Source organism: Clavelina lepadiformis, chromosome 5, assembly GCF_947623445.1.
Source record: "Clavelina lepadiformis chromosome 5, kaClaLepa1.1, whole genome shotgun sequence".
NCBI classification, from domain to species: domain Eukaryota; kingdom Metazoa; phylum Chordata; class Ascidiacea; order Aplousobranchia; family Clavelinidae; genus Clavelina; species Clavelina lepadiformis.
Window position 1 is genome coordinate 11391560 of NC_135244.1, and position 144179 is coordinate 11535738.

The window sequence follows — 144179 nt, forward strand, 5'->3', positions numbered from 1 at the left end:
AACCTTTCATTGGTTGACTGTTATAATTTTATTATTTACTTATTAGACTCTAATAAACATTTTGAGTCCCGTTAGAACGTTTTGCAATGTGAATTAAACATTTTGCACCATATAGTTCACAAGGCACTTTTTAGGAGCTATATAACTAATGTTTAGTGCAAATGTTTTAGTAAAGTTCTTTTAACGATAACAGACAAACCTTTCATTGGTTAACTGTTATACTTTTAATAATTTCTTATTAGATTCTAATAAACATTTTGAGACCCGTTAGAATATTTGCAATATGAATTAAACATTTTGCACCATATAGTTCACAAGGCACTTTTTAGGACCTATATAACTAATGTTTAGTGCAAATGTTTTAGTTAAGTTATTTTAACGATAACAGAGAAACCTTTCATTGGTTAACTGTTATACTTTTACTATTTACTTATTAGACTCTAATAAACATTTCAAGACACGTTAGAACTTTTTGCAATGTGAATTAAACATTTTGCACCATATACAGTAGTTCACAAGGCACGTTTTAGGACCTATAAAAGTATTGTATAGTGCAAATGTTTTAGTTAAGTTCTTTTAACGATAACAGACAAATCTTTCTTTGAATGACTGTTATACTTTTATTATTTACTTATTAGACTCTAATAAACATTTTGAGACCCGTTAGAACTTTTTGCAATGTGAATTAAACATTTTGCACCATATAGCTCACAAAGAGGTTTTTCGGACCTATATAACTAATGTATAGTGCAAATGTTTTAGTTAAGTTCTTTTAACGATAACAGACAAACCTTTCATTGAATGACTGTTATACTTTTATTATTTACTTATTAGATTCTAATAAACATTTTGAGACCCGTTAGAACTTTTTGCAATGTGAATTAAACATTTTGCACCATATAGCTCACAAGTCACTTTTTCGGACCTATATAACTAATGTATAGTGCAAATGTTTTAATTAAGTTATTTTAACGATAACAGACAAACCTTTTATTGGTTAACTGTTATACTTTTATTATTTACGTATTAGACTCTAATAAACATTTCAAGACACGTTAGAACTTTTTGCAATGTGAATTAAACATTTTGCACCATATAGTTCACAAGGCACTTTTTAGGACCTATATAACTAATGTATAGTGCAAATGTTTTAGTTAAGTTCTTTTAACGATAACAGACAAATCTTTTATTGGTTGACTGTTATACTTTTATTATTTACTTATTAGACTCTAATAAACATTTTGAGACACGTTAAAACTTGTTGCAATGTGAATTAAATATTTTGCACCATATACAAGTTCACAAGTCACTTTTTAAGACCTATAAAAGTATTGTATAGTGCAAATGTTTTAGTTAGGTTCTTTTGAAAATAACAGACAAACCTTTCATTGGTTGACTGTTATAATTTTATTATTTACTTATTAGACTCTAATAAACATTTTGAGACCCGTTAGAACGTTTTGCAATGTGAATTAAACATTTTGCACCATATAGTTCACAAGGCACTTTTTAGGAGCTATATAACTAATGTTTAGTGCAAATGTTTTAGTAAAGTTCTTTTAACGATAACAGACAAACCTTTCATTGGTTAACTGTTATACTTTTAATAATTACTTATTAGACTCTAATAAACATTTTGAGACCCGTTAGAACTTTTTGCAATGTGAATTAAACATTTTGCACCATATGCAGTACTACACAAGGCACGTTTTAGGACCTATAAAACTAATGTATAGTGCATATTTTTTAGTTAAGTTCTCTAGAAGATAACAGACAACCCTTTTATTGAATGACTGTTATACTTTTATTATTTACTTATTAGACTCTAATAAACATTTTGAGACCCGTTAGAACTTTTTGCAATGTGAATTAAACATTTTGCACCATATAGTTCACAAGGCACTTTTTAGGACCTATATAACTAATGTTTAGTGCAAATGTTTTAGTAAAGTTATTTTAACGATAACAGAAAAACCTTTTATTGGTTAACTGTTATACTTTTATTATTTACGTATTAGATTCTAATAAACAATTCAAGACACGTTAGAACTTTTTGCAATGTGAATTAAACATTTTGCATCATGTACAGTAATTCACAAGGCACGTTTTAGGACCTATAAAAGTATTGTATAGTGCCCATGTTTTAGTTAAGTTCTTTTAACGATAACAGACAAACCTTTCATTGAATGACTGTTATACTTTTATTATTTACTTATTAGATTCTAATAAACATTTTGAGACCCGTTAGAACTTTTTGCAATGTGAATTAAACATTTTGCACCATATAGCTCACAAGTCACTTTTTCGGACCTATATAACTAATGTATAGTGCAAATGTTTTAATTAAGTTATTTTAACGATAACAGACAAACCTTTTATTGGTTAACTGTTATACTTTTATTATTTACGTATTAGACTCTAATAAACATTTCAAGACACGTTAGAACTTTTTGCAATGTGAATTAAACATTTTGCACCATATACAGTAGTTCACAAGGCACGTTTTAGGACCTATAAAAGTATTGTATAGTGCAAATGTTTTAGTTAAGTTCTTTTAACGATAACAGACAAATCTTTCATTGAATGACTGTTATACTTTTATTATTTACTTATTAGACTCTAATAAACATTTTGAGACCCGTTAGAACTTTTTGCAATGTGAATTAAACATTTTGCACCATATAGCTCACAAGGAGGTTTTTCGGACCTATATAACTAATGTATAGTGCAAATGTTTTAGTTAAGTTCTTTTAACGATAACAGACAAATCCTTTATTGGTTGACTGTTATACGCTTATTATTTACGTATTAGACTCTAATAAACATTTCAAGACACGTTAGAACTTTTTGCAATGTGAATTAAACATTTTGCACCATATACAGTAGTTCACAAGGCACGTTTTAGGACCTATAAAAGTATTGTATAGTGCAAATGTTTTAGTTAAGTTCTTTTAACGATAACAGACAAATCTTTCTTTGAATGACTGTTATACTTTTATTATTTACTTATTAGACTCTGATAAACATTTTGAGACCCGTTAGAACTTTTTGCAATGTGAATTAAACATTTTGCACCATATAGCTCACAAGGAGGTTTTTCGGACCTATATCACTAATGTATAGTGCAAATGTTTTAGTTAAGTTTTTTTTAACGATAACAGACAAATCCTTTATTGGTTGACTGTTATACTTTTATTATTTACTTATTAGACTCTAATGAACATTTTGAGACCCGTTAGAACTTTTTGCAATATGAATTAAACATTTTGCACCATATAGCTCACAAAGAGGTTTTTCGGACCTATATAACTAATGTATAGTGCAAATGTTTTAGTTAAGTTAATTTAACGATAACAGACAAATCCTTTATTGGTTGACTGTTATACTTTTATTATTTACTTATTAGACTCTAATAAACATTTTGAGACCCTTTTGAACTTTTTGCAATGTGAATTAAACATTTTGCACCATATAGTTCACAAGGCACTTTTTAGGAGCTATATAACTAATGTTTAGTGCAAATGTTTTAGTAAAGTTCTTTTAACGATAACAGACAAACCTTTCATTGGTTAACTGTTATACTTTTAATAATTACTTATTAGACTCTAATAAACATTTTGAGACCCGTTAGAACTTTTTGCAATGTGAATTAAACATTTTGCACCATATGCAGTACTACACAAGGCACGTTTTAGGACCTATAAAACTAATGTATAGTGCATATTTTTTAGTTAAGTTCTCTAGAAGATAACAGACAACCCTTTTATTGAATGACTGTTATACTTTTATTATTTACTTATTAGACTCTAATAAACATTTTGAGACCCGTTAGAACTTTTTGCAATGTGAATTAAACATTTTGCACCATATAGTTCACAAGGCACTTTTTAGGACCTATATAACTAATGTTTAGTGCAAATGTTTTAGTAAAGTTATTTTAACGATAACAGAAAAACCTTTTATTGGTTAACTGTTATACTTTTATTATTTACGTATTAGATTCTAATAAACGATTCAAGACACGTTAGAACTTTTTGCAATGTGAATTAAACATTTTGCATCATGTACAGTAATTCACAAGGCACGTTTTAGGACCTATAAAAGTATTGTATAGTGCCCATGTTTTAGTTAAGTTCTTTTAACGATAACAGACAAATCTTTCATTGAATGACTGTTATACTTTTATTATTTATATATTAGACTCTAATAAACATTTTGAGACCCGTTAGAACTTTTTGCAATGTGAATTAAACATTTTGCACCATATAGCTCACAAGGAGGTTTTTCGGACCTATATAACTAATGTATAGTGCAAATGTTTTAGTTAAGTTCTTTTAACGATAACAGACAAATCCTTTATTGGTTGACTGTTATACGCTTATTATTTACGTATTAGACTCTAATAAACATTTCAAGACACGTTAGAACTTTTTGCAATGTGAATTAAACATTTTGCACCATATACAGTAGTTCACAAGGCACGTTTTAGGACCTATAAAAGTATTGTATAGTGCAAATGTTTTAGTTAAGTTCTTTTAACGATAACAGACAAATCTTTCTTTGAATGACTGTTATACTTTTATTATTTACTTATTAGACTCTGATAAACATTTTGAGACCCGTTAGAACTTTTTGCAATGTGAATTAAACATTTTGCACCATATAGCTCACAAGGAGGTTTTTCGGACCTATATCACTAATGTATAGTGCAAATGTTTTAGTTAAGTTTTTTTTAACGATAACAGACAAATCCTTTATTGGTTGACTGTTATACTTTTATTATTTACTTATTAGACTCTAATGAACATTTTGAGACCCGTTAGAACTTTTTGCAATATGAATTAAACATTTTGCACCATATAGCTCACAAAGAGGTTTTTCGGACCTATATAACTAATGTATAGTGCAAATGTTTTAGTTAAGTTAATTTAACGATAACAGACAAATCCTTTATTGGTTGACTGTTATACTTTTATTATTTACTTATTAGACTCTAATAAACATTTTGAGACCCTTTTGAACTTTTTGCAATGTGAATTAAAGATTTTGCACCAAATGTTTTAGTAAAGTTATTTTAACGATAACAGACAAACCTTTTATTGGTTAACTGTTATACTTTTATTATTTACGTATTAGACACTAATAAACATTTCAAGTCACGTTGGAACCTTTTACAATGTGAATTAAACATTTTGCACCATATACAGTAGTTCACAAATCACGTTTTAAGACCTATAAAAGTATTGTATAGTGCAAAAGTTTTAGTTAAGTTCTTTTAACGATAACAGACAAACCTTTCATTGAATGACTGTTATACTTTTATTATTTACTTATTAGACTCTAATAAACATTTTGAGACCCGTTAGAATTTTTTGCAATGTGAATTAAACAATTTGCACCATCTAGCTCACAAGTCACTTTTTCGGACCTATATAACTAATGTATAGTGCAAATGTTTTAGTTAAGTTCTTTTAACGATAACAGACAAATCTTTTATTGGTTGACTGTTATACTTTTATTATTTACTTATTATATTCTAATAAACATTTTGTGACCCGTTAAAACTTGTTGCAATGTGAATTAAACATTTTGCACCATATACAGTAGTTCACAAGTCACTTTTTAAGTCCTATATAACTAATGTATAGTGCAAATGTTTTAGTTAACTTCTTTTAACGATAACAGACAAATCTTTTATTGGTTGACTGTTATACTTTTATTATTTACTTATTATATTCTAATAAACATTTTGTGACCCGTTAAAACTTGTTGCAATGTGAATTAAACATTTTGCACCATATACAAGTTCACAAGTCACGTTTTAGGACCTATAAAACTAATGTATAGTGCAAATGTTTTAGTTAAGTTCTTTTGAAGATAACAGACAAACCTTTCATTGCTTAGCTGATATACTTTTATTATTTACTTATTAGACTCTAATAAACATTTTGAGACCCGTTAGAACTTTTTTCAATGTGAATTAAACATTTTGCACCATATAGTTCACAAGGCACTTTTTAGGACCTATATAACTAATGTATAGTGCAAATGTTTTAGTTAAGTTCTTTTAACGATAACAGACAAATCTTTTATTGGTTGACTGTGATACTTTTATTATTTACTTATTAGATTGTAATAAACATTTTGAGACACGTTAAACTTGTTGCAACGTGAATTAAACATTTTGCACCATATACAGTAGTTCACAAGGCACGTTTTAGGACCTATAAAACTAATGTATAGTGCAAATGTTTTAGTTAAGTTCTTTATAAGATAACAGACAAACCTTTGCATTGGTTGACTGTTATACTTTTATTATTTACTTATTAGACTCTAATAAACATTTTGAGACCCGTTAGAACTTTTTGCAATGTGAATTAAACATTTTGCACCATATAGCTCACAAGGAGGTTTTTCGGACCTATATCACTAATGTATAGTGCAAATGTTTTAGTTAAGTTTTTTTTAACGATAACAGACAAATCCTTTATTGGTTGACTGTTATACTTTTATTATTTACTTATTAGACTCTAATGAACATTTTGAGACCCGTTAGAACTTTTTGCAATATGAATTAAACATTTTGCACCATATAGCTCACAAAGAGGTTTTTCGGACCTATATAACTAATGTATAGTGCAAATGTTTTAGTTAAGTTAATTTAACGATAACAGACAAATCCTTTATTGGTTGACTGTTATACTTTTATTATTTACTTATTAGACTCTAATAAACATTTTGAGACCCTTTTGAACTTTTTGCAATGTGAATTAAAGATTTTGCACCAAATGTTTTAGTAAAGTTATTTTAACGATAACAGACAAACCTTTTATTGGTTAACTGTTATACTTTTATTATTTACGTATTAGACACTAATAAACATTTCAAGTCACGTTGGAACCTTTTACAATGTGAATTAAACATTTTGCACCATATACAGTAGTTCACAAATCACGTTTTAAGACCTATAAAAGTATTGTATAGTGCAAAAGTTTTAGTTAAGTTCTTTTAACGATAACAGACAAACCTTTTATTGTTTGACTGTTATACTTTTATTATTTACTTATTAGACTCTAATAAACATTTTGTGACCCGTTAGTACTTTTTTCAATGTGAATTTAACATTTTGCACCATATACAGTAGTTCACAAGTCACTTTTTAGGACCTATATAACTAATGTATAGTGCAAATGTTTTAGTTAAGTTCTTTTAACGATAACAGAGAAACTTTTCATTGGTTGACTGTTATACTTTTATTATTTACTTATTAGACTCTAATAAACATTTTGAGACCCGTAGGAACTTTTTGCAATGTGAATTAAACTTTTTGCACCATATACAGTAGTTCACAAGTCACTTTGTAAGACCTATATAACTAATCTATATTGCAAATGTTTTAGTTAAGTTCTTTAGAAGATAACAGACAAACCTTTCATTGGTTGACTGTTATACTTTTATTATTTACTTATTAGACTCTAATAAACTTTTTGAGACCTGTTAGAACTTTTAGCAATGTGAATTAAACATTTTGCACCATATAGTTCACAAGGCACTTTTTAAGACCTATATAACTAATGTATAGTGCAAATGTTTTAGTTAAGTTCTTTTAACGATAACAGACAAATCTTTTATTGGTTGACTGTGATACTTTTATTATTTACTTATTAGATTCTAATAAACATTTTGAGACACGTTAAAACTTGTTGCAATGTGAATTAAATATTTTGCACCATTTACAAGTTCACAAGTCACTTTTTAAGACCTATAAAAGTATTGTATAGTGCAATGGTTTTAGTTAGGTTCTTTTGAAGATAACAGACAAACCTTTCATTGGTTGACTGTTATAATTTTATTATTTACTTATTAGATTCTAATAAACATTTTGAGACCCGTTAGAACGTTTTGCAATGTGAATTAAACATTTTGCACCATATAGTTCACAAGGCACTTTTTAGGAGCTATATAACTAATGTTTAGTGTAAATGTTTTAGTAAAGTTCTTTTAACGATAACAGACAAACCTTTCATTGGTTAACTGTTATACTTTTAATAATTACTTATTAGACTCTAATAAACATTTTGAGACCCGTTAGAATATTTGCAATGTGAATTAAACATTTTGCACCATATAGTTCACAAGGCACTTTTTAGGACCTATATAACTAATGTTTAGTGCAAATGTTTTAGTTAAGTTATTTTAACGATAACAGACAAACCTTTTATTGGTTAACTGTTATGCTTTTATTATTTACTTATTAGACTCTAATAAACATTTCAAGACACGTTAGAACTTTTTGAAATGTGAATTAAACATTTTGCACCATATACAGTAGTTCACAAGGCACGTTTTAGGACCTATAAAAGTATTGTATAGGGCAAATGTTTTAGTTAAGTTCTTTTAACGATAACAGACAAACCTTTTATTGTTTGACTGTTATACTTTTATTATTTACTTATTAGACTCTAATAAACATTTTGAGACCCGTTAGAACTTTTTGCAATGTGAATTAAACATTTTGCACCATATACAGTAGTTCACAAGGCACGTTTTAGGACCTATAAAAGTATTGTATAGTGCAAATGTTTTAGTTAAGTTCTTTTAACGATAACAGACAAATCTTTCTTTGAATGACTGTTATACTTTTATTATTTACTTATTAGACTCTGATAAACATTTTGAGACCCGTTAGAACTTTTTGCAATGTGAATTAAACATTTTGCACCATATAGCTCACAAGGAGGTTTTTCGGACCTATATCACTAATGTATAGTGCAAATGTTTTAGTTAAGTTTTTTTTAACGATAACAGACAAATCCTTTATTGGTTGACTGTTATACTTTTATTATTTACTTATTAGACTCTAATGAACATTTTGAGACCCGTTAGAACTTTTTGCAATATGAATTAAACATTTTGCACCATATAGCTCACAAAGAGGTTTTTCGGACCTATATAACTAATGTATAGTGCAAATGTTTTAGTTAAGTTAATTTAACGATAACAGACAAATCCTTTATTGGTTGACTGTTATACTTTTATTATTTACTTATTAGACTCTAATAAACATTTTGAGACCCTTTTGAACTTTTTGCAATGTGAATTAAAGATTTTGCACCAAATGTTTTAGTAAAGTTATTTTAACGATAACAGACAAACCTTTTATTGGTTAACTGTTATACTTTTATTATTTACGTATTAGACACTAATAAACATTTCAAGTCACGTTGGAACCTTTTACAATGTGAATTAAACATTTTGCACCATATACAGTAGTTCACAAATCACGTTTTAAGACCTATAAAAGTATTGTATAGTGCAAAAGTTTTAGTTAAGTTCTTTTAACGATAACAGACAAACCTTTTATTGTTTGACTGTTATACTTTTATTATTTACTTATTAGACTCTAATAAACATTTTGTGACCCGTTAGTACTTTTTTCAATGTGAATTTAACATTTTGCACCATATACAGTAGTTCACAAGTCACTTTTTAGGACCTATATAACTAATGTATAGTGCAAATGTTTTAGTTAAGTTCTTTTAACGATAACAGAGAAACTTTTCATTGGTTGACTGTTATACTTTTATTATTTACTTATTAGACTCTAATAAACATTTTGAGACACGTTAGAACTTTTTTCAATGTGAATTAATCATTTTGCACCATATACAGTAGTTCACAAATCACTTTTTAGGACCTATATAACTAATGTATAGTGCAAATGTTTAGTTAAGTTCTTTTAACGATAACAGAAAAACCTTTCAGTGGTTAACTGTTATATATTTATTATTTACTTATTAGAATCTAATAAACATTTTGAGACTTGTTAGAACTTTTTGCAATGTGAATTAAACATTTTTCACTATATAGTTCAAAAGACTGTTTTTAGGACCTATATAACTAATGTATAGTGCAAATGTTTTAGTAAAGTTCTTTTAACGATAACAGAGAAACTTTTCATTGGTTAACTGTTATACTTTTAATATTTACTTATTAGACTCTAATAAAGATTTTGAGACCCGTTAGAACTTTTTGCAATGTGAATTAAACATTTTGCAACATATACAGTAGTTCACAAAGCACGTTTTAGGACCTATATAACTAATGTTTAGTGCAAATGTTTTAGTTAAATTATTTTAACGATAACAGACAAACCTTTCATTGATTAACTGTTATACTTTTATTATATGCGTATTAGACTCTAATAAACATTTTAAGACACGTTAGAACTTTTTGCAATGTGAATTACACATTTTGCACCATATAGTTCACAAGGCACTTTTTAAGACCTATATAACTAATGTTTAGTGCAAATGTTTTAGTTAAGTTATTTTAACGATAACAGACAAACATTTCATTGGTTGACTGTTATAATTTTATTATTTACGTATTAGACTCTAATAAACGTTTTAAGACTCGTTAGAACTTTTTGCAATGTGAATTGAACATTTTGCACCATATACAGTAGTTCACAAGGCACGTTTTAAGACCTATAAAACTAATGTATAGTGCAAATGTTTTAGTTAAGTTCTTTAGAAGATAACAGACAAACCTTTTATTGGTTGACTGTTATACTTTTATTATTTACTTATTAGACTCTAATAAACATTTTGAGACCCGTTAGAACTTTTTGCAATGTGAATTAAACATTTTGCACCATATAGTTCACAAAGCACTTTTTAGGACCTATATAACTAATGTATAGTGCAAATGTTTTAGTTAAGTTCTTTTAACGATAACAGACAAACCTTTTATTGGTTAACTGTTATACTTTTATTATTTACTTATTAGACTCTAATAAACATTTTGAGACCCGTTAGAACTTTTTGCAATGTGAATTAAAGATTTTGCACCATATTGAGTAGTGTACAAGGCACGTTTTAGGACCTATAAAACTAATGTTTATTGCAAATGTTTTAGTTAAATTCTTTAGAAAATAACAGACAAACCTTTCATTGGTTGACTGTTATGCTTTTATTATTTACTTATTAGACTCTAATAAACATTTTGAGACCCGTTAGAACTTTTTGTAATGTGAATTAAACATTTTGCACCATATAGTTTACAAGGAAGTTTTTTGGACCTATATAACTAATGTATAGTGCAAATGTTTTAGTTAAGTTCTTTTAACGATAACAGACAAATCCTTTATTGGTTGACTGTTATACTTTTATTATTAACTTATTAGACTCTAATGAACATTTGGAGACCCGTTGGAACCTTTTGCAATGTGAATTAAACATTTTGCACCATATAGAGTAGTCTACAAGGCGCGTTTTAGGCCCTATAAAACTAATGTTTAGTGCAAATGTTTTAGTTAAGTTCTTTAGAAGATAACAGACAAACCTTTCATTGGTTGACTGTTATACTTTTATTATTTACTTATTAGACTCTAATAAACATTTTGAGACCCGTTGGAACCTTTTGCAATGTGAATTAAACATTTTGCACCATATACAGTAGTTCACAAGTCACTTTTTAAGTCCTATATAACTAATGTATAGTGCAAATGTTTTAGTTAAGTTCTTTTAACGATAACAGACAAATCTTTTATTGGTTGACTGTTATACTTTTATTATTTACTTATTATATTCTAATAAACATTTTGTGACCCGTTAAAACTTGTTGCAATGTGAATTAAACATTTTGCACCATATACAAGTTCACAAGTCACGTTTTAGGACCTATAAAACTAATGTATAGTGCAAATGTTTTAGTTAAGTTCTTTTGAAGATAACAGACAAACCTTTCATTGGTTAACTGTTATAATTTTATTATTTACTTATTAGATTCTAATAAACATTTTGAGACCCGTTAGAGCTTTTTGCAATGTGAATTAAAGATTTTGTCCCATATAGTTCATAAGGCACTTTTTAGGACCTATATAACTAATGTATAGTGCAAATGTTTTAGTAAAGTTCTTTTAACGATAACAGAAAAACCTTTCATTGGTTAGCTGTTATACTTTTATTATTTACTTATTAGACTCTAATAAACATTTTGAGACCCTTAAGAACTTTTTGCAATGTGAATTAAACATTTTGCACTATATACAGTAGTTCAGAAGGCACGTTTTAGGACCTATAAAACTAATGTATAGTGCATAGTTTTTAGTTAAGTTCTCTAGAAGATAACAGACAAACCTTTTATTGTTTGACTGTTATACTTTTATTATTTACTTATTAGACTCTAATAAACATTTTGAGACCCGTTAGAACGTTTTGCAATGTGAATTAAACATTTTGCACCATATAGTTCACAAGGCATTTTTTACGCCCTATTAATTAATGTATAGTGCAAATGTTTTAGATAAGTTCTTTTAACGATAACAGAGAAACCTTTCATTGGTTAACTGTTATAATTTTATTATTTACTTATTAGACTCTAATAAACATTTTGAGACACGTTAGAACTTTTTTCAATGTGATTTAATCATTTTGCACCATATACAGTAGTTCACAAGTCACTTTTTAGGACCTATATAACTAATGTATAGTGCAAATGTTTTAGTTAAGTTCTTTTAACGATAACAGAGAAACTTTTCATTGGTTGACTGTTATACTTTTATTATTTACTTATTAGATTCTAATAAACATTTTGAGACACGTTAGAACTTTTTTCAATGTGATTTAATCATTTTGCACCATATACAGTAGTTCACAAATCACTTTTTAGGACCTATATAACTAATGTATAGTGCAAATGTTTTAGTTAAGTTCTTTTAACGATAACAGAAAAACCTTTCAGTGGTTAACTGTTATATATTTATTATTTACTTATTAGAATCTAATAAACATTTTGAGACCCGTTAGAATATTTGCAATGTGAATTAAACATTTTGCACCATATAGTTCACAAGGCACTTTTTAGGACCTATATAACTAATGTTTAGTGCAAATGTTTTAGTTAAGTTCTTTTAACGATAACAGACAAATCCTTTATTGGTTGACTGTTATACTTTTATTATTTACTTATTAGACTCTAATAAACATTTTGAGACCCGTTAGAACTTTTTGCAATGTGAATTAAACATTTTGCACCATATAGTTCACAAAGCACTTTTTAGGACCTATATAACTAATGTATAGTGCAAATGTTTTAGTTAAGTTCTTTTAACGATAACAGACAAATCCTTTATTGGTTGACTGTTATACTTTTATTATTAACTTATTAGACTCTAATGAACATTTGGAGACCCGTTGGAACCTTTTGCAATGTGAATTAAACATTTTGCACCATATAGAGTAGTCTACAAGGCGCGTTTTAGGCCCTATAAAACTAATGTTTAGTGCAAATGTTTTAGTTAAGTTCTTTAGAAGATAACAGACAAACTTTTCATTGGTTGACTGTTATACTTTTATTATTTACTTATTAGACTCTAATAAACATTTTGAGACCCGTTGGAACCTTTTGCAATGTGAATTAAACATTTTGCACCATAGACAGTAGTTCACAAGTCACTTTTTAAGTCCTATATAACTAATGTATAGTGCAAATGTTTTAGTTAAGTTCTTTTAACGATAACAGACAAATCTTTTATTGGTTGACTGTTATACTTTTATTATTTACTTATTATATTCTAATAAACATTTTGTGACCCGTTAAAACTTGTTGCAATGTGAATTAAACATTTTGCACCATATACAAGTTCACAAGTCACGTTTTAGGACCTATAAAACTAATGTATAGTGCAAATGTTTTAGTTAAGTTCTTTTGAAGATAACAGACAAACCTTTCATTGGTTAACTGTTATAATTTTATTATTTACTTATTAGATTCTAATAAACATTTTGAGACCCGTTAGAGCTTTTTGCAATGTGAATTAAAGATTTTGTCCCATATAGTTCATAAGGCACTTTTTAGGACCTATATAACTAATGTATAGTGCAAATGTTTTAGTAAAGTTCTTTTAACGATAACAGAAAAACCTTTCATTGGTTAGCTGTTATACTTTTATTATTTACTTATTAGACTCTAATAAACATTTTGAGACCCTTAAGAACTTTTTGCAATGTGAATTAAACATTTTGCACCATATACAGTAGTTCAGAAGGCACGTTTTAGGACCTATAAAACTAATGTATAGTGCATAGTTTTTAGTTAAGTTCTCTAGAAGATAACAGACAAACCTTTTATTGTTTGACTGTTATACTTTTATTATTTACTTATTAGACTCTAATAAACATTTTGAGACCCGTTAGAACGTTTTGCAATGTGAATTAAACATTTTGCACCATATAGTTCACTAGGCATTTTTTACGCCCTATTAATTAATGTATAGTGCAAATGTTTTAGATAAGTTCTTTTAACGATAACAGAGAAACCTTTCATTGGTTAACTGTTATAATTTTATTATTTACTTATTAGACTCTAATAAACATTTTGAGACACGTTAGAACTTTTTTCAATGTGATTTAATCACTTTGCACCATATACAGTAGTTCACAAGTCACTTTTTAGGACCTATATAACTAATGTATAGTGCAAATGTTTTAGTTAAGTTCTTTTAACGATAACAGAGAAACTTTTCATTGGTTGACTGTTATACTTTTATTATTTACTTATTAGATTCTAATAAACATTTTGAGACACGTTAGAACTTTTTTCAATGTGATTTAATCATTTTGCACCATATACAGTAGTTCACAAATCACTTTTTAGGACCTATATAACTAATGTATAGTGCAAATGTTTTAGTTAAGTTCTTTTAACGATAACAGAAAAACCTTTCAGTGGTTAACTGTTATATATTTATTATTTACTTATTAGAATCTAATAAACATTTTGAGACCCGTTAGAATATTTGCAATGTGAATTAAACATTTTGCACCATATAGTTCACAAGGCACTTTTTAGGACCTATATAACTAATGTTTAGTGCAAATGTTTTAGTTAAGTTCTTTTAACGATAACAGACAAATCCTTTATTGGTTGATTGTTATACTTTTATTATTTACTTATTAGACTCTAATAAACATTTTGAGACCCGTTAGAACTTTTTGCAATGTGAATTAAACATTTTGCACCATATAGTTCACAAAGCACTTTTTAGGACCTATATAACTAATGTATAGTGCAAATGTTTTAGTTAAGTTCTTTTAACGATAACAGACAAACCTTTTATTGGTTAACTGTTATACTTTTATTATTTACTTATTAGACTCTAATAAACATTTTGAGACCCGTTAGAACTTTTTGCAATGTGAATTAAAGATTTTGCACCATATAGAGTAGTGTACAAGGCACGTTTTAGGACCTATAAAACTAATGTTTATTGCAAATGTTTTAGTTAAGTTCTTTAGAAAATAACAGACAAGCCTTTCATTGGTTGACTGCTATGCTTTTATTATTTACTTATTAGACTCTAATAAACATTTTGAGACCCGTTAGAACTTTTTGTAATGTGAATTAAACATTTTGCACCATATAGTTTACAAGGAAATTTTTTGGACCTATATAACTAATGTATAGTGCAAATGTTTTAGTTAAGTTCTTTTAACGATAACAGACAAATCCTTTATTGGTTGACTGTTATACTTTTATTATTTACTTATTAGACTCTAATGAACATTTGGAGACCCGTTGGAACCTTTTGCAATGTGAATTAAACATTTTGCACCATATAGAGTAGTCTACAAGGCACGTTTTAGGTTCTATAAAACTAATGTTTAGTGCAAATTTTTTAGTTAAGTTCTTTAGAAGATAACAGACAAACCTTTCATTGGTTGACTGTTATACTTTTATTATTTACTTATTAGATTCTAATAAACATTTTGAGACCCGTTGGAACCTTTTGCAATGTGAATTAAACATTTTGCACCATATACAGTAGTTCACAAGTCACTTTTTAAGTCCTATATAACTAATGTATAGTGCAAATGTTTTAGTTAAGTTTTTTTTAACGATAACAGACAAATCTTTTATTGGTTGACTGTTATACTTTTATTATTTACTTATTATATTCTAATAAACATTTTGTGACCCGTTAAAACTTGTTGCAATGTGAATTAAACATTTTGCACCATATACAAGTTCACAAGTCACGTTTTAGGACCTATAAAACTAATGTATATTGCAAATGTTTTAGTTAAGTTCTTTTGAAGATAACAGACAAACCTTTCATTGGTTAACTGTTATAATTTTATTATTTACTTATTAGATTCTAATAAACATTTTGAGACCCGTTAGAACTTTTTGCAATGTGAATTAAACATTTTGCACCATATAGCTCACAAGGAGGTTTTTCGGACCTATATCACTAATGTATAGTGGAAATGTTTTAGTTAAGTTCTTTTAACGATAACAGACAAATCCTTTATTGGTTGACTGTTATACTTTTATTATTTACGTATTAGACTCTAATGAACATTTTGAGACCCGTTAGAACTTTTTGGAATATGAATTAAACATTTTGCACCATATAGCTCACAAAGAGGTTTTTCGGACCTATATAACTAATGTATAGTGCAAATGTTTTAGTTAAGTTCTTTTAACGATAACAGACAAATCCTTTATTGGTTGACTGTTATACTTTTATTATTTACTTATTAGACTCTAATAAACATTTTGAGACCCTTTTGAACTTTTTGCAATGTGAATTAAAGATTTTGCACCAAATGTTTTAGTAAAGTTATTTTAACGATAACAGACAAACCTTTTATTGGTTAACTGTTATACTTTTATTATTTACGTATTAGACTCTAATAAACATTTCAAGACACGTTGGAACCTTTTGCAATGTGAATTAAACATTTTGCACCATATACAGTAGTTCACAAGGCACGTTTTAAGACCTATAAAAGTATTGTATAGTGCAAAAGTTTTGGTTAAGTTCTTTTAACGATAACAGACAAACCTTTCATTGAATGACTGTTATACTTTTATTATTTACTTATTAGACTCTAATAAACATTTTGAGACTCGTTAGAACTTTTTGCAATGTGAATTAAACAATTTGCACCATCTAGCTCACAAGTCACTTTTTCGGACCTATTTAACTAATGTATAGTGCAAATGTTTTAGTTAAGTTCTTTTAACGATAACAGACAAATCTTTTATTGGTTCACTGTTATACTTTTATTATTTACTTATTAGACTCTAATAAACATTTGGATACCCGTTGGAACCTTTTGCAATGTGAATTAAACATTTTGCACCATATACAGTAGTTCACAAGTCACGTTTTAGGACCTATAAAACTAATGTATAGTGCAAATGTTTTAGTTAAGTTCTTTTGAAGATAACAGACAAATCTTTCATTGGTTAACTGTTATAAATTTATTATTTACTTATTAGATTCTAATAAACATTTTGAGACCCGTTAGAACTTTTTGCAATGTGAATTAAAGATTTTGCACCATATACAAGTTCACAAGTCACGTTTTAGGACCTATAAAACTAATGTATAGTGCAAATGTTTTAGTTAAGTTCTTTTGAAGATAACAGACAAACCTTTCATTGGTTAACTGTTACAATTTTATTATTTACTTATTAGATTCTAATAAACATTTTGAGACCCGTTAGAACTTTTTGCAATGTGAATTAAAGATTTTGTCCCATATAGTTCATAAGGCACTTTTTAGGACCTATATAACTAATGTATAGTGCAAATGTTTTAGTAAAGTTCTTTTAACGATAACAGAAAAACCTTTCATTGGTTAGCTGTTATACTTTTATTATTTACTTATTAGACTCTAATAAACATTTTGAGACCCTTAAGAACTTTTTGCAATGTGAATTAAACATTTTGCACCATATACAGTAGTTCAGAAGGCACGTTTTAGGACCTATAAAACTAATGTATAGTGCATAGTTTTTAGTTAAGTTCTCTAGAAGATAACAGACAAACCTTTTATTGTTTGACTGTTATACTTTTATTATTTACTTATTAGACTCTAATAAACATTTTGAGACCCGTTAGAACTTTTTGCAATGTGAATTAAACATTTTGCACCATATAGTTCACAAGGCATTTTTTACGCCCTCTTAACTAATGTGAAGTGCAAATGTTTTAGATCAATTCTTTTAACGATAACAGAGAAACCTTTCATTGGTTAACTGTTATAATTTTATTATTTACTTATTAGACTCTAATAAACATTTTGAGACACGTTAGAACTTTTTTCAATGTGATTTAATCATTTTGCACCATATACAGTAGTTCACAAGTCACTTTTTAGGACCTATATAACTAATGTATAGTGCAAATGTTTTAGTTAAGTTCTTTTAACGATAACAGAGAAACTTTTCATTGGTTGACTGTTATACTTTTATTATTTACTTATTAGATTCTAATAAACATTTTGAGACACGTTACAACTTTTTTCAATGTGATTTAATCATTTTGCACCATATACAGTAGTTCACAAATCACTTTTTAGGACCTATATAACTAATGTATAGTGCAAATGTTTTAGTTAAGTTCTTTTAACGATAACAGAAAAACCTTTCAGTGGTTAACTGTTATATATTTATTATTTACTTATTAGAATCTAATAAACATTTTGAGACCCGTTAGAATATTTGCAATGTGAATTAAACATTTTGCACCATATAGTTCACAAGGCACTTTTTAGGACCTATATAACTAATGTTTAGTGCAAATGTTTTAGTTAAGTTCTTTTAACGATAACAGACAAATCCTTTATTGGTTGACTGTTATACTTTTATTATTTACTTATTAGACTCTAATAAACATTTTGAGACCCGTTAGAACTTTTTGCAATGTGAATTAAACATTTTGCACCATATAGTTCACAAAGCACTTTTTAGGACCTATATAACTAATGTATAGTGCAAATGTTTTAGTTAAGTTCTTTTAACGATAACAGACAAATCCTTTATTGGTTGACTGTTATACTTTTATTATTAACTTATTAGACTCTAATGAACATTTGGAGACCCGTTGGAACCTTTTGCAATGTGAATTAAACATTTTGCACCATATAGAGTAGTCTACAAGGCGCGTTTTAGGCCCTATAAAACTAATGTTTAGTGCAAATGTTTTAGTTAAGTTCTTTAGAAGATAACAGACAAACCTTTCATTGGTTGACTGTTATACTTTTATTATTTACTTATTAGACTCTAATAAACATTTTGAGACCCGTTGGAACCTTTTGCAATGTGAATTAAACATTTTGCACCATAGACAGTAGTTCACAAGTCACTTTTTAAGTCCTATATAACTAATGTATAGTGCAAATGTTTTAGTTAAGTTCTTTTAACGATAACAGACAAATCTTTTATTGGTTGACTGTTATACTTTTATTATTTACTTATTATATTCTAATAAACATTTTGTGACCCGTTAAAACTTGTTGCAATGTGAATTAAACATTTTGCACCATATACAAGTTCACAAGTCACGTTTTAGGACCTATAAAACTAATGTATAGTGCAAATGTTTTAGTTAAGTTCTTTTGAAGATAACAGACAAACCTTTCATTGGTTAACTGTTATAATTTTATTATTTACTTATTAGATTCTAATAAACATTTTGAGACCCGTTAGAGCTTTTTGCAATGTGAATTAAAGATTTTGTCCCATATAGTTCATAAGGCACTTTTTAGGACCTATATAACTAATGTATAGTGCAAATGTTTTAGTAAAGTTCTTTTAACGATAACAGAAAAACCTTTCATTGGTTAGCTGTTATACTTTTATTATTTACTTATTAGACTCTAATAAACATTTTGAGACCCTTAAGAACTTTTTGCAATGTGAATTAAACATTTTGCACCATATACAGTAGTTCAGAAGGCACGTTTTAGGACCTATAAAACTAATGTATAGTGCATAGTTTTTAGTTAAGTTCTCTAGAAGATAACAGACAAACCTTTTATTGTTTGACTGTTATACTTTTATTATTTACTTATTAGACTCTAATAAACATTTTGAGACCCGTTAGAACGTTTTGCAATGTGAATTAAACATTTTGCACCATATAGTTCACAAGGCATTTTTTACGCCCTATTAATTAATGTATAGTGCAAATGTTTTAGATAAGTTCTTTTAACGATAACAGAGAAACCTTTCATTGGTTAACTGTTATAATTTTATTATTTACTTATTAGACTCTAATAAACATTTTGAGACACGTTAGAACTTTTTTCAATGTGATTTAATCATTTTGCACCATATACAGTAGTTCACAAGTCACTATTTAGGACCTATATAACTAATGTATAGTGCAAATGTTTTAGTTAAGTTCTTTTAACGATAACAGAGAAACTTTTCATTGGTTGACTGTTATACTTTTATTATTTACTTATTAGATTCTAATAAACATTTTGAGACACGTTAGAACTTTTTTCAATGTGATTTAATCATTTTGCACCATATACAGTAGTTCACAAATCACTTTTTAGGACCTATATAACTAATGTATAGTGCAAATGTTTTAGTTAAGTTCTTTTAACGATAACAGAAAAACCTTTCAGTGGTTAACTGTTATATATTTATTATTTACTTATTAGAATCTAATAAACATTTTGAGACCCGTTAGAATATTTGCAATGTGAATTAAACATTTTGCACCATATAGTTCACAAGGCACTTTTTAGGACCTATATAACTAATGTTTAGTGCAAATGTTTTAGTTAAGTTCTTTTAACGATAACAGACAAATCCTTTATTGGTTGATTGTTATACTTTTATTATTTACTTATTAGACTCTAATAAACATTTTGAGACCCGTTAGAACTTTTTGCAATGTGAATTAAACATTTTGCACCATATAGTTCACAAAGCACTTTTTAGGACCTATATAACTAATGTATAGTGCAAATGTTTTAGTTAAGTTCTTTTAACGATAACAGACAAACCTTTTATTGGTTAACTGTTATACTTTTATTATTTACTTATTAGACTCTAATAAACATTTTGAGACCCGTTAGAACTTTTTGCAATGTGAATTAAAGATTTTGCACCATATAGAGTAGTGTACAAGGCACGTTTTAGGACCTATAAAACTAATGTTTATTGCAAATGTTTTAGTTAAGTTCTTTAGAAAATAACAGACAAGCCTTTCATTGGTTGACTGTTATGCTTTTATTATTTACTTATTAGACTCTAATAAACATTTTGAGACCCGTTAGAACTTTTTGTAATGTGAATTAAACATTTTGCACCATATAGTTTACAAGGAAATTTTTTGGACCTATATAACTAATGTATAGTGCAAATGTTTTAGTTAAGTTCTTTTAACGATAACAGACAAATCCTTTATTGGTTGACTGTTATACTTTTATTATTTACTTATTAGACTCTAATAATCATTTGGAGACCCGTTGGAACCTTTTGCAATGTGAATTAAACATTTTGCACCATATAGAGTAGTCTACAAGGCACGTTTTAGGTTCTATAAAACTAATGTTTAGTGCAAATTTTTTAGTTAAGTTCTTTAGAAGATAACAGACAAACCTTTCATTGGTTGACTGTTATACTTTTATTATTTACTTATTAGATTCTAATAAACATTTTGAGACCCGTTGGAACCTTTTGCAATGTGAATTAAACATTTTGCACCATATACAGTAGTTCACAAGTCACTTTTTAAGTCCTATATAACTAATGTATAGTGCAAATGTTTTAGTTAAGTTCTTTTAACGATAACAGACAAATCTTTTATTGGTTGACTGTTATACTTTTATTATTTACTTATTATATTCTAATAAACATTTTGTGACCCGTTAAAACTTGTTGCAATGTGAATTAAACATTTTGCACCATATACAAGTTCACAAGTCACGTTTTAGGACCTATAAAACTAATGTATATTGCAAATGTTTTAGTTAAGTTCTTTTGAAGATAACAGACAAACCTTTCATTGGTTAACTGTTATAATTTTATTATTTACTTATTAGATTCTAATAAACATTTTGAGACCCGTTAGAACTTTTTGCAATGTGAATTAAACATTTTGCACCATATAGCTCACAAGGAGGTTTTTCGGACCTATATCACTAATGTATAGTGGAAATGTTTTAGTTAAGTTCTTTTAACGATAACAGACAAATCCTTTATTGGTTGACTGTTATACTTTTATTATTTACGTATTAGACTCTAATGAACATTTTGAGACCCGTTAGAACTTTTTGCAATATGAATTAAACATTTTGCACCATATAGCTCACAAAGAGGTTTTTCGGACCTATATAACTAATGTATAGTGCAAATGTTTTAGTTAAGTTCTTTTAACGATAACAGACAAATCCTTTATTGGTTGACTGTTATACTTTTATTATTTACTTATTAGACTCTAATAAACATTTTGAGACCCTTTTGAACTTTTTGCAATGTGAATTAAAGATTTTGCACCAAATGTTTTAGTAAAGTTATTTTAACGATAACAGACAAACCTTTTATTGGTTAACTGTTATACTTTTATTATTTACGTATTAGACTCTAATAAACATTTCAAGACACGTTGGAACCTTTTGCAATGTGAATTAAACATTTTGCACCATATACAGTAGTTCACAAGGCACGTTTTAAGACCTATAAAAGTATTGTATAGTGCAAAAGTTTTGGTTAAGTTCTTTTAACGATAACAGACAAACCTTTCATTGAATGACTGTTATACTTTTATTATTTACTTATTAGACTCTAATAAACATTTTGAGACTCGTTAGAACTTTTTGCAATGTGAATTAAACAATTTGCACCATCTAGCTCACAAGTCACTTTTTCGGACCTATTTAACTAATGTATAGTGCAAATGTTTTAGTTAAGTTCTTTTAACGATAACAGACAAATCTTTTATTGGTTCACTGTTATACTTTTATTATTTACTTATTAGACTCTAATAAACATTTGGATACCCGTTGGAACCTTTTGCAATGTGAATTAAACATTTTGCACCATATACAGTAGTTCACAAGTCACGTTTTAGGACCTATAAAACTAATGTATAGTGCAAATGTTTTAGTTAAGTTCTTTTGAAGATAACAGACAAATCTTTCATTGGTTAACTGTTATAAATTTATTATTTACTTATTAGATTCTAATAAACATTTTGAGACCCGTTAGAACTTTTTGCAATGTGAATTAAAGATTTTGCACCATATACAAGTTCACAAGTCACGTTTTAGGACCTATAAAACTAATGTATAGTGCAAATGTTTTAGTTAAGTTCTTTTGAAGATAACAGACAAACCTTTCATTGGTTAACTGTTACAATTTTATTATTTACTTATTAGATTCTAATAAACATTTTGAGACCCGTTAGAACTTTTTGCAATGTGAATTAAAGATTTTGTCCCATATAGTTCATAAGGCACTTTTTAGGACCTATATAACTAATGTATAGTGCAAATGTTTTAGTAAAGTTCTTTTAACGATAACAGAAAAACCTTTCATTGGTTAGCTGTTATACTTTTATTATTTACTTATTAGACTCTAATAAACATTTTGAGACCCTTAAGAACTTTTTGCAATGTGAATTAAACATTTTGCACCATATACAGTAGTTCAGAAGGCACGTTTTAGGACCTATAAAACTAATGTATAGTGCATAGTTTTTAGTTAAGTTCTCTAGAAGATAACAGACAAACCTTTTATTGTTTGACTGTTATACTTTTATTATTTACTTATTAGACTCTAATAAACATTTTGAGACCCGTTAGAACTTTTTGCAATGTGAATTAAACATTTTGCACCATATAGTTCACAAGGCATTTTTTACGCCCTCTTAACTAATGTGAAGTGCAAATGTTTTAGATCAATTCATTTAACGATAACAGAGAAACCTTTCATTGGTTAACTGTTATAATTTTATTATTTACTTATTAGACTCTAATAAACATTTTGAGACCCGTTAGTACTTTTTTCAATGTGAATTTAACATTTTGCACCATATACAGTAGTTCACAAGTCACTTTTTCGGACCTATATAACTAATGTATAGTGCAAATGTTTTAGTTAAGTTCTTTTAACGATAACAGAGAAACTTTTCATTGGTTGACTGTTATACTTTTATTATTTACTTATTAGACTCTAATAAACATTTTGAGACACGTTAGAACTTTTTTCAATGTGAATTAATCATTTTGCACCATATACAGTAGTTCACAAATCACTTTTTAGGACTTATATAACTAATGTATAGTGCAAATGTTTTAGTTAAGTTCTTTTAACGATAACAGAAAAACCTTTCAGTGGTTAACTGTTATATATTTATTATATACTTATTAGAATCTAATAAACATTTTGAGACTTGTTAGAACTTTTTGCAATGTGAATTAAACATTTTTCACTATATATAGTTCAAAAGACTGTTTTTAGGACCTATATAACTAATGTATAGTGCAAATGTTTTAGTAAAGTTCTTTTAACGATAACAGAGAAACTTTTCATTGGTTAACTGTTATACTTTTAATATTTACTTATTAGACTCTAATAAAGATTTTGAGACCCGTTAGAACTTTTTGCAATGTGAATTAAACATTTTGCAACATATACAGTAGTTCACAAAGCACGTTTTAGGACCTATATAACTAATGTTTAGTGCAAATGTTTTAGTTAAATTATTTTAACGATAACAGACAAACCTTTCATTGATTAACTGTTATACTTTTATTATTTACGTATTAGACTCTAATAAACGTTTTAAGACTCGTTAGAACTTTTTGCAATGTGAATTGAACATTTTGCACCATATACAGTAGTTCACAAGGCACGTTTTAAGACCTATAAAACTAATGTATAGTGCAAATGTTTTAGTTAAGTTCTTTAGAAGATAACAGACAAACCTTTTATTGGTTGACTGTTATACTTTTATTATTTACTTATTAGACTCTAATAAACATTTTGAGACCCGTTAGAACTTTTTGCAATGTGAATTAAACATTTTGCACCATATAGTTCACAAAGCACTTTTTAGGACCTATATAACTAATGTATAGTGCAAATGTTTTAGTTAAGTTCTTTTAACGATAACAGACAAACCTTTTATTGGTTAACTGTTATACTTTTATTATTTACTTATTAGATTCTAATAAACATTTTGAGACCCGTTAGAACTTTTTGCAATGTGAATTAAAGATTTTGCACCATATAGAGTAGTGTACAAGGCACGTTTTAGGACCTATAAAACTAATGTTTATTGCAAATGTTTTAGTTAAGTTTTTTAGAAAATAACAGACAAACCTTTCATTGGTTGACTGTTATGCTTTTTTTTATTTACTTATTAGACTCTAATAAACATTTTGAGACTCGTTAGAACTTTTTGTAATGTGAATTAAACATTTTGCACCATATAGTTTACAAGGAAGTTTTTTGGACCTATATAACTAATGTATAGTGCAAATGTTTTAGTTAAGTTCTTTTAACGATAACAGACAAATCCTTTATTGGTTGACTGTTATACTTTTATTATTTACTTATTAGACTCTAATGAACATTTGGAGACCCGTTGGAACCTTTTGCAATGTGAATTAAACATTTTGCACCATATAGAGTAGTCTACAAGGCACGTTTTAGGCCCTATAAAACTAATGTTTAGTGCAAATGTTTTAGTTAAGTTCTTTAGAAGATAACAGACAAACCTTTCATTGGTTTACTGTTATACTTTTATTATTTACTTATTAGACTCTAATAAACATTTTGAGACCCGTTGGAACCTTTTGCAATGTGAATTAAACATTTTGCACCATATACAGTAGTTCACAAGTCACTTTTTAAGTCCTATATAACTAATGTATAGTGCAAATGTTTTAGTTAAGTTCTTTTAACGATAACAGACAAATCTTTTATTTGTTCACTGTTATACTTTTATTATTTACTTATTATATTCTAATAAACATTTTGTGACCCGTTAAAACTTGTTGCAATGTGAATTAAACATTTTGCACCATATACAAGTTCACAAGTCACGTTTTAGGACCTATAAAACTAATGTATAGTGCAAATGTTTTAGTTAAGTTCTTTTGAAGATAACAGACAAACCTTTCATTGGTTAACTGTTATAATTTTATTATTTACTTATTAGATTCTAATAAACATTTTGAGACCCGTTAGAACTTTTTGCAATGTGAATTAAAGATTTTGTCCCATATAGTTCATAAGGCACTTTTTAGGACCTATATAACTAATGTATAGTGCAAATGTTTTAGTAAAGTTCTTTTAACGATAACAGAAAAACCTTTCATTGGTTAGCTGTTATACTTTTATTATTTACTTATTAGACTCTAATAAACATTTTGAGACCCTTAAGAACTTTTTGCAATGTGAATTAAAGATTTTGCACCATATACAGTAGTTCAGAAGGCACGTTTTAGGACCTATAAAACTAATGTATAGTGCATAGTTTTTAGTTAAGTTCTCTAGAAGATAACAGACAAACCTTTTATTGTTTGACTGTTATAATTTTATTATTTACTTATTAAACTCTAATAAACATTTTGAGACCCGTTAGAACGTTTTGCAATGTGAATTAAACATTTTGCACCATATAGTTCACAAGGCATTTTTTACGCCCTATTAACTAATGTATAGTGCAAATGTTTTAGATAAATTCTTTTAACGATAACAGACAAACCTTTCATTGGTTAACTGTTATAATTTTATTATTTACTTATTAGACTCTAATAAACATTTTGAGACCCGTTAGTACTTTTTTCAATGTAAATTTAACATTTTGCACCATATACAGTAGTTCACAAGTCACTTTTTAGGACCTATATAACTAATGTATAGTGCAAATGTTTTAGTTAAGTTCTTTTAACGATAACAGAAAAACCTTTCAGTGGTTAACTGCTATATATTTATTATTTACTTATTAGAATCTAATAAACATTTTGAGACTTGTTAGAACTTTTTGCAATGTGAATTAAACATTTTTCACTATATAGTTCAAAAGACTGTTTTTAGGACCTATATAACTAATGTTTATTGCAAATGTTTTAGTTAAGTTCTTTAGAAGATAACAGACAAACCTTTCATTGGTTGACTGTTATGCTTTTATTATTTACTTATTAGACTCTAATAAACATTTTGAGACCCGTTAGAACTTTTTGTAATGTGAATTAAACATTTTGCACCATATAGTTTACAAGGAAGTTTTTTGGACCTATATAACTAATGTATAGTGCAAATGTTTTAGTTAAGTTCTTTTAACGATAACAGACAAATCCTTTATTGGTTGACTGTTATACTTTTATTATTTACTTATTAGACTCTAATGAACATTTGGAGACCCGTTGGAACCTTTTGCAATGTGAATTAAACATTTTGCACCATATAGAGTAGTCTACAAGGCACGTTTTAGGCCCTATAAAACTAATGTTTAGTGCAAATGTTTTAGTTAAGTTCTTTAGAAGATAACAGACAAACCTTTCATTGGTTGACTGTTATACTTTTATTATTTACTTATTAGACTCTAATAAACATTTTTAGACCCGTTGGAACCTTTTGCAATGTGAATTAAACATTTTGCACCATATACAGTAGTTCACAAGTCACTTTTTAAGTCCTATATAACTAATGTATAGTGCAAATGTTTTAGTTAAGTTCTTTTAACGATAACAGACAAATCTTTTATTGGTTGACTGTTATACTTTTATTATTTACTTATTATATTCTAATAAACATTTTGTGACCCGTTAAAACTTGTTGCAATGTGAATTAAACATTTTGCACCATATACAAGTTCACAAGTCACGTTTTAGGACCTATAAAACTAATGTATAGTGCAAATGTTTTAGTTAAGTTCTTTTGAAGATAACAGACAAAACTTTCATTGGTTAACTGTTGTAATTTTATTATTTACTTATTTGATTCTAATAAACATTTTGAGACCCGTTAGAACTTTTTGCAATGTGAATTAAAGATTTTGTCCCATATAGATCATAAGGCACTTTTTAGGACCTATATAACTAATGTATAGTGCAAATGTTTTAGTTAAGTTCTTTTAACGATAACAGACAAACCTTTTATTGGTTAACTGTTATACTTTTATTATTTACTTATTAGACTCTAATAAACATTTTGAGACCCGTTAGAACTTTTTGCAATGTGAATTAAAAATTTTGCACCATATAGAGTAGTGTACAAGGCACGTTTTAGGACCTATAAAACTAATGTTTATTGCAAATGTTTTAGTTAAATTCTTTAGAAAATAACAGACAAACGTTTCATTGGTTGACTGTTATGCTTTTATTATTTACTTATTAGACTCTAATAAACATTTTGAGACCCGTTAGAACTTTTTGTAATGTGAATTAAACATTTTGCACCATATAGTTTACAAGGAAGTTTTTTGGACCTATATAACTAATGTATAGTGCAAATGTTTTAGTTAAGTTCTTTTAACGATAACAGACAAATCCTTTATTGGTTGACTGTTATACTTTTATTATTTACTTATTAGACTCTAATGAACATTTGGAGACCCGTTGGAACCTTTTGCAATGTGAATTAAACATTTTGCACCATATAGAGTAGTCTACAAGGCACGTTTTACGCCCTATAAAACTAATGTTTAGTGCAAATGTTTTAGTTAAGTTCTTTAGAAGATAACAGACAAACCTTTCATTGGTTGACTGTTATACTTTTATTATTTACTTATTAGACTCTAATAAACATTTTGAGACCCGTTGGAACCTTTTGAAATGTAAATTAAACATTTTGCGCCATATACAGTAGTTCACAAGTCACTTTTTAAGTCCTATATAACTAATGTATAGTGCAAATGTTTTAGTTAAGTTCTTTTAACGATAACAGACAAATCTTTTATTGGTTGACTGTTATACTTTTATTATTTACTTATTATATTCTAATAAACATTTTGTGACCCGTTAAAACTTGTTGCAATGTGAATTAAACATTTTGCACCATATACAAGTTCACAAGTCACGTTTTAGGACCTATAAAACTAATGTATAGTGCAAATGTTTTAGTTAAGTTCTTTTGAAGATAACAGACAAACCTTTCATTGGTTAACTGTTATAATTTTATTATTTACTTATTAGATTTTAATAAACATTTTGAGACCCGTTAGAACTTTTTGCAATGTGAATTAAAGATTTTGTCCCATATAGTTCATAAGGCACTTTTTAGGACCTATATAACTAATGTATAGTGCAAATGTTTTAGTAAAGTTCTTTTAACGATAATAGAAAAACCTTTCATTGGTTAGCTGTTATACTTTTATTATTTACTTATTAGACTCTAATAAACATTTTGAGACCCTTAAGAACTTTTTGCAATGTGAATTAAACATTTTGCACCATATACAGTAGTTCAGAATGCACGTTTTAGGACCTATAAAACTAATGTATAGTGCATAGTTTTTAGTTAAGTTCTCTAGAAGATAACAGACAAACCTTTTATTGTTTGACTGTTATACTTTTATTATTTACTTATTAGATTCTAATAAACATTTTGAGACCCGTTAGAACGTTTTGCAATGTGAATTAAACATTTTGCACCATATAGTTCACAAGGCATTTTTTACGCCCTATTAACTAATGTATAGTGCAAATGTTTTAGATAAATTCTTTTAACGATAACAGAGAAACCTTTTATTGGTTAACTGTTATAATTTTATTATTTACTTATTAGACTCTAATAAACATTTTGAGACCCGTTAGTACTTTTTTCAATGTGAATTTAACATTTTGCACCATATACAGTAGTTCACAAGTCACTTTTTACGCCCTATTAACTAATGTATAGTGCAAATGTTTTAGATAAATTCTTTTAACGATAACAGAGAAACCTTTCATTGGTTAACTGTTATAATTTTATTATTTACTTATTAGACTCTAATAAACATTTTGAGACCCGTTAGTACTTTTTTCAATGTAAATTTAACATTTTGCACCATATAAAGTAGTTCACAAGTCACTTTTTAGGACCTATATAACTAATGTATAGTGCAAATGTTTTAGTTAAGTTCTTTTAACGATAACAGAGAAACCTTTCATTGGTTGACTGTTATACTTTTATTATTTACTTATTAGACTCTAATAAACATTTTGAGACCTTTTAGAACTTTTTTCAATGTGAATTAATCATTTTGCACCATATGCAGTAGTTCACAAATCACTTTTTAGGACCTATATAACTAATGTATAGTGCAAATGTTTTAGTTAAGTTCTTTTAACGATAACAGAAAAACCTTTCAGTGGTTAACTGCTATATATTTATTATTTACTTATTAGAATCTAATAAACATTTTGAGACTTGTTAGAACTTTTTGCAATGTGAATTAAACATTTTTCACTATATAGTTCAAAAGACTGTTTTTAGGACCTATATAACTAATGTTTATTGCAAATGTTTTAGTTAAGTTCTTTAGAAGATAACAGACAAACCTTTCATTGGTTGACTGTTATGCTTTTATTATTTACTTATTAGACTCTAATAAACATTTTGAGACCCGTTAGAACTTTTTGTAATGTGAATTAAACATTTTGCACCATATAGTTTACAAGGAAGTTTTTTGGACCTATATAACTAATGTATAGTGCAAATGTTTTAGTTAAGTTCTTTTAACGATAACAGACAAATCCTTTATTGGTTGACTGTTATACTTTTATTATTTACTTATTAGACTCTAATGAACATTTGGAGACCCGTTGGAACCTTTTGCAATGTGAATTAAACATTTTGCACCATATAGAGTAGTCTACAAGGCACGTTTTAGGCCCTATAAAACTAATGTTTAGTGCAAATGTTTTAGTTAAGTTCTTTAGAAGATAACAGACAAACCTTTCATTGGTTGACTGTTATACTTTTATTATTTACTTATTAGACTCTAATAAACATTTTTAGACCCGTTGGAACCTTTTGCAATGTGAATTAAACATTTTGCACCATATACAGTAGTTCACAAGTCACTTTTTAAGTCCTATATAACTAATGTATAGTGCAAATGTTTTAGTTAAGTTCTTTTAACGATAACAGACAAATCTTTTATTGGTTGACTGTTATACTTTTATTATTTACTTATTATATTCTAATAAACATTTTGTGACCCGTTAAAACTTTTTGCAATGTGAATTAAAAATTTTGCACCATATAGAGTAGTGTACAAGGCACGTTTTAGGACCAATAAAACTAATGTTTATTGCAAATGTTTTAGTTAAATTCTTTAGAAAATAACAGACAAACGTTTCATTGGTTGACTGTTATGCTTTTATTATTTACTTATTAGACTCTAATAAACATTTTGAGACCCGTTAGAAGTTTTTGTAATGTGAATTAAACATTTTGCACCATATAGTTTACAAGGAAGTTTTTTGGACCTATATAACTAATGTATAGTGCAAATGTTTTAGTTAAGTTCTTTTAACGATAACAGAAAAACCTTTCAGTGGTTAACTGCTATATATTTATTATTTACTTATTAGAATCTAATAAACATTTTGAGACTTGTTAGAACTTTTTGCAATGTGAATTAAACATTTTTCACTATATAGTTCAAAAGACTGTTTTTAGGACCTATATAACTAATGTTTATTGCAAATGTTTTAGTTAAGTTCTTTAGAAGATAACAGACAAACCTTTCATTGGTTGACTGTTATGCTTTTATTATTTACTTATTAGACTCTAATAAACATTTTGAGACCCGTTAGAACTTTTTGTAATGTGAATTAAACATTTTGCACCATATAGTTTACAAGGAAGTTTTTTGGACCTATATAACTAATGTATAGTGCAAATGTTTTAGTTAAGTACTTTTAACGATAACAGACAAATCCTTTATTGGTTGACTGTTATACTTTTATTATTTACTTATTAGACTCTAATGAACATTTGGAGACCCGTTGGAACCTTTTGCAATGTGAATTAAACATTTTGCACCATATAGAGTAGTCTACAAGGCACGTTTTAGGCCCTATAAAACTAATGTTTAGTGCAAATGTTTTAGTTAAGTTCTTTAGAAGATAACAGACAAACCTTTCATTGGTTGACTGTTATACTTTTATTATTTACTTATTAGACTCTAATAAACATTTTTAGACCCGTTGGAACCTTTTGCAATGTGAATTAAACATTTTGCACCATATACAGTAGTTCACAAGTCACTTTTTAAGTCCTATATAACTAATGTATAGTGCAAATGTTTTAGTTAAGTTCTTTTAACGATAACAGACAAATCTTTTATTGGTTGACTGTTATACTTTTATTATTTACTTATTATATTCTAATAAACATTTTGTGACCCGTTAAAACTTGTTGCAATGTGAATTAAACATTTTGCACCATATACAAGTTCACAAGTCACGTTTTAGGACCTATAAAACTAATGTATAGTGCAAATGTTTTAGTTAAGTTCTTTTGAAGATAACAGACAAACCTTTCATTGGTTAACTGTTATAATTTTATTATTTACTTATTTGACTCTAATAAACATTTTGAGACCCGTTAGAACTTTTTGCAATGTGAATTAAAGATTTTGTCCCATATAGATCATAAGGCACTTTTTAGGACCTATATAACTAATGTATAGTGCAAATGTTTTAGTTAAGTTCTTTTAACGATAACAGACAAACCTTTTATTGGTTAACTGTTATACTTTTATTATTTACTTATTAGACTCTAATAAACATTTTGAGACCCGTTAGAACTTTTTGCAATGTGAATTAAAAATTTTGCACCATATAGAGTAGTGTACAAGGCACGTTTTAGGACCTATAAAACTAATGTTTATTGCAAATGTTTTAGTTAAATTCTTTAGAAAATAACAGACAAACGTTTCATTGGTTGACTGTTATGCTTTTAATATTTACTTATTAGACTCTAATAAACATTTTGAGACCCGTTAGAACTTTTTGTAATGTGAATTAAACATTTTGCACCATATAGTTTACAAGGAAGTTTTTTGGACCTATATAACTAATGTATAGTGCAAATGTTTTAGTTAAGTTCTTTTAACGATAACAGACAAATCCTTTATTGGTTGACTGTTATACTTTTATTATTTACTTATTAGACTCTAATGAACATTTGGAGACCCTTTGGAACCTTTTGCAATGTGAATTAAACATTTTGCACCATATAGAGTAGTCTACAAGGCACGTTTTACGCCCTATAAAACTAATGTTTAGTGCAAATGTTTTAGTTAAGTTCTTTAGAAGATAACAGACAAACCTTTCATTGGTTGACTGTTATACTTTTATTATTTACTTATTAGACTCTAATAAACATTTTGAGACCCGTTGGAACCTTTTGCAATGTAAATTAAACATTTTGCGCCATATACAGTAGTTCACAAGTCACTTTTTAAGTCCTACATAACTAATGTATAGTGCAAATGTTTTAGTTAAGTTCTTTTAACGATAACAGACAAATCTTTTATTGGTTGACTGTTATACTTTTATTATTTACTTATTATATTCTAATAAACATTTTGTGACCCGTTAAAACTTGTTGCAATGTGAATTAAACATTTTGCACCATATACAAGTTCACAAGTCACGTTTTAGGACCTATAAAACTAATGTATAGTGCAAATGTTTTAGTTAAGTTCTTTTGAAGATAACAGACAAACCTTTCATTGGTTAACTGTTATAATTTTATTATTTACTTATTAGATTTTAATAAACATTTTGAGACCCGTTAGAACTTTTTGCAATGTGAATTAAAGATTTTGTCCCATATAGTTCATAAGGCACTTTTTAGGACCTATATAACTAATGTATAGTGCAAATGTTTTAGTAAAGTTCTTTTAACGATAATAGAAAAACCTTTCATTGGTTAGCTGTTATACTTTTATTATTTACTTATTAGACTCTAATAAACATTTTGAGACCCTTAAGAACTTTTTGCAATGTGAATTAAACATTTTGCACCATATACAGTAGTTCAGAATGCACGTTTTAGGACCTATAAAACTAATGTATAGTGCATAGTTTTTAGTTAAGTTCTCTAGAAGATAACAGACAAACCTTTTATTGTTTGACTGTTATACTTTTATTATTTACTTATTAGATTCTAATAAACATTTTGAGACCCGTTAGAACGTTTTGCAATGTGAATTAAACATTTTGCACCATATAGTTCACAAGGCATTTTTTACGCCCTATTAACTAATGTATAGTGCAAATGTTTTAGATAAATTCTTTTAACGATAACAGAGAAACCTTTTATTGGTTAACTGTTATAATTTTATTATTTACTTATTAGACTCTAATAAACATTTTGAGACCCGTTAGTACTTTTTTCAATGTGAATTTAACATTTTGCACCATATACAGTAGTTCACAAGTCACTTTTTAGGACCTATATAACTAATGTATAGTGCAAATGTTTTAGTTAAGTTCTTTTAACGATAACAGAGAAACTTTTCATTGGTTGACTGTTATACTTTTATTATTTACTTATTAGACTCTAATAAACATTTTGAGACACGTTAGAACTTTTTTCAATGTGAATTAATCATTTTGCACCATATACAGTAGTTCATAAATCACTTTTTAGGACCTATATAACTAATGTATATTGCAAATGTTTTAGTTAAGTTCTTTTAACGATAACAGAAAAACATTTCAGTGGTTAACTGTTATATATTTATTATTTAGTTATTAGAATCTAATAAACATTTTGAGACTTGTTAGAACTTTTTGCAATGTGAATTAAACATTTTTCACTATATAGTTCAAAAGACTGTTTTTAGGACCTATATAACTAATGTATAGTGCAAATGTTTTAGTAAAGTTCTTTTAACGATAACAGAGAAACTTTTCATTGGTTAACTGTTATACTTTTAATATTTACTTATTAGACTCTAATAAAGATTTTGAGACCCGTTAGAACTTTTTGCAATGTGAATTAATCATTTTTCACTATATAGTTCAAAAGACTGTTTTTAGGACCTATATAACTAATGTATAGTGCAAATGTTTTAGTAAAGTTCTTTTAACGATAACAGAGAAACTATTCATTGGTTAACTGTTATACTTTTAATATTTACTTATTAGACTCTAATAAAGATTTTGAGACCCGTTAGAACTTTTCGCAATGTGAATTAAACATTTTGCAACATATACAGTAGTTCACAAAGCACGTTTTAGGACCTATATAACTAATGTTTAGTGCAAATGTTTTAGTTAAATTATATTAACGATAACAGACAAACCTTTCATTGATTAACTGTTATACTTTTATTATATGCGTATTAGACTCTAATAAACATTTTAAGACACGTTAGAACTTTTTGCAATGTGAATTACACATTTTGCACCATATAGTTCACAAGGCACTTTTTAAGACCTATATAACTAATGTTTAGTGCAAATGTTTTAGTTAAGTTATTTTAACGATAACAGACAAACCTTTCATTGGTTGACTGTTATAATTTTATTATATACGTATTAGACTCTAATAAACGTTTTAAGACTCGTTAGAACTTTTTGCAATGTGAATTGAACATTTTGCACCATATACAGTAGTTCACAAGGCACGTTTTAAGACCTATAAAACTAATGTATAGTGCAAATGTTTTAGTTAAGTTCTTTAGAAGATAACAGACAAACCTTTTATTGGTTGACTGTTATACTTTTATTATTTACTTATTAGACTCTAATAAACATTTTGAGACCCGTTAGAACTTTTTGCAATGTGAATTAAACATTTTGCACCATATAGTTCAGAAAGCACTTTTTAGGACCTATATAACTAATGTATAGTGCAAATGTTTTAGTTAAGTTCTTTTAACGATAACAGACAAACCTTTTATTGGTTAACTGTTATACTTTTATTATTTACTTATTAGACTCTAATAAACATTTTGAGACCCGTTAAAACTTTTTGCAATGTGAATTAAACATTTTGCACCATATAGAGTAGTGTACAAGGCACGTTTTAGGACCTATAAAACTAATGTTTATTGCAAATGTTTTAGTTAAGTTCTTTAGAAGATAACAGACAAACTTTTCATTGGTTGACTGTTATACTTTTATTATTTACTTATTAGACTCTAATAAACATTTTGAGACCCGTAAGAACTTTTTGTAATGTGAATTAAACATTTTGCACCATATAGTTTACAAGGAAGTGTTTTGGACCTATATAACTAATATATATAGTGCAAATTTTTTAGTTAAGTTCTTTTAACGATAACAGACAAATCTTTTATTGGTTGACTGTTATACTTTTATTATTTATTTATTAGATTCTAATAAACATTTTTTGACCCGTTAAAACTTGTTGCAATGTGAATTAAACATTTTGCACCATATACAAGTTCACAAGTCACGTTTTAGGACCTATAAAACTAATGTATATTGCAAATGTTTTAGTTAAGTTCTTTTGAAGATAACAGACAAACCTTTCATTGGTTAACTGTTATAATTTTATTATTTACTTATTAGATTCTAATAAACATTTTGAGACCCGTTAGAACTTTTTGCAATGTGAATTAAACATTTTGCACCATATATAGTAGTTCAGAAGGCACGTTTTAGGACCTATATAACTAATGTATAGTGCAAATGTTTTAGTGAAGTTCTTTTAACGATAACAGAGAAACCTTTCATTGGTTAGCTGTTATACTTTTATTATTTACTTATTAGACTCTAATAAACATTTTGAGACCCTTAAGAACTATTTGCAATGTGAATTAAACATTTTGCACCATATATAGTAGTTCAGAAGGCACGTTTTAGGACCTATAAAACTAATGTATAGTGCATAGTTTTTAGTTAAGTTCTCTAGAAGATAACAGACAAACCTTTTATTGTTTGACTGTTATACTTTTATTATTTACTTATTAGACTCTAATAAACATTTTGAGACCCGTTAGAACGTTTTGCAATGTGAATTAAACATTTTGCACCATATAGTTCACAAGGCATTTTTTACGCCCTATTAACTAATGTATAGTGCAAATGTTTTAGATAAATTCTTTTAACGATAACAGAGAAACCTTTTATTGGTTAACTGTTATAATTTTATTATTTACTTATTAGACTCTAATTAACATTTTGAGACCTTTTAGAACTTTTTTCAATGCGAATTAATCATTTTGCACCATATACAGTAGTTCACAAATCACTTTTTAGGACCTATATAACTAATGTATAGTGCAAATGTTTTAGTTAAGTTCTTTTAACGATAACAGAGAAAATTTTCATTGGTTGACTGTTATACTTTTATTATTTACTTATTAGACTCTAATAAACATTTTGAGACCTTTTAGAACTTTTTTCAATGTGAATTAATCATTTTGCACCATATACAGTAGTTCACAAATCACTTTTTAGGACCTATATAACTAATGTATAGTGCAAATGTTTTAGTAAAGTTCTTTTAACGATAACAGAGAAATTTTTCATTGGTTAACTGTTATACTTTTAATATTTACTTATTAGACTCTAATAAACATTTTGAGACCCGTTAGAACTTTTTGCAATGTGAATTAAACATTTTGCAACATATACAGTAGTTCACAAAGCACGTTTTAGGACCTATATAACTAATGTTTAGTGCAAATGTTTTAGTTAAATTATTTTAACGATAACAGACAAACCTTTCATTGGTTAATTGTTATACTTTTATTATATGCGTATTAGACTCTAATAAACATTTTAAGACACGTTAGAACTTTTTGCATTGTGAATTACACATTTTGCACCATATAGTTCACAAGGCACTTTTTAAGACCTATATAACTAATGTTTAGTGCAAATGTTTTAGTTAAGTTATTTTAACGATAACAGACAAACCTTTCATTGGTTGACTGTTATACTTTTATTATTTACTTATTAGACTCTAATAAACATTTTGAGACCCGTTAGAACTTTTTGTAATGTGAATTAAACATTTTGCACCATATAGTTTACAAGGAAGTTTTTTGGACCTATATAACTAATGTATAGTGCAAATGTTTTAGTTAAGTTCTTTTAACGATAACAGACAAACCTTTTATTGGTTAACTGTTATACTTTTATTATTTACTTATTTGACTCTAATAAACATTTTGAGACCCGTTAGAACTTTTTGCAATGTGAATTAAACATTTTGCACCATATAGAGTAGTGCACAAGGCACGTTTTAGGACCTATAAAACTAATGTATATTGCAAATGTTTTAGTTAAGTTCTTTTAACGATAACAGACAAACCTTTCATTGGTTGACTGTTATACTTTTATTATTTACTTATTAGACTCTAATAAACATTTTGAGACCCGTTAGAACTTTTTGCAATGTGAATTAAACATTTTGCACCATTTATAGTAGTTTAGAAGGCACGTTTTAGGACCTATAAAACTATTGTATAGTGCATAGTTTTTAGTTAAGGTCTCTAGAAGATAACAGGCAAACCTTTTATTGTTTGACGGTTATACTTTTATTATTTACTTATTAGACTCTAATAAACATTTTGAGACCCGTTAAAACTTTTTGTAATGTGAATTAAACATTTTGCAGCATATAGTTTACAAGGAAGTTTTTTGGACCTATATAACTAATGTATAGTGCAAATGTTTTTGTTAAGTTCTTTTAACGATAACAGACAAACCTTTTATTGGTTATATGTTATACTTTTATTATTTACTTATTAGACTCTAATAAACATTTTGAGACCCGTTAGAACTTTTTGCAATGTGAATTAAACATTTTGCACCATATAGAGTAGTGTACAAGGCACGTTTTAGGACCTATAAAACTAATGTTTATTGCAAATGTTTTAGTTAAGTTCTTTAGAAGATAACAGACAAACCTTTCATTGGTTGACTGTTATACTTTTATTATTTACTTATTAGACTCTAATAAACATTTTGAGACCCGTTAGAACTTTTTGTAATGTGAATTAAACATTTTGCACCATATAGAGTAGTGCACAAGGCACGTTTTAGGACCTATAAAACTAATGTTTATTGCAAATGTTTTAGTTAAGTTCTTTAGAAGATAACAGACAAACCTTTTATTGGTTGACTGTTATAATTTTATTATTTACTTATTAGACTCTAATAAACATTTTGAGACCCGTTAGAACTTTTTGTAATGTGAATTAAACATTTTGCACCATATAGTTTACAAGGAAGTTTTTTGGACCTATATAACTAATGTTTAGTGCAAATGTTTTAGTTAAGTTCTTTTAACGATAACAGACAAACCTTTTATTGGTTAACTGTTATACTTTCATTATTTACTTATTAGACTCTAATAAACATTTTGAGACCCGTTAGAACTGTTTGCAATGTGAATTAAAGATTTTGCACCATATAGAGTAGTGTACAAGGCACGTTTTAGGACCTATAAAGCTAATGTTTATTGCAAATGTTTTAGTTAAGTTCTTTAGAAGATAACAGACAAACCTTTCATTGGTTGACTGTTATACTTTTATTATTTACTTATTAGACTCTAATAAACATTTTGAGACCCGTTAGAACTTTTTGTAATGTGAATTAAACATTTTGCACCATATAGTTTACAAGGAAGTTTTTTGGACCTATATAACTAATGTATAGTGCAAATGTTTTAGTTAAGTTCTTTTAACGATAACAGACAAATCCTTTATTGGTTGACTGTTATACTTTTATTATTTACTTATTAGACTCTAATTAACATTTTGAGACCCGTTGGAACCTTTTGCAATGTGAATTAAACATTTTGCACCATATAGAGTAGTCTACAAGGCACGTTTTAGGACCTATAAAACTAATGTTTATTGCAAATGTTTTAGTTAAGTTCTTTAGAAGATAACAGACAAACCTTTCATCGGTTGACTGTTATACTTTTATTATTTACTTATTAGACTCTAATAAACATTTTGAGACCCGTTAGAACTTTTTGTAATGTGAATTAAATATTTTGCACCATATAGAGTAGTGCACAAGGCACGTTTTAGGACCTATAAAACTAATCTATATTGCAAATGTTTTAGTTAAGTTCTTTAGAAGATAACAGACAAACCTTTTATTGGTTGACTGTTATACTTTTATTATTTACTTATTAGACTCTAATAAACATTTTGAGACCCGTTAGAACTTTTTGTAATGTGAATTAAACATTTTGCACCGTATAGTTTACAAGGAAGTTTTTTGGACCTATATAACTAATGTTTAGTGCAAATGTTTTAGTTGAGTTCTTTTAACGATAACAGACAAACCTTTCAATGGTTAACTGTTAAACTTTTATTATTTACTTATTAGACTATAATAAACATTTTGAGACCCGTTAGAACTTTTTTCAATGTGAATTAAACATTTTGCACTATATAGTTCTCAAGGCACTTTTTAGGACCTATAACCTGAGAACAAACCGAGAACAAACTTCTACAGCTCCTCCCATCAACAAACTTCAGCTATTGACGAATTTCGTGTCGGCGGAGATATTTGAATTCATAGAAGATTGCAATACGTACGGCTCTGCTGTTGAAATCCTACAAAATTTATTCGTCAAGAAACCGAACGAAATCTTTTCTCGCCACTTATTGGCAACGATAAAGCAGCAACCAAGTGAGTCCACAACACAGTTTATGCAAACGTTGCAAATACTCAGCAAAAACTGCCAGTGCAAAGATTTGACTGCGGAACAATATCGCAAAGAACTCTGTAGAGATGCATTTATTAACGGTCTCGCATCTCCCTCGATCCGTCAAAGACTTCTAGAGAATACAACCCTTTCTCTCGAATCAATAGTAGACCAAGCAAATGCGTTAGACATGGCAATCAAGAATGCCTCCGCATACAACATGCACAGCACAACATGCTCATCGGCCTCCACAAGCCCGCAAAGTCTTCATAGTACAATTGAAATAGAGAATAGAGGAGAGCTCGAGACAACGACGTACATCGCAGCTTCTTTCAAAAAGAAAAAGTGCTACTTTTGCGGTTATGACTTTCATGACAGGAGATCTTGTCCAGCGCGAAATCTCACGTGCAACAAATGTGGAAAAATTGGACATTTCCTCAAGGTATGTAAAAGTAAATACCCTTCGAAAACCGTCGCTACAGTAACAAAAGCTACACCGACCTTGTGCGCCATTTATCCGCACAACCTACTTGAAGCGGCGTTAATGATATCAATACGTGATCAAAACCTATGCGCTCTGGTTGACTCTGGAAGTTCCGATAACTACATCAATGCCGTCACCGCAAAATCACTGAATCTTCCAATAACCCCAACACGCCAAGAAGTATCCATGGCACAAAGTAGCTTAAGATATACAATGTTAGGTTCCTGCACAACCAACATCGTCGTTAACAACCGCAAATACGAAAACGTTCAACTCGGTGTCATGGACAACTTATGCAGCGACGTGATCTTAGGTCAAGCATTCCAGAAACGGCATAATCGGCTTATAATCAAATATGGTGGTATTGAGGAAGACTTTACCTTATCCAGACCCATAGTCTGTGCTTTACCAGCGGCCACTATTGCAATGGAAACCTTATTTCCACAGTTACCAAAGTCTTGCAAACCTATTGCAGTCAAATCACGGCGGTATAGCAAACCTGATGAACAATTTATTCGAGAAGAAATCAACAAAATGCAAGATGATGGTGTAATTGAACTCAGTCGGTCTCCGTGGCGAGCACAGATAGTAGTTGTTCGCACTGAAGGAAAAACCCGAATGTGTGTGGACTACTCGCAAACGATTAACCTTTACACTCACGTAGATGCATATCCACTTCCAAGGATAGATGACCTGATAAATAAACTTGCTAAGTATTCCGTCTTCTCAAAATTCGACTTGAAATCCGCATATCATCAGATTCCGATATTGGAAACCGACCGTGTCTACACAAGCGTTTGAAGCTAATGGCAAGTTATGGCAATACAAAAGAATTCCATATGGTGTCACAAACGGAGGGATCAACTTCCAGAGAGCAATTAACCGCATCATTGATGAAGAAAATCTGAACGACGTTTTCGCATACCAAGATGACGTCACGGTCTGTGGCAGGACACAACAAGAACATGACGACAATGTCCAAAAACTGCTTAGCGTATTCAAACGCCGAAACTTAACATTCAATGAAAGCAAGACTGTCAAATCGGTTTCTCAAATCAACGTTCTTGGTTACCAAGTCCAACACAAAACAATCAAACCAGATCCTGACCGACTACAGCCACTTCAAGAATATACTCTCCCACAGAACAAAAAGACTCTACAACGCCTTCTTAGCTTCTTGTCTTACTATTCGAAGTGGATTCCACGGTTTTCCGACAAAGTGAAACCACTAACGACAGTCCAGTCCTTTCCCCTCAGTGAAGAGGCGGAGCAAGCGTTTCACCAGCTTCTAACGGAACTGGCCACTACCTCATTACAATCCATTGATGAGACTACGCCATTTATTGTCGAGTGTGACGCTTCAGATGTTGCGATATCAGCATCTCTAAATCAAGGTGGACGACCGGTCGCTTTCATGTCACGTATGTTGCACGGAAGTGAATTGAAGTATCCAGCTATAGAAAAAGAAGCGACTGCAATCATCGAAGCTACTCGGAAATGGAAAGATCTTTTACAACGCCAAAGCTTCGAACTAGTAACTGACCAGCGATCCGTAGCTTACATGCTTGACAATCGTCGTCGCACGAAAATCAAAAACAATAAAATCCAAACTTGGCGTTTGGAACTTGCCTCTCTTAATTACTCAATTCGCTACCGTCCTGGCAAAATGAACCCGGTCGCAGACTGTCTCTCAAATCAACCAGCGCCTCTATCTATCAACCAAGTCAACTAGAAGACATCCATAATAACCTGGGCCATCCTGGAGTCACCAGAATGTTGCACTTTATTCGCATGAAGAATTTACCCTTTTCAACCTACGAAATACGGAAGGTATGTTCGAACTGTAAGATATGCGCTGAAAATAAACCACGATTATACAGAGCTCCCGAGACGGCGTTAATAAAAGCTACAAAGCCAATGGAACGAATTAGCATCGACTTCAAAGGACCGATACCTTCATCATCTAAGAACAAGTATATCTTAACCATAATCGACGAGTACTCACGATTTCCGTTCGCTGTGCCGTGTCCAAATATGAACTCGACAACAGTGATTCAGGGCCTGAATCAACTGTTTACCCTCACTGGATTACCCAGTTATATTCACTCTGACCGTGGACCCTCTCTTATATCACACGAACTTCGTACTCACCTTCGAAACTTGGGAATTGCAACAAGTTCATCAACCCCTTATCACCCCACTGGAAATTCCCAAGTGGAGAGATACAACGGTATCATCTGGAAAACAGTTACGCTAATACTCAAGTCAAGGAAACTTCCATTACCCCAGCGGGAACTAGTGTTACCTGAAGCCCTGCATTCCATAAGGTCGCTGCTCTGCACGGCATCAAACTTGACACCTCACCAAAGATTTTTCTCCTTTGACCGACACTCTACCTCGGGACCTTCAATGCCATCGTGGCTGATCCCTCCCAATAAAGTGTACCTCCGACGTTTTGTACGCAACAGTAAATACGATCTCTTGGTAGACGAAGTTGAATTGATAGATACAAATCCAACGTATGCACGCGTCCGACGGCCAGACGGACAGGAATCTACAGTGTCTTTGAACGATCTCTCTCCATGCCCTCAAGAAGCACCAAACAGGGACGAAATACCGTCGCAGAAAATTTTATAAGCAGTCCTTCACCAAACATTGAAGTTCAAAACGATGCCCCTGTCACGGACGAACCAGAAATAGAGAACATGCCGACAGAAAGAAATCTTCGCCGATCAAGCCGAACCAAAAAAGAGGTACCTCCAGCTCGTTATGGCGAACAGTGCAAAATTTCGTATGTAGACTAACTTGTGTTACCTATCAGCACGTATACGATACGTGTTCAGTATATGTTATTTTGTGTACGTGCTTATTGCAAGCCCAAGCCAATGTATCATACCATGTCCAATGTACAATCACAGTATTAGACAAAAATTATTATGGGCCAGGTGAATCTAATGAAAATTCCTGTGTTAAACTCGCCTCGTTTATCTTGATTACTTGTGTTTGTCTGCTTCGCACATTCTTAGTTGTAGACTAAGATTACTCCACGGTTCGTATTGACACAAACGAACATCCTTTGAGCTGTGAGTTTGTGTTGCTTTTCTACTATTATTGTTTTACTATTATTCTAATATTTCAGGTGAATGATTTACGTTAAATAAAGCTAAGAATAACGGCATCATTTAGTACATAACTAATGTATAGTGCAAATGTTTTAGTTAAGTTCTTTTAACGATAACAGACAATTCTTTTATTGGTTAACTGTTATACTTTATTATTTACTTATTAGACTCTAATAAACATTTGGAGACCCGTTAAAACTTTTTTCAATGTGAATTAAACATTTTGCACCATATAGAGTAGTTCACAAGGCACGTTTTAGGACCTATATAACTAATGTATAGTGCAAATGTTTTAGTTAATTTCTTTATAAGATAACAGACAAACCTTTGCATTGGTTGACTGTTATACTTTTATTATTTACTTATTAGACTCTAATAAACATTTTGAGACCCGTTAGAACTTTTTGCAATGTGAATTAAACATTTTGCACCATATAGTTCACAAAGCACTTTTTAGGCACTATTAACTAATGTATAGTGCAAATGTTTTAGTTAAGTTCTTTGAACGATAACAGAGAAACCTTTCATTGGTTAACTGTTATACTTTTATTATTTACTTATTAGACTCTAATAAACATCTTGAGACCCGTAGGAACTTTTTGCAATGTGAATTAAACTTTTTGCACCATATACAGTAGTTCACAAGTCACTTTTTAAGACCTATATAACTAATCTATATTGCAAATGTTTTAGTTAAGTTCTTTTAACGACAACAGACAAACCTTTCATTGGTTGACTGTTATACTTTTATTAATTACTTATTAGACTCTAATAAACATTTTGAGACCTGTTAGAACTTTTTGCAATGTGAATTAAACATTTTGCACTATATAGTTCACAAGGCACTTTGTAGGACCTATATAACTAATGTATAGTGCAAATGTTTTAGTTAAGTTCTTTTGAAGATAACAGACAAACCATTGATTGGTTGACTGTTATACTTTTATTATTTCCTTATTAGATTCTAATGAACATTCTGAGACCCGTTAGAACTTTTTGCAATGTGAATTAAACATTTTGCACCATATAGTTCACAAGGCAGTTTTTAGGAACTATATAACTAATGTTTAGTGCAAATGTTTTAGTTAAGTTATTTTAACGATAACAGACAAACCTTTTATTGGTTAACTGTTATACTTTTATTATTTACGTATTAGACTCTAATAAACATTTTGAGACACGTTAGAACTTTATGCAATGTGAATTAAACATTTTGCACCATATGCAGTAGTACACAAGGCACGTTTTAGGACCTATATAACTAATGTATAGTGCATATTTTTTAGTTAAGTACTCTAGAAGATAACAGACAACCCTTTTATTGAATGACTGTTATACTTTTATTATTTACTTATTAGACTCTAATAAACATTTTGAGACCCGTTAGAACGTTTGGCAATGTGAATTAAACATTTTGCACCATACAGTTCACAAGGCACTTTTTAGGACCTATATAACTAATGCTTAGTGCAAATGTTTAGTTAAGTTATTTTAACGATAACAGACAAACCTTTTATTGGTTAACTGTTATACTTTTATTATTTACGTATTAGATTCTAATAAACATTTCAAGACACGTTAGAACTTTTTGCAATGTAAATTAAACATTTTGCATCATGTACAGTAATTCACAAGGCACGTTTTAGGACCTATAAAAGTATTGTATAGTGCCAATGTTTTAGTTAAGTTCTTTTAACGATAACAGACAAACCTTTCATTGAATGACTGTTATACTTTTATTATTTACTTATTAGACTCTAATAAACATTTTGAGACACGTTAGAACTTTTTGCAATGTGAATTAAACATTTTGCACCATATAGTTCACAAGGCACTTTTTAGGACCTATATAACTAATGTTTAGTGCAATTGTTTTAGTTAAGTTATTTTAACGATAACAGACAAACCTTTTATTGGTTAACTGTTATACTTTTATTATTTACGTATTAGACTCTAATAAACATTTTGAGACACGTTAGAACTTTTTGCAATGTGAATTAAACATTTTGCACCATATACAGTAGTTCACAAGGCACGTTTTAGGACCTATAAAACTAATGTATAGTGCATATTTTTAAGTTAAGTACTCTAGAAGATAACAGACAACCCTTTTATTGAATGACTGTTATACTTTTATTATTTCCTTATTAGACTCTAATAAACATTTTGAGACCCGTTAGAACTTTTTGCAATGTGAATTAAACATTTTGCACCATATAGTTCACAAGGCACTTTTTAGGACCTATATAACTAATGCTTAGTGCAAATGTTTTAGTTAAGTTATTTTAACGATAACAGACAAACCTTTTATTGGTTAACTGTTATACTTTTATTATTTACGTATTAGATTCTAATAAACATTTCAAGACACGTTAGAACTTTTTGCAATGTAAATTAAACATTTTGCATCATGTACAGTAATTCACAAGGCACGTTTTAGGACCTATAAAAGTATTGTATAGTGCCAATGTTTTAGTTAAGTTCTTTTAACGATAACAGACAAACCTTTCATTGAATGACTGTTATACTTTTATTATTTACTTATTAGACTCTAATAAACATTTTGAGACCCGTTAGAACTTTTTGCAATGTGAATTAAACATTTTGCACCATATAGCTCACAAGGAGGTTGTTCGGACCTATATAACTAATGTATAGTGCAAATGTTTTAGTTAAGTTCTTTTACCGATAACAGACAAACCTTTTATTGGTTAACTGTTATACTTTTATTATTTACTTATTTGACTCTAATAAACATTTTGAGACCCGTTAGAACTTTTTGCAATGTGAATTAAACATTTTGCACCATATAGAGTAGTGCACAAGGCACGTTTTAGGACCTATAAAACTAATGTATATTGCAAATGTTTTAGTTAAGTTCTTTTAACGATAACAGACAAACCTTTCATTGGTTGACTGTTATACTTTTATTATTTACTTATTAGACTCTAATAAACATTTTGAGACCCGTTAGAACTTTTTGCAATGTGAATTAAACATTTTGCACCATTTATAGTAGTTTAGAAGGCACGTTTTAGGACCTATAAAACTATTGTATAGTGCATAGTTTTTAGTTAAGGTCTCTAGAAGATAACAGACAAACCTTTTATTGTTTGACGGTTATACTTTTATTATTTACTTATTAGACTCTAATAAACATTTTGAGACCCGTTAAAACTTTTTGTAATGTGAATTAAACATTTTGCAGCATATAGTTTACAAGGAAGTTTTTTGGACCTATATAACTAATGTATAGTGCAAATGTTTTTGTTAAGTTCTTTTAACGATAACAGACAAACCTTTTATTGGTTATATGTTATACTTTTATTATTTACTTATTAGACTCTAATAAACATTTTGAGACCCGTTAGAACTTTTTGCAATGTGAATTAAACATTTTGCACCATATAGAGTAGTGTACAAGGCACGTTTTAGGACCTATAAAACTAATGTTTATTGCAAATGTTTTAGTTAAGTTCTTTAGAAGATAACAGACAAACCTTTCATTGGTTGACTGTTATACTTTTATTATTTACTTATTAGACTCTAATAAACATTTTGAGACCCGTTAGAACTTTTTGTAATGTGAATTAAACATTTTGCACCATATAGAGTAGTGCACAAGGCACGTTTTAGGACCTATAAAACTAATGTTTATTGCAAATGTTTTAGTTAAGTTCTTTAGAAGATAACAGACAAACCTTTTATTGGTTGACTGTTATAATTTTATTATTTACTTATTAGACTCTAATAAACATTTTGAGACCCGTTAGAACTTTTTGTAATGTGAATTAAACATTTTGCACCATATAGTTTACAAGGAAGTTTTTTGGACCTATATAACTAATGTTTAGTGCAAATGTTTTAGTTAAGTTCTTTTAACGATAACAGACAAACCTTTTATTGGTTAACTGTTATACTTTCATTATTTACTTATTAGACTCTAATAAACATTTTGAGACCCGTTAGAACTGTTTGCAATGTGAATTAAAGATTTTGCACCATATAGAGTAGTGTACAAGGCACGTTTTAGGACCTATAAAGCTAATGTTTATTGCAAATGTTTTAGTTAAGTTCTTTAGAAGATAACAGACAAACCTTTCATTGGTTGACTGTTATACTTTTATTATTTACTTATTAGACTCTAATAAACATTTTGAGACCCGTTAGAACTTTTTGTAATGTGAATTAAACATTTTGCACCATATAGTTTACAAGGAAGTTTTTTGGACCTATATAACTAATGTATAGTGCAAATGTTTTAGTTAAGTTCTTTTAACGATAACAGACAAATCCTTTATTGGTTGACTGTTATACTTTTATTATTTACTTATTAGACTCTAATTAACATTTTGAGACCCGTTGGAACCTTTTGCAATGTGAATTAAACATTTTGCACCATATAGAGTAGTCTACAAGGCACGTTTTAGGACCTATAAAACTAATGTTTATTGCAAATGTTTTAGTTAAGTTCTTTAGAAGATAACAGACAAACCTTTCATCGGTTGACTGTTATACTTTTATTATTTACTTATTAGACTCTAATAAACATTTTGAGACCCGTTAGAACTTTTTGTAATGTGAATTAAATATTTTGCACCATATAGAGTAGTGCACAAGGCACGTTTTAGGACCTATAAAACTAATCTATATTGCAAATGTTTTAGTTAAGTTCTTTAGAAGATAACAGACAAACCTTTTATTGGTTGACTGTTATACTTTTATTATTTACTTATTAGACTCTAATAAACATTTTGAGACCCGTTAGAACTTTTTGTAATGTGAATTAAACATTTTGCACCGTATAGTTTACAAGGAAGTTTTTTGGACCTATATAACTAATGTTTAGTGCAAATGTTTTAGTTGAGTTCTTTTAACGATAACAGACAAACCTTTCAATGGTTAACTGTTAAACTTTTATTATTTACTTATTAGACTATAATAAACATTTTGAGACCCGTTAGAACTTTTTTCAATGTGAATTAAACATTTTGCACTATATAGTTCTCAAGGCACTTTTTAGGACCTATAACCTGAGAACAAACCGAGAACAAACTTCTACAGCTCCTCCCATCAACAAACTTCAGCTATTGACGAATTTCGTGTCGGCGGAGATATTTGAATTCATAGAAGATTGCAATACGTACGGCTCTGCTGTTGAAATCCTACAAAATTTATTCGTCAAGAAACCGAACGAAATCTTTTCTCGCCACTTATTGGCAACGATAAAGCAGCAACCAAGTGAGTCCACAACACAGTTTATGCAAACGTTGCAAATACTCAGCAAAAACTGCCAGTGCAAAGATTTGACTGCGGAACAATATCGCAAAGAACTCTGTAGAGATGCATTTATTAACGGTCTCGCATCTCCCTCGATCCGTCAAAGACTTCTAGAGAATACAACCCTTTCTCTCGAATCAATAGTAGACCAAGCAAATGCGTTAGACATGGCAATCAAGAATGCCTCCGCATACAACATGCACAGCACAACATGCTCATCGGCCTCCACAAGCCCGCAAAGTCTTCATAGTACAATTGAAATAGAGAATAGAGGAGAGCTCGAGACAACGACGTACATCGCAGCTTCTTTCAAAAAGAAAAAGTGCTACTTTTGCGGTTATGACTTTCATGACAGGAGATCTTGTCCAGCGCGAAATCTCACGTGCAACAAATGTGGAAAAATTGGACATTTCCTCAAGGTATGTAAAAGTAAATACCCTTCGAAAACCGTCGCTACAGTAACAAAAGCTACACCGACCTTGTGCGCCATTTATCCGCACAACCTACTTGAAGCGGCGTTAATGATATCAATACGTGATCAAAACCTATGCGCTCTGGTTGACTCTGGAAGTTCCGATAACTACATCAATGCCGTCACCGCAAAATCACTGAATCTTCCAATAACCCCAACACGCCAAGAAGTATCCATGGCACAAAGTAGCTTAAGATATACAATGTTAGGTTCCTGCACAACCAACATCGTCGTTAACAACCGCAAATACGAAAACGTTCAACTCGGTGTCATGGACAACTTATGCAGCGACGTGATCTTAGGTCAAGCATTCCAGAAACGGCATAATCGGCTTATAATCAAATATGGTGGTATTGAGGAAGACTTTACCTTATCCAGACCCATAGTCTGTGCTTTACCAGCGGCCACTATTGCAATGGAAACCTTATTTCCACAGTTACCAAAGTCTTGCAAACCTATTGCAGTCAAATCACGGCGGTATAGCAAACCTGATGAACAATTTATTCGAGAAGAAATCAACAAAATGCAAGATGATGGTGTAATTGAACTCAGTCGGTCTCCGTGGCGAGCACAGATAGTAGTTGTTCGCACTGAAGGAAAAACCCGAATGTGTGTGGACTACTCGCAAACGATTAACCTTTACACTCACGTAGATGCATATCCACTTCCAAGGATAGATGACCTGATAAATAAACTTGCTAAGTATTCCGTCTTCTCAAAATTCGACTTGAAATCCGCATATCATCAGATTCCGATATTGGAAACCGACCGTGTCTACACAAGCGTTTGAAGCTAATGGCAAGTTATGGCAATACAAAAGAATTCCATATGGTGTCACAAACGGAGGGATCAACTTCCAGAGAGCAATTAACCGCATCATTGATGAAGAAAATCTGAACGACGTTTTCGCATACCAAGATGACGTCACGGTCTGTGGCAGGACACAACAAGAACATGACGACAATGTCCAAAAACTGCTTAGCGTATTCAAACGCCGAAACTTAACATTCAATGAAAGCAAGACTGTCAAATCGGTTTCTCAAATCAACGTTCTTGGTTACCAAGTCCAACACAAAACAATCAAACCAGATCCTGACCGACTACAGCCACTTCAAGAATATACTCTCCCACAGAACAAAAAGACTCTACAACGCCTTCTTAGCTTCTTGTCTTACTATTCGAAGTGGATTCCACGGTTTTCCGACAAAGTGAAACCACTAACGACAGTCCAGTCCTTTCCCCTCAGTGAAGAGGCGGAGCAAGCGTTTCACCAGCTTCTAACGGAACTGGCCACTACCTCATTACAATCCATTGATGAGACTACGCCATTTATTGTCGAGTGTGACGCTTCAGATGTTGCGATATCAGCATCTCTAAATCAAGGTGGACGACCGGTCGCTTTCATGTCACGTATGTTGCACGGAAGTGAATTGAAGTATCCAGCTATAGAAAAAGAAGCGACTGCAATCATCGAAGCTACTCGGAAATGGAAAGATCTTTTACAACGCCAAAGCTTCGAACTAGTAACTGACCAGCGATCCGTAGCTTACATGCTTGACAATCGTCGTCGCACGAAAATCAAAAACAATAAAATCCAAACTTGGCGTTTGGAACTTGCCTCTCTTAATTACTCAATTCGCTACCGTCCTGGCAAAATGAACCCGGTCGCAGACTGTCTCTCAAATCAACCAGCGCCTCTATCTATCAACCAAGTCAACTAGAAGACATCCATAATAACCTGGGCCATCCTGGAGTCACCAGAATGTTGCACTTTATTCGCATGAAGAATTTACCCTTTTCAACCTACGAAATACGGAAGGTATGTTCGAACTGTAAGATATGCGCTGAAAATAAACCACGATTATACAGAGCTCCCGAGACGGCGTTAATAAAAGCTACAAAGCCAATGGAACGAATTAGCATCGACTTCAAAGGACCGATACCTTCATCATCTAAGAACAAGTATATCTTAACCATAATCGACGAGTACTCACGATTTCCGTTCGCTGTGCCGTGTCCAAATATGAACTCGACAACAGTGATTCAGGGCCTGAATCAACTGTTTACCCTCACTGGATTACCCAGTTATATTCACTCTGACCGTGGACCCTCTCTTATATCACACGAACTTCGTACTCACCTTCGAAACTTGGGAATTGCAACAAGTTCATCAACCCCTTATCACCCCACTGGAAATTCCCAAGTGGAGAGATACAACGGTATCATCTGGAAAACAGTTACGCTAATACTCAAGTCAAGGAAACTTCCATTACCCCAGCGGGAACTAGTGTTACCTGAAGCCCTGCATTCCATAAGGTCGCTGCTCTGCACGGCATCAAACTTGACACCTCACCAAAGATTTTTCTCCTTTGACCGACACTCTACCTCGGGACCTTCAATGCCATCGTGGCTGATCCCTCCCAATAAAGTGTACCTCCGACGTTTTGTACGCAACAGTAAATACGATCTCTTGGTAGACGAAGTTGAATTGATAGATACAAATCCAACGTATGCACGCGTCCGACGGCCAGACGGACAGGAATCTACAGTGTCTTTGAACGATCTCTCTCCATGCCCTCAAGAAGCACCAAACAGGGACGAAATACCGTCGCAGAAAATTTTATAAGCAGTCCTTCACCAAACATTGAAGTTCAAAACGATGCCCCTGTCACGGACGAACCAGAAATAGAGAACATGCCGACAGAAAGAAATCTTCGCCGATCAAGCCGAACCAAAAAAGAGGTACCTCCAGCTCGTTATGGCGAACAGTGCAAAATTTCGTATGTAGACTAACTTGTGTTACCTATCAGCACGTATACGATACGTGTTCAGTATATGTTATTTTGTGTACGTGCTTATTGCAAGCCCAAGCCAATGTATCATACCATGTCCAATGTACAATCACAGTATTAGACAAAAATTATTATGGGCCAGGTGAATCTAATGAAAATTCCTGTGTTAAACTCGCCTCGTTTATCTTGATTACTTGTGTTTGTCTGCTTCGCACATTCTTAGTTGTAGACTAAGATTACTCCACGGTTCGTATTGACACAAACGAACATCCTTTGAGCTGTGAGTTTGTGTTGCTTTTCTACTATTATTGTTTTACTATTATTCTAATATTTCAGGTGAATGATTTACGTTAAATAAAGCTAAGAATAACGGCATCATTTAGTACATAACTAATGTATAGTGCAAATGTTTTAGTTAAGTTCTTTTAACGATAACAGACAATTCTTTTATTGGTTAACTGTTATACTTTATTATTTACTTATTAGACTCTAATAAACATTTGGAGACCCGTTAAAACTTTTTTCAATGTGAATTAAACATTTTGCACCATATAGAGTAGTTCACAAGGCACGTTTTAGGACCTATATAACTAATGTATAGTGCAAATGTTTTAGTTAATTTCTTTATAAGATAACAGACAAACCTTTGCATTGGTTGACTGTTATACTTTTATTATTTACTTATTAGACTCTAATAAACATTTTGAGACCCGTTAGAACTTTTTGCAATGTGAATTAAACATTTTGCACCATATAGTTCACAAAGCACTTTTTAGGCACTATTAACTAATGTATAGTGCAAATGTTTTAGTTAAGTTCTTTGAACGATAACAGAGAAACCTTTCATTGGTTAACTGTTATACTTTTATTATTTACTTATTAGACTCTAATAAACATCTTGAGACCCGTAGGAACTTTTTGCAATGTGAATTAAACTTTTTGCACCATATACAGTAGTTCACAAGTCACTTTTTAAGACCTATATAACTAATCTATATTGCAAATGTTTTAGTTAAGTTCTTTTAACGACAACAGACAAACCTTTCATTGGTTGACTGTTATACTTTTATTAATTACTTATTAGACTCTAATAAACATTTTGAGACCTGTTAGAACTTTTTGCAATGTGAATTAAACATTTTGCACTATATAGTTCACAAGGCACTTTGTAGGACCTATATAACTAATGTATAGTGCAAATGTTTTAGTTAAGTTCTTTTGAAGATAACAGACAAACCATTGATTGGTTGACTGTTATACTTTTATTATTTCCTTATTAGATTCTAATGAACATTCTGAGACCCGTTAGAACTTTTTGCAATGTGAATTAAACATTTTGCACCATATAGTTCACAAGGCAGTTTTTAGGAACTATATAACTAATGTTTAGTGCAAATGTTTTAGTTAAGTTATTTTAACGATAACAGACAAACCTTTTATTGGTTAACTGTTATACTTTTATTATTTACGTATTAGACTCTAATAAACATTTTGAGACACGTTAGAACTTTATGCAATGTGAATTAAACATTTTGCACCATATGCAGTAGTACACAAGGCACGTTTTAGGACCTATATAACTAATGTATAGTGCATATTTTTTAGTTAAGTACTCTAGAAGATAACAGACAACCCTTTTATTGAATGACTGTTATACTTTTATTATTTACTTATTAGACTCTAATAAACATTTTGAGACCCGTTAGAACGTTTGGCAATGTGAATTAAACATTTTGCACCATACAGTTCACAAGGCACTTTTTAGGACCTATATAACTAATGCTTAGTGCAAATGTTTAGTTAAGTTATTTTAACGATAACAGACAAACCTTTTATTGGTTAACTGTTATACTTTTATTATTTACGTATTAGATTCTAATAAACATTTCAAGACACGTTAGAACTTTTTGCAATGTAAATTAAACATTTTGCATCATGTACAGTAATTCACAAGGCACGTTTTAGGACCTATAAAAGTATTGTATAGTGCCAATGTTTTAGTTAAGTTCTTTTAACGATAACAGACAAACCTTTCATTGAATGACTGTTATACTTTTATTATTTACTTATTAGACTCTAATAAACATTTTGAGACACGTTAGAACTTTTTGCAATGTGAATTAAACATTTTGCACCATATAGTTCACAAGGCACTTTTTAGGACCTATATAACTAATGTTTAGTGCAATTGTTTTAGTTAAGTTATTTTAACGATAACAGACAAACCTTTTATTGGTTAACTGTTATACTTTTATTATTTACGTATTAGACTCTAATAAACATTTTGAGACACGTTAGAACTTTTTGCAATGTGAATTAAACATTTTGCACCATATACAGTAGTTCACAAGGCACGTTTTAGGACCTATAAAACTAATGTATAGTGCATATTTTTAAGTTAAGTACTCTAGAAGATAACAGACAACCCTTTTATTGAATGACTGTTATACTTTTATTATTTCCTTATTAGACTCTAATAAACATTTTGAGACCCGTTAGAACTTTTTGCAATGTGAATTAAACATTTTGCACCATATAGTTCACAAGGCACTTTTTAGGACCTATATAACTAATGCTTAGTGCAAATGTTTTAGTTAAGTTATTTTAACGATAACAGACAAACCTTTTATTGGTTAACTGTTATACTTTTATTATTTACGTATTAGATTCTAATAAACATTTCAAGACACGTTAGAACTTTTTGCAATGTAAATTAAACATTTTGCATCATGTACAGTAATTCACAAGGCACGTTTTAGGACCTATAAAAGTATTGTATAGTGCCAATGTTTTAGTTAAGTTCTTTTAACGATAACAGACAAACCTTTCATTGAATGACTGTTATACTTTTATTATTTACTTATTAGACTCTAATAAACATTTTGAGACCCGTTAGAACTTTTTGCAATGTGAATTAAACATTTTGCACCATATAGCTCACAAGGAGGTTGTTCGGACCTATATAACTAATGTATAGTGCAAATGTTTTAGTTAAGTTCTTTTACCGATAACAGACAAACCTTTTATTGGTTGACTGTTATACTTTCACTATTTACTTATTAGACTCTAATGAACATTTGTAGACCCGTTTGAACCTTTTGCAATGTGAATTAAACATTTTGCACCATATACAGTAGTTCACAAGGCACGTTTTAGGACCTATAAAACTATTGTATAGTGCAAGTGTTTTAGTTAAGTTCTTTTAACGATAACAGACAAACCTTTCATTGAATGACTGTTATACTTTTATTATTTACTTATTAGACTATAATAAACAATTTGAAACCCGTTTGAACTTTTTGCAATGTGAATTAAAGATTTTGCACCAAATGTTTTAGTTAAGTTATTTTAACGATAACAGACAAACCTTTTATTGGTTAACTGTTATACTTTTATTATTTACGTATTAGACTCTAATAAACATTTCAAAACACGTTGGAACTTTTTGCAATGTGAATTAAACATTTTGCACCATATACAGTAATTCACAAGGCACGTTTTAGGACCTATAAAATGATTGTATAGTGCAAAAGTTTTAGTTAAGTTCTTTTAACGATAACAGACAAACCTTTCATTGAATGGCTGTTATAATTTTATCATTTACTTATTAGACTCTAATAAACATTTTGAGACCCGTTAGAACGTTTTGCAATGTGTATTAAACATTTTGCACCATATAGTTCACAAGGCATTTTTTACGCCCTTTTAACTAATGTATAGTGCAAATGTTTTAGATAAATTCTTTTAACGATAACAGAGAAACCTTTCATTGGTTAATTGTTATAATTTTATTATTTACTTATTAGACTCTAATAAACATTTTGAGACCCGTTAGAACTTTTTGCAATGTGAATTAAACATTTTGCACCATATACAGTAGTTCACAAGTCACTTTTTAGGACCTATATAACTAATGTATAGTGCAAATGTTTTAGTTAAGTTCTTTTAACGATAACAGAGAAACGTTTCATTGGTTGACTGTTATACTTTTATTATTTACTTATTAGACTCTAATAAACATTTGAGACCCGTTAGAACTTTTTGCAATGTGAATTAAACATTTTGCACCATATAGCTCACAAGTCACTTTTTCGGACCTATATCACTAATGTATAGTGCAAATGTTTTAGTTAAGTTCTTTTAACGATAAACGACAAATCTTTTATTGGTTCACTGTTATACTTTTATTATTTACTTATTAGACTCTAATAAACATTTGGAGACCCGTTGGAACCTTTTGCAATGTGAATTAAATATTTTGCACCATATACAGTAGTTCACAAGTCACTTTTTAAGTCCTATATAACTAATGTATACTGCAAATGTTTTAGTTAAGTTCTTTTAACGATAACAGACAAATCTTTTATTGGTTGACTGTTATACTTTTATTATTTACCTATTAGATTCTAATAAACATTTTGTGACCCGTTAAAACTTGTTGCAATGTGAATTAAACATTTTGCACCATATACAAGTTAACTAGTCACGTTTTAGGACCTATAAAACTAATGTATAGTGCAAATGTTTTAGTTAAGTTCTTTTGAAGTTAACAGACAAACCTTTTATTGGTTAGCTATTATACTTTTATTATTTACTTATTAGACTCTAATAAACATTTTGAGACCCGTTAGAACTTTTTGCAATTTGAATTAAACATTTTGCACCATATACAGTAGTTCAGAAGGCACGTTTTAGGACCTATAAAACTAATGTATAGTGCATAGTTTTTAGTTAAGTTCTCTAGAAGATAACAGACAAACCTTTTATTGTTTGACGGTTATACTTTTATCATTTACTTATTAGACTCTAATAAACATTTTGAGACCCGTTAGAACGTTTTGCAATGTGTATTAAACATTTTGCACCATATAGTTCACAAGGCATTTTTTACACCCTTTTAACTAATGTATAGTGCAAATGTTTTAGATAAATTCTTTTAACGATAACAGAGAAACCTTTCATTGGTTAATTGTTATAATTTTATTATTTACTTATTAGACTCTAATAAACATTTTGAGACCCGTTAGAACTTTTTTCAATGTGAATTAAACATTTTGCACCATATACAGTAGTTCACAAGTCACTTTTTAGGACCTATATAACTAATGTATAGTGCAAATGTTTTAGTTAAGTTCTTTTAACGATAACAGAGAAACGTTTTATTGGTTAACTGTTATACTTTTATTATTTACGTATTAGATTCTAATAAACATTTCAAGACACGTTAGAACTTTTTGCAATGTGAATTAAACATTTTGCATCATGTACAGTAATTCACAAGGCACGTTTTAGGACCTATAAAAGTATTGTATAGTGCCAATGTTTTAGTTAAGTTCTTTTAACGATAACAGACAAACCTTTCATTGAATGACTGTTATACTTTTATTATTTACTTATTAGACTCTAATAAACATTTTGAGACACGTTAGAACTTTTTGCAATGTGAATTAAACATTTTGCACCATATAGTTCACAAGGCACTTTTTAGGACCTATATAACTAATGTTTAGTGCAATTGTTTTAGTTAAGTTATTTTAACGATAACAGACAAACCTTTTATTGGTTAACTGTTATACTTTTATTATTTACGTATTAGACTCTAATAAACATTTTGAGACACGTTAGAACTTTTTGCAATGTGAATTAAACATTTTGCACCATATACAGTAGTTCACAAGGCACGTTTTAGGACCTATAAAACTAATGTATAGTGCATATTTTTAAGTTAAGTACTCTAGAAGATAACAGACAACCCTTTTATTGAATGACTGTTATACTTTTATTATTTCCTTATTAGACTCTAATAAACATTTTGAGACCCGTTAGAACTTTTTGCAACGTGAATTAAACATTTTGCACCATATAGTTCACAAGGCACTTTTTAGGACCTATATAACTAATGCTTAGTGCAAATGTTTTAGTTAAGTTATTTTAACGATAACAGACAAACCTTTTATTGGTTAACTGTTATACTTTTATTATTTACGTATTAGACTCTAATAAACATTTCAAGACACGTTAGAACTTTTTGCAATGTAAATTAAACATTTTGCATCATGTACAGTAATTCACAAGGCACGTTTTAGGACCTATAAAAGTATTGTATAGTGCCAATGTTTTAGTTAAGTTCTTTTAACGATAACAGACAAACCTTTCATTGAATGACTGTTATACTTTTATTATTTACTTATTAGACTCTAATAAACATTTTGAGACCCGTTAGAACTTTTTGCAATGTGAATTAAACATTTTGCACCATATAGCTCACAAGGAGGTTGTTCGGACCTATATAACTAATGTATAGTGCAAATGTTTTAGTTAAGTTCTTTTACCGATAACAGACAAACCTTTTATTGGTTGACTGTTATACTTTCACTATTTACTTATTAGACTCTAATGAACATTTGTAGACCCGTTTGAACCTTTTGCAATGTGAATTAAACATTTTGCACCATATACAGTAGTTCACAAGGCACGTTTTAGGACCTATAAAACTATTGTATAGTGCAAGTGTTTTAGTTAAGTTCTTTTAACGATAACAGACAACCCTTTTATTGAATGACTGTTATACTTTTATTATTTACTTATTAGACTCTAATAAACAATTTGAAACCCGTTTGAACTTTTTGCAATGTGAATTAAAGATTTTGCACCAAATGTTTTAGTTAAGTTATTTTAACGATAACAGACAAACCTTTTATTGGTTAACTGTTATACTTTTATTATTTACGTATTAGACTCTAATAAACATTTCAAAACACGTTGGAACTTTTTGCAATGTGAATTAAACATTTTGCACCATATACAGTAATTCACAAGGCACGTTTTAGGACCTATAAAATGATTGTATAGTGCAAAAGTTTTAGTTAAGTTCTTTTAACGATAACAGACAAACCTTTCATTGAATGGCTGTTATAATTTTATTATTTACTTATTAGACTCTAATAAACATTTGAGACCCGTTAGAACTTTTTGCAATGTGAATTAAACATTTTGCACCATATAGCTCACAAGTCACTTTTTCGGACCTATATCACTAATGTATAGTGCAAATGTTTTAGTTAAGTTCTTTTAACGATAAACGACAAATCTTTTATTTGTTCACTGTTATACTTTTATTATTTACTTATTAGACTCTAATAAACATTTGGAGACCCGTTGGAACCTTTTGCAATGTGAATTAAATATTTTGCACCATATACAGTAGTTCACAAGTCACTTTTTAAGTCCTATATAACTAATGTATACTGCAAATGTTTTAGTTAAGTTCTTTTAACGATAACAGACAAATCTTTTATTGGTTGACTGTTATACTTTTATTATTTACTTATTAGATTCTAATAAACATTTTGTGACCCGTTAAAACTTGTTGCAATGTGAATTAAACATTTTGCACCATATACAAGTTAACTAGTCACGTTTTAGGACCTATAAAACTAATGTATAGTGCAAATGTTTTAGTTAAGTTCTTTTGAAGATAACAGACAAACCTTTTATTGGTTAGCTATTATACTTTTATTATTTACTTATTAGACTCTAATAAACATTTTGAGACCCGTTAGAACTTTTTGCAATTTGAATTAAACATTTTGCACCATATACAGTAGTTCAGAAGGCACATTTTAGGACCTATAAAACTAATGTATAGTGCATAGTTTTTAGTTAAGTTCTCTAGAAGATAACAGACAAACCTTTTATTGTTTGACGGTTATACTTTTATCATTTACTTATTAGACTCTAATAAACATTTTGAGACCCGTTAGAACGTTTTGCAATGTGTATTAAACATTTTGCACCATATAGTTCACAAGGCATTTTTTACGCCCTTTTAACTAATGTATAGTGCAAATGTTTTAGATAAATTCTTTTAACGATAACAGAGAAACCTTTCATTGGTTAATTGTTATAATTTTATTATTTACTTATTAGACTCTAATAAACATTTTGAGACCCGTTAGAACTTTTTGCAATGTGAATTAAACATTTTGCACCATATACAGTAGTTCACAAGTCACTTTTTAGGACCTATATAACTAATGTATAGTGCAAATGTTTTAGTTAAGTTCTTTTAACGATAACAGAGAAACGTTTCATTGGTTGACTGTTATACTTTTATTATTTACTTATTAGACTCTAATAAACATTTGAGACCCGTTAGAACTTTTTGCAATGTGAATTAAACATTTTGCACCATATAGCTCACAAGTCACTTTTTCGGACCTATATCACTAATGTATAGTGCAAATGTTTTAGTTAAGTTCTTTTAACGATAAACGACAAATCTTTTATTGGTTCACTGTTATACTTTTATTATTTACTTATTAGACTCTAATAAACATTTGGAGACCCGTTGGAACCTTTTGCAATGTGAATTAAATATTTTGCACCATATACAGTAGTTCACAAGTCACTTTTTAAGTCCTATATAACTAATGTATACTGCAAATGTTTTAGTTAAGTTCTTTTAACGATAACAGACAAATCTTTTATTGGTTGACTGTTATACTTTTATTATTTACCTATTAGATTCTAATAAACATTTTGTGACCCGTTAAAACTTGTTGCAATGTGAATTAAACATTTTGCACCATATACAAGTTAACTAGTCACGTTTTAGGACCTATAAAACTAATGTATAGTGCAAATGTTTTAGTTAAGTTCTTTTGAAGTTAACAGACAAACCTTTTATTGGTTAGCTATTATACTTTTATTATTTACTTATTAGACTCTAATAAACATTTTGAGACCCGTTAGAACTTTTTGCAATTTGAATTAAACATTTTGCACCATATACAGTAGTTCAGAAGGCACGTTTTAGGACCTATAAAACTAATGTATAGTGCATAGTTTTTAGTTAAGTTCTCTAGAAGATAACAGACAAACCTTTTATTGTTTGACGGTTATACTTTTATCATTTACTTATTAGACTCTAATAAACATTTTGAGACCCGTTAGAACGTTTTGCAATGTGTATTAAACATTTTGCACCATATAGTTCACAAGGCATTTTTTACACCCTTTTAACTAATGTATAGTGCAAATGTTTTAGATAAATTCTTTTAACGATAACAGAGAAACCTTTCATTGGTTAATTGTTATAATTTTATTATTTACTTATTAGACTCTAATAAACATTTTGAGACCCGTTAGAACTTTTTTCAATGTGAATTAAACATTTTGCACCATATACAGTAGTTCACAAGTCACTTTTTAGGACCTATATAACTAATGTATAGTGCAAATGTTTTAGTTAAGTTCTTTTAACGATAACAGAGAAACGTTTTATTGGTTAACTGTTATACTTTTATTATTTACGTATTAGATTCTAATAAACATTTCAAGACACGTTAGAACTTTTTGCAATGTGAATTAAACATTTTGCATCATGTACAGTAATTCACAAGGCACGTTTTAGGACCTATAAAAGTATTGTATAGTGCCAATGTTTTAGTTAAGTTCTTTTAACGATAACAGACAAACCTTTCATTGAATGACTGTTATACTTTTATTATTTACTTATTAGACTCTAATAAACATTTTGAGACACGTTAGAACTTTTTGCAATGTGAATTAAACATTTTGCACCATATAGTTCACAAGGCACTTTTTAGGACCTATATAACTAATGTTTAGTGCAATTGTTTTAGTTAAGTTATTTTAACGATAACAGACAAACCTTTTATTGGTTAACTGTTATACTTTTATTATTTACGTATTAGACTCTAATAAACATTTTGAGACACGTTAGAACTTTTTGCAATGTGAATTAAACATTTTGCACCATATACAGTAGTTCACAAGGCACGTTTTAGGACCTATAAAACTAATGTATAGTGCATATTTTTAAGTTAAGTACTCTAGAAGATAACAGACAACCCTTTTATTGAATGACTGTTATACTTTTATTATTTCCTTATTAGACTCTAATAAACATTTTGAGACCCGTTAGAACTTTTTGCAACGTGAATTAAACATTTTGCACCATATAGTTCACAAGGCACTTTTTAGGACCTATATAACTAATGCTTAGTGCAAATGTTTTAGTTAAGTTATTTTAACGATAACAGACAAACCTTTTATTGGTTAACTGTTATACTTTTATTATTTACGTATTAGACTCTAATAAACATTTCAAGACACGTTAGAACTTTTTGCAATGTAAATTAAACATTTTGCATCATGTACAGTAATTCACAAGGCACGTTTTAGGACCTATAAAAGTATTGTATAGTGCCAATGTTTTAGTTAAGTTCTTTTAACGATAACAGACAAACCTTTCATTGAATGACTGTTATACTTTTATTATTTACTTATTAGACTCTAATAAACATTTTGAGACCCGTTAGAACTTTTTGCAATGTGAATTAAACATTTTGCACCATATAGCTCACAAGGAGGTTGTTCGGACCTATATAACTAATGTATAGTGCAAATGTTTTAGTTAAGTTCTTTTACCGATAACAGACAAACCTTTTATTGGTTGACTGTTATACTTTCACTATTTACTTATTAGACTCTAATGAACATTTGTAGACCCGTTTGAACCTTTTGCAATGTGAATTAAACATTTTGCACCATATACAGTAGTTCACAAGGCACGTTTTAGGACCTATAAAACTATTGTATAGTGCAAGTGTTTTAGTTAAGTTCTTTTAACGATAACAGACAACCCTTTTATTGAATGACTGTTATACTTTTATTATTTACTTATTAGACTCTAATAAACAATTTGAAACCCGTTTGAACTTTTTGCAATGTGAATTAAAGATTTTGCACCAAATGTTTTAGTTAAGTTATTTTAACGATAACAGACAAACCTTTTATTGGTTAACTGTTATACTTTTATTATTTACGTATTAGACTCTAATAAACATTTCAAAACACGTTGGAACTTTTTGCAATGTGAATTAAACATTTTGCACCATATACAGTAATTCACAAGGCACGTTTTAGGACCTATAAAATGATTGTATAGTGCAAAAGTTTTAGTTAAGTTCTTTTAACGATAACAGACAAACCTTTCATTGAATGGCTGTTATAATTTTATTATTTACTTATTAGACTCTAATAAACATTTGAGACCCGTTAGAACTTTTTGCAATGTGAATTAAACATTTTGCACCATATAGCTCACAAGTCACTTTTTCGGACCTATATCACTAATGTATAGTGCAAATGTTTTAGTTAAGTTCTTTTAACGATAAACGACAAATCTTTTATTTGTTCACTGTTATACTTTTATTATTTACTTATTAGACTCTAATAAACATTTGGAGACCCGTTGGAACCTTTTGCAATGTGAATTAAATATTTTGCACCATATACAGTAGTTCACAAGTCACTTTTTAAGTCCTATATAACTAATGTATACTGCAAATGTTTTAGTTAAGTTCTTTTAACGATAACAGACAAATCTTTTATTGGTTGACTGTTATACTTTTATTATTTACTTATTAGATTCTAATAAACATTTTGTGACCCGTTAAAACTTGTTGCAATGTGAATTAAACATTTTGCACCATATACAAGTTAACTAGTCACGTTTTAGGACCTATAAAACTAATGTATAGTGCAAATGTTTTAGTTAAGTTCTTTTGAAGATAACAGACAAACCTTTTATTGGTTAGCTATTATACTTTTATTATTTACTTATTAGACTCTAATAAACATTTTGAGACCCGTTAGAACTTTTTGCAATTTGAATTAAACATTTTGCACCATATACAGTAGTTCAGAAGGCACATTTTAGGACCTATAAAACTAATGTATAGTGCATAGTTTTTAGTTAAGTTCTCTAGAAGATAACAGACAAACCTTTTATTGTTTGACGGTTATACTTTTATCATTTACTTATTAGACTCTAATAAACATTTTGAGACCCGTTAGAACGTTTTGCAATGTGTATTAAACATTTTGCACCATATAGTTCACAAGGCATTTTTTACGCCCTTTTAACTAATGTATAGTGCAAATGTTTTAGATAAATTCTTTTAACGATAACAGAGAAACCTTTCATTGGTTAATTGTTATAATTTTATTATTTACTTATTAGACTCTAATAAACATTTTGAGACCCGTTAGAACTTTTTTCAATGTGAATTAAACATTTTGCACCATATACAGTAGTTCACAAGTCACTTTTTAGGACCTATATAACTAATGTATAGTGCAAATGTTTTAGTTAAGTTCTTTTAACGATAACAGAGAAACGTTTCATTGGTTGACTGTTATAATTTTATTATTTACTTATTAGACTCTAATAAACATTTGAGACCCGTTAGAACTTTTTGCAATGTGAATTAAACATTTTGCACCATATAGCTCACAAGTCACTTTTTCGGACCTATATCACTAATGTATAGTGCAAATGTTTTAGTTAAGTTCTTTTAACGATAAACGACAAATCTTTTATTGGTTCACTGTTATACTTTTATTATTTACTTATTAGACTCTAATAAACATTTGGAGACCCGTTGGAACCTTTTGCAATGTGAATTAAATATTTTGCACCATATACAGTAGTTCACAAGTCACTTTTTAAGTCCTATATAACTAATGTATACTGCAAATGTTTTAGTTAAGTTCTTTTAACAATAACAGACAAATCTTTTATTGGTTGACTGTTATACTTTTATTATTTACTTATTAGATTCTAATAAACATTTTGTGACCCGTTAAAACTTGTTGCAATGTGAATTAAACATTTTGCACCATATACAAGTTAACTAGTCACGTTTTAGGACCTATAAAACTAATGTATAGTGCAAATGTTTTAGTTAAGTTCTTTTGAAGATAACAGACAAACCTTTTATTGGTTAGCTATTATACTTTTATTATTTACTTATTAGACTCTAATAAACATTTTGAGACCCGTTAGAACTTTTTGCAATTTGAATTAAACATTTTGCACCATATACAGTAGTTCAGAAGGCACGTTTTAGGACCTATAAAACTAATGTATAGTGCAAAGTTTTTAGTTAAGTTCTCTAGAAGATAACAGACAAACCTTTTATTGTTTGACGGTTATACTTTTATCATTTACTTATTAGACTCTAATAAACATTTTGAGACCCGTTAGAACGTTTTGCAATGTGTATTAAACATTTTGCACCATATAGTTCACAAGGCACTTTTTAAGACCTATAAAACTAATGTATAGTGCAAAGTTTTTAGTTAAGTTCTCTAGAAGATAACAGACAAACCTTTTATTGTTTGACGGTTATACTTTTATCATTTACTTATTAGACTCTAATAAACATTTTGAGACCCGTTAGAACTTTTTTCAATGTGAATTAAACATTTTGCACCATATACAGTAGTTCACAAGTCACTTTTTAGGACCTATATAACTAATGTATAGTGCAAATGTTTTAGTTAAGTTCTTTTAACGATAACAGAGAAACGTTTCATTGGTTGACTGTTATACTTTTATTATTTACTTATTAGACTCTAATAAACATTTTGAGACCTTTTAGAACTTTTTTCAATGTGAATTAATCATTTTGCATCATATACAGTAGTTCACAAGTCACTTTTTAGGACCTATATAACTAATGTATAGTGCAAATGTTTTAGTTAAGTTCTTTTAACGATAACAGAATAACCTTTCATTGGTTAACTGTTATATATTTATTATTTCCTTATTAGAATCTAATAAACATTTTGAGACACGTTAGAACTTTTTGCAATGTGAATTAAACATTTTTCACCATATAGTCCACCAGACTGTTTTTAGGACCTATATAACTAATGTATAGTGCAAATGTTTTAGTTAAGTTCTTTTAACGATAACAGAAAAATGTTTCATTGGTTAGCTGTTATACTTACTTATTAGACTCTAATAAACATTTTGAGACCTGTTAGAACTTTTTGTAATGTGAATTAAACATTTTGCAACATATACAGTAGTTTACAAAGCACGTTTTAGGACCTATATAACTAATGTTTAGTGCAAATGTTTTAGTTAAATTATTTTAACGATAACAGACAAACCTTTCATTGGTTAACTGTTATACTTTTATTATATGCGTATTAGACTCTAATAAACATTTTAAAACACGTTAGAACTTTTTGCATTGTGAATTACACATTTTGCACCATATAGTTCACAAGGCACTTTTTAAGACCTATATAACTAATGTTTAGTGCAAATGTTTTAGTTAAGTTCTTTTAACGATAACAGACAAACCTTTCATTGGTTGACTGTTATAATTTTATTATTTACGTATTAGACTCTAATAAACGTTGTAAGACCCGTTAGAAGTTTTTGCAATGTGAATTGAACATTTTGCACCATATACAGTAGTTCACAAGGCACGTTTTAGGACCTATAAAACTATTGTATAGTGCAAGTGTTTTAGTTAAGTTCTTTTAACGATAACAGACAAACCTTTCATTGAATGACTGTTATACTTTTATTATTTACTTATTAGACTCTAATAAACATTTTGAGACCCGTTTGAACTTTTTGCAATGTGAATTAAAGATTTTGCACCAAATGTTTTAGTTAAGTTATTTTAACGATAACAGACAAACCTTTTATTGGTTAACTGTTATACTTTTCATATTTACTTATTAGACTCTAATAAACATTTGGAGACCCGTTGGAACCTTTTGCAATGTGAATTAAACATTTTGCACCATATACAGTAGTTCACAAGTCACTTTTTAAGTCCTATATAACTAATGTTTACTGCAAATGTTTTAGTTAAGTTCTTTTAACGATAACAGACAAATCTTTTATTGGTTGACTGTTATACTTTTATTATTTACTTATTAGATTCTAATAAACATTTTGTGACCCGTTAAAACTTGTTGCAATGTGAATTAAACATTTTGCACCATATACAAGTTCACTAGTCACGTTTTAGGACCTATAAAACTAATGTATAGTGCAAATGTTTTAGTTAAGTTCTTTTGAAGATAACAGACAAACCTTTCATTGGTTAACTGTTATACTTTTATTATTTACTTATTAGATTCTAATAAACATTTTGAGACCCGTTAGAACTTTTTGCAATGTGAATTAAAGATTTTGTCCCATATAGTTCATAAGGCACTTTTTAGGACCTATATAACTATTGTATAGTGCAAAAGTTTTAGTTAAGTTCTTTTAACGATAACAGACAAACCTTTCATTGAATGACTGTTATACTTTTATTATTTACGTATTAGACTCTAATAAACATTTTGAGACCCGTTATAACTTTTTGCAATGTGAATTAAACATTTTGCACCATATAGCTCACAAGTCACTTTTTCGGACCTATATCACTAATGTATAGTGCAAATGTTTTAGTTAAGTTCTTTTAACGATAACAGACAAATCTTTTATTGGTTAACTGTTATACTTTTATTATTTACTTATTAGACTCTAATAAACATTTGGGGACCCGTTGGAACTTTTTGCAATGTGAATTAAACATTTTGCACCATATACAGTAGTTCACAAGTCACTTTTTAAGTCCTATTTAACTAATGTATACTGCAAATGTTTTAGTTAAGTTCTTTTAACGATAACAGACAAATCTTTTATTGGTTGACTGTTATACTTTTATTATTTACTTATTAGATTCTAATAAACATTTTGTGACCCGTTAAAACTTGTTGCAATGTGAATTAAACATTTTGCACCATATACAAGTTCACTAGTCACGTTTTAGGACCTATAAAACTAATGTATAGTGCAAATGTTTTAGTTAAGTTCTTTTGAAAATAACAGACAAACCTTTGCATTGGTTGACTGTTATACTTTTATTATTTACTTATTAGACTCTAATAAACATTTTGAGACCCGTTAGAACTTTTTGCAATGTGAATTAAACATTTTGCACCATATACAGTAGTTCACAAGGCACTTTTTAGGCAATATTAACTAATGTATAGTGCAAATGTTTTAGTTAAGTTCTTTTAACGATAACAGACAAACCTTTCATTGGTTAACTGTTATACTTTTATTATTTACTTATTAGACTCTAATAAACATTTTGAGACCCGTAGGAACTTTTTGCAATGTGAATTAAACGCTTTGCACCATATACAGTAGTTCACAAGTCACTTTTTAAGACCTATATAACTAATCTATATTGCAAATGTTTTAGTTAAGTTCTTTTAACGACAACAGACAAACCTTTCATTGGTTGACTGTTATACTTTTATTATTTACTTATTAGACTCTAATAAACATTTTGAGACACGTTAGAACTTTTTGCAATGTGAATTAAACATTTTGCACTATATAGTTCACAAGGCACTTTGTAGGACCTATATAACTAATGTATAGTGCAAATGTTTTAGTTAAGTTCTTTTAACGATAAGAGACAAATCTTTTATTGGTTGACTGTGATACTTTTATTATTTACTTATTAGACTCTAATAAACATTTTGAGACCTATTAGAACTTTTAGCAATGTGAATTAAACATTTTGCACTATATAGTTCACAAGTCACTTTTTAAGACCTATAAAACTAATGTATAGTGCAAATGTTTTAGTTAGGTTCTTTTGAAGATAACAGACAAACCATTCATTGGTTGACTGTTATACTTTTATTATTTCCTTATTAGACTCTAATAAACATTCTGAGACCCGTTAGAACTTTTTGCAATGTGAATTAAACATTTTGCACCATATAGTTCACAAGGCAGTTTTTAGGAACTATATAACTAATGTATAGTGCAAATGTTTTAGTTAAGTTATTTTAACGATAACAGACAAACCTTTTATTGGTTAATTGTTATACCTTTATTATTTACGTATTAGACTCTAATAAACATTTTGAGACCTGTTAGAACTTTTTGTAATGTGAATTAAACAATTTGCAACATATACAGTAGTTTACAAAGCACGTTTTAGGACCTATATAACTAATGTTTAATGCAAATGTTTTAGTTAAATTATTTTAACGATAACAGACAAACCTTTCATTGGTTAACTGTTATACTTTTATTATATGCGTATTAGACTCTAATAAACATTTTAAAACACGTTAGAACTTTTTGCATTGTGAATTACACATTTTGCACCATATACAGTAGTTCACAAGGCACTTTTTAAGACCTATATAACTAATGTATAGTGCAAATGTTTTAGTTAAGTTCTTTTAACGATAACAGACAAACCTTTCATTGGTTGACTGTTATAATTTTATTATTTACGTATTACACTCTAATAAACGTTTTAAGACCCGTTAGAACTTTTTGCAATGTGAATTGAACATTTTGCACCATATACAGTAGTTCACAAGGCACGTTTTAGGACCTATAAAACTATTGTATAGTGCAAGTGTTTTAGTTAAGTTCTTTTAACGATAACAGACAAACCTTTCATTGAATGACTGTTATACTTTTATTATTTACTTATTAGACTCCAATAAACATTTTGAGACCCGTTTGAACTTTTTGCAATGTGAATTAAAGATTTTGCACCAAATGTTTTAGTTAAGTTATTTTAACGATAACAGACAAACCTTTTATTGGTTAACTGTTATACTTTTATTATTTACGTATTAGACTCTAATAAACATTTCAAAACACGTTGGAACTTTTTGCAATGTGAATTAAAGATTTTGCACCATATACAGTAGTTCACAAGGCACGTTTTAGGACCTATAAAAGTATTGTATAGTGCAAAAGTTTTAGTTAAGTTCTTTTAACGATAACAGACAAACCTTTCATTGAATGACTGTTATACTTTTATTATTTACTTATTAGACTCTAATAAACATTTTGAGACCCGTTAGAACTTTTTGCAATGTGAATTATACATTTTGCACCATATAGCTCACAAGTCACTTTTTCGGACCTATATCACTAATGTATAGTGCAATTGTTTTAGTTAAGTTCTTTTAACGATATCAGACAAATCTTTTATTGGTTCACTGTTATACTTTTATTATTTACTTATTAGACTCTAATAAACATTTGGAGACCCGTTGGAACCTTTTGCAATGTGAATTAAACATTTTGCACCATATACAGTAGTTCACAAGTCACTTTTTAAGTCCTATATAACTAATGTTTACTGCAAATGTTTTAGTTAAGTTCTTTTAACGATAACAGACAAATCTTTTATTGGTTGACTGTTATACTTTTATTATTTACTTATTAGATTCTAATAAACATTTTGTGACCCGATAAAACTTGTTGCAATGTGAATTAAACATTTTGCACCATATACAAGTTCACTAGTCACGTTTTAGGACCTATAAAACTAATGTATAGTGCAAATGTTTTAGTTAAGTTCTTTTGAAGATAACAGACAAACCTTTCATTGGTTAACTGTTATACTTTTATTATTTACTTATTAGATTCTAATAAACATTTTGAGACCCGTTAGAACTTTTTGCAATGTGAATTAAAGATTTTGTCCCATATAGTTCATAAGGCACTTTTTAGGACCTATATAACTATTGTATAGTGCAAAAGTTTTAGTTAAGTTCTTTTAACGATAACAGACAAACCTTTCATTGAATGACTGTTATACTTTTATTATTTACGTATTAGACTCTAATAAACATTTTGAGACCCGTTATAACTTTTTGCAATGTGAATTAAACATTTTGCACCATATAGCTCACAAGTCACTTTCTCGGACCTATATCACTAATGTATAGTGCAAATGTTTTAGTTAAGTTCTTTTAACGATAACAGACAAATCTTTTATTGGTTAACTGTTATACTTTTATTATTTACTTATTAGACTCTAATAAACATTTGGAGACCCGTTGGAACCTATTGCAATGTGAATTAAACATTTTGCACCATATACAGTAGTTCACAAGTCACTTTTTAAGTCCTATTTAACTAATGTATAGTGCAAATGTTTTAGTTAAGTTCTTTTAACGATAACAGACAAATCTTTTATTGGTTGACTGTTATACTTTTATTATTTACTTATTAGATTCTAATAAACATTTTGTGACCCGTTAAAACTTGTTGCAATGTGAATTAAACATTTTGCACCATATACAAGTTCACTAGTCACGTTTTAGGACCTATAAAACTAATGTATAGTGCAAATGTTTTAGTTAAGTTCTTTTGAAAATAACAGACAAACCTTTGCATTGGTTGACTGTTATACTTTTATTATTTACTTATTAGACTCTAATAAACATTTTGAGACCCGTTAGAACTTTTTGCAATGTGAATTAAACATTTTGCACCATATACAGTAGTTCACAAGGCACTTTTTAGGCAATATTAACTAATGTATAGTGCAAATGTTTTAGTTAAGTTCTTTTAACGATAACAGACAAACCTTTCATTGGTTAACTGTTATACTTTTATTATTTACTTATTAGACTCTAATAAACATCTTGAGACCCGTAGGAACTTTTTGCAATGTGAATTAAACGTTTTGCACCATATACAGTAGTTCACAAGTCACTTTTTAAGACCTATATAACTTATCTATATTGCAAATGTTTTAGTTAAGTTATTTTAACGACAACAGACAAACCTTTCATTGGTTGACTGTTATACTTTTATTATTTACTTATTAGACTCTAATAAACATTTTGAGACACGTTAGAACTTTTTGCAATGTGAATTAAACATTTTGCACTATATAGTTCACAAGGCACTTTGTAGGACCTATATAACTAATGTATAGTGCAAATGTTTTAGTTAAGTTCTTTTAACGATAAGAGACAAATCTTTTATTGGTTGACTGTGATACTTTTATTATTTACTTATTAGACTCTAATAAACATTTTGAGACCTGTTAGAACTTTTAGCAATGTGAATTAAACATTTTGCACTATATAGTTCACAAGTCACTTTTTAAGACCTATAAAACTAATGTATAGTGCAAATGTTTTAGTTAGGTTCTTTTGAAGATAACAGACAAACCATTCATTGGTTGACTGTTATACTTTTATTATTTCCTTATTAGACTCTAATAAACATTCTGAGACCCGTTAGAACTTTTTGCAATGTGAATTAAACATTTTGCACCATATAGTTCACAAGGCAGTTTTTAGGAACTATATAACTAATGTTTAGTGCAAATGTTTTAGTTAAGTTATTTTAACGATAACAGACAAACCTTTTATTGGTTAATTGTTATACTTTTATTATTTACGTATTAGACTCTAATAAACATTTTGAGACCTGTTAGAACTTTTTGTAATGTGAATTAAACAATTTGCAACATATACAGTAGTTTACAAAGCACGTTTTAGGACCTATATAACTAATGTTTAATGCAAATGTTTTAGTTAAATTATTTTAACGATAACAGACAAACCTTTCATTGGTTAACTGTTATACTTTTATTATATGCGTATTAGAGTCTAATAAACATTTTAAAACACGTTAGAACTTTTTGCATTGTGAATTACACATTTTGCACCATATACAGTAGTTCACAAGGCACTTTTTAAGACCTATATAACTAATGTATAGTGCAAATGTTTTAGTTAAGTTCTTTTAACGATAACAGACAAACCTTTCATTGGTTGACTGTTATAATTTTATTATTTACGTATTACACTCTAATAAACGTTTTAAGACCCGTTAGAACTTTTTGCAATGTGAATTGAACATTTTGCACCATATACAGTAGTTCACAAGGCACGTTTTAGGACCTATAAAAGTATTGTATAGTGCAAGTGTTTTAGTTAAGTTCTTTTAACGATAACAGACAAACCTTTCATTGAATGACTGTTATACTTTTATTATTTACTTATTAGACTCCAATAAACATTTTGAGACCCGTTTGAACTTTTTGCAATGTGAATTAAAGATTTTGCACCAAATGTTTTAGTTAAGTTATTTTAACGATAACAGACAAACCTTTTATTGGTTAACTGTTATACTTTTATTATTTACGTATTAGACTCTAATAAACATTTCAAAACACGTTGGAACTTTTTGCAATGTGAATTAAAGATTTTGCACCATATACAGTAGTTCACAAGGCACGTTTTAGGACCTATAAAAGTATTGTATAGTGCAAAAGTTTTAGTTAAGTTCTTTTAACGATAACAGACAAACCTTTCATTGAATGACTGTTATACTTTTATTATTTACTTATTAGACTCTAATAAACATTTTGAGACCCGTTAGAACTTTTTGCAATGTGAATTATACATTTTGCACCATATAGCTCACAAGTCACTTTTTCGGACCTATATCACTAATGTATAGTGCAATTGTTTTAGTTAAGTTCTTTTAACGATATCAGACAAATCTTTTATTGGTTCACTGTTATACTTTTATTATTTACTTATTAGACTCTAATAAACATTTGGAGACCCGTTGGAACCTTTTGCAATGTGAATTAAACATTTTGCACCATATACAGTAGTTCACAAGTCACTTTTTAAGTCCTATATAACTAATGTATACTGCAAATGTTTTAGTTAAGTTCTTTTAACGATAACAGACAAATCTTTTATTGGTTGACTGTTATACTTTTATTATTTACTTATTAGATTCTAATAAACATTTTGTGACCCGTTAAAACTTGTTGCAATGTGAATTAAACATTTTGCACCATATACAAGTTCACTAGTCACGTTTTAGGACCTATAAAACTAATGTATAGTGCAAATGTTTTAGTTAAGTTCTTTTGAAGATAACAGACAAACCTTTGCATTGGTTGACTGTTATACTTTTATTATTTACTTATTAGACTCTAATAAACATTTTGAGACCCGTTAGAACTTTTTGCAATGTGAATTAAACATTTTGCACCATATAGTTCACAAGGCACTTTTTAGGCACTATTAACTAATGTATAGTGCAAATGTTTTAGTTAAGTTCTTTTAACGATAACAGACAAACCTTTCATTGGTTAACTGTTATACTTTTATTATTTACTTATTAGACTCTAATAAACATCTTGAGACCCGTAGGAACTTTTTGCAATGTGAATTAAACTTTTTGCACCATATACAGTAGTTCACAAGTCACTTTTTAAGACCTATATAACTAATCTATATTGCAAATGTTTTAGTTAAGTTCTTTTAACGACAACATACAAACCTTTCATTGGTTGACTGTTATACTTTTATTATTTACTTATTAGACTCTGATAAACATTTTGAGACACGTTAGAATTTTTTGCAATGTGAATTAAACATTTTGCACTATATAGTTCACAAGGCACTTTGTAGGATCTATATAACTAATGTATAGTGCAAATGTTTTAGTTAAGTTCTTTTAACGATAAGAGACAAATCTTTTATTGGTTGACTGTGATACTTTTATTATTTACTTATTAGAGTCTAATAAACATTTTGAGACATGTTAGAATATTTAGCAATGTGAATTAAACATTTTGCACCATATAGTTCACAAGTCACTTTTTAAAACCTATAAAACTAATGTATAGTGCAAATGTTTTAGTTAGGTTCTTTTGAAGATAACAGACAAACCATTCATTGGTTGACTGTTATACTTTTATTATTTCCTTATTAGACTCTAATAAACATTCTGAGACCCGTTAGAACTTTTTGCAATGTGAATTAAACATTTTGTATCAAGTACAGTAATTCACAAGGCACGTTTTAGGACCTATAAAAGTATTGTATAGTGCCAATGTTTTAGTTAAGTTCTTTTAACGATAACAGACAAACCTTTCATTGAATGACTGTTATACTTTTATTATTTACTTATTAGACTCTAATAAACATTTTGAGAAACGTTAGAACTTTTTGCAATGTGAATTAAACATTTTGCGCCATATAGTTCACAAGGCACTTTTTAGGACCTAGATAACTAATGTTTAGTGCAATTGTTTTAGTTAAGTTATTTTAACGATAACAGACAAACCTTTTATTGGTTAACTGTTATACTTTTATTATTTACGTATTAGACTCTAATAAACATTTTGAGACACGTTAGAACTTTTTGCAATGTGAATTAAACATTTTGCACCATATGCAGTAGTACACAAAGCACGTTTTAGGACCTATAAAACTAATGTATAGTGCATATTTTTTAGTTAAGTACTCTAGAAGATAACAGACAACCCCTTTATTGAATGACTGTTATATTTTTATTATTTCCTTATTAGACTCTAATAAACATTTTGAGACCCGTTAGAACTTTTTGCAATGTGAATTAAACATTTTGCACCATATAGTTCACAAGGCACTTTTTAGGACCTATATAACTAATGCTTAGTGCAAATGTTTTAGTTAAGTTATTTTAACGATAACAGACAAACCTTTTATTGGTTAACTGTTATACTTTTATTATTTACGTATTAGATTCTAATAAACATTTCAAGACACGTTAGAACTTTTTGCAATGTGAATTAAACATTTTGCATCATGTACAGTAATTCACAAGGCACGTTTTAGGACCTATAAAAGTATTGTATAGTGCCAATGTTTTAGTTAAGTTCTTTTAACGATAACAGACAAACCTTTCATTGAATGACTGTTATACTTTTATTATTTACTTATTAGACTCTAATAAACATTTTGAGACCCGTTAGAACTTTTTGCAATGTGAATTAAACATTTTGCACCATATAGCTCACAAGTCACTTTTTCGGACCTATATAACTAATGTATAGTGCAAATGTTTTAGTTAAGTTCTTTTAACGATAACAGTCAAATCCTTTATTGGTTGACTGTTATACTTTTACTATTTACTTATTAGACTCTAATGAACATTTGTAGACCCGTTTGAACCTTTTGCAATGTGAATTAAACATTTTGCACCATATAGTTCACAAGGCACTTTTTAGGACCTATATAATTAATGTTTAGTGCAATTGTTTTAGTTAAGTTCTTTTAACGATAACAGACAAACCTTTTATTGGTTAACTGTTATACTTTTATTATTTACGTATTAGACTCTAATAAACATTTTGAGACACGTTAGAACTTTTTGCAATGTGAATTAAACTTTTTGCACCATATACAGTAGTTCACAAGTCACTTTTTAAGACCTATATAACTAATCTATATTGCAAATGTTTTAGTTAAGTTCTTTTAACGACAACAGACAAACCTTTCATTGGTTGACTGTTATACTTTTATTATTTACTTATTAGACTCTAATAAACATTTTGAGACACGTTAGAACTTTTTGCAATGTGAATTAAACATTTTGCACTATATAGTTCACAAGGCACTTTGTAGGACCTATATAACTAATGTATAGTGCAAATGTTTTAGTTAAGTTCTTTTAACGATAAGAGACAAATCTTTTATTGGTTGACTGTGATACTTTTATTATTTACTTATTAGAGTCTAATAAACATTTTGAGACCTGTTAGAACTTTTTGCAATGTGAATTAAACATTTTGCACCATATAGTTCACAAGTCACTTTTTAAGACCTATAAAACTAATGTATAGTGCAAATGTTTTAGTTAGGTTCTTTTGAAGATAACAGACAAACCATTCATTGGTTGACTGTTATACTTTTATTATTTCCTTATTAGACTCTAATAAACATTCTGAGACCCGTTAGAACTTTTTGCAATGTGAATTAAACATTTTTTATCAAGTACAGTAATTCACAAGGCACGTTTTAGGACCTATAAAAGTATTGTATAGTGCCAATGTTTTAGTTAAGTTCTTTTAACGATAACAGACAAACCTTTCATTGAATGACTGTTATACTTTTATTATTTACTTATTAGACTCTAATAAACATTTTGAGACCCGTTAGAACTTTTTGCAATGTGAATTAAACATTTTGCGCCATATAGTTCACAAGGCACTTTTTAGGACCTATATAACTAATGTTTAGTGCAATTGTTTTAGTTAAGTTATTTTAACGATAACAGACAAACCTTTTATTGGTTAACTGTTATACTTTTATTATTTACGTATTAGACTCTAATAAACATTTTGAGACACGTTAGAACTTTTTGCAATGTGAATTAAACATTTTGCACCATATGCAGTAGTACACAAAGCACGTTTTAGGACCTATAAAACTAATGTATAGTGCATATTTTTTAGTTAAGTACTCTAGAAGATAACAGACAACCCTTTTATTGAATGACTGTTATACTTTTATTATTTCCTTATTAGACTCTAATAAACATTTTGAGACCCGTTAGAACTTTTTGCAATGTGAATTAAACATTTTGCACCATATAGTTCACAAGGCACTTTTTAGGACCTATATAACTAATGCTTAGTGCAAATGTTTTAGTTAAGTTATTTTAACGATAACAGACAAACCTTTTATTGGTTAACTGTTATACTTTTATTATTTACGTATTAGATTCTAATAAACATTTCAAGACACGTTAGAACTTTTTGCAATGTGAATTAAACATTTTGCATCATGTACAGTAATTCACAAGGCACGTTTTAGGACCTATAAAAGTATTGTATAGTGCCAATGTTTTAGTTAAGTTCTTTTAACGATAACAGACAAACCTTTCATTGAATGACTGTTATACTTTTATTATTTACTTATTAGACTCTAATAAACATTTTGAGACCCGTTTGAACTGTTTGCAATGTGAATTAAACATTTTGCACCATATAGTTCACAAGGCACTTTTTAGGACCTATATAACTAATGTTTAGTGCAAATGTTTTAGTTAAGTTCTTTTAACGATAACAGACAAACCTTTTATTGGTTAACTGTTATACTTTTATTATTTACGTATTAGACTCTAATAAACATTTTGAGACACGTTAGAACTTTTTGCAATGTGAATTAAACATTTTGCACCATATACAGTAGTTCAAAAGGCACGTTTTAGGACCTATAAAACTAATGTATAGTGCATATTTTTTAGTTAAGTACTCTAGAAGATAACAGACAAACCTTTTATTGGTTAACTGTTATACTTTTATTATTTACGTATTAGACTCTAATAAACATTTCAAGACACGTTAGAACTTTTTGCAATGTAAATTAAACATTTTGCATCATGTACAGTAATTCACAAAGCACGTTTTAGGACCTATAAAAGTATTTTATAGTGCCAATGTTTTAGTTAAGTTCTTTTAACGATAACAGACAAACCTTTCATTAAATGACTGTTATACTTTTATTATTTACTTATTAGATTCTAATAAACATTTTGAGACCCGTTAGAACTTTTTGCAATGTGAATTAAAGATTTTGTCCCATATAGTTCATAAGGCACTTTTTAGGACCTATATAACTAATGTATAGTGCAAATGTTTTAGTAAAGTTCTTTTAACGATAACAGACAAACCTTTCATTGGTTAACTGTTATACTTTTATTATATGCGTATTAGACTCTAATAAACATTTTAAAACACGTTAGAAATTTTTGCATTGTGAATTACACATTTTGCACCATATAGTTCACAAGGCACTTTTTAAGACCTATATAACTAATGTTTAGTGCAAATGTTTTAGTTAAGTTCTTTTAACGATAACAGACAAACCTTTCATTGGTTGACTGTTATAATTTTATTATTTACGTATTAGACTCTAATAAACGTTTTAAGACCCATTAGAACTTTTTGCAATGTGAATTGAACATTTTGCACCATATACAGTAGTTCACAAGGCACGTTTTAGGACCTATAAAACTATTGTATAGTGCAAGTGTTTTAGTTAAGTTCTTTTAACGATAACAGACAAACCTTTCATTGAATGACTGTTATACTTTTATTATTTACTTATTAGACTCCAATAAACATTTTGAGACCCGTTTGAACTTTTTGCAATGTGAATTAAAGATTTTGCACCAAATTTTTTAGTTAAGTTATTTTAACGATAACAGACAAACCTTTTATTGGTTAACTGTTATACTTTTATTATTTACGTATTAGACTCTAATAAACATTTCAAAACACGTTGGAACTTTTTGCAATGTGAATTAAACATTTTGCACCATATACAGTAGTTCACAAGGCACGTTTTAGGACCTATAAAAGTATTGTATAGTGCAAAAGTTTTAGTTAAGTTCTTTTAACGATAACAGACAAACCTTTCATTGAATGACTGTTATACTTTTATTATTTACTTATTAGACTCTAATAAACATTTTGAGACCCGTTAGAACTTTTTGCAATGTGAATTATACATTTTGCACCATATAGCTCACAAGTCACTTTTTCGGACCTATATCACTAATGTATAGTGCAATTGTTTTAGTTAAGTTCTTTTAACGATAACAGACAAATCTTTTATTGGTTCACTGTTATACTTTTATTATTTACTTATTAGACTCTAATAAACATTTGGAGACCCGTTGGAACCTTTTGCAATGTGAATTAAACATTTTGCACCATATACAGTAGTTCACAAGTCACTTTTTAAGTCCTATATAACTAATGTATACTGCAAATGTTTTAGTTAAGTTCTTTTAACGATAACAGACAAATATTTTATTGGTTGACTGTTATACTTTTATTATTTACTTATTAGATTCTAATAAACATTTTGTGACCCGTTAAAACTTGTTGCAATGTGAATTAAACAGTTTGCACCATATACAAGTTCACTAGTCACGTTTTAGGACCTATAAAACTAATGTATAGTGCAAATGTTTTAGTTAAGTTCTTTTGAAGATAACAGACAAACCTTTGCATTGGTTGACTGTTATACTTTTATTATTTACTTATTAGACTCTAATAAACATTTTGAGACCCGTTAGAACTTTTTGCAATGTGAATTAAACATTTTGCACCATATAGTTCACAAGGCACTTTTTAGGCACTATTAACTAATGTATAGTGCAAATGTTTTAGTTAAGTTCTTTTAACGATAACAGACAAACCTTTCATTGGTTAACTGTTATACTTTTATTATTTACTTATTAGACTCTAATAAACATCTTGAGACCCGTAGGAACTTTTTGCAATGTGAATTAAACTTTTTGCACCATATACAGTAGTTCACAAGTCACTTTTTAAGACCTATATAACTAATCTATATTGCAAATGTTTTAGTTAAGTTCTTTTAACGACAACATACAAACCTTTGCATTGGTTGACTGTTATACTTTTATTATTTACTTATTAGACTCTAATAAACATTTTGAGACACGTTAGAACTTTTTGCAATGTGAATTAAACATTTTGCACTATATAGTTCACAAGGCACTTTGTAGGACCTATATAACTAATGTATAGTGCAAATGTTTTAGTTAAGTTCTTTTAACGATAAGAGACAAATCTTTTATTGGTTGACTGTGATACTTTTATTATTTACTTATTAGAGTCTAATAAACATTTTGAGACCTGTTAGAACTTTTAGCAATGTGAATTAAACATTTTGCACCATATAGTTCACAAGTCACTTTTTAAGACCTATAAAACTAATGTATAGTGCAAATGTTTTAGTTAGGTTCTTTTGAAGATAACAGACAAACCATTCATTGGTTGACTGTTATACTTTTATTATTTACTTATTAGACTCTAATAAACATTCTGAGACCCGTTAGAACTTTTTGCAATGTGAATTAAACATTTTTTATAAAGTACAGTAATTCACAAGGCACGTTTTAGGACCTATAAAAGTATTGTATAGTGCCAATGTTTTAGTTAAGTTCTTTTAACGATAACAGACAAACCTTTCATTGAATGACTGTTATACTTCTATTATTTACTTATTAGACTCTAATAAACATTTTGAGACACGTTAGAACTTTTTGCAATGTGAATTAAACATTTTGCGCCATATAGTTCACAAGGCACTTTTTAGGACCTATATAACTAATGTTTAGTGCAATTGTTTTAGTTAAGTTATTTTAACGATAACAGACAAACCTTTTATTGGTTAACTGTTATACTTTTATTATTTACTTATTAGACTCTAATAAACATTTTGAGACCCGTTAGAACTTTTTGCAATGTGAATTAAACATTTTGCACCATATGCAGTAGTACACAAAGCACGTTTTAGGACCTATAAAACTAATGTATAGTGCATATTTTTTAGTTAAATACTCTAGAAGATAACAGACAACCCTTTTATTGAATGACTGTTTTACTTTTATTATTTCCTTATTAGACTCTAATAAACATTTTGAGACCCGTTAGAACTTTTTGCAATGTGAATTAAACATTTTGCACCATATAGTTCACAAGGCACTTTTTAGGACCTATATAACTAATGCTTAGTGCAAATGTTTTAGTTAAGTTATTTTAACGATAACAGACAAACCTTTTATTGGTTAACTGTTATACTTTTATTATTTACGTATTAGATTCTAATAAACATTTCAAGACACGTTAGAACTTTTTGCAATGTGAATTAAACATTTTGCATCATGTACAGTAATTCACAAGGCACGTTTTAGGACCTATAAAAGTATTGTATAGTGCCAATGTTTTAGTTAAGTTCTTTTAACGATAACAGACAAACCTTTCATTGAATGACTGTTATACTTTTATTATTTACTTATTAGACTCTAATAAACATTTTGAGACCCGTTAGAACTTTTTGCAATGTGAATTAAACATTTTGCACCATATAGCTCACAAGTCACTTTTTCGGACCTATATAACTAATGTATAGTGCAAATGTTTTAGTTAAGTTCTTTTAACGATAACAGTCAAATCCTTTATTGGTTGACTGTTATACTTTTACTATTTACTTATTAGACTCTAATGAACATTTGTAGACCCGTTTGAACCTTTTGCAATGTGAATTAAACATTTTGCACCATATAGTTCACAAGGCACTTTTTAGGACCTATATAACTAATGTTTAGTGCAATTGTTTTAGTTAAGTTCTTTTAACGATAACAGACAAACCTTTTATTGGTTAACTGTTATACTTTTATTATTTACGTATTAGACTCTAATAAACATTTTGAGACACGTTAGAACTTTTTGCAATGTGAATTAAACATTTTGCACCATATACAGTAGTTCAAAAGGCACGTTATAGGACCTATAAAACTAATGTATAGTGCATATTTTTTAGTTAAGTACTCTAGAAGATAACAGACAACCCTTTTATTGAATGACTGTTATACTTTTATTATTTCCTTATTAGACTCTAATAAACATTTTGAGACCCGTTAGAACTTTTTGCAATGTGAATTAAACATTTTGCACCATATAGTTCACAAGGCACTTTTTAGGACCTATATAACTAATGCTTAGTGCAAATGTTTTAGTTAAGTTATTTTAACGATAACAGACAAACCTTTTATTGGTTGACTGTTATACTTTTATTATTTACGTATTAGACTCTAATAAACATTTCAAGACACGTTAGAACTTTTTGCAATGTAAATTAAACATTTTGCATCATGTACAGTAATTCACAAAGCACGTTTTAGGACCTATAAAAGTATTTTATAGTGCCAATGTTTTAGTTAAGTTCTTTTAACGATAACAGACAAACCTTTCATTAAATGACTGTTATACTTTTATTATTTACTTATTAGATTCTAATAAACATTTTGAGACCCGTTAGAACTTTTTGCAATGTGAATTAAAGATTTTGTCCCATATAGTTCATAAGGCACTTTTTAGGAGCTATATAACTAATGTATAGTGCAAATGTTTTAGTAAAGTTCTTTTAACGATAACAGAGAAACCTTTTATTGGTTAACTGTTATACTTTTATTATATGCGTATTAGACTCTAATAAACATTTTAAAACACGTTAGAAATTTTTGCATTGTGAATTACACATTTTGCACCATATAGTTCACAAGGCACTTTTTAAGACCTATATAACTAATGTTTAGTGCAAATGTTTTAGTTAAGTTCTTTTAACGATAACAGACAAACCTTTCATTGGTTGACTGTTATAATTTTATTATTTACGTATTAGACTCTAATAAACGTTTTAAGACCCATTAGAACTTTTTGCAATGTGAATTGAACATTTTGCACCATATACAGTAGTTCACAAGGCACGTTTTAGGACCTATAAAACTATTGTATAGTGCAAGTGTTTTAGTTAAGTTCTTTTAACGATAACAGACAAACCTTTCATTGAATGACTGTTATACTTTTATTATTTACTTATTAGACTCTAATAAACATTTTGAGACCCGTTTGAACTTTTTGCAATGTGAATTAAAGATTTTGCACCAAATGTTTTAGTTAAGTTATTTTAACGATAACAGACAAACCTTTTATTGGTTAACTGTTATACTTTTATTATTTACTTATTAGACTCTAATGAACATTTGTAGACCCGTTTGAACCTTTTGCAATGTGAATTAAACATTTTGCACCATATAGTTCACAAGGCACTTTTTAGGACCTATATAACTAATGTTTAGTGCAATTGTTTTAGTTAAGTTCTTTTAACGATAACAGACAAACCTTTCATTGGTTGACTGTTATAATTTTATTATTTACGTATTAGACTCTAATAAACGTTTTAAGACCCATTAGAACTTTTTGCAATGTGAATTGAACATTTTGCACCATATACAGTAGTTCACAAGGCACGTTTTAGGACCTATAAAACTATTGTATAGTGCAAGTGTTTTAGTTAAGTTCTTTTAACGATAACAGACAAACCTTTCATTGAATGACTGTTATACTATTATTATTTACTTATTAGACTCTAATAAACATTTTGAGACCCGTTTGAACTTTTTGCAATGTGAATTAAAGATTTTGCACCAAATGTTTTAGTTAAGTTATTTTAACGATAACAGACAAACCTTTTATTGGTTAACTGTTATACTTTTATTATTTACTTATTAGACTCTAATGAACATTTGTAGACCCGTTTGAACCTTTTGCAATGTGAATTAAACATTTTGCACCATATAGTTCACAAGGCACTTTTTAGGACCTATATAACTAATGTTTAGTGCAATTGTTTTAGTTAAGTTATTTTAACGATAACAGACAAACCTTTTATTGGTTAACTGTTATACTTTTATTATTTACGTATTAGACTCTAATAAACATTTTGAGACACGTTAGAACTTTTTGCAATGTGAATTAAACATTTTGCACCATATACAGTAGTTCAAAAGGCACGTTTTAGGACCTATAAAACTAATGTATAGTGCATATTTTTTAGTTAAGTACTCTAGAAGATAACAGACAACCCTTTTATTGAATGACTGTTATACTTTTATTATTTCCTTATTAGACTCTAATAAACATTTTGAGACCCGTTAGAACTTTATGCAATGTGAATTAAACATTTTGCACCATATAGTTCACAAAGCAGTTTTTAGGACCTATATAACTATTGCTTAGTGCAAATGTTTTAGTTAAGTTATTTTAACGATAACAGACAAACCTTTTATTGGTTAACTGTTATACTTTTATTATTTACGTATTAGATTCTAATAAACATTTCAAGACACGTTAGAACTTTTTGCAATGTAAATTAAACATTTTGCATCATGTACAGTAATTCACAAGGCACGTTTTAGGACCTATAAAAGTATTGTATAGTGCCAATGTTTTAGTTAAGTTCTTTTAACGATAACAGACAAACCTTTCATTGAATGACTGTTATACTTTTATTATTTACTTATTAGATTCTAATAAACATTTTGAGACCCGTTGGAACTTTTTGCAATGTGAATTAAAGATTTTGTCTCATATAGTTCATAAGGCACTTTTTAGGACCTATATAACTAATGTATAGTGCAAATGTTTTAGTTAAGTTCTTTTAACGATAACAGACAAACCTTTTATTGGTTAACTGTTATACTTTTATTATATGCGTATTAGACTCTAATAAACATTTTAAAACACGTTAGAACTTTTTGCATTGTGAATTACACATTTTGCACCATATAGTTCACAAGGCACTTTTTAAGACCTATATAACTAATGTTTAGTGCAAATGTTTTAGTTAAGTTCTTTTAACGATAACAGACAAACCTTTCATTGGTTGACTGTTATAGTTTTATTATTTACGTATTAGACTCTAATAAACGTTTTAAGACCCGTTAGAACTTTTTGCAATGTGAATTGAACATTTTGCACCATATACAGTAGTTCACAAGGCACGTTTTAGGACCTATAAAACTAATGTATAGTGCATATTTTTTAGTTAAGTACTCTAGAAGATAACAGACAACTCTTTTATTGAATGACTGTTATACTTTTATTATTTCCTTATTAGACTCTAATAAACATTTTGAGACCCGTTAGAACTTTTTGCAATGTGAATTAAACATTTTGCACCATATAGTTCACAAGGCACTTTTTAGGACCTATATAACTAATGCTTAGTGCAAATGTTTTAGTTAAGTTATTTTAACGATAACAGACAAACCTTTTATTGGTTAACTGTTATACTTTTATTATTTACGTATTAGACTCTAATAAACATTTCAAGACACGTTAGAACTTTTTGCAATGTAAATTAAACATTTTGCATCATGTACAGTAATTCACAAAGCACGTTTTAGGACCTATAAAAGTATTTTATAGTGCCAATGTTTTAGTTAAGTTCTTTTAACGATAACAGACAAACCTTTCATTAAATGACTGTTATACTTTTATTATTTACTTATTAGATTCTAATAAACATTTTGAGACCCGTTAGAACTTTTTGCAATGTGAATTAAAGATTTTGTCCCATATAGTTCATAAGGCACTTTTTAGGACCTATATAACTAATGTATAGTGCAAATGTTTTAGTTAAGTTCTTTTAACGATAACAGAGAAACCTTTTATTGGTTAACTGTTATACTTTTATTATATGCGTATTAGACTCTAATAAACATTTTAAAACACGTTAGAAATTTTTGCATTGTGAATTACACATTTTGCACCATATAGTTCACAAGGCACTTTTTAAGACCTATATAACTAATGTTTAGTGCAAATGTTTTAGTTAAGTTCTTTTAACGATAACAGACAAACCTTTCATTGGTTGACTGTTATAATTTTATTATTTACGTATTAGACTCTAATAAACGTTTTAAGACCCATTAGAACTTTTTGCAATGTGAATTGAACATTTTGCACCATATACAGTAGTTCACAAGGCACGTTTTAGGACCTATAAAACTATTGTATAGTGCAAGTGTTTTAGTTAAGTTCTTTTAACGATAACTGACAAACCTTTCATTGAATGACTGTTATACTTTTATTATTTACTTATTAGACTCTAATAAACATTTTGAGACCCGTTTGAACTTTTTGCAATGTGAATTAAAGATTTTGCACCAAATGTTTTAGTTAAGTTATTTTAACGATAACAGACAAACCTTTTATTGGTTAACTGTTATACTTTTATTATTTACTTATTAGACTCTAATGAACATTTGTAGACCCGTTTGAACCTTTTGCAATGTGAATTAAACATTTTGCACCATATAGTTCACAAGGCACTTTTTAGGACCTATATAACTAATGTTTAGTGCAATTGTTTTAGTTAAGTTCTTTTAACGATAACAGACAAACCTTTTATTGGTTAACTGTTATACTTTTATTATTTACGTATTAGACTCTAATAAACATTTTGAGACACGTTAGAAATTTTTGCAATGTGAATTAAACATTTTGCACCATATACAGTAGTTCAAAAGGCACGTTTTAGGACCTATAAAACTAATGTATAGTGCATTATTTTTAGTTAAGTACTCTAGAAGATAACAGACAACCCTTTTATTGAATGACTGTTATACTTTTATTATTTCCTTATTAGACTCTAATAAACATTTTGAGACCCGTTAGAACTTTTTGCAATGTGAATTAAACATTTTGCACCATATAGTTCACAAGGCACTTTTTAGGACCTATATAACTAATGCTTAGTGCAAATGTTTTAGTTAAGTTATTTTAACGATAACAGACAAACCTTTTATTGGTTAACTGTTATACTTTTATTATTTACGTATTAGACTCTAATAAACATTTCAAAACACGTTGGAACTTTTTGCAATGTGAATTAAACATTTTGCACCATATACAGTAGTTCACAAGGCACGTTTTAGGAGCTATAAAAGTATTGTATAGTGCAAAACTTTTAGTTAAGTTCTTTTAACGATAACAGACAAACCTTTCATTGAATGACTGTTATACTTTTAATATTTACTTATTAGACTCTAATAAACATTTTGAGACCCATTAAAACTTTTTGCAATGTGAATTAAAGATTTTGTCCCATATAGTTCATAAGGCACTTTTTAGGACCTATATAACTAATGTATAGTGCATAGTTTTTAGTTAAGTTCTCTAGAAAATAACAGACAAACCTTTTATTGTTTGACGGTTATACTTTTATCATTTACTTATTAGACTCTAATAAACATTTTGAGACCCGTTAGAACGTTTTGCAATGTGTATTAAACATTTTGCACCATATAGTTCACAAGGCATTTTTTACGCCCTACTAACTAATGTATAGTGCAAATGTTTTAGATAAAGTTCTTTTAACGATAACAGAGAAACCTTTTATTGGTTAGCTATTATACTTTTATTATTTACTTATTAGACTCTAATAAACATTTTGAGACCCTTAAGAACTTTTTGCAATTTGAATTAAACATTTTGCACCATATACAGTAGTTCAGAAGGCACGTTTTAAGACCTATAAAACTAATGTATAGTGCATAGTTTTTAGTTAAGTTCTCTAGAAAATAACAGACAAACCTTTTATTGTTTGACGGTTATACTTTTATCATTTACTTATTAGACTCTAATAAACATTTTGAGACCCGTTAGAACGTTTTGCAATGTGTATTAAACATTTTGCACCATATAGTTCACAAGGCATTTTTTACGCCCTTTTAACTAATGTATAGTGCAAATGTTTTAGATAAATTCTTTTAACGATAACAGAGAAACCTTTTATTGGTTAACTGTTATAATTTTATTATTTACTTATTAGACTCTAATAAACATTTTGAGACCCGTTAGAACTTTTTTCAATGTGAATTAAACATTTTGCACCATATACAGTAGTTCACAAGTCACTTTTTAGGACCTATATAACTAATGTATAGTGCAAATGTTTTAGTTAAGTTCTTTTAACGATAACAGACAAACGTTTCATTGGTTGACTGTTATACTTTTATTATTTACTTATTAGACTCTAATATACATTTTGAGACCTTTTAGAACTTTTTTCAATGTGAATTAATCATTTTGCACCATATACAGTAGTTCAGAAATCACTTTTTAGGACCTATATAACTAATGTATAGTGCAAATGTTTTAGTTAAGTTCTTTTAACGATAACAGAAAAACCTTTCATTGGTTAACTGTTATATATTTATTATTTACTTATTAGAATCTATTAAACATTTTGAGACTTGTTAGAACTTTTTGCAATGTGAATTAAACATTTTTCACTATATAGTCCACAAGACTGTTTTTAGGACCTATATAACTAATGTATAGTGCAAATGTTTTAGTAAAGTTCTTTTAACGATAACAGAGAAACTTTTCATTGGTTAGCTGTTATACTTTTAATATTTACGTATTAGACTCTAATAAACGTATTAAGACCCGTTAGAACTTTTTGCAATGTGAATTGAACATTTTGCACCATATACAGTAGTTCACAAGGCACGTTTTAGGACCTATAAAACTATTGTATAGTGCAAGTGTTTTAGTTAAGTTCTTTTAACGATAACAAACAAACCTTTCATTGAATGACTGTTATACTTTTATTATTTACTTATTAGACTCTAATAAACATTTTGAGACCCGTTTGAATTTTTTGCAATGTGAATTAAACATTTTGCACCAAATGTTTTAGTTAAGTTATTTTAACGATAACAGACAAACCTTTTATTGGTTAACTGTTATACTTTTATTATTTACGTATTAGACTCTAATAAACATTTCAAAACACGTTGGAACTTTTTGCAATGTGAATTAAACATTTTGCACCATATACAGTAGTTCACAAGGCACGTTTTAGGACCTATAAAAGTATTGTATAGTGCAAAAGTTTTAGTTAAGTTCTTTTAACGATAACAGACAAACCTTTTATTGAATGACTGTTATACTTTTATTATTTACTTATTAGACTCTAATAAACATTTTGAGACCCGTTAGAACATTTTGCAATGTGAATTAAACATTTTGCACCATATAGCTCACAAGTCACTTTTTCGGACCTATATCACTAATGTATAGTGCAAATGTTTTAGTTAATTTCTTTTAACGATAACAGACAAATCTTTTATTGGTTCACTGTTATACTTTTATTATTTACTTATTAGACTCTAATAAACATTTGGAGACCCGTTGGAACCTTTTGCAATGTGAATTAAATATTTTGCACCATATACAGTAGTTCACAAGTCACTTTTTAAGTCCTATATAACTAATGTATACTGCAAATGTTTTAGTTAAGTTCTTTTAACGATAACAGACAAATCTTTTATTGGTTGACTGTTATACTTTTATTATTTACTTATTAGATTCTAATAAACATTTTGTGACCCGTTAAAACTTGTTGCAATGTGAATTAAACATTTTGCACCATATACAAGTTCACTAAACACGTTTTAGGACCTATAAAACTAATGTATAGTGCAAATGTTTTAGTTAAGTTCTTTTGAAGATAACAGACAAACCTTTGCATTGGTTGACTGTTATACTTTTATTATTTACTTATTAGACTCTAATAAACATTTTGAGACCCGTTAGAACTTTTTGCAATGTGAATTAAACATTTTGCACCATATAGTTCACAAGGCACTTTTTAGGACCTATTTAACTAATGCTTAGTGCAAATGTTTTAGTTAAGTTATTTTAACGATAACAGACAAACCTTTTATTGGTTAACTGTTATACTTTTATTATTTACGTATTAGATTCTAATAAACATTTCAAGACACGTTAAAACTTTTTGCAATGTGAATTAAACATTTTGCATCATGTACAGTAATTCACAAGGCACGTTTTAGGACCTATAAAAGTATTGTATAGTGCCAATGTTTTAGTTAAGTTCTTTTAACGATAACAGACAAACGTTTCATTGAATGACTGTTATACTTTTATTATTTACTTATTAGACTCTAATAAACATTTTGAGACCCGTTAGAACTTTTTGCAATGTGAATTAAACATTTTGCACCATATAGCTCACAAGGAGGTTTTTCGGACCTATATAACTAATGTATAGTGCAAATGTTTTAGTTAAGTTCTTTTAACGATAACAGACAAACCTTTCATTGAATGACTGTTATACTTTTATTATTTACTTATTAGACTCTAATAAACATTTTGAGACCCGTTTGAACTTTTTGCAATGTGAATTAAAGATTTTGCACCAAATGTTTTAGTTAAGTTATTTTAACGATAACAGACAAACCTTTTATTGGTTAACTGTTATACTTTTATTATTTACGTATTAGACTCTAATAAACATTTCAAAACACGTTGGAACTTGTTGCAATGTGAATTAAACATTTTGCACCATATACAGTAGTTCACAAGGCACGTTTTAGGACCTATAAAAGTATTGTATACTGCAAAAGTTTTAGTTAAGTTCTTTTAACGATAACAGACAAACCTTTCATTGGTTAACTGTTATATATTTATCATTTACTTATTAGAATCTATTAAACATTTTGAGACTTGTTAGAACTTTTTGCAATGTGAATTAAACATTTTTCACTATATAGTCCAGAAGACTGTTTTTAGGACCTATATAACTAATGTATAGTGCAAATGTTTTAGTAAAGTTCTTTTAACGATAACAGAGAAACTTTTCATTGGTTAGCTGTTATACTTTTAATATTTACGTATTAGACTCTAATAAACGTATTAAGACCCGTTAGAACTTTTTGCAATGTGAATTGAACATTTTGCACCATATACAGTAGTTCACAAGGCACGTTTTAGGACCTATAAAACTATTGTATAGTGCAAGTGTTTTAGTTAAGTTCTTTTAACGATAACAAACAAACCTTTCATTGAATGACTGTTATACTTTTATTATTTACTTATTAGACTCTAATAAACATTTTGAGACCCGTTTGAACTTTTTGCAATGTGAATTAAACATTTTGCACCAAATGTTTTAGTTAAGTTATTTTAACGATAACAGACAAACCTTTTATTGGTTAACTGTTATACTTTTATTATTTTCGTATTAGACTCTAATAAACATTTCAAAACACGTTGGAACTTTTTGCAATGTGAATTAAACATTTTGCACCATATACAGTAGTTCACAAAGCACGTTTTAGGACCTATAAAAGTATTGTATAGTGCAAAAGTTTTAGTTAAGTTCTTTTAACGATAACAGACAAACCTTTCATTGGTTAACTGTTATATATTTATTATTTACTTATTAGAATCTATTAAACATTTTGAGACTTGTTAGAACTTTTTGCAATGTGAATTAAACATTTTTCACTATATAGTCCACAAGACTGTTTTTAGGACCTATATAACTAATGTATAGTGCAAATGTTTTAGTAAAGTTCTTTTAACGATAACAGACAAACCTTTTATTGGTTAACTGTTATACTTTTATTATTTACTTATTAGACTCTAATAAACATTTTGAGACACTTTAGAACGTTTTGCAATGTGAATTAAACATTTTGAACCATATACAGTAGTGCACAAGGTACGTTTTAGGACCTATAAAACTAATGTTTATTGCAAATGTTTTAGTTAAGTTCTTTAGAAGATAACAGACAAACCTTTCATTGAATGACTGTTATACTTTTATTATTTACTTATTATACTCTAATAAACATTTTGAGACCCGTTTGAACTTTTTGCAATGTGAATTAAACATTTTGCACCAAATGTTTTAGTTAAGTTATTTTAACGATAACAGACAAACCTTTTATTGGTTAACTGTTATACTTTTATTATTTACGTATTAGACTCTAATAAACATTTCAAAACACGTTGGAATTTTTTGCAATGTGAATTAAACATTTTGCACCATATACAGTAGTTCACAAGGCACGTTTTAGGACCTATAAAAGTATTGTATAGTGCAAAAGTTTTAGTTAAGTTCTTTTAACGATAACAGACAAACCTTTTATTGAATGACTGTTATACTTTTATTATTTACTTATTAGACTCTAATAAACATTTTGAGACCCGTTAGAACATTTTGCAATGTGAATTAAACATTTTGCACCATATAGCTCACAAGTCACTTTTTCGGACCTATATCACTAATGTATAGTGCAAATGATTTAGTTAATTTCTTTTAACGATAACAGACAAATCTTTTATTGGTTCACTGTTATACTTTTATTATTTACTTATTAGACTCTAATAAACATTTGGAGACCCGTTGGAACCTTTTGCAATGTGAAGTAAACATTTTGCACCATATACAGTAGTTCACAAGTCACTTTTTAAGTCCTATATAACTAATGTATACTGCAAATGTTTTAGTTAAGTTCTTTTAACGATAACAGACAAATCTTTTATTGGTTGACTGTTATACTTTTATTATTTACTTATTAGATTCTAATAAACATTTTGTTACCCGTTAAAACTTGTTGCAATGTGAATTAAACATTTTGCACCATATACAAGTTCACTAGTCACATTTTAGGACCTATAAAACTAATGTATAGTGCAAATGTTTTAGTTAAGTTCTTTTGAAGATAACAGTCAAACCTTTGCATTGGTTGACTGTTATACTTTTATTATTTACTTATTAGACTCTAATAAACATTTTGAGACCCGTTAGAACTTTTTGCAATGTGAATTAAACATTTTGCACCATATAGTTCACAAGGCACTTTTTAGGACCTATTTAACTAATGCTTAGTGCAAATGTTTTAGTTAAGTTATTTTAACGATAACAGACAAACCTTTTATTGGTTAACTGTTATACTTTTATTATTTACGTATTAGATTCTAATAAACATTTCAAGACACGTTAAAACTTTTTGCAATGTGAATTAAACATTTTGCATCATGTACAATAATTCACAAGGCACGTTTTAGGACCTATAAAAGTATTGTATAGTGCCAATGTTTTAGTTAAGTTCTTTTAACGATAACAGACAAACGTTTCATTGAATGACTGTTATACTTTTATTATTTACTTATTAGACTCTAATAAACATTTTGAGACCCGTTAGAACTTTTTGCAATGTGAATTAAACATTTTGCACCATATAGCTCACAAGGAGGTTTTTCGGACCTATATAACTAATGTATAGTGCAAATGTTTTAGTTAAGTTCTTTTAACGATAACAAACAAACCTTTCATTGAATGACTGTTATACTTTTATTATTTACTTATTAGACTCTAATAAACATTTTGAGACCCGTTTGAACTTTTTGCAATGTGAATTAATGATTTTGCACCAAATGTTTTAGTTAAGTTATTTTAACGATAACAGACAAACCTTTTATTGGTTAACTGTTATACTTTTATTATTTACGTATTAGACTCTAATAAACATTTCAAAACACGTTGGAACTTTTTGCAATGTGAATTAAACATTTTGCACCATATACAGTAGTTCACAAGGCACGTTTTAGGACCTATAAAAGTATTGTATAGTGCAAAAGTTTTAGTTAAGTTCTTTTAACGATAACAGACAAACCTTTCATTGGTTAACTGTTATATATTTATTATTAACTTATTAGAATCTATTAAACATTTTGAGACTTGTTAGAACTTTTTGCAATGTGAATTTAACATTTTTCACTATATAGTCCACAAGACTGTTTTTAGGACCTATATAACTAATGTATAGTGCAAATGTTTTAGTAAAGTTCTTTTAACGATAACAGAGAAACTTTTCATTGGTTAGCTGTTATACTTTTAATATTTACGTATTAGACTCTAATAAACGTATTAAGACCCGTTAGAACTTTTTGCAATGTGAATTGAACATTTTGCACCATATACAGTAGTTCACAAGACACGTTTTAGGACCTATAAAACTATTGTATAGTGCAAGTGTTTTAGTTAAGTTCTTTTAACGATAACAAACAAACCTTTCATTGAATGACTGTTATACTTTTATTATTTACTTATTAGACTCTAATAAACATTTTGAGACCCGTTTGAACTTTTTGCAATGTGAATTAAAGATTTTGCACCAAATGTTTTAGTTAAGTTATTTTAACGATAACAGACAAACCTTTTATTGGTTAACTGTTATACTTTTATTATTTTCGTATTAGACTCTAATAAACATTTCAAAACACGTTGGAACTTTTTGCAATGTGAATTAAACATTTTGCACCATATACAGTAGTTCACAAGGCACGTTTTAGGACCTATAAAACTATTGTATAGTGCAAAAGTTTTAGTTAAGTTCTTTTAACGATAACAGACAAACCTTTCATTGAATGACTGTTATACTTTTATTATTTACTTATTAGACTCTAATAAACATTTTGAGACCCGTTTGAACTTTTTGCAATGTGAATTAAAGATTTTGCACCAAATGTTTTAGTTAAGTTATTTTAACGATAACAGACAAACCTTTTATTGGTTAACTGTTATACTTTTATTATTTACGTATTAGACTCTAATAAACATTTCAAAACACGTTGGAACTTTTTGCAATGTGAATTAAACATTTTGCACCATATACAGTAGTTCACAAGGCACGTTTTAGGACCTATAAAAGTATTGTATAGTGCAAAAGTTTTAGTTAAGTTCTTTTAACGATAACAGACAAACCTTTTATTGAATGACTGTTATACTTTTATTATTTACTTATTAGACTCTAATAAACATTTTGAGACCCGTTAGAACATTTTGCAATGTGAATTAAACATTTTGCACCATATAGCTCACAAGTCACTTTTTCGGACCTATATCACTAATGTATAGTGCAAATGTTTTAGTTAATTTCTTTTAACGATAACAGACAAATCTTTTATTGGTTCACTGTTATACTTTTATTATTTACTTATTAGACTCTAATAAACATTTGGAGACCCGTTGGAACCTTTTGCAATGTGAATTAAACATTTTGCACCATATACAGTAGTTCACAAGTCACTTTTTAAGTCCTATATAACTAATGTATAGTGCAAATGTTTTAGTTAAGTTCTTTTAACGATAACAGACAAATCTTTTATTGGTTGACTGTTATACTTTTATTATTTACTTATTAGATTCTAATAAACATTTTGTGACCCGTTAAAACTTGTTGCAATGTGAATTAAACATTTTGCACCATATGCAAGTTCACTAGTCACGTTTTAGGACCTATAAAACTAATGTATAGTGCAAATGTTTTAGTTAAGTTCTTTTGAAGATAACAGACAAACCTTTGCATTGGTTGACTGTTATACTTTTATTATTTACTTATTAGACTCTAATAAACATTTTGAGACCCGTTAGAACTTTTTGCAATGTGAATTAAACATTTTGCATCATGTACAGTAATTCACAAGGCACGTTTTAGGACCTATAAAAGTATTGTATAGTGCCAATGTTTTAGTTAAGTTCTTTTAACGATAACAGACAAACGTTTCATTGAATGACTGTTATACTTTTATTATTTACTTATTAGACTCTAATAAACATTTTGAGACCCGTTAGAACTTTTTGCAATGTGAATTAAACATTTTGCACCATATAGCTCACAAGGAGGTTTTTCGGACCTATATAACTAATGTATAGTGCAAATGTTTTAGTTAAGTTCTTTTAACGATAACAAACAAACCTTTCATTGAATGACTGTTATACTTTTATTATTTACTTATTAGACTCTAATAAACATTTTGAGACCCGTTTGAACTTTTTGCAATGTGAATTAAAGATTTTGCACCAAATGTTTTAGTTAAGTTATTTTAACGATAACAGACAAACCTTTTATTGGTTAACTGTTATACTTTTATTATTTACGTATTAGACTCTAATAAACATTTCAAAACACGTTGGAACTTTTTGCAATGTGAATTAAACATTTTGCACCATATACAGTAGTTCACAAGGCACGTTTTAGGACCTATAAAAGTATTGTATAGTGCAAAAGTTTTAGTTAAGTTCTTTTAACGATAACAGAGAAACTTTTCATTGGTTAGCTGTTATACTTTTAATATTTACGTATTAGACTCTAATAAACGTATTAAGACCCGTTAGAACTTTTTGCAATGTGAATTGAACATTTTGCATCATATACAGTAGTTCACAAGACACGTTTTAGGACCTATAAAACTATTGTATAGTGCAAGTGTTTTAGTTAAGTTCTTTTAACGATAACAAACAAACCTTTCATTGAATGACTGTTATACTTTTATTATTTACTTATTAGACTCTAATAAACATTTTGAGACCCGTTTGAACTTTTTGCAATGTGAATTAAAGATTTTGCACCAAATGTTTTAGTTAAGTTCTTTTAACGATAACAGACAAACCTTTTATTGGTTAACTGTTATACTTTTATTATTTTCGTATTAGACTCTAATAAACATTTCAAAACACGTTGGAACTTTTTGCAATGTGAATTAAACATTTTGCACCATATACAGTAGTTCACAAGGCACGTTTTAGGACCTATAAAAGTATTGTATAGTGCAAAAGTTTTAGTTAAGTTCTTTTAACGATAACAGACAAACCTTTTATTGAATGACTGTTATACTTTTATTATTTACTTATTAGACTCTAATAAACATTTTGAGACCCGTTAGAACATTTTGCAATGTGAATTAAACATTTTGCACCATATAGCTCACAAGTCACTTTTTCGGACCTATATCACTAATGTATAGTGCAAATGTTTTAGTTAATTTCTTTTAACGATAACAGACAAATCTTTTATTGGTTCACTGTTATACTTTTATTATTTACTTATTAGACTCTAATAAACATTTGGAGACCCGTTGGAACCTTTTGCAATGTGAATTAAACATTTTGCACCATATACAGTAGTTCACAAGTCACTTTTTAAGTCCTATATAACTAATGTATACTGCAAATGTTTTAGTTAAGTTCTTTTAACGATAACAGACAAATCTTTTATTGGTTGACTGTTATACTTTTATTATTTACTTATTAGATTCTAATAAACATTTTGTGACCCGTTAAAACTTGTTGCAATGTGAATTAAACATTTTGCACCATATGCAAGTTCACTAGTCACGTTTTAGGACCTATATAACTAATGTATAGTGCAAATGTTTTAGTTAAGTTCTTTTGAAGATAACAGACAAACCTTTGCATTGGTTGACTGTTATACTTTTATTATTTACTTATTAGACTCTAATAAACATTTTGAGACCCGTTAGAACTTTTTGCAATGTGAATTAAACATTTTGCACCATATAGTTCACAAGGCACTTTTTAGGACCTATTTAACTAATGCTTAGTGCAAATGTTTTAGTTAAGTTATTTTAACGATAACAGACAAACCTTTTATTGGTTAACTGTTATACTTTTATTATTTACGTATTAGATTCTAATAAACATTTCAAGACACGTTAAAACTTTTTGCAATGTTAATTAAACATTTTGCATCATGTACAGTAATTCACAAGGCACGTTTTAGGACCTATAAAAGTATTGTATAGTGCCAATGTTTTAGTTAAGTTCTTTTAACGATAACAGACAAACGTTTCATTGAATGACTGTTATACTTTTATTATTTACTTATTAGACTCTAATAAACATTTTGAGACCCGTTAGAACTTTTTGCAATGTGAATTAAACATTTTGCACCATATAGCTCACAAGGAGGTTTTTCGGACCAATATAACTAATGTATAGTGCAAATGTTTTAGTTAAGTTCTTTTAACGACAACAGACAAACCTTTCATTGAATGACTGTTATACTTTTATTATTTACTTATTAGACTCTAATAAACATTTTGAGACCCGTTTGAACTTTTTGCAATGTGAATTAAAGATTTTGCACCAAATGTTTTAGTTAAGTTATTTTAACGATAACAGACAAACCTTTTATTGGTTAACTGTTATACTTTTATTATTTACGTATTAGACTCTAATAAACATTTCAAAACACGTTGGAACTTTTTGCAATGTGAATTAAACATTTTGCACCATATACAGTAGTTCACAAGGCACGTTTTAGGACCTATAAAAGTATTGTATAGTGCAAAAGTTTTAGTTAAGTTCTTTTAACGATAACAGACAAACCTTTCATTGAATGACTGTTATACTTTTATTATTTACTTATTAGACTCTAATAAACATTTTGAGACCCGTTAGAACTTTTTGCAATGTGAATTAAACATTTTGCATCATATAGCTCACAAGTCACTTTTTCGGACCTATATCACTAATGTATAGTGCAAATGTTTTAGTTAAGTTCTTTTAACGATAACAGACAAATCTTTTATTGGTTCACTGTTATACTTTTATTATTTACTTATTAGACTCTAATAAACATTTGGAGACCCGTTGGAACCTTTTGCAATGTGAATTAAACATTTTGCACCATATACATTAGTTCACAAGTCACTTTTTAAGTCCTATACAACTAATGTATACTGCAAATGTTTTAGTTAAGTTCTTTTAACGATAACAGACAAATCTTTTATTGGTTGACTGTTATACTTTTATTATTTACTTATTAGATTCTAATAAACATTTTGTGACCCGTTAAAACTTGTTGCAATGTGAATTAAACATTTTGCACCATATACAAGTTCACTAGTCACGTTTTAGTACCTATAAAACTAATGTATAGTGCAAATGTTTTAGTTAAGTTCTTTGGAAGATAACAGACAAACCTTTCATTGGTTAACTGTTATAATTTTATTATTTACTTATTAGATTCTAATAAACATTTTGAGACTTGTTAGAACTTTTTGCAATGTGAATTAAAGATTTTGTCCAATATAGTTCATAAGGCACTTTTTAGGACCTATATAACTAATGTATAGTGCAAATGTTTTAGTAAAGTTCTTTTAACGATAACAGAGAAACCTTTTATTGGTTAGCTATTATACTTTTATTATTTACTTATTAGAATCTAATAAACATTTTGAGACCCTTAAGAACTTTTTACAATTTGAATTAAACATTTTGCAGCATATACAGTAGTTCAGAAGGCACGTTTTAAGACCTATAAAACTAATGTATAGTTCATAGTTTTTAGTTAAGTTCTCTAGAAGATAACAGACAAACCTTTTATTGTTTGACGGTTATACTTTTATCATTTACTTATTAGACTCTAATAAACATTTTGAGACCCGTTAGAACGTTTTGCAATGTGAATTAAACATTTTGCACCATATAGTTCACAAGGCATTTTTTACGCCCTTTTAACTAATGTATAGTGCAAATGTTTTAGATAAATTCTTTTAACGATAACAGAGAAACCTTTCATTGGTTAACTGTTATAATTTTATTATTTACTTATTAGACTCTAATAAACATTTTGAGACCCGTTAGAAATTTTAGAAATGTGAATTAAACATTTTGCACCATATACAGTAGTTCACAAGGCACGTTTTAGGACCTATATAACTAATGTATAGTGCAAATGTTTTAGTTAAGTTCTTTTAACGATAACAGAAAAACCTTTCATTGGTTAACTGTTATATATTTATTATTTACTTATTAGAATCTAATAAACATTTTGAGACTTGTTAGAACTTTTTTCAATGTGAATTAAACATTTTTCACTATATAGTCCACAAGACTGTTTTTAGGACCTATATAACTAATGTATAGTGCAAATGTTTTAGTAAAGTTCTTTTAACGATAACAGAGAAACTTTTCATTGGTTAGCTGTTATACTTTTAATATTTACTTATTAGACTCAAATAAACATTTTGAGACCCGTTAGAACTTTTTGTAATAAGAATTAAACATTTTGCAACATATACAGTAGTTTACAAAGCACGTTTTAGGACCTATATAACTAATGTTTAGTGCAAATGTTTTAGTTAAATTATTTTAACGATAACAGACAAACCTTTCATTTTTTAACGGTTATACTTTTATTATATGCGTATTAGACTCTAATAAACATTTTAAAACACGTTAGAACTTTTTGCATTGTGAATTACACATTTTGAATCATATAGTTCACAAGGCACTTTTTAAGACCTATATTACTAATGTTTAGTGCAAATGTTTTAGTTAAGTTCTTTTAACGATAACAGACAAACCTTTCATTGGTTGACTGTTATAATTTTATTATTTACGTATTAGACTCTAATAAACATTTTGAGACCCGTAAGAACTTTTTGCAATGTGAATTAAACATTTTGCACCATATAAAGTAGTGCACAAGGCACGTTTTAGGACCTATAAAACTAATGTTTATTGCAAATGTTTTAGATAAGTTCTTTAGAAGATAACAGACAAACCTTTCATTGGTTAACTGTTATACTTTTATTATTTACTTATTAGACTCTAATAAACATTTTGAGACCCGTTAGAACTTTTTTTAATGTGAATGAAACATTTTGCACCATATAGTTTACAAGGAAGTTTTTTGGACCTATATAACTAATGTATAGTGCAAATTTTTTAGTTAAGTTCTTTTAACGATAACAGACAAACCTTTTATTGGTTAACTGTTATACTTTTATTATTTACTTATTAGATTCTAATAAACATTTTGAGACCCGTTAGAACTTTTTGCAATGTGAATTAAACATTTTGCACCATATAGTTTACAAGGAAGTTTTTTGGACCTATATAACTAATGTATAGTGCAAATTTTTTAGTTAAGTTCTTTTAACGATAACAGACAAACCTTTTATTGGTTAACTGTTATACTTTTATTATTTACTTATTAGACTCTAATAAACATCTTGAGACACTTTAGAACGTTTTGCAATGTGAATTAAACATTTTGCACCATATACTTCACAAGGAAGTATTTAGGACCTATATAACTAATGTATAGTGCAAATGTTTTAGTTAAGTTCTTTTAATGGTAACAGACAAATCTTTTATTGGTTAGCTATTATACTTTTATTATTTACTTATTAGACTCAAATAAACATTTTGCAATGTGAATTAAACATTTTGCACCATATCGTTAACAAGGTACGTTTTAAGACCTATATAACTAATGTATAGTGCAAATGTTTTAGTTAAGTTTTTTTAACGATAACAGAGAAATCTTTTATTGGTTAGCTGTTATACTTTTATTATTTACTTATTAGACTCAAATAAACATTTTGAAACCCGTTAGAACTTTTTGCATTGTGAATTAAACATTTTGCACCATATAGTTCACAAGGCACTTTTTAGGACCTACATAACTAATGTATAGTGCAAATGTTTTAGTTAAGTTCTTTTAACGATAACAAAAAAACCTTTCATTGGTTAACTGTTATACTTTTATTATTTACTTATTAAAATCTAATAAACATTTTGAGACTTGTTAGAACGTTTTGCAATGTGAATTAAACATTTTGCACTATATTGTTCACAAGACTGTTTTTAGGACCTATATAACTAATGTTTAGTGCAAATGTTTTAGTAAAGTTCTTTTAACAATAACAGAGAAACTTTTCATTGGTTAACTGTTATACTTTTATTATTTACTTATTAGACTCTAATAACCATTTTGAGACCCGTTAGAACTTTTTGCAATGTGAATTAAACATTTTGCAACATATACAGTAATTCACAAGTCACGTTTTAGGACCTATATAACTAATGTTTAGTGCAAATGTTTTAGTTAAATTATTTTAACGATAACAGACAAACCTTTCATTGGTTAACTGTTATACTTTTATTATATGCGTATTAGACTCTAATAAACATTTTAAGACACGTTTGAACTTTTTGCAATGTGAATTACACATTTTGCACCATATAGTTCACAAGGCACGTTTTAAGACCTATATAACTAATGTTTAGTGCAAATGTTTTAGTTAAGTTCTTTTAACGATAACAGACAAACTTTTCATTGGTTAACTGTTATACTTTTATTATTTACGTATTAGACTCTAATAAACGTTTTAAGACTCGTTAGAACTTTTTGCAATGTGAATTAAACATTTTGCACCATACAGTATTTCACAAGGCACGTTTTAGGACCTATAAAACTAATGTATAGTGCAAATGTTTTAGTTAAGTTCTTTTAACGATAACAGACAAACCTTTCATTGAATGACTGTTATACTTTTATTATTTACTTATTAGACTCTAATAAACATTTTGAGACCCGTTAGAACTTTTTGCAATGTGAATTAAACATTTTGCATCATATAGCTCACAAGTCACTTTTTCGGACCTATATCACTAATGTATAGTGCAAATGTTTTAGTTAAGTTCTTTTAACGATAACAGACAAATCTTTTATTGGTTCACTGTTATACTTTTAATATTTACTTATTAGACTCTAATAAACATTTGGAGACCCGTTGGAACCTTTTGCAATGTGAATTAAACATTTTGCACCATATACATTAGTTCACAAGTCACTTTTTAAGTCCTATACAAGTAATGTATACTGCAAATGTTTTAGTTAAGTTCTTTTAACGATAACAGACAAATCTTTTATTGGTTGACTGTTATACTTTTATTATTTACTTATTAGATTCTAATAAACATTTTGTGACCCGTTAAAACTTGTTGCAATGTGAATTAAACATTTTGCACCATATACAAGTTCACTAGTCACGTTTTAGTACCTATAAAACTAATGTATAGTGCAAATGTTTTAGTTAAGTTCTTTTGAAGATAACAGACAAACCTTTCATTGGTTAACTGTTATAATTTTATTATTTACTTATTAGATTCTAATAAACATTTTGAGACTTGTTAGAACTTTTTGCAATGTGAATTAAAGATTTTGTCCAATATAGTTCATAAGGCACTTTTTAGGACCTATATAACTAATGTATAGTGCAAATGTTTTAGTAAAGTTCTTTTAACGATAACAGAGAAACCTTTTATTGGTTAGCTATTATACTTTTATTATTTACTTATTAGAATCTAATAAACATTTTGAGACCCTTAAGAACTTTTTACAATTTGAATTAAACATTTTGCAGCATATACAGTAGTTCAGAAGGCACGTTTTAAGACCTATAAAACTAATGTATAGTTCATAGTTTTTAGTTAAGTTCTCTAGAAGATAACAGACAAACCTTTTATTGTTTGACGGTTATACTTTTATCATTTACTTATTAGACTCTAATAAACATTTTGAGACCCGTTAGAACGTTTTGCAATGTGAATTAAACATTTTGCACCATATAGTTCACAAGGCATTTTTTACGCCCTTTTAACTAATGTATAGTGCAAATGTTTTAGATAAATTCTTTTAACGATAACAGAGAAACCTTTCATTGGTTAACTGTTATAATTTTATTATTTACTTATTAGACTCTAATAAACATTTTGAGACCCGTTAGAAATTTTAGAAATGTGAATTAAACATTTTGCACCATATACAGTAGTTCACAAGGCACGTTTTAGGACCTATATAACTAATGTATAGTGCAAATGTTTTAGTTAAGTTCTTTTAACGATAACAGAAAAACCTTTCATTGGTTAACTGTTATATATTTATTATTTACTTATTAGAATCTAATAAACATTTTGAGACTTGTTAGAACTTTTTTCAATGTGAATTAAACATTTTTCACTATATAGTCCACAAGACTGTTTTTAGGACCTATATAACTAATGTATAGTGCAAATGTTTTAGTAAAGTTCTTTTAACGATAACAGAGAAACTTTTCATTGGTTAGCTGTTATACTTTTAATATTTACTTATTAGACTCAAATAAACATTTTGAGACCCGTTAGAACTTTTTGTAATAAGAATTAGACATTTTGCAACATATACAGTAGTTTACAAAGCACGTTTTAGGACCTATATAACTAATGTTTAGTGCAAATGTTTTAGTTAAATTATTTTAACGATAACAGACAAACCTTTCATTTTTTAACGGTTATACTTTTATTATATGCGTATTAGACTCTAATAAACATTTTAAAACACGTTAGAACTTTTTGCATTGTGAATTACACATTTTGAATCATATAGTTCACAAGGCACTTTTTAAGACCTATATTACTAATGTTTAGTGCAAATGTTTTAGTTAAGTTCTTTTAACGATAACAGACAAACCTTTCATTGGTTGACTGTTATAATTTTATTATTTACGTATTAGACTCTAATAAACATTTTGAGACCCGTAAGAACTTTTTGCAATGTGAATTAAACATTTTGCACCATATAAAGTAGTGCACAAGGCACGTTTTAGGACCTATAAAACTAATGTTTATTGCAAATGTTTTAGATAAGTTCTTTAGAAGATAACAGACAAACCTTTCATTGGTTAACTGTTATACTTTTATTATTTACTTATTAGACTCTAATAAACATTTTGAGACCCGTTAGAACTTTTTTTAATGTGAATTAAACATTTTGCACCATATAGTTTACAAGGAAGTTTTTTGGACCTATATAACTAATGTATAGTGCAAATTTTTTAGTTAAGTTCTTTTAACGATAACAGACAAACCTTTTATTGGTTAACTGTTATACTTTTATTATTTACTTATTAGATTCTAATAAACATTTTGAGACCCGTTAGAACTTTTTGCAATGTGAATTAAACATTTTGCACCATATAGTTTACAAGGAAGTTTTTTGGACCTATATAACTAATGTATAGTGCAAATTTTTTAGTTAAGTTCTTTTAACGATAACAGACAAACCTTTTATTGGTTAACTGTTATACTTTTATTATTTACTTATTAGACTCTAATAAACATCTTGAGACACTTTAGAACGTTTTGCAATGTGAATTAAACATTTTGCACCATATACTTCACAAGGAAGTATTTAGGACCTATATAACTAATGTATAGTGCAAATGTTTTAGTTAAGTTCTTTTAATGGTAACAGACAAATCTTTTATTGGTTAGCTATTATACTTTTATTATTTACTTATTAGACTCAAATAAACATTTTGCAATGTGAATTAAACATTTTGCACCATATCGTTAACAAGGTACGTTTTAAGACCTATATAACTAATGTATAGTGCAAATGTTTTAGTTAAGTTCTTTTAACGATAACAGAGAAATCTTTTATTGGTTAGCTGTTATACTTTTATTATTTACTTATTAGACTCAAATAAACATTTTGAAACCCGTTAGAACTTTTTGCATTGTGAATTAAACATTTTGCACCATATAGTTCACAAGGCACTTTTTAGGACCTACATAACTAATGTATAGTGCAAATGTTTTAGTTAAGTTCTTTTAACGATAACAAAAAAACCTTTCATTGGTTAACTGTTATACTTTTATTATTTACTTATTAAAATCTAATAAACATTTTGAGACTTGTTAGAACGTTTTGCAATGTGAATTAAACATTTTGCACTATATAGTTCACAAGACTGTTTTTAGGACCTATATAACTAATGTTTAGTGCAAATGTTTTAGTAAAGTTCTTTTAACAATAACAGAGAAACTTTTCATTGGTTAACTGTTATACTTTTATTATTTACTTATTAGACTCTAATAACCATTTTGAGACCCGTTAGAACTTTTTGCAATGTGAATTAAACATTTTGCAACATATACAGTAATTCACAAGGCACGTTTTAGGACCTATATAACTAATGTTTAGTGCAAATGTTTTAGTTAAATTATTTTAACGATAACAGACAAACCTTTCATTGGTTAACTGTTATACTTTTATTATATGCGTATTAGACTCTAATAAACATTTTAAGACACGTTAGAACTTTTTGCAATGTGAATTACACATTTTGCACCATATAGTTCACAAGGCACGTTTTAAGACCTATATAACTAATGTTTAGTGCAAATGTTTTAGTTAAGTTCTTTTAACGATAACAGACAAACTTTTCATTGGTTAACTGTTATACTTTTATTATTTACGTATTAGACTCTAATAAACGTTTTAAGACTCGTTAGAACTTTTTGCAATGTGAATTAAACATTTTGCACCATACAGTATTTCACAAGGCACGTTTTAGGACCTATAAAACTAATGTATAGTGCAAATGTTTTAGTTAAGTTCTTTAGAAGATAACAGACAAACCTTTCATTGGTTGACTGTTATACTTTTATTATTTACTTATTAGACTCTAATAAACATTTGGAGACAATTTAGAACTTTTTGTAATGTGAATTAAACATTTTGCACCATATAGTTTACAAGGAAGTTTTTTGGACCTATATAACTAATGTATAGTGCAAATGTTTTAGTTAAGTTCTTTTAACGATAACAGATAAACCTTTTATTGGTTAACTGTTATACTTTTATTATTTACTTATTAGACTCAAATAAACATTTTGAGACCCGTTAGAACTTTTTGCAATGTGAATTAAACATTTTGCACCATATAGAGTAGTGTACAAGGCACGTTTTAGGACCTATAAAACTAATGTTTATTGCAAATGTTTTAGTTAAGTTCTTTAGAAGATAACAGACAAACCTTTCATTAGTTGACTGTTATACTTTTATTATTTACTTATTAGACTCTAATAAACATTTTGAGACCCGTTAGAACTTTTTGTAATGTGAATTAAACATTTTGCACCATATAGTTTACAAGGAAGTTTTTTGGACCTATATAACTAATGTATATTGCAAATGTTTTAGTTAAGTTCTTTTAACGATAACAGACAAACCTTTTATTGGTTAACTGTTATACTTTTATTATTTACTTATTAGACTCTAATAAACATTTTGAGACCCGTTAGAACTTTTTGCAATGTGAATTAAACATTTTGCACCATATAGACTAGTGTACAAGGCACGTTTTAGGACCTATAAAACTAATGTATAGTGCAAATGTTTTAGTTAAGTTCTTTAGAAGATAACAGACAAACCTTTTATTGGTTGACTGTTATACTTTTATTATTTACTTATTAGACTCAAATAAACATTTTGCAATGTGAATTAAACATTTTGCACCATATAGTTCACAAGGTACGTTTTAGGACCTGTAAAACTAATGTATAGTGCAAATGTTTTAGTTAAGTTCTTTTAACGATAACAGAGAAATCTTTTATTGGTTAGCTGTTATACTTTTATTATTTACTTATTAGACTCAAATAAACATTTTGAAACCCGTTAGACCTTTTTGCAATGTGAATTAAATATTTTGCACCATATAGTTCACAAGGCACTTTTTAGGACCTATAAAACTAATGTATAGTGCAAATGTTTTAGTTAAATTATTTTAACGATAACAGACAAACCTTTCATTGGTTGACTGTTATAATTTTATTATTTACGTATTAGACTCTAATAAACGTTTTAAGACTCGTTAGAACGTTTTGCATTGTGAATTACACATTTTGCACCATATAGTTCACAAGGCACTTTTTAAGACCTATATAACTAATGTTTAGTGCAAATGTTTTAGTTAAGTTATTTTAACGATAACAGACAAACCTTTCATTGGTTGACTGTTATAATTTTATTATTTACGTATTAGACTCTAATAAACGTTTTAAGACACGTTAGAACTTTTTGCAATGTGAATTGAACATTTTGCACCATATACAGTAGTTCACAAGGCACGTTTTAGGACCTATAAAACTAATGTATAGTGCAAATGTTTTAGTTAAGTTCTTTAGAAGATAACAGACAACCCTTTTATTGGTTGACTGTTATACTTTTATTATTTACTTATTAGACTCTAATAAACATTTTGAGACCCGTTAGAACTTTTTGTAATGTGAATGAAACATTTTGCACCATATAGTTTACAAGGAAGTTTTTTGGACCTATATAACTAATGTATATTGCAAATGTTTTAGTTAAGTTCTTTTAACGATAACAGACAAACCTTTTATTGGTTAACTGTTATACTTTTATTATTTACTTATTAGACTCTAATAAACATTTTGAGACCCGTTAGAACTTTTTGCAATGTGAATTAAACATTTTGCACCATATAGACTAGTGTACAAGGAACGTTTTAAGACCTATAAAACTAATGTATAGTGCAAATGTTTTAGTTAAGTTCTTTAGAAGATAACAGACAAACGTTTTATTGTTTGATTGTTATACTTTTATTATTTACTTATTAGACTCAAATAAACATTTTGCAATGTGAATTAAACATTTTGCACCATATAGTTCACAAGGTACGTTTTAGGACCTGTAAAACTAATGTTTAGTGCAAATGTTTTAGTTAAGTTCTTTTAACGATAACAGAGAAATCTTTTATTGGTTAGCTGTTATACTTTTATTATTTACTTATTAGACTCAAATAAACATTTTGAAACCCGTTAGACCCTTTTGCAATGTGAATTAAATATTTTGCACCATATAGTTCACAAGGCACTTTTTAGGACCTATAAAACTAATGTATAGTGCAAATGTTTTAGTTAAATTATTTTAACGATAACAGACAAACCTTTCATTGGTTGACTGTTATAATTTTATTATTTACGTATTAGACTCTAATAAACGTTTTAAGACTCGTTAGAACGTTTTGCAATGTGAATTAAACATTTTGCACCATATACTTCACAAGGAAGTTTTTCAGACCTATATAACTAATGTATAGTGCAAATGTTTTAGTTAAGTTCTTTTAATGATAACAGACAAATCTTTTATTGGTTAGCTATTATACTTTTATTATTTACTTATTAGACTCAAATAAACATTTTGCAATGTGAATTAAACATTTTGCACCATATAGTTCACAAGGTACGTTTTAGGACTTATAAAACTAATGTATAGTGCAAATGTTTTAGTTAAGTTCTTTTAACGATAACAGAGAAATCTTTTATTGGTTAGCTGTTATACTTTTATTATTTACTTATTAGACTCAAATAAACATTTTGAAACCCGTTAGACCTTTTTGCAATGTGAATTAAACATTTTGCACCATATAATTCACAAGGCACTTTTTAGGACCTATATAACTAATGTATAGTGCAAATGTTTTAGTTAAGTTCTTTTAACGATAACAAACAAACCTTTCATTAGGTAACTGTTATACTTTTATTATTTACTTATTAGACTCTAATAAACATTTTGAGACCCGTAAGAACGTTTTGCAATGTGAACTAAACATTTTGCACCATTTACAGTAGTTCACAAGGCACGTTTTAGGACCTATAAAACTAATGCATAGTGCAAATTTTTTAGTTAAGTGCTATAGTAGATAACAAGGAAAAATTTCATTGGTTGACTATTATACTTTTATTATTTACTTATTAGACTCTAATAAACCTTTTGAGACCCGTTAAAACGTTTTGCAATGTGAATTAAATATTTTGCACCATATAGTTCACAAGGCATTTTTTAGGCCCTATTAACTAATGTATAGTGCAAATGTTTTAGTTAAATTCTTTTAAAGATAACAAAAAAATCTTTCATTGGTTAACTGTTATACTTTTATTATTTACTTATTAGAATCTAATAAACATTTTGAGACTTGTTAGAACGTTTTGCAATGTGAATTAAACATTTTGCACTATATAGTTCACAAGACTGTTTTTAGGACCTATATAACTAATTTATAGTGCAAATTTTTTAGTTAAGTTCTATAGTAGATAACAGGGAAAAATTTAATTTGTTGACTGTTATAATTTTATTATTTACGTATTAGAATCTAATAAACGTTTTAAGACTCGTTAGAACTTTTTGCAATGTGAATTAAACATTTTGCAACATATACAGTAGTTCACAAGGCACTTTTTGAGACCTATAAAACTAATGTATAGTGCAAATGTTTTAGTTAAATTATTTTAATGATAACAGACAAATCTTTTATTGGTTAGCTATTATACTTTTATTATTTACTTATTAGACTCAAATAAACATTTTACAATGTGAATTAAACATTTTGCACCATATAGTTCACAAGGTACGTTTTAGGACCTGTAAAACTAATGTATAGTGCAAATGTTTTAGTTAAGTTCTTTTAACGATAACAGAGAAATCTTTTATTGGTTAGCTGTTATACTTTTATTATTTACTTATTAGACTCAAATAAACATTTTGAAACCCGTTAGACCTTTTTGCAATGTGAATTAAATATTTTGCACCATATAGTTCACAAGGCACTTTTTAGGACCTATAAAACTAATGTATAGTGCAAATGTTTTAGTAAAGTTCTTTTAACGATAACAGAGAAACTTTTCATTGGTTAGCTGTTATACTTTTAATATTTACTTATTAGACTCTAATAAACATTTTGAGACCCGTTAGAACTTTTTGTAATGTGAATTAAACATTTTGCACCATATAGTTTACAAGGAAGTTTTTTGGACCTATATAACTAATGTATAGTGCAAATGTTTTAGTTAAGTTCTTTTAACGATAACAGACAAACCTTTTATTGGTTAACTGTTATACTTTTATTATTTACTTATTAGACTCTAATAAACATTTTGAGACCCGTTAGACCTTTTTGCAATGTGAATTAAACACTTTGCACCATATAGAGTAGTGCACAAGGTACGTTTTAGGACCTATAAAACTAATGTTTATTGCAAATGTTTTAGTTAAGTTCTTTAGAAGATAACAGACAAACCTTTTATTGGTTGACTGTTATACTTTTATTATTTATTTATTAGACCCTAATAAACATTTTGAGACCCGTTAGAACTTTTTGCAATGTGAATTAAACATTTTGCAACATATACAGTAGTTTATAAAGCACGTTTTAGGACCTATTTAACTAATGTTTAGTGCAAATGTTTTAGTTAAATTATTTTAACGATAACAGACAAACCTTTCATTGGTTAACTGTTATACTTTTATTATATATTTGACAAATCTTTTATTGGTTAGCTATTATACTTTTATTATTTACTTATTAGACTCAAATAAACATTTTACAATGTGAATTAAACATTTTGCACCATATAGTTCACAAGGTACGTTTTAGGACCTGTAAAACTAATGTATAGTGCAAATGTTTTAGATAAATTCTTTTAACGATAACAGAGAAACCTTTCATTGGTTAACTGTTATAATTTTATTATTTACTTATTAGACTCTAATAAACATTTTGAGACCCGTTAGAAATTTTTGCAATGTGAATTAAACATTTTGCACCATATACAGTAGTTCACAAGGTACGTTTTAGGACCTATATAACTAATGTATAGTGCAAATGTTTTAGTTAAGTTCTTTTAACGATAACAGAAAAACCTTTCATTGGTTAACTGTTATATATTTATTATTTACTTATTAGAATCTAATAAACATTTTGAGACTTGTTAGAACTTTTTGCAATGTGAATTAAACATTTTTCACTATATAGTCCACAAGACTGTTTTTAGGACCTATATAACTAATGTATAGTGCAAATGTTTTAGTAAAGTTCTTTTAACGATAACAGAGAAACTTTTCATTGGTTAGCTGTTATACTTTTAATATTTACTTATTAGACTCTAATAAACATTTTGAGACCCGTTAGAACTTTTTGTAATAAGAATTAAACATTTTGCAACATATACAGTAGTTTACAAAGCACGTTTTAGGACCTATATAACTAATGTTTAGTGCAAATGTTTTAGTTAAATTATTTTAACGATAACAGACAAACCTTTCATTTTTTAACGGTTATACTTTTATTATATGCGTATTAGACTCTAATAAACATTTTAAAACACGTTAGAACTTTTTGCATTGTGAATTACACATTTTGCACCATATAGTTCACAAGGCACTTTTTAAGACCTATATTACTAATGTTTAGTGCAAATGTTTTAGTTAAGTTCTTTTAACGATAACAGACAAACCTTTCATTGGTTGACTGTTATAATTTTATTATTTACGTATTAGACTCTAATAAACATTTTAAGACCCGTTAGAACTTTTTGCAATGTGAATTGAACATTTTGCACCATATACAGTAGTTCACAAGGCACGTTTTAGGACCTATAAAACTAATGTAGAGTGCAAATGTTTTAGTTAAGTTCTTTAGAAGATAACAGACAAACCTTTTATTGGTTAACTGTTATACTTTTATTATTTACTTATTAGACTCTAATAAACATTTTGAGACCCGTTAGAACTTTTTTCAATGTGAATTAAACATTTTGAACCATATAGTTCACAAAGCACTTTTTAGGACCTATATAACTAATGTATAGTGCAAATGTTTTAGTTAAGTTCTTTTAACGACAACAGACAGCCCTTGTATTGGTTAACTGTTATACTTTTATTATTTACGTATTAGACTCTAATAAACATTTTGAGACCCGTAAGAACTTTTTGCAATGTGAATTAAACATTTTGCACCATATAAAGTAGTGCACAAGGCACGTTTTAGGACCTATAAAACTAATGTTTATTGCAAATGTTTTAGATAAGTTCTTTAGAAGATAACAGACAAACCTTTCATTGGTTAACTGTTATACTTTTATTATTTACTTATTAGACTCTAATAAACATTTTGAGACCCGTTAGAACTTTTTTTAATGTGAATTAAACATTTTGCACCATATAGTTTACAAGGAAGTTTTTTGGACCTATATAACTAATGTATAGTGCAAATTTTTTAGTTAAGTTCTTTTAACGATAACAGACAAACCTTTTATTGGTTAACTGTTATACTTTTATTATTTACTTATTAGATTCTAATAAACATTTTGAGACCCGTTAGAACTTTTTGCAATGTGAATTAAACATTTTGCACCATATAGTTTACAAGGAAGTTTTTTGGACCTTTATAACTAATGTATAGTGCAAATGTTTTAGTTAAGTTCTTTTAACGATAACAGACAAACCTTTTATTGGTTAACTGTTATACTTTTATTATTTACTTATTAGACTCTAATAAACATCTTGAGACACTTTAGAACGTTTTGCAATGTGAATTAAACATTTTGAACCATATACTTCACAAGGAAGTATTTAGGACCTATATAACTAATGTATAGTGCAAATGTTTTAGTTAAGTTCTTTTAATGGTAACAGACAAATCTTTTATTGGTTAGCTATTATACTTTTATTATTTACTTATTAGACTCAAATAAACATTTTGCAATGTGAATTAAACATTTTGCACCATATCGTTAACAAGGTACGTTTTAAGACCTATATAACTAATGTATAGTGCAAATGTTTTAGTTAAGTTCTTTTAACGATAACAGAGAAATCTTTTATTGGTTAGCTGTTATACTTTTATTATTTACTTATTAGACTCAAATAAACATTTTGAAACCCGTTAGAACTTTTTGCAATGTGAATTAAACATTTTGCACCATATAGTTCACAAGGCACTTTTTAGGACCTACGTAACTAATGTATAGTGCAAATGTTTTAGTTAAGTTTATTTAACGATAACAAAAAAACCTTTCATTGGTTAACTGTTATACTTTTATTATTTACTTATTAAAATCTAATAAACATTTTAAGACTTGTTAGAACGTTTTGCAATGTGAATTAAACATTTTGCACTATATAGTTCACAAGACTGTTTTTAGGACCTATATAACTAATGTTTAGTGCAAATGTTTTAGTAAAGTTCTTTTAACAATAACAGAGAAACTTTTCATTGGTTAACTGTTATACTTTTATTATTTACTTATTAGACTCTAATAACCATTTTGAGACCCGTTAGAACTTTTTGCAATGTGAATTAAACATTTTGCAACATATACAGTAATTCACAAGGCACGTTTTAGGACCTATATAACTAATGTTTAGTGCAAATGTTTTAGTTAAATTATTTTAACGATAACAGACAAACCTTTTATTGGTTAACTGTTATACTTTTATTATTTACTTATTAGACTCTAATAAACATTTTGAGACCCGTTAGAACTTTTTGCAATGTGAATTAAACATTTTGCACCATATAGACTAGTGTACAAGGCACGTTTTAGGACCTATAAAACTAATGTATAGTGCAAATGTTTTAGTTAAGTTCTTTAGAAGATAACAGACAAACCTTTTATTGGTTGACTGTTATACTTTTATTATTTACTTATTAGACTCAAATAAACATTTTGCAATGTGAATTAAACATTTTGCACCATATAGTTCACAAGGTACGTTTTAGGACCTGTAAAACTAATGTATAGTGCAAATGTTTTAGTTAAGTTCTTTTAACGATAACAGAAAAATCTTTTATTGGTTAGCTGTTATACTTTTATTATTTACTTATTAGACTCAAATAAACATTTTGAAACCCGTTAGACCTTTTTGCAATGTGAATTAAATATTTTGCACCATATAGTTCACAAGGCACTTTTTAGGACCTATAAAACTAATGTATAGTGCAAATGTTTTAGTTAAGTTATTTTAACGATAACAGACAAACCTTTCATTGGTTGACTGTTATAATTTTATTATTTACGTATTAGACTCTAATAAACGTTTTAAGACACGTTAGAACTTTTTGCAATGTGAATTGAACATTTTGCACCATATACAGTAGTTCACAAGGCACGTTTTAGGACCTATAAAACTAATGTATAGTGCAAATGTTTTAGTTAAGTTCTTTAGAAGATAACAGACAACCCTTTTATTGGTTGGCTGTTATACTTTTATTATTTACTTATTAGACTCTAATAAACATTTTGAGACACGTTAGAACTTTTTGTAATGTGAATGAAACATTTTGCACCATATAGTTTACAAGGAAGTTTTTTGGACCTTTATAACTAATGTATATTGCAAATGTTTTAGTTAAGTTCTTTTAACGATAACAGACAAACCTTTTATTGGTTAACTGTTATACTTTTATTATTTACTTATTAGACTCTAATAAACATTTTGAGACCCGTTAGAACTTTTTGCAATGTGAATTAAACATTTTGCACCATATAGACTAGTGTACAAGGCACGTTTTAAGACCTATAAAACTAATGTATAGTGCAAATGTTTTAGTTAAGTTCTTTAGAAGATAACAGACAAACGTTTTATTGGTTGATTGTTATACTTTTATTATTTACTTATTAGACTCAAATAAACATTTTGCAATGTGAATTAAACATTTTGCACCATATAGTTCACAAGGTACGTTTTAGGACCTGTAAAACTAATGTTTAGTGCAAATGTTTTAGTTAAGTTCTTTTAACGATAACAGAGAAATCTTTTATTGGTTAGCTGTTATACTTTTATTATTTACTTATTAGACTCAAATAAACATTTTGAAACCCGTTAGACCTTTTTGCAATGTGAATTAAATATTTTGCACCATATAGTTCACAAGGCACTTTTTAGGACCTATAAAACTAATGTATAGTGCAAATGTTTTAGTTAAATTATTTTAACGATAACAGACAAACCTTTCATTGGTTGACTGTTATAATTTTATTATTTACGTATTAGACTCTAATAAACGTTTTAAGACTCGTTAGAACGTTTTGCAATGTGAATTAAACATTTTGCACCATATACTTCACAAGGAAGTTTTTCAGACCTATATAACTAATGTATAGTGCAAATGTTTTAGTTAAGTTCTTTTAATGATAACAGACAAATCTTTTATTGGTTAGCTATTATACTTTTATTATTTACTTATTAGACTCAAATAAACATTTTGCAATGTGAATTAAACATTTTGCACCATATAGTTCACAAGGTACGTTTTAGGACTTATAAAACTAATGTATAGTGCAAATGTTTTAGTTAAGTTCTTTTAACGATAACAGAGAAATCTTTTATTGGTTAGCTGTTATACTTTTATTATTTACTTATTAGACTCAAATAAACATTTTGAAACCCGTTAGACCTTTTTGCAATGTGAATTAAACATTTTGCACCATATAATTCACAAGGCACTTTTTAGGACCTATATAACTAATGTATAGTGCAAATGTTTTAGTTAAGTTCTTTTAACGATAACAAACAAACCTTTCATTAGGTAACTGTTATACTTTTATTATTTACTTATTAGACTCTAATAAACATTTTGAGACCCGTAAGAACGTTTTGCAATGTGAACTAAACATTTTGCACCATTTACAGTAGTTCACAAGGCACGTTTTAGGACCTATAAAACTAATGCATAGTGCAAATTTTTTAGTTAAGTGCTATAGTAGATAACAGGGAAAAATTTCATTGGTTGACTGTTATACTTTTATTATTTACTTATTAGACTCTAATAAACCTTTTGAGACCCGTTAAAACGTTTTGCAATGTGAATTAAATATTTTGCACCATATAGTTCACAAGGCATTTTTTAGGCCCTATTAACTAATGTATAGTGCAAATGTTTTAGTTAAATTCTTTTAAAGATAACAAAAAAATCTTTCATTGGTTAACTGTTATACTTTTATTATTTACTTATTAGAATCTAATAAACATTTTGAGACTTGTTAGAACGTTTTGCAATGTGAATTAAACATTTTGCACTATATAGTTCACAAGACTGTTTTTAGGACCTATATAACTAATTTATAGTGCAAATTTTTTAGTTAAGTTCTATAGTAGATAACAGGGAAAAATTTAATTTGTTGACTGTTATAATTTTATTATTTACGTATTAGAATCTAATAAACGTTTTAAGACTCGTTAGAACTTTTTGCAATGTGAATTAAACATTTTGCAACATATACAGTAGTTCACAAGGCACTTTTTGAGACCTATAAAACTAATGTATAGTGCAAATGTTTTAGTTAAATTATTTTAATGATAACAGACAAATCTTTTATTGGTTAGCTATTATACTTTTATTATTTACTTATTAGACTCAAATAAACATTTTACAATGTGAATTAAACATTTTGCACCATATAGTTCACAAGGTACGTTTTAGGACCTGTAAAACTAATGTATAGTGCAAATGTTTTAGTTAAGTTCTTTTAACGATAACAGAGAAATCTTTTATTGGTTAGCTGTTATACTTTTATTATTTACTTATTAGACTCAAATAAACATTTTGAAACCCGTTAGACCTTTTTGCAATGTGAATTAAATATTTTGCACCATATAGTTCACAAGGCACTTTTTAGGACCTATAAAACTAATGTATAGTGCAAATGTTTTAGTAAAGTTCTTTTAACGATAACAGAGAAACTTTTCATTGGTTAGCTGTTATACTTTTAATATTTACTTATTAGACTCTAATAAACATTTTGAGACCCGTTAGAACTTTTTGTAATGTGAATTAAACATTTTGCACCATATAGTTTACAAGGAAGTTTTTTGGACCTATATAACTAATGTATAGTGCAAATGTTTTAGTTAAGTTCTTTTAACGATAACAGACAAACCTTTTATTGGTTAACTGTTATACTTTTATTATTTACTTATTAGACTCTAATAAACATTTTGAGACCCGTTAGACCTTTTTGCAATGTGAATTAAACACTTTGCACCATATAGAGTAGTGCACAAGGTACGTTTTAGGACCTATAAAACTAATGTTTATTGCAAATGTTTTAGTTAAGTTCTTTAGAAGATAACAGACAAACCTTTTATTGGTTGACTGTTATACTTTTATTATTTATTTATTAGACCCTAATAAACATTTTGAGACCCGTTAGAACTTTTTGCAATGTGAATTAAACATTTTGCAACATATACAGTAGTTTATAAAGCACGTTTTAGGACCTATTTAACTAATGTTTAGTGCAAATGTTTTAGTTAAATTATTTTAACGATAACAGACAAACCTTTCATTGGTTAACTGTTATACTTTTATTATATATTTGACAAATCTTTTATTGGTTAGCTATTATACTTTTATTATTTACTTATTAGACTCAAATAAACATTTTACAATGTGAATTAAACATTTTGCACCATATAGTTCACAAGGTACGTTTTAGGACCTGTAAAACTAATGTATAGTGCAAATGTTTTAGATAAATTCTTTTAACGATAACAGAGAAACCTTTCATTGGTTAACTGTTATAATTTTATTATTTACTTATTAGACTCTAATAAACATTTTGAGACCCGTTAGAAATTTTTGCAATGTGAATTAAACATTTTGCACCATATACAGTAGTTCACAAGGTACGTTTTAGGACCTATATAACTAATGTATAGTGCAAATGTTTTAGTTAAGTTCTTTTAACGATAACAGAAAAACCTTTCATTGGTTAACTGTTATATATTTATTATTTACTTATTAGAATCTAATAAACATTTTGAGACTTGTTAGAACTTTTTGCAATGTGAATTAAACATTTTTCACTATATAGTCCACAAGACTGTTTTTAGGACCTATATAACTAATGTATAGTGCAAATGTTTTAGTAAAGTTCTTTTAACGATAACAGAGAAACTTTTCATTGGTTAGCTGTTATACTTTTAATATTTACTTATTAGACTCTAATAAACATTTTGAGACCCGTTAGAACTTTTTGTAATAAGAATTAAACATTTTGCAACATATACAGTAGTTTACAAAGCACGTTTTAGGACCTATATAACTAATGTTTAGTGCAAATGTTTTAGTTAAATTATTTTAACGATAACAGACAAACCTTTCATTTTTTAACGGTTATACTTTTATTATATGCGTATTAGACTCTAATAAACATTTTAAAACACGTTAGAACTTTTTGCATTGTGAATTACACATTTTGCACCATATAGTTCACAAGGCACTTTTTAAGACCTATATTACTAATGTTTAGTGCAAATGTTTTAGTTAAGTTCTTTTAACGATAACAGACAAACCTTTCATTGGTTGACTGTTATAATTTTATTATTTACGTATTAGACTCTAATAAACATTTTAAGACCCGTTAGAACTTTTTGCAATGTGAATTGAACATTTTGCACCATATACAGTAGTTCACAAGGCACGTTTTAGGACCTATAAAACTAATGTAGAGTGCAAATGTTTTAGTTAAGTTCTTTAGAAGATAACAGACAAACCTTTTATTGGTTAACTGTTATACTTTTATTATTTACTTATTAGACTCTAATAAACATTTTGAGACCCGTTAGAACTTTTTTCAATGTGAATTAAACATTTTGAACCATATAGTTCACAAAGCACTTTTTAGGACCTATATAACTAATGTATAGTGCAAATGTTTTAGTTAAGTTCTTTTAACGACAACAGACAGCCCTTGTATTGGTTAACTGTTATACTTTTATTATTTACGTATTAGACTCTAATAAACATTTTGAGACCCGTAAGAACTTTTTGCAATGTGAATTAAACATTTTGCACCATATAAAGTAGTGCACAAGGCACGTTTTAGGACCTATAAAACTAATGTTTATTGCAAATGTTTTAGATAAGTTCTTTAGAAGATAACAGACAAACCTTTCATTGGTTAACTGTTATACTTTTATTATTTACTTATTAGACTCTAATAAACATTTTGAGACCCGTTAGAACTTTTTTTAATGTGAATTAAACATTTTGCACCATATAGTTTACAAGGAAGTTTTTTGGACCTATATAACTAATGTATAGTGCAAATTTTTTAGTTAAGTTCTTTTAACGATAACAGACAAACCTTTTATTGGTTAACTGTTATACTTTTATTATTTACTTATTAGATTCTAATAAACATTTTGAGACCCGTTAGAACTTTTTGCAATGTGAATTAAACATTTTGCACCATATAGTTTACAAGGAAGTTTTTTGGACCTTTATAACTAATGTATAGTGCAAATGTTTTAGTTAAGTTCTTTTAACGATAACAGACAAACCTTTTATTGGTTAACTGTTATACTTTTATTATTTACTTATTAGACTCTAATAAACATCTTGAGACACTTTAGAACGTTTTGCAATGTGAATTAAACATTTTGAACCATATACTTCACAAGGAAGTATTTAGGACCTATATAACTAATGTATAGTGCAAATGTTTTAGTTAAGTTCTTTTAATGGTAACAGACAAATCTTTTATTGGTTAGCTATTATACTTTTATTATTTACTTATTAGACTCAAATAAACATTTTGCAATGTGAATTAAACATTTTGCACCATATCGTTAACAAGGTACGTTTTAAGACCTATATAACTAATGTATAGTGCAAATGTTTTAGTTAAGTTCTTTTAACGATAACAGAGAAATCTTTTATTGGTTAGCTGTTATACTTTTATTATTTACTTATTAGACTCAAATAAACATTTTGAAACCCGTTAGAACTTTTTGCAATGTGAATTAAACATTTTGCACCATATAGTTCACAAGGCACTTTTTAGGACCTACATAACTAATGTATAGTGCAAATGTTTTAGTTAAGTTTATTTAACGATAACAAAAAAACCTTTCATTGGTTAACTGTTATACTTTTATTATTTACTTATTAAAATCTAATAAACATTTTAAGACTTGTTAGAACGTTTTGCAATGTGAATTAAACATTTTGCACTATATAGTTCACAAGACTGTTTTTAGGACCTATATAACTAATGTTTAGTGCAAATGTTTTAGTAAAGTTCTTTTAACAATAACAGAGAAACTTTTCATTGGTTAACTGTTATACTTTTATTATTTACTTATTAGACTCTAATAACCATTTTGAGACCCGTTAGAACTTTTTGCAATGTGAATTAAACATTTTGCAACATATACAGTAATTCACAAGGCACGTTTTAGGACCTATATAACTAATGTTTAGTGCAAATGTTTTAGTTAAATTATTTTAACGATAACAGACAAACCTTTTATTGGTTAACTGTTATACTTTTATTATTTACTTATTAGACTCTAATAAACATTTTGAGACCCGTTAGAACTTTTTGCAATGTGAATTAAACATTTTGCACCATATAGACTAGTGTACAAGGCACGTTTTAGGACCTATAAAACTAATGTATAGTGCAAATGTTTTAGTTAAGTTCTTTAGAAGATAACAGACAAACCTTTTATTGGTTGACTGTTATACTTTTATTATTTACTTATTAGACTCAAATAAACATTTTGCAATGTGAATTAAACATTTTGCACCATATAGTTCACAAGGTACGTTTTAGGACCTGTAAAACTAATGTATAGTGCAAATGTTTTAGTTAAGTTCTTTTAACGATAACAGAAAAATCTTTTATTGGTTAGCTGTTATACTTTTATTATTTACTTATTAGACTCAAATAAACATTTTGAAACCCGTTAGACCTTTTTGCAATGTGAATTAAATATTTTGCACCATATAGTTCACAAGGCACTTTTTAGGACCTATAAAACTAATGTATAGTGCAAATGTTTTAGTTAAGTTATTTTAACGATAACAGACAAACCTTTCATTGGTTGACTGTTATAATTTTATTATTTACGTATTAGACTCTAATAAACGTTTTAAGACACGTTAGAACTTTTTGCAATGTGAATTGAACATTTTGCACCATATACAGTAGTTCACAAGGCACGTTTTAGGACCTATAAAACTAATGTATAGTGCAAATGTTTTAGTTAAGTTCTTTAGAAGATAACAGACAACCCTTTTATTGGTTGACTGTTATACTTTTATTATTTACTTATTAGACTCTAATAAACATTTTGAGACACGTTAGAACTTTTTGTAATGTGAATGAAACATTTTGCACCATATAGTTTACAAGGAAGTTTTTTGGACCTTTATAACTAATGTATATTGCAAATGTTTTAGTTAAGTTCTTTTAACGATAACAGACAAACCTTTTATTGGTTAACTGTTATACTTTTATTATTTACTTATTAGACTCTAATAAACATTTTGAGACCCGTTAGAACTTTTTGCAATGTGAATTAAACATTTTGCACCATATAGACTAGTGTACAAGGCACGTTTTAAGACCTATAAAACTAATGTATAGTGCAAATGTTTTAGTTAAGTTCTTTAGAAGATAACAGACAAACGTTTTATTGGTTGATTGTTATACTTTTATTATTTACTTATTAGACTCAAATAAACATTTTGCAATGTGAATTAAACATTTTGCACCATATAGTTCACAAGGTACGTTTTAGGACCTGTAAAACTAATGTTTAGTGCAAATGTTTTAGTTAAGTTCTTTTAACGATAACAGAGAAATCTTTTATTGGTTAGCTGTTATACTTTTATTATTTACTTATTAGACTCAAATAAACATTTTGAAACCCGTTAGACCTTTTTGCAATGTGAATTAAATATTTTGCACCATATAGTTCACAAGGCACTTTTTAGGACCTATAAAACTAATGTATAGTGCAAATGTTTTAGTTAAATTATTTTAACGATAACAGACAAACCTTTCATTGGTTGACTGTTATAATTTTATTATTTACGTATTAGACTCTAATAAACGTTTTAAGACTCGTTAGAACGTTTTGCAATGTGAATTAAACATTTTGCACCATATACTTCACAAGGAAGTTTTTCAGACCTATATAACTAATGTATAGTGCAAATGTTTTAGTTAAGTTCTTTTAATGATAACAGACAAATCTTTTATTGGTTAGCTATTATACTTTTATTATTTACTTATTAGACTCAAATAAACATTTTGCAATGTGAATTAAACATTTTGCACCATATAGTTCACAAGGTACGTTTTAGGACTTATAAAACTAATGTATAGTGCAAATGTTTTAGTTAAGTTCTTTTAACGATAACAGAGAAATCTTTTATTGGTTAGCTGTTATACTTTTATTATTTACTTATTAGACTCAAATAAACATTTTGAAACCCGTTAGACCTTTTTGCAATGTGAATTAAACATTTTGCACCATATAATTCACAAGGCACTTTTTAGGACCTATATAACTAATGTATAGTGCAAATGTTTTAGTTAAGTTCTTTTAACGATAACAAACAAACCTTTCATTAGGTAACTGTTATACTTTTATTATTTACTTATTAGACTCTAATAAACATTTTGAGACCCGTAAGAACGTTTTGCAATGTGAACTAAACATTTTGCACCATTTACAGTAGTTCACAAGGCACGTTTTAGGACCTATAAAACTAATGCATAGTGCAAATTTTTTAGTTAAGTGCTATAGTAGATAACAGGGAAAAATTTCATTGGTTGACTGTTATACTTTTATTATTTACTTATTAGACTCTAATAAACCTTTTGAGACCCGTTAAAACGTTTTGCAATGTGAATTAAATATTTTGCACCATATAGTTCACAAGGCATTTTTTAGGCCCTATTAACTAATGTATAGTGCAAATGTTTTAGTTAAATTCTTTTAAAGATAACAAAAAAATCTTTCATTGGTTAACTGTTATACTTTTATTATTTACTTATTAGAATCTAATAAACATTTTGAGACTTGTTAGAACGTTTTGCAATGTGAATTAAACATTTTGCACTATATAGTTCACAAGACTGTTTTTAGGACCTATATAACTAATTTATAGTGCAAATTTTTTAGTTAAGTTCTATAGTAGATAACAGGGAAAAATTTAATTTGTTGACTGTTATAATTTTATTATTTACGTATTAGAATCTAATAAACGTTTTAAGACTCGTTAGAACTTTTTGCAATGTGAATTAAACATTTTGCAACATATACAGTAGTTCACAAGGCACTTTTTAAGACCTATAAAACTAATGTATAGTGCAAATGTTTTAGTTAAATTATTTTAATGATAACAGACAAATCTTTTATTGGTTAGCTATTATACTTTTATTATTTACTTATTAGACTCAAATAAACATTTTACAATGTGAATTAAACATTTTGCACCATATAGTTCACAAGGTACGTTTTAGGACCTGTAAAACTAATGTATAGTGCAAATGTTTTAGTTAAGTTCTTTTAACGATAACAGAGAAATCTTTTATTGGTTAGCTGTTATACTTTTATTATTTACTTATTAGACTCAAATAAACATTTTGAAACCCGTTAGACCTTTTTGCAATGTGAATTAAATATTTTGCACCATATAGTTCACAAGGCACTTTTTAGGACCTATAAAACTAATGTATAGTGCAAATGTTTTAGTTAAATTATTTTAACGATAACAGACAAACCTTTCATTGGTTGACTGTTATAATTTTATTATTTACGTATTAGACTCTAATAAACGTTTTAAGACTCGTTAGAACGTTTTGCAATGTGAATTAAACATTTTGCACCATATACTTCACAAGGAAGTTTTTCAGACCTTTATAACTAATGTATAGTGCAAATGTTTTAGTTAAGTTCTTTTAATGATAACAGACAAATATTTTATTGGTTAGCTATTATACTTTTATTATTTACTTATTAGACTCAAATAAACATTTTGCAATGTGAATTAAACATTTTGCACCATATTGTTCACAAGGTACGTTTTAGGACTTATAAAACTAATGTATAGTGCAAATGTTTTAGTTAAGTTCTTTTAACGATAACAGAGAAATCTTTTATTGGTTAGCTGTTATACTTTTATTATTTACTTATTAGACTCAAATAAACATTTTGAAACCCGTTAGACCTTTTTGCAATGTGAATTAAACATTTTGCACCATATAGTTCACAAGGCACTTTTTAGGACCTATATAACTAATGTATAGTGCAAATGTTTTAGTTAAGTTCTTTTAACGATAACAAACAAACCTTTCATTAGGTAACTGTTATACTTTTATTATTTACTTATTAGACTCTAATAAACATTTGGAGACCCGTTGGAACCTTTTGCAATGTGAATTAAACATTTTGCACCATATACAGTAGTTCACAAGTCACTTTTTAAGTCCTATATAACTAATGTATAGTGCAAATGTTTTAGTTAAGTTCTTTTAACGATAACAGACAAATCTTTTATTGGTTGACTGTTATACTTTTATTATTTACTTATTAGACTCTAATAAACATTTTGAGACCCGTTAGAACTTTTTGTAATGTGAATTAAACATTTTGCACCATATAGTTTACAAGGAAGTTTTTTGGACCTATATAACTAATGTATAGTGCAAATGTTTTAGTTAAGTTCTTTTAACGATAACAGACAAACCTTTTATTGGTTAACTGTTATACTTTTATTATTTACTTATTAGACTCTAATAAACATTTTGAGACCCGTTAGACCTTTTTGCAATGTGAATTAAACACTTTGCACCATATAGAGTAGTGCACAAGGTACGTTTTAGGACCTATAAAACTAATGTTTATTGCAAATGTTTTAGTTAAGTTCTTTAGAAGATAACAGACAAACCTTTTATTGGTTGACTGTTATACTTTTATTATTTATTTATTAGACCCTAATAAACATTTTGAGACCCGTTAGAACTTTTTGCAATGTGAATTAAACATTTTGCAACATATACAGTAGTTTATAAAGCACGTTTTAGGACCTATTTAACTAATGTTTAGTGCAAATGTTTTAGTTAAATTATTGTAACGATAACAGACAAACCTTTCATTGGTTAACTGTTATACTTTTATTATATGCGTATTAGACTCTAATAAACATTTTAAAACACGTTAGAACTTTTTGCATTGTGAATTACACATTTTGCACCATATAGTTCACAAGGTACTTTTTAAGACCTATATAACTAATGTTTAGTGCAAATGTTTTAGTTAAGTTCTTTTAACGATAACAGACAAACCTTTCATTGGTTGACTGTTATAATTTTATTATTTACGTATTAGACTCTAATAAACGTTTTAAGACCCGTTAGAACTTTTTACAATGTGAATTGAACATTTTGCACCATATACAGTAGTTCACAAGGCACGTTTTAGGACCTATAAAACTAATGTATAGTGCAAATGTTTTAGTTAAGTTCTTTAGAAGATAACAGACAAACCTTTTATTGGTTGACTGTTATACTTTTATTATTTACTTATTAGACTCAAATAAACATTTTGCAATGTGAATTAAACATTTTGCACCATATAGTTCACAAGGTACGTTTTAGGACCTGTAAAACTAATGTATAGTGCAAATGTTTTAGTTAAGTTCTTTTAACGATAACAGAGAAATCTTTTTTTGGTTAGCTGTTATACTTTTATTATTTACTTATTAGACTCTAATAAACATTTTGAAACCCGTTAGACCTTTTTGCAATGTGAATTAAATATTTTGCACCATATAGTTCACAAGGCACTTTTTAGGACCTATAAAACTAATGTATAGTGCAAATGTTTTAGTTAAATTATTTTAACGATAACAGACAAACCTTTCATTGGTTAACTGTTATACTTTTATTATATGCGTATTAGACTCTAATAAACATTTTAAGACACGTTAGAACTTTTTGCAATGTGAATTACACATTTTGCACCATATAGTTCACAAGGCACGTTTTAAGACCTATATAACTAATGTTTAGTGCAAATGTTTTAGTTAAGTTCTTTTAACGATAACAGACAAACTTTTCATTGGTTGACTGTTATAATTTTATTATTTACGTATTAGACTCTAATAAACGTTTTAAGACTCGTTAGAACGTTTTGTAATGTGAATTAAACATTTTGCACCATATACTTCACAAGGAAGTTTTTCGGACCTATATAACTAATGTATAGTGCAAATGTTTTAGTTAAGTTCTTTTAATGATAACAAACAAATCTTTTATTGGTTAGCTATTATACTTTTATTATTTACTTATTAGACTCAAATAAACATTTTGCAATGTGAATTAAACATTTTGCACCATATAGTTCACAAGGTACGTTTTAGGACCTATAAAACTAATGTATAGTGCAAATGTTTTAGTTAAGTTCTTTTAACGATAACAGACAAATCTTTTATTGTTTAGCTGTTATACTTTTATTATTTACTTATTAGACTCAAATAAACATTTTGAAACCCGTTAGACCTTTTTGCAATGTAAATTAAACATTTTGCACCATATAGTTCACAAGGCACTTTTTAGGACCTATATAACTAATGTATAGTGCAAATGTTTTAGTTAAGTTCTTTTAACGATAACAAACAAACCTTTCATTAGGTAACTGTTATACTTTTATTATTTACTTATTAGACTCTAATAAACATTTTGAGACCCGTAAGAACGTTTTGCAATGTGAACTAAACATTTTGCACCATATACAGTAGTTCACAAGGCACGTTTTAGGACCTATAAAACTAATGCATAGTGCAAATTTTTTAGTTAAGTGCTATAGTAGATAACAGGGAAAAATTTCATTGGTTGACTGTTATACTTTTATTATTTACTTATTAGACTCTAATAAACCTTTTGAGACCCGTTAGAACGTTTTGCAATGTGAATTAAATATTTTGCACCATATAGTTCACAAGGCATTTTTTAGGCCCTATTAACTAATGTATAGTGCAAATATTTTAGTTAAATTCTTTTAACGATAACAAAAAAATCTTTCATTGGTTAACTGTTATACTTTTATTATTTACTTATTAGAATCTAATAAACATTTTGAGACCCGTTAGAAATTTTTGCAATGTGAATTAAACATTTTGCACTATATACTTCACAAGACTGTTTTTAGGACCTATATAACTAATGTATAGTGCAAATTTTTTAGTTAAGTTCTATAGTAGATAACAGGGAAAAATTTCATTGGTTGACTGTTATAATATTATTATTTACGTATTAGACTCTAATAAACGTTTTAAGACTCGTTAGAACTTTTTGCAATGTGAATTAAACATTTTGCAACATATACAGTAGTTCACAAGGCACGTTTTAGGACCTATAAAACTAATGTATAGTGCAAATGTTTTAGTTAAATTATTTTAACGATAACAGACAAACCTTTCATTGGTTAACTGTTATACTTTTATTATATGCGTATTAGACTCTAATAAACATTTTAAGACACGTTAGAACTTTTTGCAATGTGAATTACACATTTTGCACCATATAGTTCACAAGGCACGTTTTAAGACCTTTATAACTAATGTTTAGTGCAAATGTTTTAGTTAAGTTCTTTTAACGATAACAGAGAAACCTTTCATTGGTTGACTGTTATACTTTTATTATTTATTTATTAGACCCTAATAAACATTTTGAGACCCGTTAGAACTTTTTGCAATGTGAATTAAACATTTTGCAACATATACAGTAGTTTATAAAGCACGTTTTAGGACCTATTTAACTAATGTTTAGTGCAAATGTTTTAGTTAAATTATTTTAACGATAACAGACAAACCTTTCATTGGTTAACTGTTATACTTTTATTATATGCGTATTAGACTCTAATAAACATTTTAAAACATGTTAGAACTTTTTGCATTGTGAATTACACATTTTGCACCATATAGTTCACAAGGTACTTTTTAAGACCTATATAACTAATGTTTAGTGCAAATGTTTTAGTTAAGTTCTTTTAACGATAACAGACAAACCTTTCATTGGTTGACTGTTATAATTTTATTATTTACGTATTAGACTCTAATAAACGTTTTAAGACCCGTTAGAACTTTTTACAATGTGAATTGAACATTTTGCACCATATACAGTAGTTCACAAGGCACGTTTTAGGACCTATAAAACTAATGTATAGTGCAAATGTTTTAGTTAAGTTCTTTAGAAGATAACAGACAAACCTTTTATTGGTTGACTGTTATACTTTTATTATTTACTTATTAGACTCAAATAAACATTTTGCAATGTGAATTAAACATTTTGCACCATATAGTTCACAAGGTACGTTTTAGGACCTGTAAAACTAATGTATAGTGCAAATGTTTTAGTTAAGTTCTTTTAACGATAACAGAGAAATCTTTTTTTGGTTAGCTGTTATACTTTTATTATTTACTTATTAGACTCTAATAAACATTTTGAAACCCGTTAGACCTTTTTGCAAAGTGAATTAAATATTTTGCACCATATAGTTCACAAGGCACTTTTTAGGACCTATAAAACTAATGTATAGTGCAAATGTTTTAGTTAAATTATTTTAACGATAACAGACAAACCTTTCATTGGTTAACTGTTATACTTTTATTATATGCGTATTAGACTCTAATAAACATTTTAAGACACGTTAGAACTTTTTGCAATGTGAATTACACATTTTGCACCATATAGTTCACAAGGCACGTTTTAAGACCTATATAACTAATGTTTAGTGCAAATGTTTTAGTTAAGTTCTTTTAACGATAACAGACAAACTTTTCATTGGTTGACTGTTATAATTTTATTATTTACGTATTAGACTCTAATAAACGTTTTAAGACTCGTTAGAACGTTTTGTAATGTGAATTAAACATTTTGCACCATATACTTCACAAGGAAGTTTTTCGGACCTATATAACTAATGTATAGTGCAAACGTTTTAGTTAAGTTCTTTTAATGATAACAAACAAATCTTTTATTGGTTAGCTATTATACTTTTATTATTTACTTATTAGACTCAAATAAACATTTTGCAATGTGAATTAAACATTTTGCACCATATAGTTCACAAGGTACGTTTTAGGACCTATAAAACTAATGTATAGTGCAAATGTTTTAGTTAAGTTCTTTTAACGATAACAGACAAATCTTTTATTGGTTAGCTGTTATACTTTTATTATTTACTTATTAGACTCAAATAAACATTTTGAAACCCGTTAGACCTTTTTGCAATGTAAATTAAACATTTTGCACCATATAGTTCACAAGGCACTTTTTAGGACCTATATAACTAATGTATAGTGCAAATGTTTTAGTTAAGTTCTTTTAACGATAACAAACAAACCTTTCATTAGGTAACTGTTATACTTTTATTATTTACTTATTAGACTCTAATAAACATTTTGAGACCCGTAAGAACGTTTTGCAATGTGAACTAAACATTTTGCACCATATACAGTAGTTCACAAGGCACGTTTTAGGACCTATAAAACTAATGCATAGTGCAAATTTTTTAGTTAAGTGCTATAGTAGATAACAGGGAAAAATTTCATTGGTTGACTGTTATACTTTTATTATTTACTTATTAGACTCTAATAAACCTTTTGAGACCCGTTAGAACGTTTTGCAATGTGAATTAAATATTTTGCACCATATAGTTCACAAGGCATTTTTTAGGCCCTATTAACTAATGTATAGTGCAAATGTTTTAGTTAAATTCTTTTAACGATAACAAAAAAATCTTTCATTGGTTAACTGTTATACTTTTATTATTTACTTATTAGAATCTAATAAACATTTTGAGACCCGTTAGAAATTTTTGCAATGTGAATTAAACATTTTGCACTATATACTTCACAAGACTGTTTTTAGGACCTATATAACTAATGTATAGTGCAAATTTTTTAGTTAAGTTTTATAGTAGATAACAGGGAAAAATTTCATTGGTTGACTGTTATAATTTTATTATTTACGTATTAGACTCTAATAAACGTTTTAAGACTCGTTAGAACTTTTTGCAATGTGAATTAAACATTTTGCAACATATACAGTAGTTCACAAGGCACGTTTTAGGACCTATAAAACTAATGTATAGTGCAAATGTTTTAGTTAAATTATTTTAACGATAACAGACAAACCTTTCATTGGTTAACTGTTATACTTTTATTATATGCGTATTAGACTCTAATAAACATTTTAAGACACGTTAGAACTTTTTGCAATGTGAATTACACATTTTGCACCATATAGTTCACAAGGCACGTTTTAAGACCTTTATAACTAATGTTTAGTGCAAATGTTTTAGTTAAGTTCTTTAGAAGATAACAGACAAACCTTTTATTGGTTGACTGTTATACTTTTATTATTTACGTTTTAGACTCTATTAAACGTTTTAAGACTCCTTATAACTTTTTGCAATGTGAATTGAACATTTTGCACCATACACAGTAGTTCACAAGGCACGTTTTAGGACCTATAAAACTAATGTAGAGTGCAAATGTTTTAGTTAAGTTCTTTAGAAGATAACAGACAAACCTTTTATTGGTTGACTGTTATACTTTTATTATTTACGTTTTAGACTCTAATAAACGTTTTAAGACTCGTTAGAACTTTTTGCATTGTGAATTAAACATTTTGCACCATATACAGTAGTTCACAAGGCACGTTTTAGGACCTATAAAACTAATGTATATTGCAAATGTTTTAGTTAAGTTCTTTAGAAGATAACAGTCAAACCTTTCATTGGTTAGCTATTATACTTTTATTATTTACTTATTAGACTCTAATAAACACTTTGAGACCCGTTAGAACTTTTTGCAATGTGAATTAAACATTTTGCACCATATAGTTCACAAAGCACTTTCTAGGACCTATATAACTAATGTATAGTGCAAATGTTTTAGTTAAGTCCTTTTAACGACAACAGACAGCCCTTTTATTGGTTAACTGTTATACTTTTATTATTTACTTATTAGACTCTAATAAACATTTGGAGACCCGTTGGAACCTTTTGCAATGTGAATTAAACATTTTGCACCATATACAGTAGTTCACAAGTCACTTTTTAAGTCCTATATAACTAATGTATAGTGCAAATGTTTTAGTTAAGTTCTTTTAACGATAACAGACAAATCTTTTATTGGTTGACTGTTATACTTTTATTATTTACTTATTAGACTCTAATAAACATTTTGAGACCCGTTAGAACGTTTTGTAATGTGAATTAAACATTTTGCACCATATAGTTTACAAGGAAGTTTTTCAGACCTATATAACTAATGTATAGTGCAAATGTTTTAGTTAAGTTCTTTTAATGATAACAGACAAATCTTTTATTGGTTAGCTATTATACTTTTATTATTTACTTATTAGACTCAAATAAACATTTTGCAATGTGAATTAAACATTTTGCACCATATAGTTCACAAGGTACGTTTTAGGACTTATAAAACTAATGTATAGTGCAAATGTTTTAGTTAAGTTCTTTTAACGATAACAGAGAAATCTTTTATTGGTTAGCTGTTATACTTTTATTATTTACTTATTAGACTCAAATAAACATTTTGAAACCCGTTAGACCTTTTTGCAATGTGAATTAAACATTTTGCACCATATAATTCACAAGGCACTTTTTAGGACCTATATAACTAATGTATAGTGCAAATGTTTTAGTTAAGTTCTTTTAACGATAACAAACAAACCTTTCATTAGGTAACTGTTATACTTTTATTATTTACTTATTAGACTCTAATAAACATTTTGAGACCCGTAAGAACGTTTTGCAATGTGAACTAAACATTTTGCACCATTTACAGTAGTTCACAAGGCAAATTTTAGGACCTATAAAACTAATGCATAGTGCAAATTTTTTAGTTAAGTGCTATAGTAGATAACAGGGAAAAATTTCATTGGTTGACTGTTATACTTTTATTATTTACTTATTAGACTCTAATAAACCTTTTGAGACCCGTTAAAACGTTTTGCAATGTGAATTAAATATTTTGCACCATATAGTTCACAAGGCATTTTTGAGGCCCTATTAACTAATGTATAGTGCAAATGTTTTAGTTAAATTCTTTTAAAGATAACAAAAAAATCTTTCATTGGTTAACTGTTATACTTTTATTATTTACTTATTAGAATCTAATAAACATTTTGAGACTTGTTAGAACGTTTTGCAATGTGAATTAAACATTTTGCACTATATAGTTCACAAGACTGTTTTTAGGACCTATATAACTAATTTATAGTGCAAATTTTTTAGTTAAGTTCTATAGTAGATAACAGGGAAAAATTTAATTTGTTGACTGTTATAATTTTATTATTTACGTATTAGAATCTAATAAACGTTTTAAGACTCGTTAGAACTTTTTGCAATGTGAATTAAACATTTTGCAACATATACAGTAGTTCACAAGGCACTTTTTAAGACCTATAAAACTAATGTATAGTGCAAATGTTTTAGTTAAATTATTTTAATGATAACAGACAAATCTTTTATTGGTTAGCTATTATACTTTTATTATTTACTTATTAGACTCAAATAAACATTTTACAATGTGAATTAAACATTTTGCACCATATAGTTCACAAGGTACGTTTTAGGACCTGTAAAACTAATGTATAGTGCAAATGTTTTAGTTAAGTTCTTTTAACGATAACAGAGAAATCTTTTATTGGTTAGCTGTTATACTTTTATTATTTACTTATTAGACTCAAATAAACATTTTGAAACCCGTTAGACCTTTTTGCAATGTGAATTAAATATTTTGCACCATATAGTTCACAAGGCACTTTTTAGGACCTATAAAACTAATGTATAGTGCAAATGTTTTAGTTAAATTATTTTAACGATAACAGACAAACCTTTCATTGGTTGACTGTTATAATTTTATTATTTAAGTATTAGACTCTAATAAACGTTTTAAGACTCGTTAGAACGTTTTGCAATGTGAATTAAACATTTTGCACCATATACTTCACAAGGAAGTTTTTCAGACCTTTATAACTAATGTATAGTGCAAATGTTTTAGTTAAGTTCTTTTAATGATAACAGACAAATATTTTATTGGTTAGCTATTATACTTTTATTATTTACTTATTAGACTCAAATAAACATTTTGCAATGTGAATTAAACATTTTGCACCATATTGTTCACAAGGTACGTTTTAGGACTTATAAAACTAATGTATAGTGCAAATGTTTTAGTTAAGTTCTTTTAACGATAACAGAGAAATCTTTTATTGGTTAGCTCGTATACTTTTATTATTTACTTATTAGACTCAAATAAACATTTTGAAACCCGTTAGACCTTTTTGCAATGTGAATTAAACATTTTGCACCAAATAGTTCACAAGGCACTTTTTAGGACCTATATAACTAATGTATAGTGCAAATGTTTTAGTTAAGTTCTTTTAACGATAACAAACAAACCTTTCATTAGGTAACTGTTATACTTTTATTATTTACTTATTAGACTCTAATAAACATTTGGAGACCCGTTGGAACCTTTTGCAATGTGAATTAAACATTTTGCACCATATACAGTAGTTCACAAGTCACTTTTTAAGTCCTATATAACTAATGTATAGTGCAAATGTTTTAGTTAAGTTCTTTTAACGATAACAGACAAATCTTTTATTGGTTGACTGTTATACTTTTATTATTTACTTATTAGACTCTAATAAACATTTTGAGACCCGTTAGAACTTTTTGTAATGTGAATTAAACATTTTGCACCATATAGTTTACAAGGAAGTTTTTTGGACCTATATAACTAATGTATAGTGCAAATGTTTTAGTTAAGTTCTTTTAACGATAACAGACAAACCTTTTATTGGTTAACTGTTGTACTTTTATTATTTACTTATTAGACTCTAATAAACATTTTGAGACCCGTTAGACCTTTTTGCAATGTGAATTAAACACTTTGCACCATATAGAGTAGTGCACAAGGTACGTTTTAGGACCTATAAAACTAATGTTTATTGCAAATGTTTTAGTTAAGTTCTTTAGAAGATAACAGACAAATCTTTTATTGGTTGACTGTTATACTTTTATTATTTATTTATTAGACCCTAATAAACATTTTGAGACCCGTTAGAACTTTTTGCAATGTGAATTAAACATTTTGCAACATATAGAGTAGTTTATAAAGCACGTTTTAGGACCTATTTAACTAATGTTTAGTGCAAATGTTTTAGTTAAATTATTTTAACGATAACAGACAAACCTTTCATTGGTTAACTGTTATACTTTTATTATATGCGTATTAGACTCTAATAAACATTTTAAAACACGTTAGAACTTTTTGCATTGTGAATTACACATTTTGCACCATATAGTTCACAAGGTACTTTTTAAGACCTATATAACTAATGTTTAGTGCAAATGTTTTAGTTAAGTTCTTTTAACGATAACAGACAAACCTTTCATTGGTTGACTGTTATAATTTTATTATTTACGTATTAGACTCTAATAAACGTTTTAAGACCCGTTAGAACTTTTTACAATGTGAATTGAACATTTTGCACCATATACAGTAGTTCACAAGGCACGTTTTAGGACCTATAAAACTAATGTATAGTGCAAATGTTTTAGTTAAGTTCTTTAGAAGATAACAGACAAACCTTTTATTGGTTGACTGTTATACTTTTATTATTTACTTATTAGACTCAAATAAACATTTTGCAATGTGAATTAAACATTTTGCACCATATAGTTCACAAGGTACGTTTTAGGACCTGTAAAACTAATGTATAGTGCAAATGTTTTAGTTAAGTTCTTTTAACGATAACAGAAAAATCTTTTTTTGGTTAGCTGTTATACTTTTATTATTTACTTATTAGACTCTAATAAACATTTTGAAACCCGTTAGACCTTTTTGCAATGTGAATTAAATATTTTGCACCATATAGTTCACAAGGCACTTTTTAGGACCTATAAAACTAATGTATAGTGCAAATGTTTTAGTTAAATTATTTTAACGATAACAGACAAACCTTTCATTGGTTAACTGTTATACTTTTATTATATGCGTATTAGACTCTAATAAACATTTTAAGACACGTTAGAACTTTTTGCAATGTGAATTACACATTTTGCACCATATAGTTCACAAGGCACGTTTTAAGACCTATATAACTAATGTTTAGTGCAAATGTTTTAGTTAAGTTCTTTTAACGATAACAGACAAACTTTTCATTGGTTGACTGTTATAATTTTATTATTTCCGTATTAGACTCTAATAAACGTTTTAAGACTCGTTAGAACGTTTTGTAATGTGAATTAAACATTTTGCACCATATACTTCACAAGGAAGTTTTTCGGACCTATATAACTAATGTATAGTGCAAATGTTTTAGTTAAGTTCTTTTAATGATAACAAACAAATCTTTTATTGGTTAGCTATTATACTTTTATTATTTACTTATTAGACTCAAATAAACATTTTGCAATGTGAATTAAACATTTTGCACCATATAGTTCACAAGGTACGTTTTAGGACCTATAAAACTAATGTATAGTGCAAATGTTTTAGTTAAGTTCTTTTAACGATAACAGACAAATCTTTTATTGGTTAGCTGTTATACTTTTATTATTTACTTATTAGACTCAAATAAACATTTTGAAACCCGTTAGACCTTTTTGCAATGTAAATTAAACATTTTGCACCATATAGTTCACAAGGCACTTTTTAGGACCTATATAACTAATGTATAGTGCAAATGTTTTAGTTAAGTTCTTTTAACGATAACAAACAAACCTTTCATTAGGTAACTGTTATACTTTTATTATTTACTTATTAGACTCTAATAAACATTTTGAGACCCGTAAGAACGTTTTGCAATGTGAACTAAACATTTTGCACCATATACAGTAGTTCACAAGGCACGTTTTAGGACCTATAAAACTAATGCATAGTGCAAATTTTTTAGTTAAGTGCTATAGTAGATAACAGGGAAAAATTTCATTGGTTGACTGTTATACTTTTATTATTTACTTATTAGACTCTAATAAACCTTTTGAGACCCGTTAGAACGTTTTGCAATGTGAATTAAATATTTTGCACCATATAGTTCACAAGGCATTTTTTAGGCCCTATTAACTAATGTATAGTGCAAATGTTTTAGTTAAATTCTTTTAACGATAACAAAAAAATCTTTCATTGGTTAACTGTTATACTTTTATTATTTACTTATTAGAATCTAAAAAACATTTTGAGACCCGTTAGAAATTTTTGCAATGTGAATTAAACATTTTGCACTATATACTTCACAAGACTGTTTTTAGGACCTATATAACTAATGTATAGTGCAAATTTTTTAGTTAAGTTCTATAGTAGATAACAGGGAAAAATTTCATTGGTTGACTGTTATAATTTTATTATTTACGTATTAGACTCTAATAAACGTTTTAAGACTCGTTAGAACTTTTTGCAATGTGAATTAAACATTTTGCAACATATACAGTAGTTCACAAGGCACGTTTTAGGACCTATAAAACTAATGTATAGTGCAAATGTTTTAGTTAAATTATTTTAACGATAACAGACAAACCTTTCATTGGTTAACTGTTATACTTTTATTATATGCGTATTAGACTCTAATAAACATTTTAAGACACGTTAGAACTTTTTGCAATGTGAATTACACATTTTGCACCATATAGTTCACAAGGCACGTTTTAAGACCTTTATAACTAATGTTTAGTGCAAATGTTTTAGTTAAGTTCTTTTAACGATAACAGAGAAACCTTTCATTGGTTAAGTGTTATACTTTTATTATTTACGTATTAGACTCTAATAAACGTTTTAAGACTCCTTATAACTTTTTGCAATGTGAATTGAACATTTTGCACCATACACAGTAGTTCACAAGGCACGTTTTAGGACCTATAAAACTAATGTAGAGTGCAAATGTTTTAGTTAAGTTCTTTAGAAGATAACAGACAAACCTTTTATTGGTTGACTGTTATACTTTTATTATTTACGTTTTAGACTCTAATAAACGTTTTAAGACTCGTTAGAACTTTTTGCATTGTGAATTAAACATTTTGCACCATATACAGTAGTTCACAAGGCACGTTTTAGGACCTATAAAACTAATGTATGTTGCAAATGTTTTAGTTAAGTTCTTTAGAAGATAACAGTCAAACCTTTCATTGGTTAGCTATTATACTTTTATTATTTACTTATTAGACTCTAATAAACACTTTGAGACCCGTTAGAACTTTTTGCAATGTGAATTAAACATTTTGCACCATATAGTTCACAAAGCACTTTCTAGGACCTATATAACTAATGTATAGTGCAAATGTTTTAGTTAAGTCCTTTTAACGACAACAGACAGCCCTTTTATTGGTTAACTGTTATACTTTTATTATTTACTTCATAGACTCTAATAAACATTTGGAGACCCGTTGGAACCTTTTGCAATGTGAATTAAACATTTTGCACCATATACAGTAGTTCACAAGTCACTTTTTAAGTCCTATATAACTAATGTATAGTGCAAATGTTTTAGTTAAGTTCTTTTAACGATAACAGACAAATCTTTTATTGGTTGACTGTTATACTTTTATTATTTACTTATTAGACTCTAATAAACATTTTGAAACCCGTTAGAACTTTTTGTAATGTGAATTAAACATTTTGCACCATATAGTTTACAAGGAAGTTTTTTGGACCTATATAACTAATGTATAGTGCAAATGTTTTAGTTAAGTTCTTTTAACGATAACAGACAAACCTTTTATTGGTTAACTGTTATACTTTTATTATTTACTTATTAGACTCTAATAAACATTTTGAGACCCGTTAAACCTTTTTGCAATGTGAATTAAACATTTTGCACCATATAGATTAGAGCACAAGGTACGTTTTAGGACCTATAAAACTAATGTTTATTGCAAATGTTTTAGTTAAGTTCTTTAGAAGATAACAGACAAACCTTTTATTGGTTGACTGTTATACTTTTATTATTTATTTATTAGACCCTAATAAACATTTTGAGACCCGTTAGAACTTTTTGCAATGTGAATTAAACATTTTGCAACATATACAGTAGTTTATAAAGCACGTTTTAGGACCTATATAACTAATGTTTAGTGCAAATGTTTTAGTTAAATTATTTTAACGATAACAGACAAACCTTTCATTGGTTGACTGTTATAATTTTATTATTTACGTATTAGACTCTAATAAACGTTTTAAGACCCGTTAGAACTTTTTACAATGTGAATTGAACATTTTGCACCATATACAGTAGTTCACAAGGCACGTTTTAGGACCTATAAAACTAATGTATAGTGCAAATGTTTTAGTTAAGTTCTTTAGAAGATAACAGACAAACCTTTTATTGGTTGACTGTTATACTTTTATTATTTACTTATTAGACTCAAATAAACATTTTGCAATGTGAATTAAACATTTTGCACCATATAGTTCACAAGGTACGTTTTAGGACCTGTAAAACTAATGTATAGTGCAAATGTTTTAGTTAAGTTCTTTTAACGATAACAGAGAAATCTTTTTTTGTTTAGCTGTTATACTTTTATTATTTACTTATTAGACTCTAATAAACATTTTGAAACCCGTTAGACCTTTTTGCAATGTGAATTAAATATTTTGCACCATATAGTTCACAAGGCACTTTTTAGGACCTATAAAACTAATGTATAGTGCAAATGTTTTAGTTAAATTATTTTAACGATAACAGACAAACCTTTCATTGGTTAACTGTTATACTTTTATTATATGCGTATTAGACTCTAATAAACATTTTAAGACAGGTTAGAACTTTTTGCAATGTGAATTACACATTTTGCACCATATAGTTCACAAGGCACGTTTTAAGACCTATATAACTAATGTTTAGTGCAAATGTTTTAGTTAAGTTCATTTAACGATAACAGACAAACCTTTCATTGGTTGACTGTTATAATTTTATAATTTACGTATTAGACTCTAATAAACGTTTTAAGACTCGTTAGAACGTTTTGCAATGTGAATTAAACATTTTGCACCATATACTTCACAAGGAAGTTTTTCGGACCTATATAACTAATGTATAGTGCAAATGTTTTAGTTAAGTTATTTTAATGATAACAGACAAATCTTTTATTGGTTAGCTATTATACTTTTATTATTTACTTATTAGACTCAAATAAATATTTTGCAATGTGAATTAAACTTTTTGCACCATATAGTTCACAAGGTACGTTTTAGGACCTATAAAACTAATGTATAGTGCAAATGTTTTAGTTAAGTTCTTTTAACGATAACAGAGAAACTTTTTATTGGTTAGCTGTTATGCTTTTATTAATTACTTATTAGACTCAAATAAACATTTTGAAACCTGTTAGACCTTTTTGCAATGTGAATTAAACATTTTGCACCATATAGTTCACAAGGCACTTTTTAGGACCTATATAACTAATGTATAGTGCAAATGTTTTAGTTAAGTTCTTTTAACGATAACAAACAAACCTTTCATTAGGTAACTGTTATACTTTTATTATTTACTTGTTAGACTCTAATAAACATTTTGAGACCCGTAAGAACGTTTTGCAATGTGAACTAAACATTTTGCACCATATACAGTAGTTCACAAGGCACGTTTTAGGACCTATAAAACTAATGCATAGTGCAAATGTTTTAGTTAAGTTCTATAGTAGATAACAGGGAAAAATTTCATTGGTTGACTGTTATACTTTTATTATTTACTTATTAGACTCTAATAAACCTTTTGAGACCCGTTAGAACGTTTTGCAATGTGAATTAAATATTTTGCACCATATAGTTCACAAGGCATTTTTTAGGCCCTATTAACTAATGTATAGTGCAAATGTTTTAGTTAAATTCTTTTAACGATAACAAAAAAATCTTTCATTGGTTAACTGTTATACTTTTATTATTTACTTATTAGAATCTAATAAACATTTTGAGACTTGTTAGAACGTTTTGCAATGTGAATTAAACATTTTGCACTATATAGTTCACAAGACTGTTTTTAGGACCTATATAACTAATGTATAGTGCAAATTTTTTAGTTAAGTTCTATAGTAGATAACAGGGAAAAATTTCATTGGTTGACTGTTATAATTTTATTATTTACTTATTAGACTCTAATAAACCTTTTGAGACCCGTTAGAACTTTTTGTAATGTGAATTAAACATTTTGCACCATATAGTTTACAAGGAAGTTTTTTGGACCTATATAACTAATGTATAGTGCAAATGTTTTAGTTAAGTTCTTTTAACGATAACAGACAAACCTTTTATTGGTTAACTGTTATACTTTTATTATTTACTTATTAGACTCTAATAAACTTTTTGAGACCCGTTAGACCTTTTTGCAATGTGAATTAAACATTTTGCACCATATAGAGTAGAGCACAAGGTACGTTTTAGGACCTATAAAACTAATGTTTATTGCAAATGTTTTAGTTAAGTTCTTTAGAAGATAACAGACAAACCTTTTATTGGTTGACTGTTATACTTTTATTATTTATTTATTAGACCCTAATAAACATTTTGAGACCCGTTAGAACTTTTTGCAATGTGAATTAAACATTTTGCAACATATACAGTAGTTTATAAAGCACGTTTTAGGACCTATATAACTAATGTTTAGTGCAAATGTTTTAGTTAAATTATTTTAACGATAACAGACAAACCTTTCATTGGTTAACTGTTATACTTTTATTATATGCGTATTAGACTTTAATAAACATTTTAAAACACGTTAGAACTTTTTGCATTGTGAATTACACATTTTGCACCATATAGTTCACAAGGCACTTTTTAAGACCTATATAACTAATGTTTAGTGCAAATGTTTTAGTTAAGTTCTTTTAACGATAAAAGACAAACCTTTCATTGGTTGACTGTTATAATTTTATTATTTACGTATTTACGTATTAGACTCTAATAAACGTTTTAAGACCCGTTAGAACTTTTTACAATGTGAATTGAACATTTTGCACCATATACAGTAGTTCACAAGGCACGTTTTAGGACCTATAAAACTAATGTATAGTGCAAATGTTTTAGTTAAGTTCTTTAGAAGATAACAGCCAAACCTTTTATTGGTTGACTGTTATACTTTTATTATTTACTTATTAGACTCAAATAAACATTTTGCAATGTGAATTAAACATTTTGCACCATATAGTTCACAAGGTACGTTTTAGGACCTGTAAAACTAATGTATAGTGCAAATGTTTTAGTTAAGTTCTTTTAACGATAACAGAGAAATCTTTTTTTGTTTAGCTGTTATACTTTTATTATTTACTTATTAGACTCTAATAAACATTTTGAAACCCGTTAGACCTTTTTGCAATGTGAATTAAATATTTTGCACCATATAGTTCACAAGGCACTTTTTAGGACCTATAAAACTAATGTATAGTGCAAATGTTTTAGTTAAATTATTTTAACGATAACAGACAAACCTTTCATTGGTTAACTGTTATACTTTTATTATATGCGTATTAGACTCTAATAAACATTTTAAGACAGGTTAGAACTTTTTGCAATGTGAATTACACATTTTGCACCATATAGTTCACAAGGCACGTTTTAAGACCTATATAACTAATGTTTAGTGCAAATGTTTTAGTTAAGTTCATTTAACGATAACAGACAAACCTTTCATTGGTTGACTGTTATAATTTTATTATTTACGTATTAGACTCTAATAAACGTTTTAAGACTCGTTAGAACGTTTTGCAATGTGAATTAAACATTTTGCACCATATACTTCACAAGGAAGTTTTTCGGACCTATATAACTAATGTATAGTGCAAATGTTTTAGTTAAGTTATTTTAATGATAACAGACAAATCTTTTATTGGTTAGCTATTATACTTTTATTATTTACTTATTAGAGACAAATAAACATTTTGCAATGTGAATTAAACTTTTTGCACCATATAGTTCACAAGGTACGTTTTAGGACCTATAAAACTAATGTATAGTGCAAATGTTTTAGTTAAGTTCTTTTAACGATAACAGAGAAACTTTTTATTGGTTAGCTGTTATGCTTTTATTATTTACTTATTAGACTCAAATAAACATTTTGAAACCCGTTAGACCTTTTTGCAATGTGAATTAAACATTTTGCACCATATAGTTCACAAGGCACTTTTTAGGACCTATATAACTAATGTATAGTGCAAATGTTTTAGTTAAGTTCTTTTAACGATAACAAACAAACCTTTCATTAGGTAACTGTTATACTTTTATTATTTACTTGTTAGACTCTAATAAACATTTTGAGACCCGTAAGAACGTTTTGCAATGTGAACTAAACATTTTGCACCATATACAGTAGTTCACAAGGCACGTTTTAGGACCTATAAAACTAATGCATAGTGCAAATGTTTTAGTTAAGTTCTATAGTAGATAACAGGGAAAAATTTCATTGGTAGACTGTTATACTTTTATTATTTACTTATTAGACTCTAATAAACCTTTTGAGACCCGTTAGAACGTTTTGCAATGTGAATTAAATATTTTGCACCATATAGTTCACAAGGCATTTTTTAGGCCCTATTAACTAATGTATAGTGCAAATGTTTTAGTTAAATTATTTTAACGATAACAAAAAAATCTTTCATTGGTTAACTGTTATACTTTTATTATTTACTTATTAGAATCTAATAAACATTTTGAGACTTGTTAGAACGTTTTGCAATGTGAATTAAACATTTTGCACTATATAGTTCACAAGACTGTTTTTAGGACCTATATAACTAATGTATAGTGCAAATTTTTTAGTTAAGTTCTATAGTAGATAACAGGGAAAAATTTCATTGGTAGACTGTTATACTTTTATTATTTACTTATTAGACTCTAATAAACCTTTTGAGACCCGTTAGAACGTTTTGCAATGTGAATTAAATATTTTGCACCATATAGTTCACAAGGCATTTTTTAGGCCCTATTAACTAATGTATAGTGCAAATGTTTTAGTTAAATTATTTTAACGATAACAAAAAAATCTTTCATTGGTTAACTGTTATACTTTTATTATTTACTTATTAGAATCTAATAAACATTTTGAGACTTGTTAGAACGTTTTGCAATGTGAATTAAACATTTTGCACCATATAGTTCACAAGACTGTTTTTAGGACCTATATAACTAATGTATAGTGCAAATTTTTTAGTTAAGTTCTATAGTAGATAACAGGGAAAAATTTCATTGGTTGACTGTTATAATTTTATTATTTACTTATTAGACTCTAATAAACCTTTTGAGACCCGTTAGAACGTTTTGCAAAGTGAATTAAATATTTTGCACCATATAGTTCACAAGGCATTTTTTAGGCCCTATTAACTAATGTATAGTGCAAATGTTTTAGTTAAATTCTTTTAACGATAACAAAAAAATCTTTAATTGGTTAACTGTTATACTTTTATTATTTACTTATTAGAATCTAATAAACATTTTGAGACTTGTTAGAACGTTTTGCAATGTGATTTAAACTTTTTGCACTATATAGTTCACAAGACTGTTTTTAGGACCTATATAACTAATGTATAGTGCAAATTTTTTAGTTAAGTTCTATAGTAGATAACAGGGAGAATTTCATTGGTTGACTGTTATAATTTTATTATTTACGTATTAGACTCTAATAAACGTTTTAAGACTCGTTAGAACTTTTTGCAATGTGAATTAAACATTTTGCAACATATACAGTAGTTCACAAGGCACGTTTTAGGACCTATAAAACTAATGTATAGTGCAAATGTTTTAGTTAAATTATTTTAACGATAACAGACAAACCTTTCATTGGTTAACTGTTATACTTTTTTTATATGC